The sequence below is a fragment of the Odocoileus virginianus genome, chromosome 7, assembly GCF_023699985.2.
Source record: "Odocoileus virginianus isolate 20LAN1187 ecotype Illinois chromosome 7, Ovbor_1.2, whole genome shotgun sequence".
Lineage (NCBI taxonomy): Eukaryota > Metazoa > Chordata > Mammalia > Artiodactyla > Cervidae > Odocoileus > Odocoileus virginianus.
Window position 1 is genome coordinate 25,557,308 of NC_069680.1, and position 143,090 is coordinate 25,700,397.

At 50.8% G+C, this 143,090-nt stretch overlaps 1 protein-coding gene and 2 long non-coding RNA genes across 7 annotated transcripts; 1 reads left to right on the plus strand and 2 right to left on the minus strand.

Annotated features, from left to right (window-relative positions):
* Positions 1-2,313: 2,313 nt before the first annotated feature.
* On the minus strand, positions 2,314-79,769 carry CHST15 (carbohydrate sulfotransferase 15). Of its 5 annotated transcripts, none has more exons than XM_020870703.2 (8): positions 79,595-79,769; positions 36,883-37,929; positions 35,924-36,263; positions 33,528-33,671; positions 30,120-30,276; positions 12,488-12,644; positions 6,465-6,612; positions 2,314-4,718 (listed from the first exon to the last, which is right to left on the minus strand). In XM_020870703.2, exons 2-8 carry the CDS (start codon positions 37,453-37,455, stop codon positions 4,528-4,530), a joined length of 1,710 nt encoding a protein of 569 aa, XP_020726362.2. In that variant the 5' UTR covers positions 37,456-37,929; positions 79,595-79,769; the 3' UTR covers positions 2,314-4,527. The 5 variants fall into 5 exon arrangements, with proteins under 5 accessions (XP_020726362.2, XP_070326480.1, XP_020726359.2 ...); XM_070470379.1 differs by lacking the exon at positions 79,595-79,769 and adding an exon at positions 79,326-79,420; XM_020870700.2 differs by lacking the exon at positions 79,595-79,769 and adding an exon at positions 78,851-78,951.
* A 243-nt stretch (positions 79,770-80,012) lies between these two features.
* LOC110123023 (uncharacterized) lies at positions 80,013-87,726 on the minus strand. The gene is made up of 3 exons (XR_002309411.2): positions 86,065-87,726; positions 81,905-82,138; positions 80,013-80,421 (listed from the first exon to the last, which is right to left on the minus strand). It is a non-coding gene; the product is annotated as an uncharacterized lncRNA (long non-coding RNA).
* A 1,771-nt stretch (positions 87,727-89,497) lies between these two features.
* LOC139035907 (uncharacterized) lies at positions 89,498-91,438 on the plus strand. Its single transcript, XR_011488558.1, has 2 exons — positions 89,498-89,653; positions 91,137-91,438. It is a non-coding gene; the product is annotated as an uncharacterized lncRNA (long non-coding RNA).
* The last annotated feature ends 51,652 nt before the right edge of the window (positions 91,439-143,090 follow it).

Below are 143,090 nucleotides of genomic sequence, written 5' to 3' on the forward strand. Positions count from 1 at the left end.
GAGGTGGACAGAAAGCCCTGGGAGCCCTGGCGGCCCCCCACACTCGCTGCCCTGCTACCCCCAGCTGGGGTCCTCCACTGTGGGAGCTGAGGCCCCCTTCTACTCTCCTCTGTGCCCAGGACTGGGAGCTGGGTACCCACAGGGCCGGGCACTCACATGGGATGGACAGACTACTCCTTGCTCTGCCCAAGTGCACGGGTGATGCGCGCAGGTGCAGCTGGTTGGTCCCTACCCCTGGCAGGAGGACCCAGCCACTCCAAGTGGCGGACAAGGGGGAACGACTGTTATTCCTTGGGGGGGCCTCTACAGACGCTGAGGTGCCACCGTCTCCGTCTCTGTGGTGTCTTCGTCACCTGCAGGCTCTCAGGGACAGCCACCTGCAGGCCAAAGAGGCCCAGGACCGCCTAGCCTCCACCCTGCCCACTGGGACCTGTTCTGCAAAGGGTGGGCATCATGAGGGGGCGGGGCCAGGCACCACGAGGGGCGGGGCCAGGCTGATGGGGCGGGGCTTCGGCAGCAAGGACGGAGCCAAAGTCACGGAGTGGAGGCCAGCCTGGGGCCACGAGGCACAGGCGCTGATGGTGAGGTTGGCGGTTGCCTTCCAAAGGCTTCCCTCCTGGAGGCCGGTGGGCCCCCAAGAGCCCCTCGGGGCCAGAAAACATTCTGTTTGTGTGGTTTTCAAAAGTGACTCCCATGGAAGCATGCCTCACTTCAGAGCAGCTGAGCGTCAGAAACTCAGAAGTGCCTGTATGGCTTTTGCAGGTCCCCCTGAGACCACCGCCAGGCTCGCTTGGAAGAAACGTATGAAGGAACCGCTCGCCATTCGCCTTGTCCCATCCCTCCTCTCACAGGTGCTGCCTGCCTCTCACAGGAAGACCCCCCTGTCTCAGAATAGACACGTCGGGAAGCTGGGCCTCCCTCTGCTAGGCAGATGCTGCCCACTCAGACCTGTTTGTCTGAAAGGGGCAGGCCACTGGGCACCCCTTGCATCCTCTCACTGCCGACCCACTCACAGGACCACCCCCCGTTGCAGACTGGATAAAGATTCCCAAAGATGCCTACCTCCTAATTCCTGGAACCAAGAGATATGTCATGTTACCTGGGAAAGGGGCTTTGCAGGTGTGACCTGGAGATGGGAAGGAAAGCTGATCCAGCTTTAGCATCCTGTAGCCCAGAGTCCAGGTGGTGCTAGTGGTAAAGAACCCACCTGCCAATGCAGGAGACATAAGAGATGCCGGTTTGATCCCTGGGTGGGGAAGATTCCCCTGGAGGAGGGCATGGCGACCCACTCCAGTATTCTTGCCCGGAGAGTCCCCATGGACAGAGGAGCCTGGTGGGCTACAGTCCACGGGATCACAAAGAGTCAGACATGACTGAAGAGACTGAGCACTCAGTCTGAGCAGAAGTTTACACTCAGATGTAGATGGTCCTCATCAGAATGTTCCCTGAGAGCTAGGTCCCAAGTCGGGGTGGGAGGTGGCCCCACAGCAGTGGGGGTCTTGGACAGGCCCCCGGGGAGGGGGTACTGGGATCCACCTTCCAGACACACCCATCTACCCCCATCCCCATCTCCCACCTGCCCCTTCTCCTCACGGGCACAGCACCTTCCTCGCAGAGTGAAGTTGTCCCTGGCTTTGCCGTCAAAAGCTGGGGGCCTCCTCGTTGGCAGGCCTGGCCTTGCTACCCCCTCTCCCCTCCAACACACCACCATGGGGGCGAACCCAGGGTGGGTCTTTCCAGAATTCGGAACCAGCCTGGCTCCCCACTGCCTCCAGGATGGCCCAGACTCACACAACCCCAGACCTGAGATGACCTCATCTCCCTCAGGCTTGCGCTGGCTGCACCGGGGGCCTTGGGTGTCCAGGGACCATGACGCACCCAGGACACGGGGGACCGCAAACTCCCAGCCCCCAGGGGCCAGGCAGGCCTGAGACTTGAGGAAAGCAGTCTGCTGGGAGCAGCAGGACCTTTGATCCCCCAAGCTTCAAACCTGAATGTCTGAAGATGACGTTAGGCCCGTCTGTGGGCGGGGCTGCACCTCGCTGCCCTGACTCACACCCTCCGCCGGCTCCACGCGGGCCCTGGGGACGTCCGCATCCTCTCTCTCACCATCACCGCCCGTGGCAGGTCCCCTGCGGACAGCGTTCACAGTGCAGCAGGTGAGACGCTGAGCTCCTCCAGTGGTTCCTTCTTGCGCCTGGGCTCGGCGGAGACGCTCCCACAGGTGCTGTGACGGCTAAGGAGGAAGGGCGTGCCCTCCGGGGCCCACGTTTAATTACGATCAGTATTAACAAAAGGACAGCACAAGGGTGGTTCATGAACACACCTTAACGCGACGAAGGGGGTACAATTTAATACCATCGGATGCACAGCTTTGGGGACACAAAGTAATTCAGGTCATGAGAGAGGCTCCGGTTCACTTTGGTTTGGGATGAGGGGCTCGAGGACCACCGCTCAAAACGGCAGCTCTGCCGTCACCAGGAGAGGGGCCTCACGAGCAAGAGAGAGCAGAGGAAAGCAAAGGCGAAAGACAGACAGCCCTCCGGAGCAAGGTCCCTGGAGAAACCGGGTTCACGTGGACGGTGCTGATCGGCACCGAAGGATGGGCCTGCGTCTGTAGAAAGATTTGTATAGTAAACCAAATAATATTGGAAATAAGACTTTGGGTGAACACTTCTGTAAGAAGCAGAATTATGCTGCATGTTGTTCACATGCACAGGGGTGTGTAAGCAAAGTCCTTGTGACCACAGTTGGCGCCGAAGAGCAAAACGTGGGCTGAAACTGACAAGCTGTTGAAGAACTGGCAGAGAAACGAACCCATGAAGGGGGCTTGAGTCCAGAGCAGAGGGGGCTGACAGGCAACAGAACTGAAGGGAGCCCACTGAGAAACACACACGCACGCCTGTGCTGCAAATTAACACACACGTACGCACCAGTGACATCTCCCTGCAGAACCTTGTGCTCAGGCCGGGGCTCCTGTGGGCTGCTGCTCTGAATGCCATGGAGAGAGAGGAAGGGGGGGGTCTGTCCCTGAAAGTTGGTGTTCAGGACCCAGGCTCCTCCACAGCAGAAACAGCCCGGCCGTGCCTGGGCGAGGCCGCTGCGTGCCTTCGAGTGGACGGAGCATCCCACTTCTGACGGCAGTAGGGATGGGACAGCTGAGTGAATCCTCAGCCCCATGCGTGGCGGCTGCACGTGGAGGACTTTGCACTTTCTGACTGGTGGTGTGCCCGGCACCTCGACCTGCAGACCTCTGACTCGCAGAAGCTTCCACTGACAACCGTGTGCAGAGCTTAGCTGGGGGTCCCGCCTGGGGGCTTGTGTGCAAGGGCGGTGTTCAATCTTTCCCATCACCTCCAAGAAACAGCAAGACCGTCAGCCCATCTGACAGCGAACCGAGCTGCCAAGTGGCCCAGAAAGGTCTGTCAAGGATCTGCTCCCGGCATTCTCATATGGAATCCCAGCACAGCTCGTCCGGCCCAGGCAGAGTTCACGTGCGTGTTTCTGGATCGGAAGCAGGTATTCTGCAGTTTGCTGGGTGAGGAAGGACCTCTGGCCATGTACGGAGGAGACGGTGCTGACAAGCTCACTAGAGAGGAAGCCAGAGCAGTGGAGCCTGTTGCCCCCGGAACTAAAACCTCCCAACTCGGGCAGCTCTCTGAGGCCCTCGGGGGCACAGCCGAGGCCAAGATGCACAGATTTTTCCATCGATTCCTTCAGGGCGCTCAGTCTGGCATTAACAGTGACCATTTCCCTTCCGATTTTTAAATTTTATATCTCCAGTTAGAAATTGAAAAAAAAAAGAGAAAAACTCTTGAGAAAACATCTACGTGGACAGAAAAAGAGAGCTCCAGCCAGTGAAATGCAGAAAGTGGTTTGTTTTAAATACATTCGTTTTCTTTTTAAAACATTAAGTAAGTAAAGTCCACGAGGACAGAAGGGGAGGAGGTCGGAGACAGGAACGTGCTACCCAAAATGGGCTTGTGTCTTTTTCTCTCGTAAACAGTGAAGTTGATGGGGTTAATATCTGAAGAGACAGACAGAAGGGCTGACTTTGGAGTAAAAGGCGAAAAAAAAAAAAAAAATGAAAGAGCCTCCATTCTCTGCCATCATGAGGTTTAGTGACCTAAACAGAGGATTTTGGAGCTGAATGTGTAGTGTGTATCCTGGCCAGCCCTGGGGTGGGGCTGCCAGTGGATTCCGGAATCGTCAAAGCCCAGACTCCGCACCCAGCACCCTCCTGCCCCCCCCCGCCCCCTGCCCAGCGCCCGCCTGCCTCGTCCCGGAGCCCGGACACTCTTAGAGCAGAAGGGGACCCCTTTCCAAGTGGAATCTCCAACAGCCTCCATCCAGGGCTTGGCGATGGGTCCCTTGCTGGGCTGTGTGACGTCACAAAGGATTCGGAACTGGGTTCCACAAACACAGGCCCGGGGAGGGGGGGTCTCCTCCATGCTCCGAACGCAAGGGTTCCCCACCAAGAGATTCAGACCACGGAAGTCATGCCCTGCAGGCGCCGGGAAGCCAGCCTCACGTCTTCCTCCACAAGAAGGCCTCGTCGGCGAGGACCTGTGCCAGCCGGGCGTTGAAAGGCCCGTAGAAGTCCTGCAGAAGCCTCTGGGTGACCGGCAACATGGGCCCCAGATTCCGGTCCTCAGGACGCCGCGTGTTGGACGCCGGGCTCTTGGTCATCAAGGCCTCTTGCTTCTCACTTAAGGGCCCTGGAAAAGGAAAGAGCCTGTGAGGCAAGGTGGTAGGGTGGCGTAAGAAACTCTGATGAGAGAATCCTGGCCATGCTTCCTGGGGAGACAGGAGGTTCCCGTAAGAATGTGTTTGGAGATTCAGATTCTTTGGTTGGATTCATTTGGAGTTGCTGAGGGAGGAAGGTTGAAATTCCAGGAGAGGCTGCTTGGTCTGGTGTGTTATCCGCCCCCCCGGAAGTACAGCTGGGTCTCTGGGCGCAGCCTCGCCTCCTGGTTTCATTTCCAAGGCCCCATAAAGAGGAGCGGCCTGTGCCTGGAGAACTGTGACCTGCCACACACAGTCCCTGCATGGAGATGCTCTGTAACCGGCCACTCGAGCTCTGCCTCCACCATTTCTATTCCAGGCCGCTGCGGAGGGCCTCGTGGTGGGGCCACATTTCACCCTGTGTGTCCTGCTGTGAAGTCATCATGGGGGGAGGGGTGGGGCCACCTGTGCTCAGGGACCCCCCACTGGCTGAACCCCCACCCACAGCAGGGGTGTCCATGGGGAGAGGCCCAGGAACAAGCCAGCAGGTGCTGCCACACAAGGGTGCCGCCTCCACCCCCAGCGCTCAGGACTTTAAGTCTCTCCCTGGCTTAACCTCCAGGATCCCTGCTCAGCCTCTGTGCCCCGGGGCTCTCGGGGTCAGGCTGAAGTCCTGAGCCCATGCACAAAAAACTACACCCACAGTGTCCCTGGGTTACGTGACAGGGAAGGAACAGACTGGCCTTTGCCATCGTCCGTCTTAGGGACCAAAGACAAGTTACTGAAATGTGCCAGAGTCTGCAGGTGGCCCAATCAAAGAAAAACAGTTCCAGGTCTTAAAAGGGAAAAGTATTCACACTCCATCACATTACCAGGTCTCTGAGAAAAGGAGAAAGGAATCAAATGACAAAAGGGTCCTGAGTCCCAGCGGTGGGCAAATGGATTTCAGGAAATACTCAGTTGACAAAATTCCCAGGCAAGCTCATCAGACAGGGCTGCAGGGGCGTCTGGGGTTGGGGGCGGGGTGGGGGGCGGAGGGGGAATGTGCAAGCCACCAGCCTCTCGAGGGGCCCTGGGTGCCGTCCGCTGGGGAGCACCCTGCACCCGTGTACACGCCTCTACCAGCCGTCACTGGGGCCAACGAGTCGGCCTGCTGCCACGAAGTGCCACTAGGGACCTGAGCGGACGGTCTCCCAAGGCTGGGGGCAGGGTCCCCCACCCTAGAGGCTCAGGAGCCCAAACCCAGCCACATGGCTCTGCCTCCAGGGGTCCCAACAAAGCGATGACCTGTCCATCCTCTCCTCCAGGCCCTGTGGCCTCTGCAAGAGAGCCAGGACACCCTGTCCATCCTCATGGTGCAGCTCACACCACTCCTTCCGAGATCCCTTCAGCAGCTGGGCCCCAAGTCACGTGTAAGGATCTCACGTGTATGAGGACGCTACCACCCCCCCCGCATGTCACCCTGTCAGTCACTCGGCGATTCAAGCCTCGCTCCCTCCTCTCCTTCCACTGGACCGTGAGCTCCCAGACGAGTGGCCATCTCTTCCTCCCCAGAGACCCCCTCTCCACACTGCACACAAGGCCCCGTCTGGAGCTGGTGCTTCCCAATAGGCGCTAACCCATGGGTCTCCCAGCCCAGGCCCGCCCTCCCAGGCTCACAGAGTCTGCCTGGGACCCGGCAGGTGGGTGCCCATGGAACTCGTGCCCCGTTCTGTGGGTGTCCAGCTCGAGATTCGTACCGAGGCTGAGGAACTGGAAGACCCTGTGCATGGTGTCCTTGACGTTGGAGGCGTGGTCTTCCAGGCGGAGGATAAGGAACTGCTCCTTGTTAAAGACGGTGAGCCAGTCTAGAAGGTACACGGCGTACAGCCCGACCTGGAGCCTCACCTAGGACCGAGCACGAAGGTCGGCGTTAGTTCAGGGGTGATTCCTCCAACACTGTAGACGCTTTTCTACAGGCATTACACACTATAAACCAACAGCGAGAGGAATCCCAGCAAACTGTGGACCGAAATGCTAGACTGGATGAAGCAAAGCTGGAATCAAGATTATTGGGAGAAATATCAATAACCTCACATATGCAGATGACACCACCCTTATGGCAGAAAGTGAAGAACTAAAGAACCTCTTGATGAAAGTGAAAGGAGAGTAAAAAAGTTGGCTTAATACTCAACATTCAGAAAACTAAGGTCATAGCATCCAGTCCCATCACTTCAAGGCAAATAGATGGAGAAACAATGGAAACAGTGAGAGACTTACTTTTCTGGGCTCCAAAATCACTGCAGATGGTGACTGCAGCCACAAAACTAAAAGACATTTGTTCCTTGGAAGAAAAGCTATGACAAACCTAGACAGCATATTAAAAAGCAGAGACATTACTTTCCTAACAAAGGTCCATATAGTCAAAGCTATGGTTTTTCCAGTAGTCATGTATGGATGTGAGAGTTGGACTATAAAGAAAGCTGAGTGCCGAAGAATTGATGCTTTTCAACTGTGGTGTTGGAGAAGACTCTTGAGAGCCACTTGGATTGCAAGGAGATCCAACCAGCCAATCCTAAAGGAAGTAAGTCCTGAATATTCATTGGAAGGACTGATGATGAAGCTGAAGCTCCAATACTTTGGCCACCTGATGCAAAGAACTGACTCATTGGAAAAGACCCTGATGCTGGGAAAGATTGAAGGCAGGAGAAGAAGGGGATGGCAGAGGATGAGATCATTGGATGGCATCACCGACTCAATGGACATGAGTTTGAATAAGCTCCAGGAGTTGGTGATGGACAGGGAAGCCTGGCGTGTTGCAGACCATGGGGTCACAAAGAGTTGGACACAACTGGGAGACTGAACTGAACTGAACTTAAAAACTTTTTCAGTCTTTATTGAATTTGTTACAATACTGCTTCTGTTTTTACATTTTGGCCAAAAGACACGTGAGATCTTAGCTCCCTCACCAGGGATCGAACCTCTACCCTCTGCACTAGAAGGCGAAGTCTTAATCACTGGGCCACCAGGGACGTCCCTAGAAGTTGGATTTTAATCACTCATGCTTGCTGCCCCGTGCAGGCCTTTGTGTCCCATGCACAAAGGATTCCCACACTCAGGGTCCCATTTCATCCTTAGAACCACCCTGTAGGTATCTTCACGACATCTCATAGCGAGGACCTGGGTGAAGGGCGAGGCCAAGGTTACCCCCACATTACCCCCACATGTAAGGGCATGAGATGTCCTTTACACAGGACCCAGCTGCCTCTGCTTCTACGCGCAGCACACAACAGCCGTGAGAAACAGCTGCAAATGCCCCAGCAACCAGCCCCAGGAGGAACCGCCACGTGCCGGGCGCCACGCGGACGTCCGTGACCTTCGCTGTGCGCAAGTCCCCGTCTGAGCAGCGCTGTACGAAGCCCTTCCTGCCCAGCTGCACTTCGGGTTCCGTGTCCTTCTCCTGTGCCTTCTCTCGTGCCAAACTCAAGCGTGTGTGGTGGAGCGTTAACCTGACCCACAGAGACGTCTGGCCTTTGTCCTTGGCTCCTGGGAGGCCACCTAAAGCCACCTGGGAAGTCCTGCCTGATGAGAGTATCTCGCTTGCCTGTGTGTGTGGGGGGGAGGCCTGGCCACTGGATAGTCTAACAGCATGAGTTAGGATGGGGGCTTTGGGCCTCACAGAACCGGTCTGACCTCCAAGAGGGACTGAACGGGTAAAGGTCAGCCAGGCAGGCAGTAGGTGATGGAACCTTGAGAAACGCTGCAGACACCAAAGGCTTGGGTGGGCGTCCCCGGCTGCAATATGCTGCGTGTACCATCACACGTGTTTCTTGCCTTGGCTGACTTTAATCCGTGTCCCTTCCCTGCTGTAAACCGTAACCACGAGTGTAACAGCCGTGTGCTCTGTGAATCCTTCCAGTGAAATACAGAACCTGATGGTACTTTGGGGGACTTCCCCCAGTTTGCACGTGGTGTCAGCAGGGAGAGTAGTCTTGGAGACTGCTCTGACTTCACAGTTGGCCTCGCAAAGCTCCAGAAAAACAGCAAACCCTTCCCCTTCTGCTCTGCGGTTCCCCCCCTTCTCCAGCACTCCCACCCGTGCCCCCCACTCAGGGACCCCGCTCTGTGTCCGGCCTCTGGTTGTGCCTCGTCTCTGTTCGGGCACAGTCCCAGCCCCCTGCTGCTCCCACCTCGAGTCTCTGAGGGTGAGCTCCCCGCACGATGCCTGGCCTTGCCTGGCTCTCCTCGTGTGCAAAGTCCTTGGCCTAGCTGGTCCCCCAGCTCACTCCCTCCCACGTGGAGCACCTCCCAGCATCCAGTCCTGGTTCCTGACGCAGACACTTTCACCTCCTACTTCCGCTCCCTCCAAGCTCGACCGTGACCACCTCCAGGGCAGGGACCAGGATCCCAGTCATTATCCCGTCACCCCACATGAGGCTAAGTGCCCTGGCGCTCCCACACGGAACACGGTAATGACCATAAGACGGTGAAACGCTTGACAAAATATGTACAGACACTAACTGGTATCATACCTCGCTATTCTTTTTTCTATTTCATTGTTCTTCTAATTGTGTGGGAGATGGTGGAGGGAGAAAAACCATTGAAGGGGTGGGAAAGCTATCTCCAGAATTCATTAGCTGCCTGCAGCCCTCAGGATGCGGCTACCTCAGACACCAGCTCATAAAAAGACCTCAAGCTGGGCCAGAAATAAAGAGAAAACGGGCACGTGCCAGCCTCAGAAATAAACATATGCGTCACCTCCAAAACAGACAGCCGCTGCGAGCACAGCTTCTTGCTAAGTCATCGAGAGCCTTCCATCCTCAGTCTGTCTGTCCCTCCCACAGAGGACCAGCGTGACCAGGTTTATCTCTTCCAGAGAACCTGCCTTCGCTGAGAACCTCCTAGAAGATTCTAGAAGGTCCTGCCTTTGTGGCAGGACGGGGGTGATTTAAAGTAGCCGCAGTGGTCCCTGGACCCGGGTACAGGGGACAGCATTTCCCGGAAAGTGCTTCTGTGCCTTCATGGGAGGAGCCCCCTGCACTGGGCCAGGCAGGCCTCCTGCAGCCAAGCCCACCTTCCCAGGAGGGCTGGTCAACAGCAGAGCGACCGTCTGGGGCAAGCAGGGAACAAAGCTGAGAGGGCTCTGCACGGGCAGAGGGCTGGGCAATCCTTCCCGGGCCACTGGACACTCCTGTCTCACTCCAACCCCTCACCCCCCACTCCCAGCCCCCTCACCAGTCAAGGGAAGCACGGCTCACCTCAAATGACAGTTTCTGGTTCACGGAGCATCACTGCTAACAAACCTAACACAGGCTCACGCCAGCCTTCCCCTCATCTTTCCCCAGTGCCGATCAGAGAATCAAAGTGGAGTGGGGATGAAAAAAGAGTCTTTAGGAGAAGTGCCCAATATGTTTAAAACTTAAAAATGTTAGAGTTGAGAGAAGCCTTTGAGGTTATCTGCTTTAGCCAGCTCTGAGTGGAAACACAAGAGGCCCAGGGAGGGCGAGGAGCCTGGCAGGGTCAGTTGGAGAACGCTCACCAGAGCCTGGTCCCGAAGCTGGGCCCTCACCCTGAGGACCCGTCGCCCCACCCCAGGCCGGGAGAGAGCTGAGAAGGGCGGTGCAGGGTCTCCCCCGACAGGAGCACTGCCTCTGTAACGGCCAACTGTAATCTGGGCTGCAGGGAAACGAATGGCGTGGAAGGAGAAAGAACGGAAGTCAAGATTAAAGCAAGACTCGAAGGATGAGGAGCACGTGCCAGGGAGGGGAGTGGAGAAGGCTCTGGAACCAGGCGTCCCCAAGACGCGCGCCCAACACACCCCCTGGAGGGCTGCTGCACAGGCAGATGGATCCGCCCTCGCTCCCCGCAAAGCTCCTGATTCTGGAGTCTGGGGCTCAACCTGAGTGTGTGCATTCCTGACAAGTCTCCAGGGACGCAGATACTCTTGGTCCAGGGACCACACCTGTGAATCCCTGCTCTGAAGCAGGAGGACCCAGCAGGGGAGGGTGAGGTGGTAGAGCAGTGATGGAGAGGGAGGTGGGAGGTGGGGAGCGGGAGGGCAGGCAGGCGGGACGGGCTCCCGGGCTCAGGGGCCAGATTCTGTGTTGATCCTTTGTGTGCGTCTTCCCTGCAAAACTACACAGGCCAGCAGGGCGGCCTGGGATCCTACCTGTTCCTCTGTGCGTCATGCTCTTAGGGGAGACCCTGATGGGAACTGCCCGCCCCGGCCAGGCAAGATCGGAGCCACTTGCATGAGCTATCTTAACAATAGGTCAGGAACATGTGGTAAGGAATGCGGAACGAACAAGCTACCGCAAACCAGAATAATTCAGGAAGGGTTAAGAAAAGAGGAGATGCCAGTCCATATGTCCTACCAACCTGCCAGAATTCTCCTCGCTGAAATTCATCTTGGCTGAGCCATGCACCCACCAGCAGCTAGGAAGGAGTCAGAGTGATTGGCCAGAGACAACCTGGAAACTAACCCCATCACCACGAAACCTAAAATTGTGAGCCACCCGGCGGGGCGGTTCTCCTGGGTTCGCTTACCCTGCTGCTCGCCCCAGGGGCACCCCTTCCCGATAAAGTCTCTTGCTTTGTCTGCATGTGTGTCTCCCTGGACATTCATTTCCAAGTGTTAGACGAGAGCCCCCTTCCTGCAACACTGTCGGATAAGATAGTCTAGACAACAAAGAAAAGAGAGTGAACCTCTTGACTTCGAACCCCATCACACCTGGGGGTTCCCCGGCCTCCACCTCAAGCAGATCTAGCACGTGGCACACTCAGGGGAGCACACCTGTGGCCCACACGCGGGGGCTGAAGGAGCCTCACCACTGTGGCAGACCTGCTAAGAAGGCACCTGGGACCACCCAGGGTGCGGTGCAGTAGGAAACCCTCCCTCAGCAACCCCGTGCCAAACTCACCAGTAACAGCTTCTTTTGCATGGGAAAAAGGGGGGACAAGGCGATCAAACCAGTCAGCCTTGAGGGAAATCAACCCTGAACACTCATTGGAAGGACTGATGCTGAGACCGAGACTCCAATACTTGGGCCACCTGATGCAAAGAGCCGACTCACTGGAAAAGACCCTGATGCTGAGAAAGACTGAGGACAGGAAGAGAAGAGGGCATCAGAGGATGAGATGTTGGATGGCATCACCGACGCAAGGGACGTGAACTTGGACAAACTTCGGGAGATGGTGGACAGAGAGGCCTGATGTGCTTCAGTCCATGGGGTTGCAGAGTCAGACACGACTGGGAGACCCAACAGAGACAACAAGAAACGTATAGTTACATTCCTGAAGGCAAATGAGAGCAAAGGGAAGAGGAATCAATGGAAAAATTTTTTCCATTAAGACTCTGTCGGAGAAGCACTGACAGTCACTGGTGGGCAATTTTTCAAACCAACAAAACAATCCAGCATTCGAGAGAACACTCTTAAGACAATCAGAGAGTTGGGTCGTCACGTCTGCCAGTCCTAATTGCAGGGTGTGTTTTCAGAGCCTTGCTAAATAATAATCTTCCTAAATGCACCCTCTTTCTTTCGCAGGGTGGGGGGGTGAGCACTGCAACTGAGCCATCAGTGAGGAAGAAAGCAGGGTGCCAGCTGAAAGGGCCCATCAGCTTTTATAGTTTTTACATCCATGAATATTTGTTTGGCATTAGCCACCGATCAAAGGCGTGGGGAGAGGCATTTGCACACTAAAACGCTTCTCTGTTTAAATGCTAAAATCCCGATCCACAATGCCCCGGCATAATAACCGCAGAGCAGCCCTTCCGCGTACGCACAGGCATGGCGTTGTTGAGGGTGTTGTTGTAGACGCAGGCGCGCAATGAATAATCCAGCATGCAATTTTCAAACAGCTGCAGAGCTTCTGTCACTTTTTCATGGAAGTCATCTGCAGATTTATTCGAACTTGCAAAGTAGAGATAGTCGGAGTACAACCTGTGAATAAAACAGATGGATCTTTTTACCCCCCAGGAATGTGAAATCGCACCATTTGCGTGACAATGGAAATCAACTAGCAATTATGTTACCTCCTTCGGTTCATTAAGACACCACCGCTCTCTCCTTCACTAGCCCACGAGCTGCTTCCAACTGCCCCTGCCCTGGATGATCTCCCCACCCTTCACAGGTCCACCCAGGCTCTCCTGGATGCAGGCCCGGTCTACACTGGCCCCAGACAAGCCCCCATTCGTTTTTTCTGTGCTTTCCTCTTTTTTTGGTTCTTTCTAGGCACCTTGGGCTGAGGTGGTTTTCACGATGAGTGAACTTTGAAACACCACCAGATTACAAAGACTACAAGAGCAGAGAGGCCATGAAAATTTTATGCCCCTTCCGGTTCCTCTCTCCTCTGTTCGTGGCAACAATAACAGAACAGCTGTCGCTCTGCCAGTATTACAGTTCTGTGTGAGATTCCAGACTCTGAACGTTAAAGCAAAATTATGAAATGTATCTTTCTAGGCTGATAGGAACCTATTTTTAACACAATGTAGAAACGTCCCCACCCCAGGTCGAATGGCATGCAGACACCAGAAGACCTCCACGTGTGACCACGCACATGGAGCTATTCACCCAGATCCCACGGCATGCGTGTGACACTGTTTTCACACAGGAGCTGACAGTGTCTCTATTTGACCAAATTGTTCGCAGGCTCCCCTGGGCCTTCTTCCCAGCTCAGCCTTGACTTTTAGACTTTCCCCGTCTGTCTCTGCATCCCCGAGTTTTAACAAGAATCCTGCCAGGTTGATTTAGCCATTTAGCTGGACTCTCCCCTTACCCCTGCTGTTTCCTCTTACTCAGCTTCCCATCCGCCAACCCACATCCTCCTTGGCCACAAATTCCCACCGTTTCTTGCTGTATCTGGAGTTGACCCCAATCTCCTTCCCCTACTGCAAGATCCCACTTCAGCGGTCCCTACACCTATAGCCCTGAATATCATTCTTTAACAAGAGTCAGAATAACGTTTCTTTCTTTCTTTTTCCACAAATCATCTGTACCAGAGAGTCCTCTGGTGGCTCAGATAGTTAATGCCAAAGATCTAGGTTCTATCCCTGGGTTGGGAAGATCCCCTGGAGGAGGACACGGCAACCGACTCCAGTATTCTTGCCATGAAGAATCCCATGGACAAGGAAGTCCAGCGGGCTACAGTCCACGGGGTCACAAAGAGTCAGACACGATTGAGTGACTATGCTTTCTCTTTCTGCAAATATATTTTATTGGACGTTAATGCTACAGCTAGATATTTCCTTTGACCACGGGATAATTCTTTTCTTATATCAAATAAACAAAAGAACAGGCTTCCCTGACGGCTCCGAGGTAAAGAATCTGCCTAACAATGCAGGAGACAAAGGTTCAATTCCTGGTCCGGGAAGATCCCAACATGCCACGGGGCAACTGGGCCGTTCGCCACCGCTCCTGAGCCTGTGCTCTGGAGCCGGGGAGCTGCAACTACTGGGCCCACATGCTGCAACTAGTGAAGCCTGTGCACTCCGGGACTCAAGCTCCGCAGGGAGGGAAGCAACTAGAGGGAGAAGCCCGCACACCCCACCTGGAGAGGAGCGCCCACCTGCCGAAACTTGAGAGAAGTCTGAGCAGCAGCGAAGACCCAGCACAGCCAAAAATAAATAAATAAATAAAATAAAAGTAAAACAAAACAAGTTATAACACTATAATGAGCACACCTTTGTTTTCAAGTCTTCAGCCCCAGTTTCCCTTGTGGCCTTTAACTTTTGATCCCCAGGTCCTATACTCTAAGTCATGGTGGGGAGGATGGGTATAGCATTCAATTCATCTGTAAAACAGGAAAACTCCTTGTGGTTTCCTCATGACGAGGTAATCCATATAGACCTCAAGGGTGAGCCTTGTTATCGGTTTCTCATACATCCTTCCAGAAATTTTCAGTGCACATTCAAACATATATCTGCATATTTTATATTTTTTAAAAACATAGACATATCAAGTTATATTGGATGCGATCAGATAATATATCTATTATGGCACTTCTCTAATTATTTAATTAGGGAGATTTTGAACATTCATAAAAGTAGATAATATATACACTGCAGCCAAACACAAACAGATTCCATTGTTGTAGAGTAAATTTGTTTTTTTTTTTTTTTGCAGTCCCACGCAGCTTGTAGGCTTTCAGTTCCTCACCCAGGGTTTGAGCCTGGCCACAACAGTGAAAGCCCAGAAACCTAACCACTAGGTCACCAGGGAATGCCCCAGCAATTTTTTGCTTTAACAGAATTTCCAAGTTGAGAGCTTCTACACCTCTTTTCACCTCTTCTCCTTTTTCTGCTGGCAGAGAGCTTAAGTCTTTACCTTTTTTTTCTTTTTTGGTTTTTCAAAACTTCCCCCTTTGTTTCTGTCTCACGCCATTTTCAACACACACCTCCTGCCCCCCGCCCCGCCCTGTGCCCATACCCTTCACGCATCCTCAGCCCGGGGCTGCCCGGAAACCAGGCTGATGCAGACTGGCTCCCTGCTCGGCGGTGGCACGCCTCTGTCCCTCTGGGCTCCATACTCACTACTCTCCCAGCGTCTCCAACCTGGCTTCCCTCTTTCCAGTGAAGGAAACAGCAGACCTTACTGGGGTCCCACAGGTCTGGGGACAGTAGCTGTACACGGCTGATCACACCCAGGGCTTCCTTCATGGCCGTTGGCCACCCTCACCACCCCCCGACCCTGCAGAGACAGCAGTGCCCTAGAGGGCACAGGTGGGCTGCAGACACCCCTTCCCCGGCACCTCTCCCCCCCACTAGTGAAAAGAAAAGAAAGTGAAGTCGTTCAGTCGTGTCTGACTCTTTGCGACACCATGGACTGTAGCCCACCAGGCTCTTCGGTTCATGGGATTTTCCAGGCCAGAATGCTGGAGTGGGTTGCCATTTCCTTCTCCAGGGATCGACCTGCCATTTCCCGACCCAGGGATCGAACCCAGGTCTCCCGCTTTGTGGGCAGACGCTTTACTATCTGAGCCACCAGGAAATCCAAAGATTTCCTGACAACCAGAGCAGCTTCTCAGGGACCGGATTATCTTCCCCCTCTGGCGTTTGGTACAGTGCCTTCTGCACGGCTCCTCAGAGATCACCCACTGCCACTGTCCAGAGAGAACACCGCGGAGAAGCAGTGGGGTGTTTGGAACCTGCCCACAGACTGCCTAGAATCCACGCACACATGGTGGAGGGAAGGTGCTTGTACATCTCGGCCTGCTCAGCCACACCTCCAAAAGGCCTTGCTTCAAGACTAGTCCTGAGAGATGCTCAAGCGCTGGCGGGTAGATCTTCCCCAGATCCGTGTTCAGCCACATACAGGACCCCGATGACACAGCGTTTGTCGATTACAAGTGGCCCCCACATCAGCTGTGCGGTTTTCCCTCTTCAAACACAGGACCTCCATCAAGATTGAAACACGGCACCTGTCACTGCAGGCTCAGCCACAGAATAATCTAAGAGCTGATGAATAAATGCCCAGAATCAGATTTGCGTGGAGCTCAAAGTGCAGCTGGGCGGTACACAACTGGGCACCTTGTAGCGAGTCTGTTGGAGGTCCCTCCGGGCCCACACCGCTTCCTATGAGTGCTGCTAATTTACAGCTTTGCCCAAGAAAGATGCCAGTGGGAAGTGACCGACACCTCTGAGACTGTCATCAGAATCCGGACTTCAATAGGAACCTCAAGTTTAGAGTCGTTAGCAAGGCCTCCCACACAACCATCTAAATTTCAGTTGACAGAACTGGAATTCTATCACATCGACTGCCACCAAAAATCCCAACCCTGGGATTGGGCTCAGGCTTTCCACGCTGAGTTTATTTTGTGGTAATAACGTTTCTTGTAGACTGGGGCGGGGGGGGGGGGGGGGGGCTCATAAATAAAACAAGAGTCTCTAAAACCTGGCTTAATTTTAAACACAAAGTAACTTCATGAAGAATCTGCTGACTCCATACAATTCTTTAGAGATCCAGAAGTAACTCCAGCAGACAAACTGGGACATGTCCTCAGGTCCAACTGGGCCAGTCCAGCCCTGCCCAAGTGAGAAGACTGATTTCCATCTGCCTGGGGTGCAGTGGAATGAGCTCAGGACCCCACCTTCTGTGAATCAGGTTGGTTCATGGCCCTTAGGCCCAGGCCAGGCCCACTTCCTGGGCAGGGTGAGGGGAGACTTCTCCTTCCCCTCAGTCCCCCAGGGACCCTGGATCTGCACACAGGGTGGGCAGCAGGCTTCTCTGGAGCCCACACACGTGCTGAGATGCATGTCTGTAACAAGTACTTCACACCCTATTTGAGCAGAGTACCTCCCTGCGCCCGTTTGGAGTCTACAGATGTCCTGAAAGATGCCTAACTCCTGACTACAGGTATCTGCAAATGGGATCTTATTTCAGGAATAGGGTCTCTGCTTATGGTGAAGACTGCCAGGTGAGAACGTCTCGGGCTTACGGTGGGCCTGAAATCCAAGGACTAGTGTCCCTGTAAGGGGCGAGGACAGGAACACATGGGGAGGAGGCCACATGAAGACAGGGGCAGAAACTCAAGTGTTACCTACAAGATAAGAATGCCAGGATTGCAGAAGCCACTGGAAGCTGGGTGACCAGTGGAACAAACCCTCACTCATAACCTCCAGGAGGAACTAAACTGGCCACCACCTTAACTTCGACCTCTGGCCTCTAGAACAATGAGAGAATAAATGTCTTTTTTCAAGCCAGCACATTTGTGATAATTTGTTACAAGAGCCCCCTGAGAAACTAATACAGACCCGAAACCAAATTCCTGAGGAGTCATTTCTGCTAGCACCTCTCTCTCACCCTGAGACCCTTGAAGAGTGACCTGTGTGTGCAGGAGGATGATGGCCGTGTGGCCAGCTCCTCTGCAAAGAAAGAAGGAGCACAAGAAAAACAAGACCCTTACTTCCCCAGAGGGCACTATCTGAGTGCCCTTGAAGAATCAGGGATAAGACTGTCTTGAATAAACAATACTATGATTTTCCCAGTGGGCTTCCTAGGTGGTGCTAGTGGGGAAAGAATCTGCCTGCCAAAGCAGGAGACACAGGAGTCAGACCTTGGGTCCGTCCTTGGGTTGGAAGATCCCCTGGAGGAGGGCATGGCAACCCACTCCAGAATCCTTGCCTGGAGAATCCCACAGACAGAGGAGCCTGGAGGGCTCCAGTCCACGGGGTCGCACAGAGTCGGACACGACCGAAGCGACTTAGCTCAAGCACGTGATTCCCCACAACTATTCTCTGGGGAGAAAGAGTCAGATCATGATCTTGGAAGAGTGCCAGCCACTTGGATGCATTGAGACCATTCAAAAAACGTTGAGAAGGAGAACAGATATATCAAGAATAAGGCTCCAAATGCACCTCAAGACACCAGAGCAGGACACTGTGGTCCTTCCCACCATGTCCTCCATCTGCCTTTGTCTGTGGGAAAACGTTAGCCAAAGAATAAGTTTAATCAGAGAAGTGAGAAAATGCAGGGACAAAGGAAAATAGTTCAACAAAATTAGATAACAGGAATGTAGTCATGAAGTCAAGGACCTTTAGTTCCTCCTCAAGGGCTGAAGATGATACTCTAAGCTGCACCCTGTTATCTGTCTTGTAGAGACTGCAACCTCCCCCAGGTGGAAGAAGTTAACTACAGGATGACCAGACCGTCGCCATGACAGAAGCTGCTGGAAGTCTGAGAACTGGCCTCAAGAAAATGGGAACGAACTGACCCTGGAACTGAAGATTAACTGTACCTAAAACATTCAAGATGACACTGGTCAGATCACCGGTGCCCAACTTCCAGATGACTGTCAGAGCTGACCGTGCTGTTTCTGCACGAACCTCCCTCCCTCCATCTATAAAAGCTCTTGCCCCCTGATTGGAGGGAGTAGGGGGTGGGGAGTGGGCCTTTGGAGAAGCATCCACTGCCCCCCACCCCAGTTGCCGGCATCCAAAATAAACTTTCCTTTCCACTAACCTTGCCTCTTTATTGGCTTTTGAGCGGCAAGCAGCCAGACCCCACTTTGGGTTACAGGCACACTCAAATAACAAGTGGGAACGTAACAAAATAAACCTAAATATCCATATTTTACTCTTTAAAAACCAACTGTGCAATGATGATGTAGAGGAAAGAGGCCAACGTGGAAACTACACAAGGGGTTTAGCTGACATAAGTGCATAATGAGTCATCACAGAGCTGCAGGGACACGAGCAGCTCAGGCTACATTAATAAAGGCCGGGCACTGAGAATGTTGGAGGGTGGTGCCCTGCGCCGCCCGGCCAGGTCAGAGCCCCAGAGGACACTCGCCTTCAGGGCTGGGTGCCAGACAGCGAAGGGGGAGCAGTCACTTCATCCGGAGAAGCGAGACTCAGCGGGAAGGACGCTATTCAGAGCTGGGAGGGGGCAGGCCCCAGATTCCTGAAGGACTGACCCCTGGGCAGAAGGTTCAGGAAGAAAGCCGGGTTTGATACGGGAAACCTTTCTCCAACCGGGGCCGTCCGGCATGATGGGCGTGGCCCAGGCTGCAGGGGCGAGGGCCTCCCTGGCCGAGTGAGGGCCAGCTGACCCTGATCCCCACCCCCAGCCCTGAGTTTTGGTGCTGCCAAGCCCCCTCCTGCTGAACCACCTCATTTTCTGACTCTCAGACCCTCCCACACAGATGGGTGTTACATTTGGCCAGAACTGTTTCCAACAGCAATTCCAAATATAAGACATTCTGGGCCTTCTGTGCTGCGGTTATTTTAGAAGGCTGCTGGGGCGGCCCCGGGACAACAGGCTTGCTTATGGGTGTGAGGTGTCTTTCCTGGGCAGGACAGGGGTCTCAGGACCCCAGAACTCCTGGAGAGGGGCATGAAAGTGGAGGTGGCAGGGGGTTCGCTGAACCTGGTACCTCTGGAAAGAATCACGTCTCTTTCCAGGGGGGACAAAGGAGTGGCCAGCAGTGAGCTCGCAGGTCTCACCATGTAAAATCTGGGGGATTACCTGAAGGTCACAGCTGAATTCATCCAACGACAGCGGGGCACTCCTCTGAGCCTAGGTGAACAGAGTTGGGTGTATTGACAGGAAAACAGGGGCGGCCACCACCCCGTGGGCCTCTCCTCCAGCCAGGCTCACTCCAAGGCTATACAGGTTAGCCTCCCAGAATCTTCTTGGTGTCCACCCGCTACATGGCTGCATCTGGCTACTGAGGCCTGCCCTGGGCTCAGCACTACACATGCAATCTCCTTCCCTGTTCACAACCAGCCTTTGGGATGCACTCTGTCCTCTCCAATCTTGCAATGCTTCCCAAGGTCACGGGGCCCAGGAGGCCCCAGGGCTGGGCCCAAACCAACCCAGGCCTGCCCGACCCCAAAGCCCAGTGACCCAGCAGGACTTGATTCTGGGCTCATACTTTAGGGATGGAGCCAAATCGGCAGCTGGCCCGAGTCGGGGACTAACCATCTGATGGTTTGCGGGTTTTGTTTTGAAGTTTTTATTGCTTTAGGTGTAGAGTGATTTGAAAGCAAATGTCAGTTCTGTCACAGAACTACTTAATAAGTTACAGGAGACTGAAACGCAATCACACGTGTAATATAGCAGCAGATATTCAGGGTGAAACCTGGCACAACCAGGAAGAGAAAACATGCTCGGCAACTGGAAATCACAGCACAACAGAGGTCCAGGTATCTCACGGCTTCTGTCCCTACTTCCCAATCTCTCATCACATGGATGAGCTGACACTCACTGGCCACTCCAACCGTTTTTTACCATTTAGCTCTGAGACGATGACATGTGTGTTGACTGGCCCTCCTCTAGGCGCGGACTCCACAGGTTCCAGCTCAAATGTCGCTAGTTCGGTGAGACCACCCCCCACAGCTGGTTTCTCCTCCTTTTGTGAATTTTTTTCACACTGTGTTTAAATTGAGAGGTGATCCACACCCTATAAAATGCACCCTTTTAAACAAGCGAACAATGTAGCAGTTTTTGCAACAAGTAGTTTGCAAACTTGTGCAAATACCAGCACCATCTAATTCTACATTGTCATCACCCCAAAGGGAGAGTTGGCTTTCACCAGTCAGCCCTCAGAGGGTCCCAGGTCCCGAATCGCTCAGATCCCCAAGCCTGAAAGGCCCACAGAAGCTGGAGCCTCGGGGTTAGGTCCGTCCAGTCAAGTGCAGACTGTCAGAGGCCTGGAGCTCCTCCATCTTTCCAGCTTACTACTGCTTACCCCTCAGCCGTCACAGAGAGCCATGCTTGGTGGAAAGACCCCCCGGCAGATGCCGAAGCTGTGGACAGCTGACCGATGGCTCCTGGATGGGCCTATATCGGGCCAAGCACTCCCTGGCCCTTCTGTGCCCCTGGAGTACGCACCAGCTGGCAACACACAAGTGAAGGGTCACATTTCATCCCTGGTGGCCCCCAAGAATGGGCACACTCCTGTCTTCCAATCCTCCCCCCACCCCCATAAAAGCAGGGTTCCGAGGCTCCTGGAGGGTCGTGCACATGGTGACCACATTGCCAGCCAGAGCAGCCTGTCATTGCTGGCACCCAGACCCAAATTCCTGATCGATAACTTCCCAACCTTTGACACGGTGTCATCAATAATGATGATATATATTTTTCCTACGAGGAAAAAAAAAATAGCCATTTAATATCACTCAGACGGAGGCCCTTTGTCCACTGACTCACGCACCATGAACATCTCATCATGAGGAACAGTGAAGCGGGACTGGCCAGACCAGCTTATTCAGAGAAAACCTCTGGAGTCACCCAAGCTGTGTGATGCTGATGAAGCTCACTTTCTGCCAGAGAAGAACATACTAGGGTTGGGGCCTAAAAAGTGTCCAGAGGGTTGCAGAGCTTCCGGTTCCTGGGGCTGGCCTGGGTTGGGTCTTCTCTTCCCCTTGAGAATGAGCAGGGTTCTGGGCCCAGCTCTGATTCCCTCTGAGCATCCAGTCGCGGGGCCTCAGTGAACCTCTGTGGATGGAGGCCATGCCAGCAGCCCTCCACCCACAAGCCCCGTGTGGCTCACAAAGCACTTTCACAGGAGATGCATCTGAGACCCTGAGACCAGGGGAAAAGAGAAAAGGCAGGCGCCAAGAATGGCTGGGCTACGCCCAGGTTAAGGCAGCGGCAAGGTCAGGCCTGGACCCCCAGGTGGGAGACCTCACTGCGGGGCGATGGCCTCCACCCCCAGGCTGGCCAGTCTGGGACATGGGCCGCCCTCACTCATCAGCTCCCACACCCTGGGTAGGAGAGGCCCCCCTGACTCCTCCCAGCGGCCCGGCGTCGGCGCCCCACGCCCCCACCGCCTTCCAATCTCTGAAGACGGACACACAGCGGTCTCTTCTTCCCCACGCTCCCCAGCACACAGAGCCTCCTTCTGCAAACAGTCCATGGGGGAATACTCAGGACTGCCAATGACTTTGTAAACACTTCCCAAAAAAATAAACAGTGTTAAACACATGGGGGTTTTCAGCACGATGGTTTTTCTCCCGCCAGTAACGAGATGAGGTCCCTCCCCGGGCGGACACTCCTCAACGGCCTTCAGAGGACGGGGCCTGTGGCCCGGACCCAGAGCCAGCCAGCTCGCTCTCCCTTCCCTGGTGGCTCATGGTGCGGCCCCACCAAGGGGACCTGCTGTCGTCTTTAGGGCCCACACCGAGGTGTGTCAGTGACACCCAGACAGGCCGCTTCTGAGAAGCAGAACGCCCGAATGCACCAGGCAGTGAACATGAGGCTTAGGACACTCCGCTACAGTCTTTCTCAAGACTGCTGCCTGGGATTCCAAAACCTCCACGGTCTTAAAGAGGGAAAAGGGAGGACAGCGAGGCCCTGGGTGGCCAGGGTGCATGATGCTGCAGTTGTCATGCCCCCCTCCACCGGATTTCATCTCTTGCCCACAAGGGAGTTCTCCTAATTTCCCTTTGAGCTCGTTTACATTAAAAATTAATCTGTCGGTGCTAGGGAACGGCCTGCTTTTCAGTCCTCATGCAAAATCTGCTATAGAGAAAACATCCCTCCGCCTTGGAAGGCCAGAGCTCCTATTCTGCCTGAGAACAAACACATCTACCGCGCACCAGTCGGTGCTTTCAGCGACCTGAAGAAGCTGGGCTGGTAGGAGGTTTTCAGCAGCAGCTGAGTCGCCAGAGAGAAACTCTTATCTGTAGTGGGGGCGCACGGCAATTTCAGAAGCGTCAATCCGGCTCATCTCTCTGGTCTGCGAGCTGGTCCGTGCCCTGGGTCAGAGTCCTGCTGTCACTCGTGTGGACACAAGTGAAGGAGCGAAGTCCAGGCTTAGGCACCTACGCAGATTGGCATCCTTACTGCTCACAGAACTCTGCCCAAGTGGGGAGCCGCCATCCTGCTCATGGCTCACAAGTTCAGTCCCTTCACTGAAAGACCTGCCCCACCTGAGGTTACACCTCCCCAGGGCAGACACAGCCAATGGCCGGTGGATGGGAGATGCCTTGAGGAAGCAGTTGGCTGAGACCCCTGTTGTGACCTCTCCCTCTGTTGATCCTGCCCTGTCACCCCTCACGGGTGCTGGTCCAAAAGCATGCCCTGTAAACTTCATTTGGGGGGGGGGTACTCCAAAATCACTGCAGATGGTGACTGCAGCCATGAAATGAAAATATGCTTGCTCTTTGGAAGAAAAGTTATGACCAACCTAGACAGCATATTAAAAAGCAGAGATATTACTCTACCAACAAAGGTCCGTCTAGTCAAAGCTATGGTTTTTCCAGTACTCATGTATGGATGTGAGACTTGGACTCTAAAGAGAGCTGAGTGCTGAAGAATTGATGCTTTTGAACTGTGGTGTTGGAGAAGACTCTTGAGAGTCCCTTGGATGGCAAGGAGATCCAACCAGTCCATCCTAAAGGAAATCAGTCCTGAATATTCATTGGAAGGACTGATGCTGAAGCTGAAGCTCCAATGCTTTGGCCAACTGATGTGAAGAACAAAGTCATTGGAAAAGCCCCTGATGATAGGAAAGATTGAAGGTGGGAGAAGGGGACGACAGAGGATGAGATGGTTGGATGGCATCACCGATTCAATGGACATGAGTTTAAGCAAGCTCTGGGAGATGGTTAAGGAAAGGGAAGCCTGGCGTGCTGCAGTCCATGGGATCACAAAGAGTCAGACACAACTGAGCGACTGAACTGACACTGAACTGATAAACTTCCTGCACCCTCTGCCTCAGAGTCGGCCTCCCAGTAACTGACCTACGACAGAGGTGAAAAGCTTGGCTCCTCAGTCCAAGTGACATGGAATCGAATCCCAGTCCAGCCGCTTATTAACCAGGTGACAGCTGATAGGTGACTTAGCCCCACTGAGCCCACACACATCAGCTGTGACATGTCAGGACAGCCCTCTCACCTGCTTGCAAAGTTCAGAGGAGGCAATGGCTGAAAAGGACTTAGCGCTGCACCAGGCTAAAGAAAGTGATCAGTGAATGCTAGGCTGCCACCTCTCCACTGGAGAAGACTGCAGGAGGGCAGACGTGAAGGACTCTGCTCTCCAACGTACGCAGTGCATCTAGCACATCAAGAGGGCTCAATAAACATTTCATGAGTATCCAAGTGCTTGGTCTGGATATTGTTATTATTACTTGCTACTATTGTGTTATTACTATCGTATTATTACTATAGTAATATTACTATTACTATAATAATAGTAATTAATAAGTATGTAATAGTTACCACTTGCCCAGCACTTTTAAACACACTACACATATTAAGTCACTTCATCCTCACAACCCAGGCTACACGACTGAAAGTGAAAGTGTTACTTGCTCAGTCATGTGTGACTCTTTGCAATCCCATGGACTATAGTCCGCCCGACTCCTCTAGTCCATGGAATTCCCCAGGCAGGAATACCAGACTGGGTAGCCATTCCCTTCTCCAGGGCATTTTCTCAACCCAGGAATCGAACCTGGGTCTCCCGCGTGGCAGGCAGATTCTGTACCATCTGAGCCACCAGGGAAGCCCCAGATACAGGACTATTTCCCCTCATTTCATCAATGAAGAAACAGGGCACAGAGAGGTTGAATAACCTGCTGAAGGTCACATAGCCAGAGAGCCGCAGAGATGGGTTTCAGATACAGACCCTCTGGTCCCTGAGGCTGTGTCCCTATCACAATGATCCTGGGTCCCTGTTCACCACCCACACACCGCAATAGCCACTCTAGCGATGGAACGACATTCATGAAAGGCCCGAGGTTCCAGTCCAAAGGTTCCCTCCTGCTCATCACTCTCTGTCCAAATGAAATACTGCACACAAATGGATTCATTTCATTAGCAGCCTCGTTCCATCCATTCCTAGTTTATTGCCATGAAGAGAATAACTTATTTAACCAGCCCAGTGGGTTGTTAAGAAAATCAGTTCATAAAAGCAGATGAAGAAAATAACTCCCCAGATTCCAAGGCACTGGGGACAAGACACTGGGTCTTAAGACACTAGGGTCAAAATCAAGTTCTACCCTTAATGGAGCTGACTTCCCCTTCTGCTTTGACCTCTCTCCATAAAACATGAAAACCAAAGACTCCTGAGGTGGTCGTTACCATGCACTGTGGTAAGATCATTCGAAAAATCAAGCCCAACATATAGGGATTCTAAAGTCCATGACTGATGGTGCAGGACCACTCTCCAAACATCCTTCGAACAAAGTACGCTGAAGGGGTGGGCACCTTCCAGCCATTTTCTGCATTTCTTGGGGACTGTAACCACCTCTGCGCTGAGTCAAACTCCATCAACTATCTCACAAATGAACAGGCAGGCGGCCAATGTGAGCAGTGTTGAAAAGAAGTCTTTTCCACTTAAGAATTGAACTAAATGAAGGAAAATCCTGCTTGTAATTGGTGGCTTCTTTCTAATTAACTGGGCCGATTTAGCCGAGGAACTTAAATTTTAAATTGTCGTTATCTCTTATGTAGAGAAACGTGCAGCAGGAATTCTCGGCTGGCCCTTTGGCCCTAAGAACCATCCCATCCACATTCCACTGTTCCCTCTTCCTCTCCAGAAAGATAACTGGGCTTGCTTCCCCGGAAGCTCTAAAGTGGTTGATTTGATTTTGCTTACAATTTCAACCTTTTCAAACCCTCTGCCTTTGAACAATTATAGACATAAAGGCTAAATGTGAATTTAAACTAGAAATGAAGGTTTTCCCCACTCTTCTCTGAACCCTATTTGTACAAGGAAAGAAAAATGCGGTTCAATCCCACGGGCAGGGAGAAACTCAAGGAATCTCCCACTTGCAGAGTTGCAAGGTCACAGAACGGCTCCAGTGGCTGATGGCCTGGGATCCAGTAAAGACTAATGGGAACTCGGGCTCCAAGTGTTTGTTTCTTCAAGAGTGACCTAAACACCCGATATTTATCATCCTTTCTGGTTGCAATGGGAAATGAGCCAGCCATTTCAGACAGGCCATGAGTCACGGGGCTCAAAAAAGAAGAAATTCCTATTGTTACATCCTTTATAAACGTTTAAAAGGCAATGGAACAGCTGCCGCTGTCAGCAACCCCCACAGAAGGCACACACATGCACACACTTCCCTGTGCATGGGGGATCGCTGCCACTACACACGGCGCTACATCGGCACTTCCTCTCCTTCTGGCTGTGGGACGAGAGAGCAGCACAGAGAAGTAGGCAACTTCTGAGATGGTCCCGAAGATCCTCACCTCTTGGTATTCATTCCCTGTAGCCCCCTCCCCTTGCCTGTGTCCTGGACCATGTGACTTGCTTCTCGTCGAGAGCATGTGGCAAAGGTGATGGGCTGTCCCTCTTGTGCTCAGATGACAAATGATGGAGGCTCCCAGCTTCGCAGCAGCTCACTGCCACTTGCAGCAGGCTCTGATGGAGCAAGCAGCTTCTGATGACGGGGTGGCCCTGCGGCAAGGCTCTGCGGGCAGCCTCCAGCCAATGGCCAGCAAAGAACCGTGGCCCTCTTCCCACACTTCTTGGGGAACTGAATTCTGCCAACAACTGCATGAGCTTGAAAGCAGATCCTTCCCCTATCAAGCCCTCAGATGAGACCCTGCCCTGGTGACGCCTTGACGATGGCCTTGGGAGAGCAAAGCTGTGCCGGGTTCTGACCCGTGGAAGACAGCATGAGATAGTTGAGTGTGATGTCTCAAGCTGCCAGGTTTCTGGGTGATTTGTGATGCATCAGTTGATGACGAATACAGGCAGCAGCCCCACGACGGGGCTAGCTTCCTGAGGAGGCTGTGTTGCCATGGCATCCTGCCCTTCTCCTCCGCACCATCACATGTGCATGAGGATCAGGGCCTCGCATTCCTGACAAAGTGCAGCTCCTGGAGGGCGGGCGTCTACGTGCGCCTGCTCAGCACCAGAACAGTGCCCAGCATGTGACCGGGAATCAACGAACATTTCAACTGATGAACTCTTTCTGTTAAGTGAGTGTCAGGAAGGCAAGAACTTTCAGTTCCCAGTATAAACAAAGCATTTGTTCTCTTAAAAAAAAAAAGAGACAAGACTCCTTGGGATGGCCATCTTCTAAAAGGGGAACTACGGGCTGAGGTCTGAGAGGTGAGTCGGGCAGGCCTGGCTCCTGGCTCAGTGTCTGAACCTGGGCAGCGTGACGGCCCTTGCTGTTTAAAGCCTGTCTTCACAGTTCCCGTGTCCCTGGGGGAGAGGGACACACCCAGGGAAGCTGGCTCCACTCTCTGAGAGAACACGCAGTCCTTCCCTTGTGCTCTCCATCCTCCCTGCCCAGAATGCGCCTTCCCCTTGACCTTCTCCCTGTCTCTTTACTTGGCAAACTCTTACTCAGCCCTCAAAACCCCGCCTGGCCTCAGCTCTTCCAGGAAGGCCTTTCTCTGCACTCTCCACTAGCTGCTCCTTCCCTCTTCGGGGCCACACTTCCCCCTGCCTCCCCGCCCTGGCTGAACTGCAGACCATATCGCCCACCCCTGTCTGCAGCTGGCATGAGCGCCCCGTCCCCTGGGCTCCCATTTCTGTGCCCTGGGGTTGACAGAGGCTGGAGTTTCACCTTCTTGGCCCTCTGGAGTCGAGGCCCGTGACCTTCCTCAGAATGAGGAACGGGGAGACGTGACGGGAAGACGCTGGCCAAGCAGCGAGGCCCCCACCCCTTCCGAGAGAATGTTCCAGCCTCGTGAGCCACAGCGGGGGTGGCCTGGGGGAGGGCGACAGAGCAGCTGTGAAAACCCCTTTGTGGGCAGCACAGGGTCACTTAGTCACCAGGCCTTTCAAGGCTGACAGCTATGTAATCACATACACACGAGAGCACCGTTGGTTTGGGTCAACTGTTTGTCTCAAGCTAGGGGGGAGGTGCCAGCCCACTCTCTGGGCAGAAGGGCCGAATTCCTGTCTCCCGAGGTGTGGGAAGAGGCAGGCAGAACATGGCGAGCTGCCCCGAGGACAGGGTAGCCTCAGGATCGGTGTGGAGGGACTCCCAAGGCTGGAGGAGGTGCAGCGGGCAGAGTGGAACCATATGCAGCATGAAGATGGCCCCGGAGGTGCCACACAGGGGGTCTGCAGGGATGGGGACGGGGCAGGGGCCATCCAGCTCTCTGCCCAGATCACTGCAGGGCACGGAGGCCACTCCGAGACACACGGGGGGCCCGCGGAGGCAAATCAAGAATTAGAAATGAAAGAAGCAAGATGAGAGACTGTACAGTCACACAGCTGTACACACACCACACCACACACTCATACACACACACACACACACACACACACACACACACACACACAGCACTTCTCTGCATAGATAAGTATTAGCTTGGAATAAAACAAGCCAAAATAAAAATAACGATTATCTGGGTGGGAGATTATAGGTGTCTTTTAAACGATCATCATTCGCAAGGCTATGGGGCCAGGAACGTCTGCTATCCAAGGAAGGAACCAGGGGTGTGTTAGCGTCCTAGGACCGCTGTAATGATTTACCGCCAACTTGTGGCTTATTCCAGCAGGAATTTATTCTCTCACGGTTCTGAAAGCCCGAAGTCTGAAATCCAGGTGCTGGCAGAGCCGGTGCGCTCCAGGGCTTCCGAGGAGAGTCTGTTCTGGGCCTCGGTCCCAGCCGTCCCTGGCGGTTCTTGGGGCTTTGGCAGCATCACACACTGACCTCTGCCTCATTCTCACACAGCGTTCTCCCTGTGTCTATGGGTCCCAGGGTCCAGAGTTCTTCTCCCCGTAAGGACACCAGCTCCTGGGTTAGGGCCCACCCTCATCCAGTGTGACCACATCTTAACCTGAGTCCATCAGCAAAGATCCTATTTCCCAACAGGGTCAGTTCACACACATCCTTGGCATGTGTGGGGGCGTGGGGCATAATATTACCTTTGTGCTGTGTGTGAAGTCACTTCACTCCGACTCTTTGTGACCCCATGGTATGCAGCCCTTCAGGCTCCCCTGTCCACGGGAGTCTCCAGGCAAGAACACTGGAGAGGGTTGCCATACCCTCCTCCAGGGGATCTTCCCGACCCAGGGATCAAACCCGTGTCTCTTATGTCTCCTGCATCGGCAGGCGGGTTCTTTACCACCAGTGCCACCTGGGAAGCCCCTATAATAACCCATAACAAGAGGCATTTAGTCCAAAGAAAAAAAGACACAGGGCCTTGACAATGTTTTCTATATCTGGCAGACTCTCCCATTTAGAAGGATTAAATCTGATCTATGTAGTTCTATGGGGAAGAAATGGGTCCAAAGTGTGGACACTCCCAAAAGACAGACCTGGGGTCAACGCAGGAAGGATGCTCTCACAGGGCTGGTTGAGAGGAACTGGGTTGCCCTGGATGGGAACTCCTGGAGCAGAATGGAGCCTCTTGCCTCTGGTGCAGAGGTACTGGCCAGGCCAGAGGGGACGTGATGGACTAAATGATTTTAAGTCCTGGCAGCCCTAAGCTTCTGCCACGCACACAGCCGTTGTCAACGACCCCAGCATGGCCCAGTGCTGGCCCAGCCACCCTCACCCAGTCTGTTCAGGACCACGCTAGCCTGACCTCATCCACACCGAGCTGCTACCACACTTCTGTCGTTTTCTTCCTCTCAGGAAAGGTGCAGCTAGCACTTTCAGAGCTGATAGGAGAAAGGCATCAATCAAGGCAGAGGACAAAGAACTATAGGAGTTAAACCCTACAGAGAAACCCAACACCCCTGATTCCAAGGGCATTTCTCCCGCCTGGACCTCACCCAAGGGGCAGTCTCACGTCCCCAGGCCAGACCTGGCAGAGGCTGAAGGCCCACAGGCTAGGGTCAGAACAATAAGGAAACAATCCACAGTTTGTTTAGACGCAGTGAAGATTGCCCTAAGAATAACGTTTACATAAGAAATAGCAGTAACATCACATGTTAAGCCTGTTTATTTAAAGAAGAAGCAGCAGCAAAATCTTGTCTGTGATGAGAAAGAAGACTGGCCTTGAAAACTGCCTTTTCTTTTCCTGAAACAAAAAAATCCATGAATACGCCGCTCACCTCTCCACTGGGTCCCTGAGCATGACGATCAGCTTTGCATCTGGCTGGAAGGCGTGGATGAAGTCCTGGGTCAGGAAGGGGGGCTCGCCGTCTGTGCCGTTGTCGTAGAAGAGCGTCCAGGCGTTGTTATCCCACATGGTGGAGGCACTGGCCTCACCTGGAAACAGAAAACGCTGCGAGTGAGTGAAGCTGAATTACGGGCTCCTGCAGAACAGCCTGAACTAGGGGCCACACCTGACTGTGATGCCGTCTATAATAGCTGTGCATGGGTGAGCTGGTCCAGGAAGTGGGCCGACTGGACTCTGGGAAGAGGAGGCTGATGACCGCCCTCTGCCACACCATCAACCCCTCCCCGCAAGGACCTCCATCTGGAGATGAAGGTGATCTGAGCCACACTGAGCATCCCTCTTCCTCCCAGCTCCTATCTCCAGGATGTGGCAGAAAAATCTCTATGAGCATCTGGCCTCCCAATTTCATGATGTTTAACTTTGCCTACGGCACACAGCTCCATGGCATTTTAAGGGCCCACTGAGAATATGCTAGATGGTTTCCTTCAAAAGGTATCAGGGGTGAAGGAGGAGTTTGGGCAAGCTGACTCTCATTAGGAAACGGCATGCAATCTGCATCAATCTTCTCTTGAAATCACAAGGGTCAGTCCCCGAGCACACTCGAAGAGGAAGGCTTTGCAGGAAGGCTCATGGGACCTTGGTCCTGCGTGCCACCCACCCCGTGGCCTGGCACACAGCTGGCATTCACTCAGTGCTGGCTGGGTGAACAGGAAGCTGGTTCTAGCCCCTGTTTGATCATGGTCAGCATGACTGAAGCATGATGAGGTCAGTTAAGCACATTCTAGGCCAGGGGTAAGGCCAACACATAGACCTTTCAGCATTTCTATCTCATAGACTTGAACTGGTTCCTTCTTTCTTTTTTAAAGAATAATCTTCAGAGATTCAGAAAGAAAGGCAAATCAATCAATTAATTATACATTCGATTTCCTGACATTGTACACGGGACTATACGACACATCTCAAAGTCACTTATTCAGAGAAAATCTGAGCCCGAAGACTAAGTCTCTGTGATCATTGATGAGCACCCACGGTTATGCAGAGAGTAAGCAGGATCCTATTTATTCTGTTGGATGTGCAATCATGTCCAGGTGAGCATTTCTATTCTGATCTTTCTTTCTTTCTATTTTTTTTTAAGAGGTAATACCCTAGAACACAGGAAAAAACAAGCCAATCTGAAGTCCTTTGAAAATTCTACTCACAATGAATAAGAGAATATTAGGACAAGGGAAGTACATAGAACTAAATTGGCACAAATTTTGTCAAGCTCATAAATGAACTGGTTCTATGCTTGTCCATCTATCTAACTGTCTGTCCATCTATCCATCCATCCTTCATTCATCATTCACTCATCCTTCAATCATCCATGCAGAAAGCTCTGATTTGGTGTCTAAAATGTGCCCAGCACTGCGCTTGGCACAGTAGATAGATGACAGAAACAAGACAGAAAATCCCCTTTAATCTCAAACCTTACAACCTAGGGGAAGATCAATAATTCAATAAACAATCAGAGCTTCACTTGAGCACTTTGACAGGGCAGAGCAGGGGCCCTTGAGAGCCCTGAGAGAGGGAAGCAACCTTTCCACATGTATTGATCCCAAGCCCAGAGAACCCAGCCGCTGGAGTCCTTCCCGACTCCAACCATTAGCCCAGACCACTTAGAAAGGGCCCTCTATGATCCATTGCCCAAGATGAAGAAAGACCAGTATGCTTCTTCCAGGGATCTAACCAGAAGAAGCCAAAGCAGAGTTTCAGGGTGGGGAGGAACCCAGAACTGAGCTGGTCCAACAAACCCATTTTACAGATGAATAGACTGAGTCCAGGAACATAAAGACCAACTTGCTGCATGGCACGGAGCTCACTGGTGGCACAGCCCGGGCTAGATGCCAGCTTCCCATCTACCATAAAACTCAACAAAACTCTGCTTCAGGTAAATATCAGAGTGTGGGTATATTCTTTAGTTTTCATTTCTAAATCTAGAAGTGAATAAAATGAGAAAACCAAACTAAAGCATTCCTTTTTTAATTCGTTAGCTTAGGCTCTATCTCCTGACCCTGGGATGTATAGTTTTTTAGCTATTTCACAAGAATGTGAGATTTTCCCAGAGGCATATGGTATGGGTGGTGGTGGCTTAGTCACTAAGTCATGTCCAACTCTTGCGACCCCATGGACTGTAGCCTGCCAAGTTCCTCTGTCCATAGGATTTTCCGGGCAAGAATACTGGAGTGGTTGCCATTTCCTTCTCCAGGGGATCTTCCTGACGCAGGGATCAAACCAGGGTCTCCCATACTGCAGGCAGATTCTTACCAACTGAGCTACCCAGGAAGCCCACAGCCCTATGGTATGGGAGCCGCAGCCAAATATTAATTAAGATTTGTAATTTGGGTGTTAACTCACGGCTGCAAGAAAACAGCTAGTACCCAGTTCAGACTGAGTAAGAGGGTATGCTCTCATCTGGCTTCTAGGACTTGATTTCTTTGAGTTAAAAATAAATAAATCAGAGCTTCAGCATGTAAGCCTGTCCCCCTTGGACATGGGACACATAAGTAAACAGCTGTCTTTCAGATGGTTGATTACAATTCTTCTTAGTCACTGATAGTGTAACCGAATTTAGAGAATCAAAATATAATAGATTTAGGAGAATGAAAAAATAGACCGCTGCCTCAGGTAACCAATTTAAGAAAAATATGTGATTCGATTTCTCTCAGAGGTGTAAGTGGATAAATGTCTTTTAAGTTGAATCCAATAGAGAGAGTAAACAGATATGTTTTTTATAAAACATTCTTGTGAATTTAAAAAAAAAATGATTGCTAATCAAACCACCTCATTTTGAATGTTTAAAGGCATTAGGTTGACAAGACCTAAGCTTTTCCAGCAGCAATAAGTCACCCACGATGCAAGAGAGATGCATCTGTTTCAGGAGAAGCCACCTCCATCTTCACAGGGTCCCCGCGGCCAGGGAGTACAAACACCACAAGAATTAAACTGATGACTAATTGGTTCATTTTGCATTCGTGATCCTCCATCCAAACTTACTCAGATGGGTGTATCATGAAAAGAAATCCAGCATGCAAGCTTAACTTTAATAAAAGCAAGAAACAGCAACATTTTAAAAAAGCCATTTCAGGTGCACTTGAGTCTCCATGCAACTAGAGAGTCTACTAAACATTTATGCGTTATGGAAAATTTCACAAACAATATGAACATTTTACACAGGGGAGAGGGGTGGGAGGAGTCACTGGGGAAATATGCACTCAGCACCTGAGGGCAAATGTCATGCAAATGCTTGCAGGTGCAGTGAAGCCCGGCCTGGCCCAGGGCAGGAGCTCCACGGAAGCCATACCGATAATGATTCTGTTCATCTTGCTCGGCTCCTTCGCGCTGGCCTGCAGTCCTTGATGAATCTGGTGTGCGGCCAGGTCAAAGAGGTCCAGGTAGTCTTCCACGGGATAGCGGTCCCGCAGCCCGTCCCTCAGGCGGACGATTCCTACAAGAACCAGGAAGCAGGGGTTACTGAGGACAAAGCTGCCATGCTGGGCTGCTGGACTCAAGGGAGTGACCACAAACAGATGGAAAGGTCTGAGGGCTCAGCTGCAGCAGCCAAGGCTTGACCCCGTGAGCTGCAAGAGAGGGAGGGATGTCTGCAAACCAGCCTCCCTCTTTTAAGCCATGTGAACTTTGAGGTCTGGAACACACCGTCACTCAGATGCACAGTAGCCCCTGAAAGGATGGCACGCCTGTTCCGGAACTATAATCGGGTCTCCTTGGAGGACCAAAGAGGTCAGGGCTGGTTAACATGGGCACCAAGGGAGGTCCCCCAGGGGTGGGGCAGCAATGGCATCAGAATACACATGATGAATCACAAGAAAACACCTGCCATCAGAGGGGCCATATTCTCTGAAGCTCAGATGCATCTTTTTTTTTGTCAGGGCTCCCCAGCACCTTTCTGAGGTTCTTTTCCATCTGGCAGTCTGTCCATTTGTCCAAACAATAAGGAGAACTGATGGTCCCCAGGCTGACACCTGAGTTATTCTGGCATCAGCCACATGCAGCCTAAATTGTCCCTTGCCTGAGAGGTGGGTAAATTTCACTTGAAAATGTATTGACAACACATTGCCCCAAACCACAGCCATCAAGTCTAAAGGGAAAGTGGAGAGAGAGTATCCACAGGCAAAACAGCAAGAGGTTCAAGGTGGTACCAGACACCAGACTCCAGAGGCTGCATGCCCCCATGACTCTCCCCTTGACCAGCGGGAACCTGGTTTTCAAGGGGGAAGATGATGAGTTGTGTAGGGGAGGGCCCCCTACAGATGAGCACAGAAACTCTGGCTTCCACAGTGGCTGCTGGCAAACCACAAAAGACATATTTACACTTCTATTCACTCTGGGAGGAACATCAAAAGGATTAAGTCAAACGTTTGTCAGGAAACACACTAAGTGTTGATCTCAACTTAGGTTGTACTAAAAAAAACTTTCAAAATTCCTTTCCAAGCAACCTAGGTCCTTTCCACGGAAACCGCCTTCCAGGCTCACCCAGACTTTGGCATTTGTCATCCCTTAGCTCCAGTGACCAAACGTCTCCTGGAAGAAGGGAAAAGGCTGAGGAGAGGAAACAGTGACCCTGGGGGCTGAGGGGGTGGCTCAAGCTGGCTTCGGGCTGGGTGGAGCAGAAACCAGCCAGCAGGAGTCATGGGGTGGTGTCCACCGTCAACCTCCGGGGAAAGGGGTGCTGTGAGCAGGGTGGCCCAGAATTACCTTTGTGGGGCTTTCATTTTGACCCTCTAAGGCCCAAGGGGCAGGCAGGTCAGAGAAGAGGCTGGAAGCAGCTCAGTGACAGGCTCAGGTCCTGGGATGCTCCAGCAGGAAGCTGAAACCTGGCCAGACACAGCCACCTTTCTTTCTCCTGCCTCCTCCCGGTGCAGGGGTGTGGGTGTGGGGGCTCCAGCAGGAACAGCACTGAGCTGCGAACTGAGAGCCTACAGCCCCCAACAATCGTCCCCCTGGACGGTGCGTGTCCCAAGGCCTTCAAGGCAAGCCCTGGACGGTGCGTGTCCCAAGGCCCTTCAAGGCAAGCCCTGGACGGTGCGTGTCCCAAGCCCTTCAAGGCAAGCCCTGGACGGTGCGTGTCCCAAGGCCCTTCAAGGCAAGCCCTGGACGGTGCGTGTCCCAAGGCCCTTCAAGGCAAGCCCTGGACGGTGCGTGTCCCAAGGCCCTTCAAGGCAAGCCAAGGCAAGCCCTGGACGGTGCGTGTCCCAAGGCCCTTCAAGGCAAGCCCTGGACGGTGCGTGTCCCAAGGCCCTTCAAGGCAAGCCCTGGACGGTGCGTGTCCCAAGGCCCTTCAAGGCAAGCCCTGGACGGTGCGTGTCCCAAGGCCTTTCAAGGCAAGCCCTGGACGGTGTGTGTCCCAAGGCCCTTCAAGGCAACAAGAGTGCCCATCCGGCACCCTTTCGCTGGCCCTGCACACAGCCGGCACTGCATAAATGCTCACCAGGTGACGGAGCTGGGTACTCAGTCCCGCTGGGTGTCTGCCCGGGGATCTCTAAACCACAGAACTCTCTAATCTCCGCCTCTCAGCGTGTTTTCTCATTTCCCCACCTGCCTCCCTCCTGGAACCTCCCAGAATGCCCCGCTCGGGTCATTCTCAGGGCTCCCACTCCAACCCTGACCCCTGACCCCGGAAGGAGTGACGAGGTGAAGGTGGCTGAAGCACCGTTGCCACGGGGACATGGCGGCACTCACCAAAGCGCTTCCGGGTCCACCAATGCGGTTCCTTGATGGCAGAGAACTTGACTTCCGGGTGCAGCCGCAGGCGGTCGTAGAGGTCGGTAGTGCCGCACTTGGGCTGCCCGATGATGTAGAAGTGCGGCAGGCAGCGGAGGCGGAAGTGCTTGCCGTGCGCGTGGGACAGGTGGCCCCAGAAGGCCTTGCGCAGCGTGTCGAAGGTGGAGCGGAAGCGCTTGGAGTAGAGTACGTAGGAGTTGGTCAGGTAGGGGTCGGTGGTGTTCCTGCCCGTGAACTCCTCGTACCAACAGGGGCTCTTACTGTTGGGAAGAAATTTGTGCGGGATGACGGAAAACATCTGCAACAGAAAGAGAGAAAAACGGGGAGACACACTGAGGGCGGGGGGAAACACACTCTGTCCTCAGTATGATCCTACACTGAGGCTTATGACACGTTCGCATGGAAAGTATTATTGGATGATGACTAAATGCTAAAAGTAACCTTAGTAAACAATGACCATGCTTTTCCTAAAACCCCAATAAAAATGAAATATGAAGAGAATGAAAATACAAGTTCCATCAAAATCCATTCTACCGTGATTTATCTTACACACACACACGACTATATAGTTGTATATTTAAGTGGCCGTTAGAGACAAACACTGTGATTTAGGACAGACTAGAGAGTGATCTACAGAAGTAATTTTAACTGACAGGACCACCTTTCAAGCAAAACATCCCAGAAAGGAATTATTAGAAGGGGGGCTTCCTTCAACCTTTTTAGCTGTGCCATTCAATACAGAGTTTCCTTGTTGGCATGGACACAGCCCTCCCAGTGAATTCTCATCCATAAGGCTGTCAAATTACCACTATTACACTTGGGAAATTTTTGGTCACTTTCTTGCCAAAGGTGATGATAAGAAAGGAAGCAGCCATTCTTTAAAATCAGTCAATGGAGATGAGCATCAGGCTACTCACGTGCAATTCCTGCTTCTTGAGATCTTCTACGTCTGGTAGCTGTCTGGTGGTGAACTCAATCCTGGATGTGATGCTGTCGATAATTAACTTAATGCTTGGATAGTCCTTCATGTATGAAATATTATTTACAGAGGATTGGTGATGATGCTCTTTTGCGTCACTCGGATTCTCGCCCTCCATCAAGCTGGGATTGCTGGGGAAGGCTCCGTAATGGAAAGGCGATGAGATCAGAAGCTCTTGGTGGACCCCAGAAAGGATGTAAGAAGCCATCACCAACGTCATTATTATCAATCCAAAAATGAGGCTGCATCGCTTCCCCTTCTTGAAGCGCAAAAACCCACCCCAGCTCTCATTCCCATCAGCCCTCACTTCGAGAACAGCCAGCAAGTTCATCTGCTTACTGTCCACTCGAAACACAATTTTGTTTTCTGCCTTGCACACTGGGCACTCCTGACGACCGTGATGGGAGCCTCCTCGGCAGCTGACCTGCTGTGTCTGTACGTCGTCAGGTGACAATTGGAGGCAGCAATTAATGCAGTGCCTCATGGTAATGTCCCTGGACTGCTGGCCCATTGAGCCATGGGCGAGCCCCTGAGGAGTCCGGATGCCTGCAAGTTGCGCTGTAAAACTTGAAGGATGGCTCAGTGATCACATAAGATGATCGGAAGGCACAAGCAACAGAAACAAGAATAAAAATGAGCAGGTGCCAAAACACCAGAGAATGAGGGATCACGTTCTTTGGTTTGCCTCCAAAAGATAACACGAATGATATCCAATTGTCATGTTCTGTAATCCTGGAAAAAGTCACAAGGTCGGGAACAATTCTTCCTGACCCTCAGGTTTTTCCCATGGCACCAAATGAAGTGGAAGTGTTCTTGCTGGAGAACATGGAAACACCCAAGGGATTAGAGGATCTCATGGCCTCAATGAGAGATGGACAGGTACACCATCCACACAGAGTCCATGGAGATTTCTTCTTTCACATCCTATGTTCCTTTGAAATGTTTCCTCTTCATGTGGAACAAAATCCTTAAGATGTCAGATTACCTAAACAACAAAGAAAAGGGATTTTGTTACATTAGGTGATGACAGAAATCACCCTGGGAACATCTTCCAAGGAGAGAAGTTCACACTTCTTTTCCACTTCTAAGTTTCAGCCATGCTGGCTGGGTTACAAGCAAGTTACAGAAAATCATATAGGATGAAGGGAGAGGTGTCAGGTCCTTGGTGTTTGGCTTTGGAGTTCAATCTCTGCCACCAAATGTGACCCCAATACCAGCTCCACCAGCACCTTATTAAACACCTCTTATTTCACACAACCCACATATTCTATAATGTCTGTGCTGGACACAGCTAAGTGACTAGAACTCCTGCTCCCAACTTGGAATCATTCTTCGATTCATGCACAGTCAGTCACTATGAATTTGAAGGATGAATTGAAATAACAACTCTTTTAAATCAACAAAAAAATCCAAGGAGAGTAGTCAAGATGGGAGGAGGCAGAGAAAATATTTTTTCCCCTCCTAACAGCACTAATAGTCTTTAAGCTAGAGCTAACATTTATTATCAGTGTAGGATGCAAAAGTTAATGAAAATTTAGAAACACTGAAATGATTCTCTCCTTCAGTAGAATGTATCATATTAAAAAATTTTTTTTACTTTAAGTTATTAAGCAATTAAATGCAACATGCAGTACTCCCCTGAGTAACAGAACACTTCAGACCATGAAACAATTTTTCACTTTCATCATCCTTGGGAAAACATGATTCTTAAAAATCCATTAATAGAAGTCTGCAGTCAAAAAATGTATTGTTGCCCAAGTGACACTTCTTTGTAGACGTTGTAAAAACAGCAAAAAAGGAGACCTATATGGTTTCTAGCAGTGGTAGAACATTGCTAATGAGCCAGCCGTGTGACCTCGAGTCAGCTGCATAACCTTTCTGAGCTCTGATTCCCTCACCAGTAAAATTAGGATGAAAGTACCTCCCTTTCAAGTGTGTAACAAGTACTAAATCAGCTAATGCATGTGAAGAGTTTGCAGAATGCCTACACATGTTTAGGATCCCATAAAAGAGAGATAACATGAATAATGATAGCATCATCAATGACTTTTACTATTATGTTTTTTCATTGTCAGTGAATGCCAAGAACGTCTGAAGCGGAATCGAAGATGGGCAATCCCATCACAGTATCTTTCCTTAGCACCTAAGAATCAGCTAAAGGTGGCAGACTCACTTCTGTCTCTGCGCACACACACACCCCTCCAACGACCCTTACTGTCCCCAAGGAAGGTGGTGTTAACTAGCTCTGCATAAAGCCCCCCTCATTTTGGCGGAGAGGCCGAGCAATCAACTCACCAGCAGCAACATCCCCTTCCCTTGGACAGAAAGGCCCATGTTTTATCAAAACATGATGATCATGAAATAGCCATGCGGTATTCCTAAAATGTCTTCCACAAAATGTTCTGCATGGTCGATACGTCTTCAGGGCTTAAACTACCTAGAGGAAAGATAGGATGGCCCAAATGACACAGACTTCTTTAGCGCAGACTTCACCTTTTCCCTGTGAATCCGTAAGAGAGGACTATGATAGACAACATTTCCAAAACATAATTGACCATGGAATTCTATCTGTCTCAAGGAAGCAGTTTGAGGAATGCTAGTGAGTAAAGGCTGAGTTAGGGGTCAGAGCAGTTCTGAGAAGCAGAGAGGAGAGGAGGCCGTGGGAGCAAACAGCCCGGAACCAAGCCAACGTCTCAGGCTCCATCACCCCCTCATCCCTGAGAGTTTTTGGAGGGACTCGGCGGAAACCTCAAGGCTCAGACCTCTGCCTCCAACTTGCTCAACCAGCCCTGAACCATCACTTGGCACAAACAATTCTCCCAAACCAAAGAAACAAAAGGGCAAGCTCTCCTACTCAGAAACCCCATCACTAAGCCAAGAAAACATTTTTCAAACGGCGAAGACAAGGCCAAGCGGGGTTAAAATGAGATTCCAGCCAGCATCGCAGGGGGGAGCCAGTTTGCACCCTTCTGTCTGGCTGGCTGCAGGAGGCCTAATTAGATCTTTTCCAAAACATGGTCTTTGAAGCTCCAAGACAAAAATGTACAAAATCTGGACCCACCAAAATGGGCAAAACATTCCTCAACAAGAACAAAGGTTTTCTAAGACAAGCACCGTAAATAAATAGACCTGAGTAGTCAGAGAAGCTGACAGTCTCAACAGAGAGGCCTGGGACACAGCAGGCCAGAGGATTTGCCCCCTGGGCAGGCTACAGCCTCCAGCCAGACCTCCCACTCCACGTCTCACTTCATAAAATGGGAGCAGAAAACCGGGGAGACAATTCCAGAGGCCTGCAGAGCCTGAACACTCAGATCCAATGTTACCTCCTATAATTCACTCCTTCATCCCTTCCCTCTTTAATTCTCCCCCCGAAGGAGGACTCTGCACTGGACACTGCCCGAGATGCATGTCCAGGTTTGAAAGTGTCAGTCACCCAGTTGTGTTCGGCTCCTCACGACCCCATGGACTAGCCCGCCAGGCTCCTCTGTCCATGGGATTCTCCAGGCAAGGATACGGAGTGGGTTGCCATTTCTTTCTCCAGGGGATCTTCCAGATTCAGGGATTGAACCCAGATCTCCTGCATTACAGACAGATTCTTTACCATCTGAGCCATCGGGGAAGCTGGCACGAGCAGGTTTGGGGGCCTGAAACCAGGACGTGATGGGGGTGTGATGTCATAAAGAAATATCTGGTCTTTATCCTCAGTTCCTGCCTGACACAGAGCTTCTAAAATCCTTGGAACATCCTGGGTGACAGGGGTGACAGGGACAATACCTTCTGTCATTCTTAACAAGCCCCTTTCAACCACACCTATTTATGCTAGTGAGGCGACTCTTGGCGGGGGAGAGGGGACCCAGACAGCTTCAGGATGGGGCTGGTAGCAGGAAAATCTTGGAAGCTTGGAACTCTCAGCCCTGCCTCTCCAACCTCCAGGGAAGGGGAAGGGGCTGGTGACTGAGTTAATCCCCAGTGGCCAATGATTTACTCACTCGTGCCTACATAATGTTATTGTTGTCCAGTCTCTAAGTCATGCCTGACTCTTTGTGACCCCATGAGCTGCAGGCCCTCCAAAAATTCCTCTAAGTGACAGGATTCCTAGAGCTTTCTGGTGGGAGGACCCGTGGAGGTGCTGGGAGGGTGGTGTGTGCAGAGAGGACCTGGAAGGTCCATAACCCTCCCCCAGGCTCACTCTGTGAATCTCCTCCATTTGGCTGTTCTTGTACTGTCTCCTTTGTAATGAACCTGTAAGAGTAAGGAGGCTGCTTTTCTGAGTACCGCGCATCTTTCAAGTTAAGGAACTTGAGGAAGGACTGTAGGAACCTCTGACCCTGAAGCCAATTAGAACAGAAGTGTGGGTAGCCTGGGGACCCAAGACTTGTGACCCAGGCCTGAAGCGGGGGCTGTCTCAGAGGTGGTGGTGGTTTAGTCACTAAGTTGCATCTGATTCTTGCGACTCCATGAACTGTATGCAGCTCATCTGTCCATGGGATTTCCCAGGCAAGAATACTGGAGTGGCTTGCCATTTCCTTCCCCAGGGAATCGTCCCAATCCAGGCATCGAACCCAAGTCTCCCACAGTGCAAGCAGATTCTTTACCACTGAGCCACCAGGGAAGCTCCAGTCTCAGAGGACTGAGCTCTTAACCCATGAAAGCCGTGCTAATTCCAGGGAGTTACAGAAGAATTCAGCTGGATTGCAGGACACCCAGCTGGTGTCTGGAGAGTTGGAGATTTTGCTGGTGTGGAAAATCCCCCCAGGGGGCTCTCTTTGAGAAAAAAAAAATATATGTTACATTTACATGTTTTATTAAAACATCTGTCCAGCACATAGTATGTAAAACACTTGATTAAAAACAACGACCATATGACTAGTGAGTGCATTGCTATGAACAGGGCCTGGAGCTTTGAAGTTTCCAGACCACCCTCATCCAAGTGGATGGGACTGGTACAGGAGTGACCAGAACAGGGAGACCTTTGCCCCACCTGGAACTTATATTCCACCCGGAGTTAGGGGAATCGCAGGACAACAGACAATTTAAAAAGTCACAAATGAATAACATCACCTCAGGTGCTGGAAGAAAACACAAAAAGAGAAAACCATGACACCCTTAGAACAGGGGCTCCCCATGCCGCACCAGGGCCGGACGATGCTTTGTTGTGGGGGCCTGTTCTGTGCACTGTGGGATGTTGAGCAGCATCCCTGGCCTTCATCCCTGGGAAGAACTGCCGCCTTAGAGGAAGGAGAGGTAGAGTAGAGAGGATGACCAGGGAAGACTTAATTCAGGAGGGTTCATCTGACTGATGAGAAGGAAGCCAGTCACGTAGGGACCAGGGAAGTAAAGACCCCGCAAAAAGGGAAGCTGGAGAGCAAAGCCATCAGGAGAGCAGATCTCTGGGTTACGGGCCGGGAAGGGGGTGGAAACAGATGGGAGAAAAGGCAGGGACCAGACTCTGGGAGGCCTGGAAAGCTGAGATCCGTCCACACACAGACAGAGATGCACGCTCTGGATTCTTTCGAAGGGATCTTTAAAATACATGTAGCTGAGAACTAGCACAACTCAGTGAAGAAAAGTCAAATTTATGCTAGACTGAAAGGAAAATGGATTGCTGTTTTTTTCCTGGGTTGAGATTTTCTATACACCAAGAACAGTCATTCTGAAACCTAATCCTCAGGTTATTCTTTCTTAAGAAATAAGCAATGGATATCCCTTGCACTTCACCTGTCTGGAATGTCCCCGTTTTGGTGCCAGTGGACTCCGATCAGCCAGGACTTCTGGCTCTCCCGTTGGGTATTAAACCATAGTCCGTAGGCATGCATTTCAGTGAGATTGCCCTCCAGCCAAGGCTCAATGCTGTGCCCTGTGGATGCAGGCTGGAATCGTGGGAACCCAGTACCGCTGTAAGAGATCAGATAACCTGCCCCAGAATAGAAAGCGTTCAATTACCCAGCCTTGGCTAAGATGGCCCCTATTAACCTATGCACCCCGAGCATCATTAGCAAGCCATTTATAACAAAATTGTAATTGAGAGATCCAGATATAGTGCTTCGGATTAAGTAATTGAATGCCCCCTCAGCGTTAAGATCGATAAAGGGCATCCAATTTCACCCTAGGAAAACCTTATTAAATAATTGTAGCTATAAGCTGATATAGCAGAAGAAAGATATACAAAACTTCCAAAGAAATCGGGATGAATTTAAATAAATGGTTTCATTTAGGTAGAACATTTACATCTGACCGCTGGGAATAGAGAGGGGAAAAAAATAGCTAATTACATTCTTTTACTTCAAGGTTTTAAAGAAAAAAAATTGATGGGTCTTAATTAACCTTTACTAAAACACAAAGCCTTCTTCTGATTACTTTGTCTAACTGCTGACATTTCTCTTCGGGCTATGTATATGAAAATACATTTTTTCCCCAAGGAATATTAATCAACAAGTGGCAAAAGGAATATTTTTCACATTTAGCTCAAGGCTATCCTAAGTCTGTGACTGGGACTGAGAAGAAGGCTAACGAGAGTGGAGAATTCTGTACGAACAACAGATCTGTCTCAATCTCATACCTGGATCTCATGCCTTTGACCACATCACAATCAGTAAATAGAATAAAGCTGTGTTCCTCAATTCACATCATCAGTCAATAGCACAGTGGGAAGAATACGGTCAGCAGTCATGTGGGCCAGCAGGCTTTAGCTGCATCCACCTGGTGACCTCGGACAAGTCCCTTAAGTGGCCTGGGCCTCTGGATTCTCAACAGTCCTTGACAGTAACAGATCACATATAGCACTGAAGACTGGGTGATGGAGCGGGGTTCCCCTACTGTGACCTTGAGTAAGCCACTAAACCTCTCCCCTCCTGTTTCCTTGGGTGCAAACTGGAGATAATCTTAGGGTCTATCTCGTAACACTCATAGAACCCACTTGTGCCCAGCGTGTAGAAGAATGTCTGGCCCACAATAAGTGCCAAATAAATCTTAGCTATTATTATACACACACAGTCCTGGCCCACAGGAAGAATTTGGTAAGTAGCAGTTTATTACTGTTTATGGCAGTTTGCCCTTTGGTTCCAGCTTATTATTCCTCTCTCTGTTCACCCCCTTTGCCACATAAATGACTCTGCAGTTCCTCTAATCAAATTAGTGGAATACCTTTCTCCAGCCTTTGACTTGGGTTTGGAAACTGCTTTGGCCAACAGAATGCGGCCGCAGAGACAGCAGACCAGTCCCAAGCCCAGGCCTCAAACGGGTCGAGTGTGTCCACCTGCCCTCTCTACCTTTACGGGCGCTGGGGGAAGAACATGGCAGCTTGGCCAAGAGGAGGACAAGAGATTTGTGGACCAGAGCCACCTGGCTGAGTCCCACCTGGAGTGGCCAAGACCCTGCCCAGCCAGTGTCTATAGACACATGAGAAATAAGTGGCTGCTGTTTGAAGTCACTGAGTTTGAGGGTGTCTTGCTATGTGATAAAAGCTATCCAATACACCCCTCCACAGGTTACAAACAATAGACTGTACTAAGTTAAGCTGATGTGATTCTACTTTTTAAAAAAATATGTTTATCTAAGTGAGCAATTCAGGGCAAAGTAATTCATCACCAACTCAATGGACATGAGTTTGGGTAAACTCCGGGAGTTGATGATGGACAGGGAGGCCTGGTGTGCTACGGTTCATGGGGTTGCAAAGAGTCGGACACAACTGAGTGACTGAACTGAACCGAACTGAATTCATCCAAAGAAGACCCAGTGAATCAACTGAATCATGTTTTGCCCTGAAGAATTCTTTGGCTAACACCAAAAGTAGATATGCCAAAATATTGCTGAAAACCCAGATGGCAGTTGGTCCCAAATCAAGACAAAACTACCCAAATGTCACATACCAGGTTATTTTCTGGCAAAATGTGTATTTACGACAACCACAGCTACTATGTTTTGGTTATCAAACGACTGACCCCATTCTCCCCACTCCCTGATGAAGAAACTTCCCCCTTGCCTGTTTTACAGTCACTATAACATCTTCCTTGCTTCCTCTCCTTGAGCAAGCCCTTCCTGTATCCTGTTCTTCTGGTTTCCTTGTCAGATTTCACCTTTCCCGTTGACCAAGACACCTCCTCTGTGTTTTGTTTGAGACAGGATTCTCAAACTGACCTACAGAATCTCCCTGGCTCACTCAAAATGTATGTCACATGCAACACAGGCAGTTTTTTAAAAGTTATTTTTAAAGCATACTTGACTCTGTATTAAGCTCATCATCAAAATTTTATTTGTTAATAATGACCACTGCACATGCTTTACAGTATAGAAAATACATTCTAAACTATTGTTTCATTACATAAAATTTACCTATACAAAAGAGACATTTTCTCTGAGATCAGATCTCCACAAATACACAGCCAGCTCCTCCTCTACATCTAGCCCAGGGAACCAAATGATGCACAACTTGGTAGAAAGTTAGGATGGAGCAAAAATGTTTTCTGGGTCATCAGAACAAAGCTTCGCAGGCTTTGGCGTGTCAATCTGACTCAAGTCTGAGCCAGCTTAATGACCTCAGGTAACTAACTTCACTGTCCTGTGACTTTATTTCCTCATCTGTAAAACGGGAATAAAACTATCTCCACCCAGCATGGATGTGAAGAGGAAATGAGATAATCTATATAAAATGCTTAGCCTAGCAACTGGCACACAGAAAGCCTCAATAAATGATCCGTATTCTTTGAGTTATTACAGGAGAGGCCCTTAGGCCTTCCTCATTCCGGGCTACTTGCTTTCCGTGTATATATAGTTCTAGGTACAGGTGTCCAATTTTCCCATCTGCAACTAATATGAAGTAATGAGTGAGAAGAGGCAGGTGGCAGCTAGAGGCAGGCATACAGATCACAGAATAACAGCCAAGTTTTATAGCTGAAACAGGATATTAAAAAGCAGAGCCGACTGGGATCATTCAGATGTTTCCATGACCAGGGTGAGGAGCCCTGCAGAGCCTGGGATGACTGGAGGTTCGCCCTGGGGAAAGATTAGACCCCTCGGAGTGAGCATCTGCCTCCAACAAGGCCGAGAGCCACAGGGTGTGGCCCCTGAGCTGAGATTTCCCAACTGGTCGCCATCCAGACCTGACACCTGGCCAATAACCCCGGACAAGTCCCTGCATCTCTGAACCTGTATCTTGAAAGGAAAATATAGAGTCAGGACTACCTCTTTCAGCCCTGACACTCCTGAATGGATGATTTACAATGAACTCCTCCTTAGTAAAAGCCCGTTATCATTATATTCATACCATAATCATCTATTATGTCTTCAGACCACTTAAGAAGCCAACCATTTTGCAGCGAGGACTGAAAAGCTGGTGCGATACTTGCCTTACGCTAGGCAAAAAAGCTGGGCAATTAATTCCCAAACACAAGAAGTGTTCTCTCCCTAAGAGGAGTTCCCACTGGGCGGCACGCGTTTATCAGGCACCCACGGTGTGCAGGGCACTGTTTGTTGAAGCTACAAGTATGAAAAACGGCCAGTCCAGCCCTCCAGAACATCCCAACGAACCCCAGAACAGAGGTTCAGAAAAACTCCCACACTCAGAATGACAGATCCCCTTTCGAGGGCAGCCGCAAAGCCCACCAGCCCCTGGGTATCTACAGAGCCAGGAGAAGCAGCATTAGTTCAGGAGGCTGGAAAAGCACCCCAACAACAGGGCTGCCTCGCTGACCCACAGGATCTCCAACAGCTGAAGGCAGGAGATCAAACGAGATCTTTCTAACATCCTCAGGGACCGCCCACTCTCCCAGAAGGTAACCTGCTCCGGCTTCTTCGTGCAACAGCCAGATATACGGACGACACTGGCCAGGTGGCCCCTTCTCTCTGCAAAGCACAGAACAGCCAGGGGCAGGGTGGACAAGAGGCTGTGAGATGTTCACACTGCACCTTTGCCTGAGAATCTCAACAGGCTCAAGATGCTAAAGGTCTTCGTGGCACAACCCACGATTTTCTTGTTCTGAAACCAAACTTGGGGAGAAACTATTTCTAAATGCTCATTTTATTATTTCCAGTAGTAATCCGAATCAGTGTTAGATTTAGGTACTTGATTTTCCACTCAAGGCTGCACCTCTATGGCGACGGTTTTCTATGAGGGCAGGACCTACTGGAGACAAGCTTACCAGGGTGCTGTGGGACCCACCCACCTCCACGGTTCTTGGCGAGAAAGCAAGGACAATCCTACAACTCACAACATGTCAAGGAAGCGTGTGGACTCTCTTTGAAGACACTTGGCATTAGAAATGAAATACCAGTCTTTTTGCAGACTGAGATGCATGCTTCAAAACATGGGCCCAGTTGAGTGTTTCAAGTGGCTTCAGGGATGATGAAAAGAGAAGGTAACAAATGTTGGTCCAAACCCTGCCACCAAGGTCCTTTCTTTTTTCCTTTCTTTTTTTAAAATTTTATTTATTTATATTTGACTGTGCCGGGTCTTTCTTGCTGCGTGGGCCTTTCTCTAGTTGTGGTGAGTGGCGGGTACTCTCTAGTTGCAGTGCTCCGGCTCAGTAGCTGCAGCTCCCAGGCTCTGGAGCTCAGGCCATGCAGTGCACAGGCTTAGCTGCCCCAAGGCACGTGGGATCTTCCCAGATCAGGGGTTGAACCCACATCTCCTGCATTGGCAGGCACATTCTTTACCACTGAGCCACCAAGGAAGCCTGCAAGCTCCCTTCTTGATGGCAACCCTCTGAGGTCTGCTCTGTGATCTCCAAATTATATACAAGAAACTGGGGCACAACAGGGTTAAAAACATCCCTGGAGCCCCATGTCTAGCCACTGGCAGGACCACAGTTCAACCACAGGTGTGTTGGCCGCAAAGCCTATGACCTCTCTCCGCACCTCACCATCATGTAAGGGGGTAACGCTAGGGGAAACCTGCCCAGAACTCGAGGCTCAAGGAGTGGCAAGGTCAGCTTTCACCCAGCCCACCAGCCACCCTGGTTCCCAGGCAAAGAGGGGTGGCTAGGGTCCAGTGACTGTCTGAGCCATTGTACTGTCAGCTCCACACAGGTAGGGTCACTGATGCTCAACCCTGAAATCAAACCAGCTTAGGTCCTAGAGTTCCTTGTATATCAACCATGCCTGGCACAGGGGCGGGCATTTTCTAAAGAGTTTTTAAATGAATGAGTGAAGGAGCAAGCTCTTGGCAGAAATCCAGAGCAAGGCTCTTGCCTCTTAGTGACAATAATAAAAGTGACACGAGCTAACATCTAGTGAAGGTTTTCTGGTATCCAGACAGCAGGCTGGGATTTATATGGATAATCCTGTTTATAGGTCATGATAATCTAAGAGGAAAACTCATGCAGTTGTCCCATTTTGTAGATGAATTTAATGCTATATGCTCCCCCCTCCACATGACTTAGAGAACAGCAGAGAGAGGGCTTAGGGATCCAAAGACCTGGGACCCCTCTCAACCAGCCACGTGACTGTAAGCAAACCCCAGCACCACTTAGACCCTCAGTCTCTTCTTCTCAAAGTATGATGCATCATCAGAGTCCAGTGATCTCAGGAACTCAGGTACCTGATAACTGAGGTATGTTTTTGCATGCTTTCAAGGATTCAAACATCTGTAACAAGAAACCTTAACTACTGGGGGGTGGGTGCGGAGGTGGGGAAGTGCAGAGATCCTTTTGGCTCTTGAGCACCTAAACCACAAAGATGAGAGGTAGACTCTAGCTTCCATCAATTTTTCCTTACCACAAAGAGGAAAAGGAATGAAAAAGAGAAGTGGCCCCAAGTATAATGCAGAGGCTAGGTATTCGGGCCCCAAGGAGCAGGGTGGCTCTGTCCCGCCTCACTTGGGTGTCTGGAACCCTCTCACCTGCTTTGACGCAGTTTCAGGAAGAGTAAAAAGACTGCCAAGTGTCAGGAGATGCCCAACTCAGATGTCCTTCAGGAAGGGTGGGGGAGAGAGGTTTTGCCTAGACAGAGCTCACATATTCAAAACCAACGGCGAATAATGACCCTGCAGATGCATGGTGGGCCCTGCAATGAATACATTAGAGGTGGCAACCACTGAATGCGGAGCAGCTGCGTACTCCCCACCAGATGTCCTTGCCGATCTGAATAGTTTTAAACATCATTCTATTTCCAAAGATAAGCGAATAAGAATCTGGTTAACCCTTGAACAAGAAGAACTGCCTGGCAACAGTTCTTGGGAATTTATTTCTTTTGGATGGAAAGAGTGAGCAATCAGACTAAAATGCAATGTCCTCTGGAGGGTTCTGGAACAAGATGAGGGTGAAACGGGATTTCTCCAGAACATCCACTGTCTGCTCGAAGACAGGTCTGGCCTTTACTAGGGGTGGCAAAATGCAAGGACAGCAACTTCTGCACTGCTCCCAGGTGGGATGTGTAGACTCCGGGGCCGTGGAAATGTGGGCCAACCTCCCAGGAGCGTGCTGAGGTATGCCAGGAGCTGCAGGAAGCCACAACCAGAAGCATCTGGGTTTTACATGTTTAAACAATGAAAACACTGCTTATAAATTAAGTTATACTCAGATACATCGCTATGTGATACAAAATCTGCAGAGTTGCAGCTTGTCTTGCTGTCTGCAAGCTGCCTGGGGGCAGCCCCTGGCACTCCAGTGAGAATTTATTATCTACTGCCTTCAGGGTCCCCTAGAGGTGCGCTTGAGAAGCACTGATAACAGGGTCTGGGAGGAGAACTAGCAGGAGCTGAACACTTATTCCATGGCAGGCATTATGCTGCCTCTCATGCACCCTGACTTTGAAACGATGATAACAATAGACACAATCACTCCATTTCGCAGGTAAGAAAACCGAGGCTCTGGGCAGTGAAGTGGCTTGTCCCAAATCACACAGCAAGTAAGAGGCAGAGCTGGATTTAAACATGAGCTGAAGCCCAAACCGCCCCTCTCAACAGTGGGCATGGGGGCAGGACCCACACGTACATTACGGCTTCCAATCGCCATGCCTCCAGTTTTACTCACGTAGAGTATTACTTTTACAACCACAAAATGGGAATGATGAAACGACAATGACAATAAACGTTGAGGAAACAGGAGTGGCAAATAGAAAATGGGCTGGGCCAAGGTCCCTGGCCATGAGAGCCCATCTCTGAGCCTCAGTTTCCTCATCTGTTGAAAATGGGTCACTCTTGTCCCTCTCCCCAGATCAGGGGCAACAGCAAAGAGACTGCAGGGCTATACAAGGCAAGGTGTCATGGCACGGAAGGGGTTTACGCAAAGTGCCAAGTGGGAAGTTACAGTCAAGCTCCACTTTATCCCCTCACTTTTCAAGTTATCTTCTCTCTCCAACAGACATAGTATAATGCTCAACTGCTTTAAAAAAGAAAAAGAAAAACAAAAAACAAATCCAATTGGCATTTAAGCAAGAATGACATGCCTGGGAGTGAGCCTGGGGGGGACATGCCCCTTGCCCTCTCTGCCACAGGCATGGGAATCTCTGAGCCGACCACAGAACTCCCTAGAGCGGGCATCCACAGGCACAGTCCAGAAAAGTGCCAAGGGGCCACAAGCAGAAAGGGCACTGAGACCCCAGAGGATGATGTCTCGTGACTGACTGTGTGCTGAGGCCAAATCAGCCACTGACTCCTTTGACCCCAATCCTGCTTCACACAGCTGCATGGCGTGGGAACAGGCACATTGCCCCCATGGAAGGCGAAGCATGGTGGCTGGGACTAAAGATGAAGTCCACGCCCTAGAAGTGTGTGAACACTCACACACACGCACCCATACCCATCAGGTTACTATGTCCCTTGGGCATGCTAAGTCACTTCAGTTGTGTCCGAGTCTGTGACCCCATACAGAGTCACACAGAGTCACACAGAGACTGTAGCCTGCCAGGCTCTTCTGTCCATGGGATTCTCCAGGCAAGAATACTGGAATGGGTTGCCATTTTCTTCTCCAGGGGATCGTCCCAACCCAGGGACTGAACCCGCGTGTCTTACATTTCCTGCATTGGCAGGCAGGTTCTTTACCACCAGCGCCACCTGTGAAGCCCCGTGTGCCGTGGGGCAGACCGCTTTACATTTCCGTGCCTCGGTTTGCTCACCTATTGAAGGGAGACGGTGGCGCTACGCACCCACCAGAAAACAGTGAGGATCAAGACGACTCGTGCACAATGCCTCCATGGGGCCGCCAACTCCAAGTGCTCCCCGTCAACTCCAAGTGCTCCCCGCCAACTCCAAGTGCTCCCCGTCAACTCCCAGTGCTCCGCAAACAGCACCAGATCCCCACCGCCTTGCCCATGTCTCCTTCTCTCCCTCCCACCTCTGCAGACAGAATCTCAGTTGAGCAGAATGGACTCTCTCCTGGGGTACAAAGACCCAGCCAGACCTGGATGCAAGACAGGGAGAAGAAAAGTTGCAAAGCCTGCGTGTCAGCAACATCTGAACAAAACTGATTGAAACAGGCCCTCTCCTGCCCCGACACGGCAGCTGTAACACTGATCCCACCAGGACATGTGGAGCCAAGAACCAGATTTGGATGGAAGGAGAGACCCAGAGAAGAAACTAATTTTAAACGTGGTAGTTTAAGCCAATATTTTATAACTATAAATGGAATATAACCTTAAAAAAAAAGTGGTAACCAAAATACAAGTAGTTTTACCAGTTAAAATAATCGCAAAACAAAACTTCTTTGTATTCAATAAATACATAATTTTACATGGTAATCTCAAACTCTCCTTCTAACATCCTTGACACTTTTAGAAAAGAGACCCAGTTTCTAATAACCTCACTCAAATCTGAAATCTAGATTCCCAACCTCTGTAAGATAAATAGGTCAAGTAAGTATTTATTTATAGACATATCACCCCAGACACTAAACACAGATCAGCCCATCAAAAAGGAATTCTTTTCTCTTCTCCATTAAGTAGAGACATTCTGAAAGTGTTTGGTGGGGTATGATTTCTTTCGAAAAAAATCTTTCCAAGTTTTGATTCTTGAAGCTGGAGAGGTGGTTCTTCAATAAACGTCATAACAAAGACATGTTCTCCAAGAATAGCTTGCTAAGATGCTGTTTCAGTGGAATCCTCCATGCCCACCCTGCCGATGGAGAGGACTAGTCTCCTTTTACAACAAGTTAAAGCAGAGAGGGGAGCTTTTCTGGTGGCTCAGTGCCAATGCAGGAGACATGGGTTTGATTCCCTAATTCGGGAAGATCCCCTGGAGCAGGAAATGGCAACCCACTCCAGTATTCTTGCCTGGAGAATCCCATGGACAGAGGAGCCTGGTGAGCTACAGTCCATGGGGTTGCAAAGAGTTGGGTACCACTCAGCGACTGAGCATGCACACAAAGCAGAGAGGGGATAGGAGCGGAAGTGATACTGGGCATAAACGCAGACAGCTGGGCAGCAAGAGCTGCCCTGGGAACTCAGTTCTACGTAAACGAGTAAACACGTAACATCTTGGAATTAACCACGGAAGAGTGGAATTTTTCCATAAAGATCTGGAAAGCGTTCAGGCATCATGATGAAGAGTGGGACTTGTTTGCAGACAGGAGACTTCTTCCTGAACTTAAAAAAGTCTCAAACTTTTAAAAAGTTGACAAAAAAAAAATCCTTGTAGCTGACTTTCTATCAAGAACCGCTCTAGGTCGGTTCTGAAAACTGTTTGGTCAAAGCACATAGATATTCAGACATTGAGTCAGCTCAAAGTCAGTAACAACTTCTCCCGACACAATCCGAGGGCCTACGCGATGATTTGTCCACCCGTGCAAGGCCCAGCAGAGGCCTTGGAGCATCAAACAAGCGCTGGACTTGGTGTCCCTGGGGACACACGGCGAACAAACCAGGAGCATGCCTGACTGGACGGCTCTCACACCACAGACCCTGAAACAAGCCCCTGACCGGGTGACCTTGGGCAGGCCCCCTGACCTCCGAGCCCTGGTCAGCAGCCACGCTGTGAATGGGGACATTCTGCAGTCAAAGAAAGGGCAGGACTCTGCAGGCAGGGGCCGCCTCTGTTTCTGTCTCCATCTGCCTCCCCCAGCCTCCCTGGACGGCTACCATCTCCTTCTACATTGACCCATGAATGCCTGCCCCCCCTTCCGATATCAGCCAAGCTCCCCCAACCCAGTCCCTAGACCAAGTCAACCCCTATATGCTTGCTGGTCTGGCATTTGCCTTGACCACTGGACTGTAAGCTCCATGAAGGTAAGAGGGTCTCTTCTGTTCCCTTTTAAAATATTTCCTAAAGAAGGAAATTGGAAAGGCAGGCAGGAAGCAGGCATGATATACAGAAATAGAGTACAGTCACAAACAGAGAATTCCCAACAATGGGAAGGGGAGAGAGCTGATGTTTAACATAGGATTTTAAATTTTGCAGGTTTTCGGAATCTGCTTCTCCAGGATTAGTTCCTAGGACTGAAAAGCCATTTCTTGGCATCTCTCTGGCCTGCAGCTGATGCTGGTTTCAAGGGCGGGGCTGTCCATGGGCTGGCCCCAGGCTCGGGCACCCCGAGGGCCGCCCCACCCATCCCTGGTTCTGCGGGAGCGGAAACAAGGGTCCCCAGGGGTCGAGGCTGTATCTTACTCCTCTAACCTCCATTGTAGCTCCCCGCTGGTCCAAATTAGCTTTCCTCAAGAAAACACCAAAATGATATGTCTTAGCAAATTACATGATTCTTATCTGTGGCCGGAAGTTTTGTTTTTTCCATTTTGTTTTGTTTTTCACTCATTTCAGTTCTTACAACCCCTTCAGGCCAATTTTTCTGAATGCACTCAGCCTACCCAGTTTCTCTGCACAAGCCACAAAACCCCAGGACTGAGTTCAGGACAAAAGGGGAAAAAAAGAAAATACTTCCTCCTGTTGGATCCCTTTCATTCCTTTCCTGTAAAGGAAATCTGGAAATGTTTCAAAAACATCAAGTATTCAGAGTCAACTGAAATTAGCCTTCTCCCTTCTGTCTTTCTCTTTTTCTTTCTTCTTTTTTTTTTGGAGGGGGGAGTGTGTTCTCCTCAGCCAATTTCCCCTCTTCTATACTTAAAAGAGACAAAATACCAATTACTATGTAATTAAATGAGCTCCTTCATTCAATTAGTTTGAAGGATTTACTGGTTTTTATGGGCGGGAGAAACCAGATTTTTAGGTTAAAGTAATTCTTCATGGCATCCCAGGGTGCCAGAGCTGGATGGGTCTAAGTGTCGACCATCTGTGCCAGCAGGTTGGGACCGGGGGTGCCTGGAGCCGCTTTAATGACCCCTCCACCGGTCTGTCACGGCTTCTGCCTTTCTCCAGCCTCACGCACCCCTCCTCCTATGAAACTGGCCACAAGAAAAGCTGACGTTGTCACAAAGCAAGATGGGTTGACTTTTTTTTTTTTTCCTGAATGTTCATACCCTGGGATTATTTTCATTTTCGGACGACAAAACACAGTTTACAGCTTGCTGGGCTGTCTTTGGTTAGTTAACTCAGCGTTTCTGAGGTTTTCACACCCTTTTCTGCAGTTGTAAAAGCCTTGAGTGGAAACGAATGATTGTGAACAAACCCCAAAGAAGCTTTTCCCTACGAATGGCCAACGGTGTTCACTTTACAATGGAAAAAAAAGAGGTGGAGGCGTTTCAGCTTGGGGAGGGGGGAGACCCCTACCTCCTCAGCCAGTCACCTCGCTCCCAGAGGGGTGGGGTCAGCGCCGAGGCCCCCTCCTGGCCCCGCTCACAGCTTGCTGAGACCAGGCGGGGGTAACGGCAGGATTGTGTGAGCGCCTCCCAGAGCCTTGACCTCTTCCTCTTGCCCCCGTCACCCCCACTCCCGCTGAGATCTGACCCAAAGAGGCTTTGCAGTGGGATTCAGAGGAGCTGTTTGCACGCGCCAGAGTCACTGGCTGGGTTTCTCCAAACATCACCCGGCATGCAGACCCCAACCCCTAGTCACATGACAACAGCACCCACCACTTACTACAATAAAATGCCAGGACTCTTGCAAGCAGCATATTTGAAGTCTCTTTAAAATTCTCTTTGGGATCTCAAAGAAGAAATTAGGGGAAAAAATGTTCAAAGGTAGCAGGAAGCTCTTAGACATTTATCTTCTTTGGATATTGTGCATTCACATCATTCAGGGAAACCACGGGCACTTTCACACTGGTCCTGACCCATCTGTTCAGTCATCAGTGCTGGGCCTTGAGGAGGGATGAAGGAAAAGGCAGACTTCCACCCTGCCCTCCTGACACCTGTCCGTGATCCAGTTAGGGACAGAAGTCACCAGAACAGAGCCTCAGAACCAAGCCCAGGCACCCGAGGGACCATCTTTTCAAACTCTTAATTTCCCAGGAAAGGAAAAGTCAGGGAATCTGCCCCCAAATCAAGGTTGATTTTCAAGTCTGACAAACAGGGCCTTTGGAGGAGGTTATATGCTGGCAGTGAAGCTGATAACTGGAAGCCAAAGCCATCAGCTACTTTGAGCAAACAAAGTTAGAAACAGAAAGTAATACTGTTTCTCCAGGTAGAGCTGGGTTTTCAAATTTCATTAAAGGTTGGGTCTAAACACGTAAAATGAAAATGATGTACTGAGGCAATTATCCATATACTTAATGTCCAAACTCCCAGAATCTTTGCCTCAATTACTGAAATAACTGAGGCAAAAAATAAGCATATGGCTCATTCCAGGAATAGCTGCCTCCAGTTCTCATCTCCTCTGGGGGGTCAGAGGCAGAGCCAACAGTGGTGGAGACTAGTCACCACTTATGAGCAGTTCCTGGGGAGCAGGGTGGTGGCTACGGGCACAGGGGGCAACCAGGTGGCCAGGGTCCTTGTCCTGGCCCCACAGCCTGACCCCAAGCCCACTCCAGTTCCCCAGCTGAAAAGAGAGGGTGATGATGATAACGTCTAGTCTAACAGAATTGCACAAAGGACTGAGATGAGCCATGGAACGCTCTGAGCAAGAAGCCTGGTGTCCCCACGTGCTTGACTGGTTGGTCACTACCTTTATTATATTTATCATCATCATTACTATTACTCCTATTACCACTTGCTCTTAGGACTTGTGTTTAGTAAACATATTGGTATGTCTCTGGTCTGTGTCATGCTGTTCCATGTTTCATTCTGGCCTCTTCTAGAAAGCCAGCTCGCTGAAATGCATCAGAAATGAATTACTTCGCTGTCTGTTGCTACAACTGATCTTTCATTCTAATACAGAAAGAGAAGATCAAAGCACCTACATTTATTTTAATGTCTTCTAAGCTGGTTGAAAAAGAATCACTGCGCTCTTATTAAAAATTCGGCTTTCATATCACCTGTCTTGATAGCCCTACTCTTACAAAAAAAATCAGAAAAGCAGAGGAAACAATTATTCTTTTAAAAAGACCTTATCTTGCAAATAACTGCAGAGCATTCCATTGTAATAAGAAACATAAATTTGCACAATGAAAAAAACAGGATCATTTTTTTATTTTCAGCCTTAGATCTGATGGTATTTGGGGCCCCAAGCCCACAGAGATGGCAGAGCAAGGAGAAATGCAAGCTGGGAAGAAAGTGTCTGCACAGGTCTGAGCACATCCCTCTATGGGCTAAGCCACAGGCAGACATGAGTGGGAAATGACCAGTCAGGGTGGGGACTCTGCCTCTCAGAGCCGAAATGTCCCATGTCACTGCACAGACATTCAGCTCAGTATAGGACCCCACAGGTACCCCCTCGGAGTCAGTGATCTGAAATTTGGGGTGCAAACTCCCAAATCAACATTTCACTTGCTTCCTCATATCCCATAACACTCCCAAACAGGGAGAATCGGGTTCATCTGAATTCTGCAAGTTTAGCTCTAGCACCAGTCGAGGCCACACAGACCATACAGACAGCCAGGAGACGCAAGAGCCTTGTGAAGTTCAGGCTCCCCCTTGCAGTTTTCAGACTCCATCTGTGGGTGCGAAGGGTGTGACCCCACAGGAGTCATGAGGGCTGGTCCTCCGGGGTTGGGGCGGGGAGCCCAGCGGCTCTAGGGGCTGAAGGGTGCCTCCACCACACCCAGAGACAGAAGGGGAAACCTTGACAAGCCGAGCACAGGGCTGCGGCCTGGGTTCAGAGGGCGGGGGAGCCGGGTGTTTCCCCAGAGACCAGCAAGACCACAGGACCCAAGAGTGTATGGTTTCAGGTTGTAGAAATCTGAGTGATCGACATTGAACAGGCGAGGCAGAGAAGACCACCAGTTACACCACTGTCCCCTCAGGAACTCCTGCCAAGGGATACCCGAGCACAGAGACCAGCTTAGCCCCTCCCCAGCCTACAGCGCCTCCCTGCCTCACCAGGGACCTCCAGGGGGGCTCTGTTTCTTACTTCCTTCATTCCTCTCCCTACCTGGCCTCCCAACAAAAGGCACTGGGAAATCACTGTTTCCCAAAATTGATGTAAGACTCCATAGGGCACAAGACAAAACAGCTTTCACCCCAGTCCCAGATCTGCAGAAGCTACTGCGGGCAGGGCGAGGCAGGAAGGCACTCTCTCCTGTTCACTTTCAAGCCTCAAGCCAATGGCCATAGATATTCCTTCCTTCCAAGCCTCCCTTTTGCAGCCACGGCCGCTGCTGTGAGTTAGGAATTTGATGGTACAAGGGCAGCACTCACATCTTGGCGCTCAGCCTGGGCTGGCCCTGTAGGACTCAGCATTCAAGGACTTCTAGAATCCTTTCTCCTTCTTTCCTGTCCGTATCATGGACAACAATATGCCCATGGTGTCAACTCAGGGACGCCTGGGAAATGCCAGCTGCCTCTTCTCACTGCTTTAGACACCCCCGCCCCCCCCATCCCCCGCTGCAGTCACCCTGAACATCAGCCTTGGGGGAAGAAAAAGTTCCTTCTCTGCCTTGAATACAGTGGGGGAAAGTCTGACTGGTCAGGCTACACAAAAGGAGAGAGTGGATAGAACTGGTTGGTTCTAGGACTGAACCCATTTGCAAATAAAATCTAAGTGGTGGCAGCTCTCCCTTCTTGTCCCTGCTCCAGGAGGAAGGAAGTCCAGGCCAGCTACTTCCATCTCAAGGATCAGCCTGGAGGCTCTGCTTCAAGGAAGACACCCCAGTGACTAATTGCTGGGCTCTTTCCCATTCCCAAGTTCAGGCACAAAGGCTGGCTCCCAGTGAAACGTGACCATGGGGTGCAGAATCCCAGGAGGGAGGGACATCACCCTGGGGTGTCACAGGGACTCTCTCTACTCAGTTCCCAGTTTATTCATTCAATGCAAACCTGTGGGACAGTCAGCACATATCCCCCAGGGTCTTTTGTGGGGAGAGGACCAAAGGGGCGTCAGTCTCACGGTATGTTTATTCCAGGCTCTTATTTCATCTTTCGGGAGACTCATATGCTGCTGGTGGGAACTGTACTGGAGATAAAAGCTTGGAAGACTAGCCACATGTACGAATACTGAGCACATTGTTTCCCAAAGGCCAGCGATTCTACTCATAGGTCCATGCCCAGCAGAAACGCATCCTCACGCAGATCAAGGCCATGTACTAGAATTAGGATGCTCAGAGCCCCATCTGTAAGGCCAAACTAACACTGCAACACCAGGGAAGACTCTCACAAATGCAGTACTGAGCGCAAGAAACTAGACACAAAAGAGAACATTCCGCATAGTTCCATTTATATTAAGTACAAAGAGAATAGGCAGAGGTGGTGGAGGTGAGGATGGTGATTGTGCCTGACGTGGCTGGTTGGGGGTGGTCAGTGAGCAGAATGGAACTGGGCGATTTGGGGGTACGGTTTCCACACTCAACCGAGGTGCGGGTTACACAGGTGAGTTCTGTTTATGCAAGTCCATCAAGCTGTGAACCTTTGCAGATGCTCTCCAGTTAGGTCTGCTATCCTCCACGGGAGGGAAAAGTTCATAACAAGAAGAAAGAATGGGTGGTGGTAGGTTTCTGTCCCATAAGAAACTAAGAGAGAAGCAGAGGGCACACAGAAATTTGACTCGGGCATGAATGTGCCCATACAATTCCGCTCTCTCGCTTTGACCTTGAAGGACAATGTTCTCAGAGAGATGCCCACTTCCCTGTAGAGGCACCAAACCAAAGCCACCTCTGCTCATAACCACTCAGGGCTGACTTTACGACCCACGTCTCGGTTCGGAGGCTAATGACCTCAGGTTCCCAGATTTGAAGGGTTTCCAGGGTCTTAAAAGGATTCTTCTCGGGGTGGACTTGGCAAGGAGGCTGCAAGCCCCAGTCCTCTTGGGCCGAGTCACAGGGCCACCTCAGCCTGGCAGCCGCCTGAAGGCCGGGCAGCCATGAGGTCTAAGTGTCTGTTAGTCACTCAATCGTGTCCGACTCTTTGCAACCCCACGGACTGTAGTCCCCAGGCTCCGCTGTCCATGGAATTCTCCAGGCAAGAACACTGGAGTGGGTGGCCATTCTCTTCTCCAAGAGGATCTCTCTGACCTAGGGACTGAACCCAGGTCTCCCACATTGCAGGCAGATCCTTTACTATCTGAGCCACCAAGGACACCCATGAGTTTTAAAGTGAGAAGGGAACACGCTCTTTGATCCTGGGGAAAGTTGGTCACTATGGAATCCCATCTGGTGCCCAGGGGACAAGAAGTCCACCACATTCTGAGCCTTAAAGACAGAGACCCCAGGTCCTGGCATGTCACTCGAGGTCACCATGACCACCCCTGTCACTGTCCCAACATCACAGACTCTGCCCGTCCAGGAGGCCTGCTAGGCCGTCCCTTCCTCCTCTCTGGGCTCAGAGCTTCTTGTTCCCTACTCTTCTCCCAACTTCCTCCATCACTCCCCAGAACTCTCTGACACCTCCCCGGACCCTTGGCCACTGGGTCGGCGCACCAACGGGCACACGCACACAACACCCCCACCCTTCGTCTCCCCTAGGACACTCATCACTGTTGAAATATGTCACTTGACTCAGGGTTGGTATCTCGTCCACCCACTAGAAACCAAGCTCCACGCAGGCAGGAACCAGGCATGTCTCAGCCGGAACCAGGCATATCTTAGCCACAACCAGCTCCCCGGTAGCCAGCTGTCCATTTCCTTGTCTGTGTCCATCTGTGGGTTAAGGCTCAGAATGGGGACACCGAGGCATTTCCAAAACCCGGCTGTCCATCAGTGTCATTTCTTCCTCTCCCTGACATCTTCTTTAGAAAAAGTGGCGTGCAGCCGTGGGGCAAGTCCTAGAACCAAATCTCAGCCCAGCCACCGCCAGCTGGTTGACCCTGGGCAAGTTGCCCAAACCTCTCTGAGATTTATCAGCTTCTCTATAAACAAGGATCAGGTCATCTACCTCTCAGGGCTGGAGGGGTTACTGACTTATGTTGAGCACTGACCACAATCTTTACAGTTTCCTTCCATTTGAGATCATCATCCAAGAAAGCCAACTCGCAGCCTGAAACAGGGATCTGGACCCTGATTCATTCATTCGTCAGCAGGTCCCATGCCGTGTGGCTGGGCGAGGCATGGACACAGTGGGTGGACCCCACAGAAGAGATCCCCGCCGTTTCGGTGTTTGTGAGGTTTTGCAGAGGTAAGAGGTATTTGTGAGGTTTTACACGTTCATCTTTTTGTGTCTCTCTTTCTCCCTCTCTTTTTTTTGGTTTATGCCTCAAGATTTTTCCCCCTAATAGTTTCAAACCCAACATTATTTAAGTTATCTAAATTTCCCACACCAGCTAAAATATTGTGGGCTTTTCTTCCTGTTATTTTTCCTTTCAAAGTGAAAACAATGACTGCGGATGTCTTCACGGGGAAAATAAATAAAACCAGCTTTTGTTTGCAGACCAAGGTGCGATAACGTGTCATTTCCTGAGTGAGTTAAGTCCTGACTGAGCATAACCTTGAATGGGGGGATGTGATTCCGGACACCCAGGTACCGCAGACCGTCTTGGGCTCAGCAAGGGTAGAAGTGGCCTCCAGAACCACTCCGATTGCTGAGTGGCTCTTTCTCCGCAGCCAGGACGGGTATAAAAGACGGTTTCTTTCTTGGAGCATCGCAGCCCCATTCAGACTCAGCGGCTTGTGACAATGAAATGCGAGCTCGGCATCCTGGCTCCCTTTGAGCTCACACCCCCGGTGACCTCTGCACAAACTGGGAACAAAAGAGGGGGAGTCCACAGTAGCTCTCTGCACCTCACCGCCGCCCACCCTGCCCCGAGACGCAGCTCTGTCCTCAGGGACTGTGAGCTGAGCAGCCCCCAGCCCCCGCCCCCAATTTAAAATAACTTTAACCTCATTCAAGATCTCCAGTTCCCATGTAAACCCAGCAAGCCCCAGCTCTCCTTCGCTGGAACCTCCCTCCCTTGGGCAGCCAGCCTGGGGATGCTACCTTCCGCTTCTCCACTGGCTTCTAAGAGGAAACAAGCACCCACTGAGCCCGTACAAGCCCCAGCTCAACACGCTGGAGAGAACAAAGACTTTACACAAAGAAGAAGTGGGCTTTTCCAAGCCCTGCAGCCTCTGGCTCCCAGGAGAGATGCTTCGGCTGCTGGGGTCTGCTTCCTTGCCCAGACGCGCCGTCCACCCCCTCCCATCTCCACGGCTTCGCTCCAGGGCTGGGAAACGACAAGGCTGACCTATGGTGGCCTTGGAATCCTGGACTCTCTCCAGGGGTCTTCCACTCAGCTGGCAGGGCAGAGCCTAAGCCGGGGACAACCAGAGATGAAAGTGCAGAGGGATGGGGCTGGTTCTCTAAGGACTGAGGCCCGGGGCTGCAAATAGAAGCACACATAAACCATTGTGAGAGGCTCTAAGGTGCTTTGCATTCTTTTCCAAGTTGAGCTGCAGACAGTGGGAGTTTTGGTCCTCATGCCATCCACTCTGTAGAGCCCAAAGGTGGATTTTTCCAGATTTCTGATGCACAGAATCTGAGAAAGCCACGTGAAATCCCACTAGCAGACGAGGACAATCCCTCTGTGTCCCGATTCAGCTCAGCGAGTCTCTCCTCAGCATAAACGGGGGTCAGAGCTTGCAAAGCAAACCAAGGTGATACGGCCGCAGCCCGGCCCTCCTGGTGCTCACAATCTACTGTTCACACAAGCTGCTGTAGGTCAAGGTGGTCTAGGGTGGGCATGACACAAGCTGTCTCACGTCAGCTCCATGGGCCACAACCTGTGCAGTCACACGGGGCCTGGTGCCCAGAGGGGCACTTGGTTAATGCTCTGCTCTCCCCGGTTTGAGAAGTGAAAGTCGCTCAGTCATGTCCAACTCTTTGAGACCCCATGGACTGTATAGTCCATGGAGTTCTCTAGGCCAGAACACTGGAGTGGGTAGCCTTTCCCTTCTCCAGGGGATCTTCCCAATCCAGGGGTTTAACCCAGGTATCCCGCATTGCAGGCAGATTCTTTACCAGCTGAGCCACAAGGGAAGCCCAGTTTGAAGTTCTTAATAATTTTTTCATAAAGTGTTAGTTGCTCAGCCGTGTCTGACTCTTTGTGACCTCACGGATTTATAGCCTGCTAGGCTCCTCTGTCCATGGAATTCTCCAGGCAAGAATACTGGAGTGGGTAGCCATTCCCTTCTCCAGGGGATCTTCCTGACCCAGGGATTGAACCTAGATCTCCTGCATTGCAGGCAGATCCTTTAGGGGCTTGCATTTTTATGTTGTACTAAGGTCTACAAATTATAGCGCCAGTTCTGGACTTAATGAAAGAGTAACGCAACAGAGAAAGAAATCACATCTAAAGAGCTTCTCTGATTCCTGGTACACATAATAGCTAAGACTCTTTGCAACCCCGTGGACTGTAATCTGCCAGACTCCTCTGTCCATGGAATTCTCCAGGCAAGAATATTGGAGTGGGTTTGCATTCCCATCTCCAGGGGATCTTCCCAACCCAGGGATCAAACCCAGGTCTCCTGCATTGCAGGTGAATTCTTTACCGGCTGAGCCACCAGGGAAGTCCAAAGTATTAAATATCAATACAAATGGAAACTTAGAAAATGGCAAGATGCCCGGGGTTTAATCCCATCGTTGGTTTCAGCAGGGACCTTTCCAGGATCACTGCAGACAGTACTTTCCATTCTATACCAGGAGTTTCCACGAGCCCATTTATCATAGCCCTGATTCATCACAGTATCTTCTCTAATGCAGCTCAGTCTGATGATTTAAAAAATATGGGGACCTTTAATTTATCAAGCTAATGTGATTACACAGCCATCCCACAGTCTAGCCATCTCACAGGCACTCAAGTGGAGGCCCCTCCTATGAAATTTATGTTCGGAAGCTTACACGCTTCCAGCCCCTTTAAATGGGAAAATCTTTACTGTAGTTGAGGGATGAACTCATTCCACAATCTGAAAAAAAAAAAATCAAGCCCTTCCACAAGTGCCCTGCTCTGTTAGTTTTTACCACTCGTCCCCAGACAGTGAGGTTTAAACATCATTTACCAACAAGCTTAATTTTAATCTGCCTTTACGGAGAATGCAAAATCAATTACGTATCTGCTGATAATGCCTGTGCATCTTGCGCTGGTGGCATCTGGTAACTAATGCTGCCCGTGAGGCTGACCGGGAGCAGCTTCACATAGCACCTTCTGGTTATTACAAGCATCACTCTGACCCAGAGCTGAATGTAGGGGCTTCAGACATAGCAGGCTGCATGGGGATTTTGTATCTTGGAGAAATCAGTTTGTATGTGGTGTAATTATAATATACCAGAGCAAGGGACTTCCCTGGCGGTCCAGTGGTTTAGACTCTGTGCTTCCACCACAAGGGGCTTAGGCTCCATCCCTGGTTGGGGAACTGAGATCCTGCATGCCATGCAGTGTGGTGAAAAACAATAAAATAAAATGCACAAGAGCATAATTCAATTGGAATGGAGCTTCCCCATCAAGCCAAATGAGGCCGCAGAAATCTTCCCAACTTTAAAATGCCCTACAGGGACAGGATAGAAATTTCCTTCAGATCTTTGGAGTGTTCTCTCCTCTACTGATATACCTGTTTTCACCATTCAAAGATGGAAGGGACATGACATCTCAGTCAAGTCGCTCGTGTTGCAGATGAGGAAAGAGGCTCAGAGAAGTCAAGTAAGCAGCCCAAGGACACAGGAACTAGAAGTGTAAAGGCCTGAAAAAGTGAGGGCAGCCCCACAAGGTAAGAGTCAGTGACCTCTGAAGTCAGACTGCTGGGTTCAAGTCCCAACTCTTATCATTCATAAGTTACCAAAATTTGGGTAGGGTGACTCTCTCTAGCCTCAGTTTTCACATCTGTAAAATGGGGATGTTACTCATGTCTGTCGCAAGGTTGCTGAGAGTAAATGGAATAATGCAAAATCTAGCACATACTAAGTACCCAAATGTAGGTTACTATTATCAAAACTCAAGTTTCTCAATTCCCTGTCCTGGGTTCTATTTCACCAAAGTGAAGTGAAAGTGGTTCAGTCATGTCTGACTCTTTGTGACCCCCATGGACTATACAGTCCATGGAAACCTCCAGGCCAGAATACTGGAGTGGGTAGCCTTTCCCTGCTCCAGGAGATCTTCCCAACCCAGGGATCAAACCCAGGTCTCCCACATTGCAGGCAGATTCTTTACCAGCTGAGCCACAAGGGAAGCCCAAGAAGACTGGAGTGGATAGCCTATCCCTTCTTTAGCGGATCTTCCTGACCCAGGGATCGAACCCAGGTCCCCCACATTGCAGGTGGATTCTTTACCAACTGTGCTATCAGGGAAGCCCATTTCACCAAACTATTCTCTGTATATTATAGGTTCCTTGTCTCTGAGAATCTCTCAGATCTAGAGAAGAAGGCTGTGTGCATATCCAGGGATGAGGCCCCTACAGAGCTCCAGGTGGGCACATAGAGGCATGAAACACACAAACCATGGGTCTTCCAGAATTTCTTAATCTGATAAAAACTAATTTTAATTGATGGAAAACTGGGAGGGATTCAAAAACAATCTAAAAGATAAATGACAACACTGAAGTTCATGAAATTTTAAGGCTCTTCCAAAGTGCTGTGGCTCCCTAGGTTTAATGAAATTAGATGGCAGCAAGACAAGGTCTGTAGCGTAGTGATGGAATTGTACCTGTGTCAATTTCCCGGTTTTGATAATGTTGTATGGTTATGTAAGATGTTATCATTGTGGGAAGCTGGTTGAAGAGTACACAGGAACTCTGTGCTATTTTTGCAACTTCTTATGAGTCTAAAATTACTTCAAATTAAAAAGCTAAAATAAAATTATGGGCAGAATCCAGGAGTGCCAAAAGATTAAGGGGACTCCTGGCAAGTTGTCAACATGTCAAGACGCTGGGGCCAGGTGTGGGGAGCCACGGGCGGTGAGGAAAGAGCCTCCCCATGAGAGCACAGAGGAAGTCAAGTCCTGAGACAGGGACAGGACTTGGTCAAGGTCAGGGGAAGAAAGCAAGGCTCGAGGCAGGGGCCACACTAGCTGGGGAGTCTGCTATGCCCCAGCCCCTCTCCAAAGGGGGCCCTCTCCCTGAACCAGGCTGTCCAGAGTCATCACCAAACTCAGGTGAACAGCCACATGCTCACCTTTGGGATTTCACAGACTATTTCAGTCCTGTTTTCATGAGTGTGGTTTCAGCTACCCACCCAAGACTTCCCCCATCAAGCATGTGCTTACAGAAAAATAACTTCTGCTTACAAGCCAAACCCTCAGCGAGAAGACAAAAAGGATGGGGGTTTTGCTTCTCACTAGCCCTACCTTTTGAAACCACAGCAGCTGCAGGCCAGCCCAGCATGGGACAGGGGTTCTTCACCCAGAGATGAGAGACAGTGAGAGAGCAAAGCTGGAAAGGAGCTTCCCTGGTGCCTCAAACGGTAAGAACCTGCCTGCAAAGCAGAAGACTTGGGTCGATCCCCGAGTCAAGAAGATCCCCTGGAGAAGGGAATGGCTACCCACTCCAGTTCTTGCCTAGAAAATCCCATGGACAGAAGATCCTGGCGAGCTACAGTCGATGGGGTTGCAAAGAGTCAGACACAACTGAATGACTAACACTTTCAAAGGAAAGTGTGGAGGATGTAGAACAGAAAAGAATGGGCATCAACCCAAGTGTGCTATAAACCAAGTCCAGGCTGACCCGATCCCATCCCATCAAATGATCCCCTCCTGGGATCTTGGCACTGTCTGTTCTCTCCGCCTGGGATGCTCTTTCTGAGCTACAGACCGTGGTGCCTTCTTGTTCAAGAATCAGCTTAAACATCACCTTACTGGAAAGGCCTTCTCCAATCACCCAGACAGTCACTCCCTAACATGTAGCACTTATTATTGTCTGTTCTCTGATATTTATGAACTTGTCTATGAGATGGACCTTGTTCATCAAGTCACTGCCAGATTCTCAGCTCTTAGCACTGGGCACACAGTAGGTCCTTCATCACTGGGTGGTGACTCTTAAAGGGGATGCAGGACCTGAGTCAGAAGAATTGAAGATGAAGGGTCAAGCTCCCAATTGTTTTCATGAGCGAAGCTGCAGGATCAAGGGTAATTCAATGTATTCTGGCCTTCCTCCTTTCAGCCACTTGTCGGTACAGCCAATCATTCTCTCTCCTGGCCGGCGTCCTGGATATAACCTTGAATAAGACACACCTTCTATCCTAAAGGGACAAATAACCTTCTGATGGCAGAGACAGAAAGGAGGTAATTCCCGCAGTGATATGCTAAAGGCCAAAGGTGACTCCTGGGCCTCTGGCTGGGCCCCTGTGGAGATGAGGGCCATTCATGCAGAAAAGGAAACCAGAGCTAAAATCCCACAGAAGATGCAGTGATGGAACACGTATGCTAGTTACATCCAGGGAATCTGATCAAGAAACCCAAAGAAAGTCACAGCCGAGGACAGACTGAGGACAAAAGAGGCTCGCTCCTGAGATCTCTGCAGATTACCGGCCCCCATCTTTGCCATGGAAGAACTGGAAATCCATCTCAGAAGAAGAGCTGTGATCACTGCTACGTTCCATCTTAAAGAGCTGAACGCTCGCACCCACGTACAAACATAAGTGCATATGCGTGCACACGAGCGCACACACACACAGATGCCCGGGGTCCACCCCTGAAGAGCTCACACAGAACTGGAATGTGTGTTTTCTTTCAAAAAGCCCCATAGGGCTTTAGATTTAGAACCTGCATTTAGAACCAACAAGCTTCCAGCAAAGTTTCCTTCTGATTGTAGTCATAGAGGTGCATTGCAGTGTCAACAATAACAGCATGAAATGGATCCAGAAGGATCTTAACAGGTGAGCCTTCCTAAGCGCAGAGAACATTCCAGTCACAATACAAAAGCTAGCCTGGGGACTCGGCTCAACACCCGGGAATGCACCCCCAGCCACTCACTGCAGCACCCCTGCCTGGGAGAGCTGCCGGCTGGGCCTGCGTGTTTCTTTCCTCATTGCGGCCCAGCCTCTTTAAAAATCAACTTCATAATGTACCCTGGAGTCACAAGCACAGCCCCGTGTTTATGGGCTCGGCCAGATCAGATAAAATTTCATTCTCTGAATTGGTTCCTAATTTAATTACTCCCCGGATAAGCGCTGGCCTCCCGCTGCTTCAGGGAAAGAGCTCAGGAGGCACTGGCGCCACGAGCCACGAGCTGCAGCTCTCGCTTGCCAGCTGGTGGAGAATGAGCTGTTGTGGGGCGTCTGCAGGTCAGAGGGGGTTAGGACAGCGGGCGAGGGCCAGGCAGTCACCGTCTGTCCACCCAACCGGCCAATCAAGAGGGTGACCTGCCGCTTTACTAAGGGCTCGGGAGAATGTTGAGGGTAACTGAATCGACCCTAAAAACGCAGATTCAATCCTGACTCCGTGTAGCCTCTCTGGGCCTCAGTTTCCCCATCTGCAAAATGGGGCAGAACTATGTTCCCCTGAAGGCCTTTGCAAGCTCCAACATTCAGACAAGTCGGGGGAATCAGAACCTCATCTGAGAATCAGTCCCCCTTTAGGGCCGGGAGAAGAGCATATAAAAAGTAAACGAATTATGGAAAGCAAGTAAAGATAGCTCAAAAAATTTAATTCTAGAAATGGAGACATGTCCACACAAAGACTCATAAATAAATGTTTAAAGCAGCATTATCCTTTAGAGCCAAAAAGTAGAACCACCCTATCAACAGATGAATGGATAAATGTAATGTAGGCTATTCATACAACGGGATATTATGTGGCCATATAAAGGAATAAAGCGCTGATATAAGCTACCATATAGATGAACCATGAAACATGACGTTAAGTGAAAGAAACCAGACACAAAAAAAACCCATATCCTATGTGATTCCATTCATCTTAGGTCCAGAATAAAGAAATTAATAGAGATAGAAAGTAGATTCTTGGTTGCTTAGGGTGGGGGTGGTGAATGGGGAGATAGGGGGCTAACAGCTAATAGGTACACGGTTTCCTTTTAATATGAGGACATGCTCTAAAAGAAAACATGGTTCTGGTTGCATACATCTATGATCATACTAAAAACTACTGAATTGTATGATTGAAATGGTGAGTTTTATGTCATGTGAATTACATCTCATTAAAGCTGTTTTATAAAAAGGATAGGTTGAACAGACCAAAAAAAATCTGTTGCATGAATTTTAAAAATAAATTCGATGAGAACTTTGTAAAGTAAATATATATAACATAAATACACACACACACACACATACATGCGCACATTCTCCCTAAACAGTTCCACGACTTCATAACTGACTCAAAGGTACATAAACCACCAAAAAAAAAAAACTGCTAACATGAAAGTGGGCAGGTTTGCGTTTTTCTATTGATTTATTTCAGTTTAACAGCCAAAAGCAAATTTATTTTCTACCATTGAAATGGCAACTGAGGTTTCATCTACTCTTTAATACATCATTTTTATTCTTGGAACCAAATTGTGAACAACGCAAAAGATCCATGGATTTTCAACAGCCAACCGGTGAGCAAAGGATTTTTTTTTCTTTTTGCCTGGAAGTTATTTCCAATGAAGAGGCCACATTTGCTAAGCTCCCTCTTCCCTTTTGTGTATCTTTCCACATCTAATTTCTCACAGAAACTGCTACGTAACAAGTATAAATAACTTTCAAAGTTAGGGCGACACAGGTGTCAGGCTGAACCCAATTCCGTTATTCTGAGCGTTCTTTCATCCTCTCATTTAGGGCTCCTGACAACTTTCTTCAGCAAGTTCAACATGTCCTAAAAGCAGCTATTTCCTCTGACTTTCAAAACAGTGTGGGTGGGTTACTGGTCTGATATGGGGTTGGCTGGGGCCTTCCTGGAACTATTATCTTGATGGAGAATTGTGAGAAAATAAGGGAAGGTCACAACATGTGGGTCTGGCTACAGATGACCACAGAAAGGGCAATCGTGAGTGTCCCACAGTTCAAGAACATCCAGGGAAACAGGAAGATGGTCCTCCCTCAAGACTCACCATTTCTAAGACAAGAAATACTGATGAGTCAAAGTGAGAGGCAACCAGGGGAAGCTGAGCACTTAACCCTGGATGGTGCACGGGGCACGGTCAGGTTGCCGACTCGGCCCGCCACGCCCCTCCCCTCAGATCACCACCCCGTTTTACTTCCTCCCCTGAGTGGGGCTTGGCATCCTGGGACCCGGAGCAGAGAGATGCCTGAAGCTCCGACAGCCAGGACACCATGCCCCGTGGAGACGGAGAAGGATTCCTGCCATTTCAACTGAGCCTGGTCCTATAGCAACAGCACACGGAGGGGAGATGGAGCTGCCCCCACCCGCAGAAGGGCCCTGGGCTGCCTGGAATGCCAGGCAGAGGGGGCGCTGGTACAGCCAACCGGAGGCCAGAGCCAGGGGACCCCCAGTCCTGCCAAGATCCCTCTGGATCCCCACTCATGTGTCCTTCATCACCTTGTGATGATAGGGGGGTTTCCAGGTGAGGGACAAGCCTGGATTCAGAGCTCAGTTGTGGACCAGGTCGGCCAGCTCCCACCGACCAGACGACCCTCACTCTGTATTTGTTGAGACACTGGAGAGAGGCTTTCCAGCGAGGGCTGCCCCCTCGAGAATAAACCCACCCCCTCCCAACACAGACACACACACAGGTGCACGCACACACACACACATAGACACACACAATGCCAGGAGCAGAGGCCCTGGCCCAGCCCGACTGTAGCCCCCAGTCTCTCATTCCAAAGAAGAGGGCAGAGACCAAATAGGTGGTGACATCCTATCTCCAGCAAATGTCTGACAAGTCTGCACTGTTCATCATGGAAAATGAACAAGCTAAACAGCCCCAAGAATCTGCCGGAGGATGACATCCGACAGAGGCCCTCAGACCTCAACCTTGAACCAGAAACGGGACCACAGAAAGACCACCACCGATCCTGAATTCTTCTCCACATCTTCTTAAAGCAACAGCGATTCTGAAATCGAGTGTCTGGTTACACGACCCAGAGACGAGCCAGCTGCAGCCAATTCCCACCTGGATGTCCAGGAAACTGAAGGCAGGGAAGCTGGCCGGTCCCACGGGACCTGGGCCAGAACTTCGCCCTGCCCAGGGTGGCTGCAACTTAACAGATGGTATGATCACAAGTGTCTGTCGGGAAACCCCACCGATTGGCCCAGTTCCCTGGGGCCACCCACTTTCTTGTAATCCTGGAGATCCCTGACGTGCACAAAGCAAATGCAGTTCTGCATGTGTACATTTGGAAGACTCTTTATATAAACAGGTTCACGAATCAGAGGGAACAATCCTCTGTAGACCAATAGTCTGATTTTCGGTTTGGAAATTATGGTCTCTATAAATACACTCCAGGACATACTTTATATTTTTAATGCAAATATTTACATTCCAAACAAAGGAGCATGGAACTTAATGGCAAGCTATTTATACCGGCTATAAGAAACACTAACAGCTCCCACATTTCTTGCCTGAGTTAATGGCTCCTGCTTCTATTCCTGAAATACAAATTTCCATAGTATTTTTCCCCAAGACTCTCAAGACACACAAAAAACTGTGGTTACTACCTTTTAACCGCCCCAAACCTAATGTCAGGAAAGCCAAGTTTACTACCTTAGGCTCGTGACTCCTTCTGAAATGTACTGATAAGCACTAACTCTCCTGCACCATGCTACCAAATTGGGGTTACTTTTCTGTCTTCTTTGGGTGCACACTCAGAGGCCCACATGAAATCCATCACAGTCCTTTCTCCAGGACAAGCTGGCTCTTGATGTGTTAATTCAACAAACAGTCTCTCGTGACTGACCGGACCCCCAGACAGCCTCTCACCCTTGAGAGGCTCACCAGGCCGGGGTGAGTGGGCTACACCCAGAATACTAGAAAGATCATGGTAAAAAGGAGGATGGGGTCAAGGTCAAGTTCAGCAGAGGAGCCCTGCAGACACTCAGGAGGACAGTGACATCTGGATGGAAGGATGTAGAGAGATGGTTAAGAAATACTCGCAAAACTTCCAGAAGGCAATGATGAGAGGTGGGCGGGGGCTGGACGAAGGTTCAGGCCGTGAGGGGAAACCAAGAGCGGGGACCGAGAGGAGGCAGAAAAGGCTCTGGCACTCAGGCTATCAGTGGTAGGTACTCAGTCTGCCAGTGATTCTGCCCCTCCTTGTAAATTACCCTTGTGTTACAGTTAGAAGGCAGCCTTGAGGTCAAAGGCTGATCATTACCTCAATCTGACTCCTCACTGCCATGTTCTGCAGATAACAACATAGTCGACAGGCTTACCTCCTAACCTCGATGTCCTATCGACTGCATATCTGATGCTGTCCTTATCAACCCTGTACCTAACAGGTGCCACGTGTGAGACCCCTCCATGGGTCAGGCCCTGGGCTCAGCACTTATCATTTGTTCTGGGTGGATGGAGGGGTCAGAGGAGGTCAGCAGGGGACTCTTCTTGCCCACTCCTGGTGTTTCCTTCCTGGTGGAGAGAGCGCCGCCTGTGTACCACCACTGTGTCTCCACCTGCTGAGGTCCATACCATCCCAGGAGCGCGCAAGGAAGAGCCTGGCCTCATCTCTTCCCGCACAGAGTAGGCACTGCCCTCTGCTGGCTGCCCCGGGGCGGAGGTGGGGGGCAGCTGCCCTAGAGGAGGCTTCCGCTTTCCCACTGGCCTGCGACTCAGGGGAGGTCAGTGGCCCTCACTGCCCGCTTCTCACTTCAGGTATGCGATGCCCACACGCCCACTGGTTCAAGCACATTCTCCAAGGTCCACTTCAGTTGGGACCAAATACTGCATTTCTATCTTTATGCATCTTTCTCCTCCCCTATCTCTACTGATTCAGAACTTGGCCAGGAAAGAGGGGTTTAATTTGGGGGGCTCCCTTGAACCCTAATTTGCACTGTGCAAAGGAAGTGAAAGTCGCTCAGTCGTGTCCGACTCTTTGGGACCCCATGGAGAATTCTCCAGGCCAGAATACGGGAGCAGGTAGCCTTTCCCTTCTCCAGGGGATCTTTCCAACCCAGGAATCCAACCCAGGTCTCCCACATTGCAGGTGGATTCTTTACCAGCTGAGCCACAAGGGAAATCCAAGAATACTGGAGTGGGTAGCCTATCTCTTCTCTAGCGGATCTTCCTGGCCCAGGAATCAAACTGGGGTCTCCCACAATGCAGGAGGATTCTTTACCAACTGAGCTTTCAGGGAACCCATTTGTACTGCTGGCAACCAAACTACACTAAAAAACAAGATAGAGATTATCAACCTCACTTTACAGATAAGGAAACTGAGGACCAAGCAGATGTAATCACTGGCCCAGGGTCACAATAGTGGAACAAAGAAACACAGGAGAGACTCAAGCCCAGGTCCATGTGGTGTTCAGGCTCACCCCACCACCTAGACTTCCTCTCCAAGGGGATATGGGATTCAACACTCAGGCTAAATGCGCATCCGCGTGGTGGGCACCAAACCTTTGGTTGATTGGAAAATGAAGGTGCTAGTCGAACTTGCCTCATTCAGCCCGAATCAGCTAACACGTCACAAAGGGGAGACACAGCAGTCCAGACCCCTTTCAACAAGGAGTGAGACAATAACACAGCTTTACAGGCCTCTCAGACTCTAAAATGCACCTTTCAGCTTCACAGCAAATGCGCTATGGGCCCCCAGCCCCCTCAGGGCAGCTCCCTACAAGGGCAAGCAGAGCAAGTCAGAACTTTCCCCACATCCAGGGCCGTCCTGGGAGAAAGAGACCCGCCATCTCCCGAGGCCTCTCCCCCTCCTCCGAGGTCACACCAATATCTTCTCAACCACAGGGAGCAAAAAAGGGTCAGCAGGCACATATTCCATTTCAAGAGAAGATGTGAAACCACCAGGTTCTTGCCCGTCATAGGAAAAAATAATTGCACCTGCCCAGGTGGTGAAGGGCGGGGAAGCTTGGCATGCTACAGTCCACGGGGTCTCAAAGAGTGGGACACGACTGAGCAACTGAACAGCAAGGTGGCGCTAGTGGTAAAGAACTGGCCTGCCAATGCAGGAGACGTGAGAGATGTGCGTTCGCTCCCTGGGTGGGGAAGGTCCCGAGGAGGAGGGCATGGCAACCCACTCCAGTACTCTTGCCTGGAGAACCCCATGGAGAGAGGAGCCCGGTGGGCTACAGTCCATGGGGTCTCACAGAGTCGGACACAACTGAGGTGATTGAGCACAGCATAGCCCTGTAATCTAATTATGTGCCTGTGTTGGGGTATTTTCCAGGCACCTGGATGACGAGGCGGCCTGTCTCAATATTTTAATCACAAGCACAGTTCTGGAAAGGGTCCAGGTTTCCATTATAATGACACTCTATGCTTTTGAGGATCTGCCAGCCTCTCTTGCTTCAGAGACCCGGAAGGCCTGGACCCAGACAAATTCTAGAAATATAGCATAGGTGTCAGGACAAGCCTGCCCGGGCAAGAAGGCCCCCGCACACCCGCTCAGAACACTCTGAAGCTTGGAGTGGGGCTCAGGAATGCAGCATTCGAAAGCCGGCCTACCCAGTACATCCCCTGATCTGCCCCCGACTTACTCACCAGTACACAGGAGCACAGCCAAACCGCCCGACCGCCTGCCCGCGGTGTCCGCTGGAAGCATCTCAGAGGGCGGCTGTGGATGCAGCCCTCTCTTTGCCCAGAGAGATGAAGCAATCAGCCTGACTAGAAGCCAAGGCGTCCTGGGGTGTCAGAGAAGCTCTCTGAGGTAGAATATGCTAGAAGTCATGCTCCCCTCCTCCACCAGGAAACATACACAGCTACATTAAAAAAATAAAATAAAATAACTGGACAAGCAATTTCAAGGAGCTCAAGAGACATTCTCCCATCCGCTGTAATGAGCTCTGGAGCTGACGTATATTAAGCACTTACTGTATGCTAGGTACCACTCCAAGCCCGCATTAAGTGTCCTCTGTAGGACTTCCCTGGTGGCTCAGATGGTAAAGAATCCACCTGCAACGCCGGAGACTCAGGAGACCCAGGTTCAGTCCCTGGGTGGGGAAGATCCCCTGGAGAAGGGCATGGCAACCCACTCCAGTATTCTTGCCCGGAGAATCTCTTGGACAGGGGAGCCTGGCGGGCTACAGTCCATGGGGCCGCAAAGAGCGGGACACAACAGAGTGAATGAAACCTGGCTCAGCTCTCAGGCCCCAGCTCTCAGGCCAGGGGTGAAGCGGCCCCAGGCCACTCCAATCTCAGAGCCGCGCTAACCTAGCAACTGCGGCACTCTGGGCAGTGATATGTAACCTGACTCGTCAAGTTCTGCCTGGCCCACTACTCCAAGCTCTGCCTCGTGGCCCCCACGCACCTGGCCCTGGGCTTGCACCTGGAGGAAGACATAAATGTCGCATATGGCTGGCGCTGATGAAACAGGCTGCTCGCGTTTCCTCTGCATCCCTTTCGAAATCAACAGAGACCGAGAACCTGCTTTCCTCTGCCACCCCCCCACCCCACTTGCTGATTCATCACCGCCTTCCCCTTCGAGAGCCATGACTGCTTTTCCCCACCCCCACCCCACGTCCCTCCTTCCTCCACTCCCGTTCTGTGATCCGACCTCTTGCACATCCCGAGGGCTAGATGATTGGGCCCTGTGGTCTCCAACAGCCTCCCCGCCCTCTGATTGAGACAAAGCGAGACACCTGTCTGACCAAGCTGGCACAGGGCAAGCTGGGAACCAGTAAGGACCCAGCAAAGGACGGCTGTTAGGACCAAATGTCTTCCTCCCCAATGCCCACACTTGAAAAATATTCTGTATTGGCCCGAATCAACACAGACCCTTTACTTTTCTTCCTAGATGTGGACACTGGATGCACACACTAGATAACAGCCACCTCTGTGCTTCATCTCACGCTATGAAGACCCAGGTCTACACATAAATCATCCCGTCCTAGCACTTCATTTTAACGGAGGAGCCTCTCAGGAAGGAAATCAGACCCCAGCAACTGAGAACAATAAAGAAACACCCTGCAAGTCAGAACAGTCCCCCGAGACGTTGTCAGCTAAGTGAGCAGACAGGCTCTGAATCCGCAGCAAAGCAGCACAGTTAGGGCGGAAGTCAGCCACCGTCCCGAGTAGCCCCACTTTCAGGTGACGCACCGTCCTCACCAGCTGATGACTGAAAGCATCACTTCTACATCACGTGCTGCTCAAGAGATGCCTGGTGATGGCGTGCTCACACAGAGACACTCCCAGGCCAGCTACGTTTCTAGACAGTTTCTGCTTTCATTCACAGGTCAAGGAAACTCCTCTCTCACAAAACAGGTTCCAAACAGCACCTCCGTAATCCTGGAACTGCTGACGCCTGGGGGCCAGGACAGCCTTGGGATCCAGGGTGCAGGAAGCAAGAACTGCCCAGCACAGGGAGCGTCCACTCATCTGGGAGCTTCCAAGAGGCTCCAGCCCGGCAGGGAGGGCTGTAAGAGCCGGCCCAGGAGCCAGAGCATCGGAGACCTGGGCTATTGTCCCGCTTCTGGGCTCTGTGACTTGGGCTCACTACTCCGAGCCTCAATTCCCACATCAGTAAGAAGAGACTCCTCCCAGGCCACCCACCCTTTACTGGTCTTTTTCCCGGCCTTATTCTCCCAGCTCTTAATGCGGCTCACTGCTCAACTGTCCACGGGGCACAGACATCTTTGCCTGCTCCCTTCCTAGAAGGGCAGGAACTCTTTCTTCTCCCTGTGTTGGCATGTACTATTGGATAACGAAGTGATATGAAAAGTTTTATACAGAGTGCCTCTTTCCATATAGCAAGTGAAAGTGTTAGTTCCTCAGCCGTGTCTGACTCTCTGTGACCCCATGGTCTGTAGGCCACCAAGCTCCTCTGTCCATGGAATTCTCCAGACAAGAATACTGTAGTGGGTTGCCATTTCCTCCTCCAAGGGATCTTCCTGACCCAGGGATCGAACCCAGGTCTCCTGCACTGCAGGCAAACTCTTTACCAACTGAGACAGGAGTTCGTCAGATAGCTATTGAATGGACGCATGACATACAGCACACGAAGGTTGGCACTTGGCCATAGGCACAGAGGGCGTCCTCAATTCTTAGTCCCTCGGCCTGGGGCGGTGGTCTCCATATCCTTATCACGTGTCACACCTCTCTGATGGTGGAACACCCTTCCCAATACGCAAACTCAGGACCAGATGTCAAGCTTCAGACTTCTTGGCAGAGCATCCACTCCCAATCCTCTCCTCTCCCTGTAGAATTTGAGCCCACACTTAAATGTTCAGGCTTGAGAATTATCTTGAATATTAACAAGACTTGTCAATTTTTCTCCCAGTTGGGTAGAACTGAGTCAAAGCTGCCTTCTTGGGTAGGGCATGCGCTCACCTGCTCAGGGCAGCCCCGGAGTCTCCCCACCTCTCCCCATCCCCTGGAGCTAGCAGGGATTCACCTGGATGCCAGTGCACCTGGCAACCTCCAGCCAGGTCCTAGGTGGCCTTGGACACCCACAGTCTAATCACAACCCAGCTCTAACCCGAAGCATCCACTAGTGCAGTTCCAAGAGCCTAGGCTTCCTGTGGACCAGATGGTTAACTTGGGGCTTCTCTTCTGCACCTTCTCCAGACACCAAATAAGCAAAGTCCACTTTCCAACCTCTCCCAAACTTTCCTGCAAACACTGCCTCTTCCACACACTGGGATTAATCTTCTCTTCTTCGGGCCAGTAGAAAAGTCAAACACCTCCCCTCTCCTGGCCACAGGCAACAGCAACAGAAGAAGAGGAAGGTAGAGACACAGAGACTCACGGCAGCCACCGTGACAGTGCTGGGAACTCTGGCCAGCTGATCGTCAGAGAAAAGCAAGGCAGGCAGGGGATCCACTCTCGACAAACCTGCCTCTCCATCCTGCCTCCAAACACAAGGTCCTGGATGAATTAACCCTGCTCATTGCAGTCATGCAACATCCGGAGAGAAAGAACACAAAAGCATTACTGAATTTCCTTCAGAGGGCCAGGGAGCTGGACCTGGGAGGGGGAGAAGAGCCCCCTGCAGCTCCACTTCTGGCTCACTTGTGCACCTGAGAGAGAGAGCCTGGCAAGCTGCTTCACCTGCTGGCTCAGTTCCCCCAGCCAGTGGGAGGCAGGACATTCTCCTGCCAATCTTTCAGGAGCATTAGAGAGGAAAAACCTATTTGATTAAAAATTACCTAGTTAAAAGGCACTTTATTACCATGCTATTTTATGCTATTTTATGATTTGTGTGCTAAGACATTCGGATTCAATCAACATACTGTTGGTAAAATTAACAAGTACCATGTTTTGGAAAGGAGGGCTCCTGATTTTGCATCACTGGGGGAAGGGGAGTAGGAAAGTTGGGCATGGAAAATGCTGTGTGTGTGGTGGGGGGGAGCAGTTCTAGAGGAAGTTGGGGCAAATCTCCAGGCCTCAGTTTCCCCCCGGGCGCCCCGGGAGGTGCACCCGCGGGCTGCCTTTCTGCTCCATCACCTGGTGGATGTCCTGCCAGAACCGCAGCTGATAAGAACTGGGGCCCTGCAAACCTCTCGGCTCAGCCTCACAAGACAGCGCGCCACATCCCTTCGCGGAGCGTCCTGAGGCTTCCCAGAGATACAACTTCATTCCCCCAAACTCCGTGCCATCAACGCACCCTACGTGAAAGCAGCGAAGGACCTCGGGGAACGGGGAAACGGGGCCGGGGGCGGGGAAGCTGGGCTCAGCCCCAGCCTTTATCGCCTCCTTCTTGAACCTCCTTACTCCAGGCGCGGACGTCCAGCTGCCAACAACCAGCCCCCGAGCCCCAGCCTTCAGTCTGTACCCGCCGCTCCAGCCCCCTCGGGGCCGACCCCGGCTGCAGGGCTGACGCGCAACGTGGGGCCGGGACCGCGACGGGGCGGTCAAGCAGCCGCGCCCAGGACCCCGGCGGCTCCGAATCCTAAACACACACGCGCGCACGCCGGCCAATCCGTTCGCCCGGAGGAGTCGAAAGGCGCTTCCACAACGTTTCATTCATTCTCCCAAAGGCGATGTTCGCTTCTCCCGGGCGCCTGCATCCCACGATCTTAAGAGGACTCCAAGGGGGCTACCTGCGCCACGACCCGTTCCCCATCAGCCCACGGCCGCCGAGTCCTCTCCACCCGCACCTATCACCCAATAGACTCGCGCTCCATCCCGATCGGCAGCGTCGCCCCCGCGCAGGGGCCGATGCCACCCAGGCTCCCCGCAGTTCCGTCGCCCCGCAGCCCCCGCCGCCCCGCCACGCCGCTCTGCTCAGACCTGCAGCGCTCGGCTCGCCGCGCCCAGGCCGGCTGGGGACGCCGCCGCCGCCTCCGCCACCGCCGGGAAGCGCCGGCTCCTCCCGAGTCACACCGCCTCCGGAGCTGCGGCGGGGCGCTGGGAGGGGACAGGGGGCGGAGGGCCGGGAGGAAGAAGGCGGGGAGCAAAAGTTCAGGCCGCTCCGGGCCTCGCCGCGCCCCCGTCTCCTCCCAGGCCCGCCCACGCGGTCCCCCTCCCGGAACCCGGTCCCACGGGCTTCCGCGCCTGGGATCCCCCACCCCACGCCTCCCCGCCCGGGGCAGCCGAGGGGCTGGAGCCAGGGCAGGAAGGTGGCCCCGAACCCGAGTCAGGGAGAGAGTGGCGGATAGCAAACATACCAACCTGCACCGAGCTGCGCCTGGAAACTTCCCCGAAGTGCGCCGGGGAGCGGAGCGCATGGCTGGGGAATCCCCACCCCCACCTTCACCCCACGCGCGCTCCTAGGGAGAAAGCACCGATCGGTCGGTCAGTCGGTCCTCCGACTGCAGAGCGCGCCCCCCGCACCCCCATTCCGACTCCTGGGGCCGTTCTCCTGGACAGCTGGCCTGTGCGTGCCCAGAGGCAGCTGCCCGCAGCGCCACCACCCCGCCGCCGAGTCCCCGGTCCCCGAGCTCTGATCGCATTCTCCCTAGCCGGAGAGGGGGGCGTGCGAGCCCTTGGCGCCGCCGCCGTTGCCTCCGAGCAGCCCTTCCCGCGAGGCTCCCCGCGCGCGGGGCGCCCAGAGCGTGGCCGGGATCGGCGGCGAGGGGACGCCCTCCGCTGGAGACTGCGATTGCCTTGGTGAGGCTGGGCCGAGGGTCGCGGGGCCCAAACCTGCCTCGGCTCTGCGCGCGCTCGCAAGTTCATTGTCTGCCTGGGCCGTCGTCGCCTCCGCCGCCGCCGCCGCCGCCGCCGCCGCCACCGCGCGGGGAGCGCCGCGGGGAGTGAGGCTGCGCGCAGCCTCCGCCGGCCCGGACTCCCTACGCCCAGCCGGGGCCGACCCCGGCGCTGCCCGGCCGGAACGCGGAGGGGCGCCGGAGCTCGGAGCCAGACACCCACCCGCCGCCTGTGGCCGCCCCCGCGCCGCGCCTGGCACCCAACTTGTACCTGAGAAGCCGGAGTCCAGCCCGGGGGCGGCGGGGGCAGCTCAGCCTCTGCGGCTCCGCGGGAGCGCGCCCAGCCCCGCGCCCGGAGCCCGGCATGCGGGGCGCGTCAACCTGACTCCCCGAGTGCAGGGAGGAAAAGTTTTGGGAGTGACGTGCGGATGGCAAATGAAACATCTGAAGAGAACCCGCCCCCTCGCCCCGTGTTGCGCGGACACACATCAGCTCTGGTCTGGAATGTGAGACCAAGGCGTGCGCGCCGAGCGGTGGGTTTGCTTCCCGCCCCCTCCCCTTCCGAGTCAACACGGCATGGGCGCTGCGGTGATTCGGAAAGGAAAGCAAACCGAAACCCCTCAAGTCTGCCAGTGATACCCTGCCAGAGACATTTTTTTTTTTTTTTAAATGAACTTGGTGGTCTGGAGTCAGCCCGTGCATTGATATTCAAGGCCATGGCGCTGGTGGGTTCTGCGCCCTCTTGTATTTTTGCATCTGGAGACGGCTCTCCCAGGCTCTTCGGCCCAGCCTGCTTGCTTTCACAGCGAAGGAAGGTTCAGCGGGACCCCGAGCCCAGCCGCAGTGGCCCCAGGCGCGGCTGCTCCAGGAAACCACCGGGCTGCCCGAGGTCAAGGAAGTGGCGCACCCGTGGTCGACCTGGAGACTCTCCACCGAAGATAAACCAGTTGAAGAAAACACTCTGAATTCTGAAAGACTCAAGCCCAGCCTCTCAGAAAACAGATCTAAAGGACAGAAGGGGGGCGGGGGAGATCCTTGTCTTCGGTCACATAGCCTTTTGCCGGCCGAGTCCCCTTGACCACAGTCCAGCATCTTGTCCTAGGAGCAACCAGAAGTGGAGCTGAAATTTCTCCGTGTCCAGTGCCGACACACCGTTGAGGGTTGCATCCTGAGGGTACCTTGCCCCCACCCTTCCCCTCTTTCTGGAGAAACGTGATTTTTATTGCCGAGGCTCCTCTCACCCCCAGAAACTATAGCCCACCCTGAGGTCATAACCTTCTGCTCAGCATCCGTGGCAACTAATGCAGGGGTCACAATCAGAGGATTATAATTGCAGATGTGAAGCTGGGATGAGAGGGGAATTCTTCAAAACGGTATCTTGTTTTCCTGCAAATAATGCCTCTTACATAAAATCTACGAAGAGAGATTAATGCAGCAAAGAGACCAGGCTTAGAATCTCAGACGACATTGCTTTTTCCATATAGACTCCACTTGGTAGGTTTTGTTCATTATTATTATTTTTAAAACAAAAAGCTTTTTCTGAAAATACAATGAGCTGCTTTTTGCAGGGTTCACAATTCCCAATAGATGATGATGCCATTTTTCAAGGTCTTACACACGTTGTGGCTTTGGGGTTTATTTATTAGCTCCCAAGAAAAGCCTGCCTTTCAGTGAGGTTTATATACTCAAGTAATTGCAGGGGGAGGACACGGAGCAGTGTGCTGTTAAAGAAGGTTGGCTGTGCATGCGTCTGCAAGGAAGGCCTTGGGCCAGGCAGCTGTCAGACCAGAGTGTGCAATGGGTTTAAACAAACACAGGGACGGCTCTGTGGAAACACCCAGAAGGAAATCCCCTCCTGTAAGGGTGTGTGGAACATTATTCCACGGCCACACATACCTCCGTCTTTCCTCTCCTCCTTCCAAGTAAACACATCGCTCTGTTACATAGATGGCTTGGGGCCCACCCAGGTCACTTTCAAATTCAAGTGTCAGAAATCACGGTTGACATGGAGCAAATTGTTTCTAAGTATAGTCATGCTGCCGCTTTGATACAGATTCCACCAGGGACTTTCTAAAGGTATTTATACACGTGCCTGAGATTAACTGGAGGGCAGTTTTTCCTCTCAACTTTAATTTAAAAAAAAAAAAATCACCCAAGAATTGCCCTCGAGTCTGTTACTCTGGAGAGCTGAGAGAACACCCAAATACCAGATGTATGTGCGTGAGTGGATGGATGGACAGATGGATACGTGTCTGTGATAGAGGCTAGTGTATCACATTGGCAACTAGTGAGTGAAAAAAAAATGCAATTTAAGAAAACAAATGTCCCTTCCCCGGATGCACACTTAGGCCTCCATAATTCTGGAATTAAATTGTCTGAGTTCAACCCCTGCTGCTGACACCGACTAGCTGAGTGACACTGGACAAGTCATTTCTTTCTTTGCCTCCGTCTGGCACCTATAATAGCCCCTACATGTAGTAAGTTGAATTATTGACCCCATGCAGGTTATTACACTTCTATATCCTGTCACAGCGTCATAGTGCATGGACCATGCTTTCCCATCCCTTGACTTTGGACTTACCCACATGATTTGCTTTAGATAATGAGATTTTGAAGAATGTGGCTGAATCAGAGGCTCAGCATGTGTTGCAGGCCTGGGCTTGCTCTCTTGTGCTTTGAATCCTTAATGAGAACACCACCAACACATCCTGAGAAGCTGCTACTTCTTCCATCAAGGCTCTGAACTAAACACACATGCAGCAGACCCACACTCAACTTGCAGCCTGGAGCCAAGTGATTCCCCTGTGCAGCTGACCTATAAACACGTGAACAAGGGGAAAATGCGTGTTGCAAGGTATATGTTGGAGTTTTGTTACACAGCATTTTTGTGGCAATGGCTGACTGATACATGCCCTCAGTGGGCTGGTGTGAAGATTCTTGACACAGTGACTGAAAAACACTAAGCACAATTCTTAGACCCTCGTTAGAGCTCAGGGATGTCAGCTATTATCAGTAATCAATGCTACGGAAGGGGCTTTGCATGTAACAGTCACATGAGAACTGTTTTGCAATTGGTTAATTGAATTCATGAACAAATATTAGTTGAGCAAAGATTCTATGAGACAGTGCAAGCACATCAGAAAACTGGAAGACCAAGGACCTGCCATGATCCCCAAATTACACTCATTCACTCACTCATTTATTCATTCATCCAGCAGACATTCCCTGAACGCTTGCTCTGTGCTACACACTGGCGTGAAGGTGGAAGATACTGAGATGATTAAGTCTCTATGCCCCCCTGAGAATGGGGATCTACAGCTCCCTGCCATGTGACATACCCTGCCAAGGGCTCCCCCTGTGGTATTTCATTTGATCTTCACAATAGCCTTGTGAGCCAATATTACTGAGTCCCCATTTTTCAGGTGAGGAGACTGAGGCTCCGAAACAAAGCAACATAGGAAAAGACCAAAGGCCGCTCAATACCTTCTGTGTGCACTAGTGTCAGTGAGTTCAAGCTCACACGGGCACACCCATCAAGTGAGCGCAGTGAGAGCAGAGGAAAGAGGTGGACAGCTGCGTCTCCTGGCCTCACACATGTGGGTTGCTCAGGAAATACTGAGGCTCGGAGACCCGGGTTCTGCTTCTGCCATCCGCTGTCTGTAAGACCATGAGCCCGTCTCTTACTCTGTTTCCCCACCTGGAGGGAGGAAGGACCCTGAAAGCTGCAGCTCTGCGATCTTATAATGCCGCTGATGCAAGAGGCATGGCTGTTGGAAGTTCATTTTGAAGGAATGAAGTGATGGGAATTGCAGTTCCAAGAACTGGCCTAACAACTTGAAAACGGAGAGAACAAACCGCTTGGGGGGAAAGGAGACAAGGTCAGACCATGGGCACTGCTCATTACAAGCCCCAACTCAACAGCCGCAACGTTGCTTTCGGTCACTGTACTATAGGAGCGTTGAGACCAGAGCCTTTGGGGTCTCCCCAGATGCTCCTATCAGAATGGGATGCTCCTTTTATTTTTAATTATTTAGTTAATTTTAAAGTTGGCTGCAGCGGGTCTTAGCTGCCGCCTGTGGGATCTTTGCTCTTCGTTGCAGCGTGAGGACCTTAGTCTCGGCATGAGGGATCTAGTTCCCTGAGCAGGGATCGTGCCGGCCCCCTGCACTGGGAGCACAGAGTCTTAGCCACCAGACCACCAGGGAAGTCCCAGGAATGCCCCCCTTTTATCTGTCAGAGGACTTACTTATCACCTAATCCCCCTTAATGTTCAGTTTACGCTTTAGCAGAGCCTGGGATAAAGTTCAGTTCACCTTCACTTTATTCCCAAATGTGAGGCTCTTTCCACAGGGACAGCCCGGGGGGGCAGAATGCTACTGGAGTCAGAGCTCCTGTGCTGGGGAGGGTCGCCCCTGGGGGTGATGGGGGCCCCTGGGCTTCAGGGCACAGGCTCTCAAATTTGTTTCGGTGGACGTGGCTTCAGCTCTCTGCCACCAGCAACGACCTGCCCCCAGCCCTGTGACTTTGACGAATTTAGACTGCTTGGTAACCTGAAGTGCATTTCAATTTCATAAATTTAAAAATACTCTAGTTAGACAGATCCCTTCTGCAGTAATGCATCCATTAAGTGCACTTTAAGCCAATTTTGGTATGCTAATCCATCACAAATCGACGTGAAATTCAGGTTCTTGTGAAAATTTCCTACACTCCATCCAAAACCTCAACCGGATTTAGGATAATAGCAAACTCCTTAAAGCTGTGGACTTCAACTCTGTTGCAAAACTTCAGTGAAGGAAAACAACAGGCCAGTTTTAAACAAACACCAGAACAGGTGTATTTACATAAGAGCTGCCTATTCTAACAGGGTGGCCCAGGGGGTCAGTTCTCTTGCTCTCAAGATGCTCCCATAGCTGGAAGGCTTTAGAACTCTACTTTGGAGATCCCCCCAGGGAAATCTCAATGACTGTAAGCCCTTGGAGGGTGAGAACAGGGTCATGTAAATCTTGATATTCCCAGCCCCTATCTCAGAGCCTGATGCAGCGGACACTCCCAGTCAATGCCTGGACACTCCCAGGCATTCCGGTGAATGCCCCAGTTGGAATTTCCTGGCTTGATTAGCAACTTATCCACCAAACTATTTTCTAAAATCAAATGCTTTCCCCACCAATGAAGCCCGGGGATCCTGCAAGCACAGGCAGAAACCTCTGAAGGAAAATCAGATGAGGACTCCAAGCGATTTTAGCGATGACAATGTCATCACCTCTTTATCCTCCACGAGTCAGCGTATGGCCAGTAATTGGCGACACGAAGAACCTACGGGTGATGAGAGAGACATAATGTCATTGTTATCACCGTCTAAGACTCTGTCGCTACCAGCTGTTGACGGGCATCGCCTATTAACTGGATGTTTTTAGCTGCATAATAGACATTTAGCCAATAAAGTTTACAGCCGGTAGCATTTTCACTTACTTGTTCCTGTCATAAGATCTCCAACCCACCCAACACAAAAATGAGCTGTTGATTTGGTAAATTTAGAGCAGCACTGCCTGCCGTAGTTGTGAAATACCTGAGCCTTCTAAATACATTCCACTTTCCTGGTTGAGCCTTAGAGGCTCCTAGCAGGTCTTGGAAATTTGCACTCCCTTCCCTGCCCACCTTTGCTGCTGGGTCCAACCCAGACCAGACCTGCTTCACCCCTCACTACCGCAGTTCTCTAAGTTCCCCACCACACACCTGCCCAGATGCCTGAGGCAGGCACGCCAGTGTCATCCTTACCTCTTGGCTCCTTTACCCCCCCATCTCCCATTAGCCATCATCATCTTCTCAAGCCTGGGTTGCGGTTTTTTTTTAATGCAGATTCCTTGGTTCCAGAACCAGAGATTCCACTTCAGTAGGTCTGAGGTAAGACTCCAGGATCTGAAACTCTGGGAGTGGTACGTGTTTAATATACATGTATATTATACAGTATACAGATACAGTGGTATCTGTTTAATATACAGATTAAACAACCCTCTTCCCGCTGTCTCCCTTGGGCCTCTTGCAGCAGCTTCTAGCTACACTCTCTGCCTCCTTTCCTTGACTTCCACTAACTAGTTCTTTCTACACGCACAGTCAGCATCTTTTCCAACACTCAAATCTGAGCATGTCAGCCCCATAGTTAAACACCTACAATGCCTCCCTTGCACCCAAAGGTGAGTCCAGCCCACAGTGCCAGGCAGGGTCCCAGGCCCCTCTCCCTTCTCAGCCCTCACACGCCCATCAGCGCTGTTCACACTGCCTCCCCAAGTGGCCCAGGGACAGCAGACATGATCACGCTGAGATGAGTTCTAGGACAGTGGCATCAACAGGCATTTCCAGGGACTATCTGCTCTTGGATGAAGGGTTAACTCGAGAAAAATCGCTTCCTTACAAGTTTCTTCAATGACATTAAAATTCAGCTTGACAGTGGCCCCTTTCCATCCCTGCCCATGACGTGAGGGTGGAACTGGATTCTCTCCTGGCACTGAGCCCCTCCAGGGTGTCATCAGCATCTTGATTACCCATCACAAGGAATGATAGAAGGTGATCTGCTCTCTGGCTGTATTAGTCTCCTGCAGCTGCGTAACAAATGACCCCAAGCCCAGTGACTTCAAACAGCACCTTCTAACTACCACATGGTTCTGTGGGTCAGAAGTCTGATGGATGCTCTGCTCTAGGTCTCACAAGAATAAAACCAAGCGGACAGCAGGGCTGGGCTCTTACCTGCAGGTCCTGGGGTGGAAGCCCTTCCAAGCCCCTCTCAGGTGGTCAGCAGGATTCACTTCTTCGAGGTTACTGAGTCCCCACGTCCTCACTGGGTGCTGGTTTGGGTTTGGTGTCTACTCCCAAAGGCCACCACCACCTCTCCTCACGTGGCCCCTTCTATCTGCCAAGCAGCAACAGCACTCAAGTCCTTCTTGTCTTGGGCCCCCTGTGCTCATTCTTTCTGGGCTCCTGTGATGACACAGAGCCCATCCAGGAGAATCCAAGGTTTTAATCATGCAGGATAACCTCCTTATCTTGATAAGGTTGACTGATTAGCAACTTTAACTGCATCACAAAGGTCCCTTTTGCCATGTAACCTACACATTCATAGACATGACCCCAGGGACAAAGGTGATGGGGTTCATTTAAAATTCAGCCTACCACACTTCACTGTTAGGAAATCTGAAAGATTAGCTCCTCTTGCCTGCATCAGTTCTTCCAGGAACATTTCCTAAGCAGGTCCAGAGATGCCATGCAAGAGCTCTCTGAACAGCAGCCCTGCCCTCTAGAGGCGCACGATCTAAAAGGACATGGAAGGGAGAATCAAGTGCCAAGCCTATGCCAGGGCTAGAGCAGGGGCCTGGCAAAGGGCAGGTTTTTCATGTACTCAGTAGGAAGCTGGTCTCCACAAGGATCCCCAACCCCCAGTCATCCAGGCTGCTCACAGGTTTTGCTTTATCTGGAACCCTCTGTGCAGTGATTCACTTGCCATGTTCTTTCACTATGCTCACATAGAAGCAATTTACATACTGAAATATATCCAGATAAAGTGTAAGGCGGCTGGAAGTTGCTTCAATAATGGAGTGTGGGAAGAGTGGGCTGATGATGGTTGGAGCTAGAGAGTGGGATGTCAGGCACCCATCTCTATTTCTGGGCTGCATTTGGACATGTCCACATAAGAAAGCTGAGCGCCAAAGAACTGATACTTTTGAACTGTGGTGTTGGAGAAGACTCTTGAGAGTTCCTTGGACTGCAAGGAGATCCAAACGGTCCATCCTAAAGGAGATCAGTCCTGGGTATTCATTGGAAGGACTGATGCTGAAGCTGAAACTCCAATACTTTGGCCACCTGTGCAAAGAACTCACTCATTTGAAAAGACCCTGATGCTGGGAAAGATTGAAGGCAGGAGGAGAAGGGGACAACAGAGGATGAGATGGTTGGATGGCATCACTGACTCGATGGACATAATTTGAGTAGGCTCTGAGAGTTGGTGATGGACAGGGAAGCCTGGAATGCTATAGTCCATGGGGTCGCAAAGAGTCAGACATGACTGAGCTACTGAAGTGAACAGCACAGAGAGTTTGGGAAAATGTCTTTATAAAAGATCATGTGTTTCATCATAAATGGGAAAACCACTATCATTCACCATAAAAAGTTGTCCAAAATTACATATAATTAAAAGACAGCAAAGTGGTCACATTCCAGCAAGGTTACTGACTGGTGTTTTCTCCCTGTTAGGAAAATTACCAAATGTCAGAGTTTAAGGACTAGGACCCAGGGGGGCATTCTCACTGAGACGGTTTTAAGAAGACCTAACAGTTTTCTTTGGGCCTTCCTTGGTTTCTCAGACAATAAAGAATCTGCCTGGAACGCAGGAGACCAGGGTTCAGTCCCTGGGTCAGGAAGATCCCCTGGAGAACGGAATGGCAACTCTCTCCAATATGCTTGCCTAGAGCGTTCCAGGGACAGAGGAGCCTGGTGTGCTATACAGTCCATGGGGTCATAAAGAGTCAGACACAACTGAGTGACTTTCACCTTTTTTTAAGTTCTCTTTAAATCCTTCTGATAACCTTCCCAGTAAGCAGCTCCACTGTATTTAACACCTGGTCCATGTACCCCTAAAAGGCCCCTGTGGTCTGGACAGACTCTGAGGCCCTTTTGGACGCTGCAGTATCCCAGTTTGTGACTGTGGATGTGCTGTACGCTGGTCTGGGGCAGAGTTATGGGTGACGGAGGGACTGGAGGGTGGAGAGGAACAGCCCAGGCCACCAGGGAGAGTCGCCTTAAATGAGGAAAGCGTGAACCCTGAGTTAGCCCTCCGACCTTGGCACCTGAATCTTTTCTCCAAATCTCACTCTCTCCTCCCACTCAAGATGAGACCCCAAGCACTGCTCACACCCCCATCCCAAGCTGTCCTTGGGCAAGAGCCTGTGGGCCCACACACCTAAAAGGAATGTCTAATGAAGGCTTTTCTGCCGACCTCAGGTCTCAGAGGTGCCTGCAGGGAGCTTTGTTATCTCATAAGTTTCAGGCATGCTGAACACTTGAGGAGGTTGAGATGGGAGGTCCTCAGCAAAGGCAGGACCTGGAGGGCTAAACCCATGGGTCGCACTAGTGGAACTTGAGGAGGCTGGCTTCAGGGCTGGCCCATGACATCTGGTCCATTCCTGAGTTGGGGAGTATCCTGAACAGAGCACTGATTCAAGGGGCAATGGGCCCACCTCATCTCTTGCCCTCCCGTCCATCCAGAATTGAGCTGTGAGTCCTTCTGGGCCAGGAGATGCCGGCCTACACCACGGCCACAGGGGAGGAAGAGGGGGAGAGTTGGACCAGCCCCTCCCTGGGAACAGAGGATCCTCTCCCAGCCTCACTGCTGCACAGAGACGGAGAAGAGGCTGCTTCTTGCACACCTGCCTGATGCCAGGCACCATGCAGGGACCTTGCCCATTGCTTCCAGCTGAGATGCTGTTGCAGGAGGTGAGGGGTGGGAGTGGGGAAGGGTGGGGTCTGGGGCACTGTGGAGCACCCACACCCATCCCACCAGGCAGCTGGGTCTCAGCTCCTGCTAGATGGGGCCTGGGAGCCAGAATTCTGAGCTTTATTGTGATATCACCCAACCTTAAAAGTAATCTTGGATGGGCAACTAAATCAGAAAAAAATATTGTACAGCAGAGTGGGAACCAACCCTTTCAGACTGCAGGAGAGACATCCAGGCACATACCATTTCTATAGCTCCATACCGAAGGCTCCTGACATTTCAGCAAACTGTGTCCGTGAATGTCTGGGAGGGGCTGAGAGGATACCATCCCATTTTACAGGTCAGAAAATTGAGGCTCCCAAAGGCACACAGCTTCACAAATGGCAAATCAGGAGATGACGTGGAGCTCACTGCCCCTTGAATTGGTTCTCTCCTTGGGGTACCCAATCCCCAAACCCAGAAATGAACCAGATGTCACCTGAGAGTCCCATCCAGCAGGTTAGCTCTGAAAAGCCTGGAGCACTGGCTCAAGGGTCCCCTCCAGGGGCCCGGGGGCCACCAGTCACCTCCCTCCCCATCTGCATACTTCCACACCAGTGGCACATGCCTAGCCAGCTGTGTCACAATAGATGTGCTGTACCTGGCCTCTGACTGGCCCGCAGGAGGCAGGATTCTGGGAGGAGGAGTCAAGAGGTGAGGAGAGCATCTCCTGGACCCAGAGAGGGTCTGGGTCAGGCCCAGAAGGGCCTGCTGTCCCTCTTTCCTGAGCCCGGGGGAATCCACTGCCTTTGCGCCAAGGTGAGGGAGGACCTATTTTCCCCCAGGTGCCCACTGGGGGCTGAGTTGGAGGTGAGTCACCCACTTCACCCACTGCCACTGATGTCCCTGTGAATCCCAGGAGTCCTGCCACGGGGTTCCCCTGAAACCAGCCTCCTGCCTCACAGGGGCCTGGGACCTTTAGTGTTCACCGCAAAGGGCCTGAGTGGTGCTTCAGGGACCACGACTCAGACATGACACGTCTTGTCAACCAAACTAAGTCATCTCTTCTCAGGGTGTGTTCAGGGTCCGTCGGGGTTCTTGTAAAAACAATTATTTCTTCTTTCAGTTCAGCCTGAGAGCTGAGTTGGTATTTGAAGAGTCGAGGAATCAAATATTCACAAAATGACTACATGATTCTTATTTGGAATATTAATTATGTGAAGGGAACAACAGAATCATTTTTTTTTTTATTAAGCCCTGATGAAGGAGCTGTCCCCAGACTCTACTAAAAGCCTAACACAAATAAACAAGATCCCATGTGCCACTGCCTGACCTCAGTGAGGACGTGCCCCAGGCAGAGGCCACGATAACAACAGCACCTAAAAAAATTCAAACCTGGTACCTCTAGGGCTTTACAATTCACAGACACTTCCACATTCATCCAGTCCTTTGGGTTCCTGTTGTTCGGTTGCCAAGTCGTGTCTGACTCTTGGCAATCCCATGGACTGCAGCACACGGGGCTTCCCTGTCTCCCACCATCTCCTGGAGTTTGCCCAAGGGCACATTCTTTGAATTGGTGATGCCATCCAACCATCTCACCCTCTGTTGCCATCTTCTTCTGCATTCAGTCTTTCCCAGCATCAGGGTCTTTTCCAATGAGTCGGCTTGGGTCCCTGCTCTTGCTGTTGCTTAAGTCACTTCAGTCGTGTCCGACTCTGTGCGACCCTATGGATTGCAGCCCGCCAGGTTCCTCTGTCCAAGGGATTTTCCAGGCAAGACTACCACTGGAGTGGGTTGCCGCACCTACCTCTTAAAGGTCCATATTGGACGTGTTGAGACACCTTTATATGAAGAAGCAGTGGGCTCAGAAAAGAGCTCCCCAAGTGGTACCGTGGTAAAGCACTCGTCTTTAGGAGGAGTTTTTTGCAGGAGACTTTTGCAGGAGACTCTGGTTTGATCCCTGAGTCAGGAAGATCCCCTAGAGGAGGGAATGACAACCCACTTCAGTATTCTTGCCTGGAAAATTCCATGGACAGAGGAGCCTGGCAGGCTGCAGTCCAGGGGGGTCACAAAGAGTCGGACACGACTGAGCTCACAGGCTCAGAAGGAGAAAGGGTCTTGCCCAAGGACTCAGCTAAGCAGTCCTAACTGTAAAGGAAGGGTCCAGTCCAAGGCCAGTGCTTTCCCTTCTAAAGCCGCCTCACTCGGCAGATCTCAGCCTTATTGCAGCCCTGAGGAAATGCATTCCTACCAGCCTTTTACAGACAAGGAAACTGTAGCTGAGAGGGCTACAGCGGGGCCCCTTCTTCCCAAATGCCCTGTGACATTCACACACCCATCCTTTTATCCTCAGGAGTCTCCTGGCACCCTAGGACCCTGACTCATTTCTCCAGGATCAGCGCCCCACGAGGATGGTGGTGTTCGAGAGTGTTTGTCAGTCCTCTTTGCTTTCCAGCTCCGTAGTTCAAAAATACCAACACGCCAGCACCACAGAACACAAGGTTTCCTGCACCTTGGCTAACTTCCTGCTGACTCAGCCAGACTGGGAAAGGGCCAATTGTGGTAACTTCTCCGGCCGTGCGAGAGAAATATTTATTGTTGAATGGTCCTCTGTTTAATAAAAGGCGCTCAGCCCTCTCCGCTGGGCAGAGAAGATCCCACAAGTGTGGCTGTCGTCCCAAGCCTGTCCCTTTCATGTGGGATGATTCGGGGGGGTGGGGGTGCTGCCTTCTCTCTGGGTCTAGCAGGGCTTGCATCTTCTCTCTGCAGAGGCCGGGTGCAGCCACGATTTACGGAGGCTGGAGCAGAGTTTCTGGTTTCCATTTTCACCCTGAGGCGCTTTTCCTCAATGAGCCTGGCCAAGGTCTTGACCTCTTGGCACCTCTGAGTACCCATCTGTGAAATGGCTAGAATATAATGCATGTGTTGATTGACATGTAAAGAGCCTGCCTCTGATGAGGACCAGGGTGCTCCTCCCTGGAGGCTGGACCGTGGCTCTCTGTAAACTATAAAAGAGCCTTTGAAATGCCTGAGTGCAGCAGAGAAACCGGCAAAGGACTCTGGGGCTCACGAAGAACACCTCTCCAGTTCAGCTGTGCGCGAGACTTTTGATGATGCTTGTGGGAACAGCTCCTGTCTGCGGAGGATGGGAGGAAACAGCCAGTTTCAGAAAGGAGTCCTTTACAGTATATTGGATTCCAAATCCCAGAGACCAGAGGCCAGGGGGATTCATCATGTTTCTGTTACCTCAACAGTTGCAAAGAATGATGTCAACGTAATGTGTCCTGGCAGTCCTCTGTGGTTAAAGGTGTACTTCCACGTGCCATAATTAGCACCTCGATTTTGTCCTCTAAGCCCTCCTGGCCTGCCCCAGGATTGGATGTGTTCAGACTAGGAATTGATCACCAGCTTCAGAACTTCCCTGCAATGTGGGAGACCCGGGTTTGATCCCTGGGTTGGGAAGATCCCCTGGAGGAGGGCATGACAACCCACTGCAGTATTTTTGCCTGGGAAATCCCATGGACAGAGGAGCCTGGCGGGCTGCAGCCCATGGGGTCACAGAGAGTCAGATGAGACTGAGTGACTAACACTTTCGCTTTCACAGCTCAGAACTTCTGCCGCTGAGATGACGGAGTGGGGGCCGTGGGTGCTTGAGCTCTTAGTCCATCAGCCTCCCCTTGGTTCTTCCAGGAATGGCTGGTTTCCTTGTCTCCCCTAAGTATGCCCAGCTGGCGTCTGTGCATGGAGGGTGGCTGACAAGCAGGGCCCAGCCTAGGACAGGGGAGGCAGACAGGAGGTCTGGGCTCTGTGGACTGATGACTCTTTAGCCCAGTCCTCTCTCCCAAGGCCTGTTACATCCCATGGCCAGGGCAGAGGCAGGCAAGTTCATCTTCCATCAAAGCTACCCCAACCTCCCTGATCCCATCGCAGACCAGGGGACCCAGTGAGGAGGCTGGGAATTGCTTTGATCTCATCACTTCTTTCCAGTTTCCAAATGGTCTCTTGATTCTGTTTGTTGACAGCTGAAGGCTTACCCTCTCCTCCCACCCCGTTGCTGTGGCCCCAAATCAGGCATCCACTCCCGTTGCCCAGATTCCTGCCTCCTAATGAGTCTCTTTACCCCTAGCCACGCCCTCCAATCTTTAGTAGCCAGAGGCCTCCAGTGTGACCCACTGTCTCATCCTCACCACCACCCAGCCCTCACCCTCCACCTTCCTTGCTCTCCTAACTGCAGGAGCCCTTATCTGCTTCAGGTTTCAACACGCCTGGGCCCTCCCTTCACCTGGGAGGCTCTGCCCACCTCTGCCCTCTGCATTTCCCAGCCCTCCCTGTGGTTCGATGAGACCGCGTGGCAGATACTGGTCAGGGGACTGCCGGTAGGACAGTGCATGTCATCTCTGGCTGAAGCACAGAAGAGGGGGTGGGAGCTCTCCCTGTGCTGTCTGGGGAGGGGTGGACCCCCCACACCCCCCGTCGCAGGCCAAAGCAGACTTCATCACCGAGCCGCCGCAAGGCGGACACATCATGGCCAGTCTTTCAACGAACATGGCCTGTGTGAACACAGAGCCAATCATGTGTCGACCCCCTAAGATGTGAGCCTTGCGGTGAGTGTAGCAGAGGCCTCGCGCACCCAGACTGATGGCCTGGGGAACTCCCTTCCCTCTTCCACCCATTGAAGAGCCACCCCCTCTAGAAGCCCCCTCCCCAGGTCCCCAGTGAAACTCACATCCCCAGCCTGTGCTTCTGCAATGTCCTGTGATTTACCAAAAGGGAGGAACTTGGTCATCACCATCCTTGCAGTCCCCGTCGCCACCATCATGATGACTGAATGTTTTACACACTAACCCGTCTCATCTAACCCTCATGATCAGACATATATACTGTTTCATCTTCCCATTTTGCAGACCAGGAAACTGAGGCTCTGAGATGTTATGTGGCTTGTCAGTTGCCCAGGTTCCAAGGGGTGGTTCATTGAAGCCCACAGCCAATGTGCCCCAGCGCTGATGGACCCCTTCTGTATCCACGTCTCTATCCCCACACTCAGCACACAGTGGAAGCTCGGTGAAGTTTGTCGACTGAATCTATAAATGATGCTGACTTTCTGGACTTCCTTTTTTTGTAGGAGACCTCAGGGGACAGGTGGGGCTGCTCCTGGGTGCTGGGACAAAGTGTCAAGTGTTGCCCAGATAGATCTCTTTTATGCCTTCTCTCCAGGGCAGCTCATGCCATCTTCTCTCAACTCAATTTGCAGGAGACTCCTGTGTGTGTGTGCTGGAGCCTGGGGTTTTGTTTTGCTTTGTTTTTGAAAGGAAACTCTGAAAGGAGTAGGGTGGACACAGTCCTCGTCACTTGCTTCTTGACACTTGACCTTGACACTAAGATTCAGTGGCCTTGGCCCCCCAGTTCTAGAATAGCCCCAAATTTGCATGATGCTCCCCTGTGTGCAGAGCACTTTTTAGGCATCTTACCTTGTTTGATTCTCAATGGTGGAGTTGTTACCCCCATTTCCTAGAGGAGAACATTGAGGCCCAGAGATGTTGGGCAGTCACCCCTACTCAGCCAGCTCCCCAGAAGCCCGGCTGCAGCATGAGCCCAGGTCCTCTGGGTATCAGAGGTCACGTGACCTCCTGACCTCGGGATGCCTCTGCTGTGGGGTAGGAGGGGACGGGGGTGCAGGTAGAAGACTCTCCCTGGGCTGCGGCCTGACACCGGCTGCCCATGAGCACTGCGGGGAGGGAGCCAGAGGAGCTCGTCTCTGGTGTCACATTTAGCACAAGGGAGCCACTATGCCGATTGTCTTCCTTCCTGGGCAAAAAGAAAATCGAACCCAAGGTGACAAGTGAGAAGACGGTTTGAAAGACCTCGGGAGGCCACTTCCGGGAGGGGGCATGGAGGAGAGCTGCCAGGTGAGCAGACAGTCTGGGTGTTGTGCTTTCCCGGCTGGCGGCGAGATGCCAGGCTCCGGGACAAGAGAGACACTCAGCTCTGCCCAGCGGGCCGTGCCACCTACAACCACTGTGTTCAGCTGCCCAGCCGCTCGGCCTCCAGGGACCAGTGGAAGGTCGTTGTGTGATTTTTTTCCCACCAGTTAGGCCTTATTTGAGACCCACTGAAACAGTCAGTTGGGTTTGAATTCACTACCCCCCTGCCCCAATCACTTCTCGGCCTTTTGGCTAACATCAAGTGTGAATTCACTCCCCGGATTGGTTTGTGGCCTCTTCAGGAGATGAGAAAACCCACAATCAAAGGCCATCGAGAGAGACAGAAGAAGAGAGGGTCTCTCTTCTTCCTCAGGACTGTGTAGATTCCCAGAGCAGTCATGGCCATGTCATCTCGAGGCAGAGGACAAAGCCGTCTTGCAGAACCGATGGGATCATGAGAACAAGGTCAGAACCTTGACACCCCATCTGGAGCTTGCCCTTCTCTGGTCTTCTGGTTATGAGATGTCTGGGTGACAGTCGAAACCACTTTGAATTGAGGCCTCTTATTCCTTGGAGCAAAATTATCCTAAATTGATGCACCAAGAGTCTGGGCCTTATCCTGGAGGCAATGGAGATCAGATGAAAAATGTGGCGGTGGATGGATGGATGGGTGGATGAGTGGACAGATGTGTTAACAGATGGGTAGATAGCCCTGCCTGATCTAAAAGCATGAGGCTGCCATAAAGAAGACTGAATCTTCCAGAAGGGGGCTTCGGGAGTTCAGAGCAGGAAAGATTGGCATCCGGTAGGAGCAGGAGCCCCACTGGTCCATCACCAAGCGTGGGGAGTTCACCCATCCTGCCACTGGGAATATGCTACCGTCTAGAAGGACATCAGACCTCCAGTGTCACAGGGTGCCCACCAGAGGCGCAGTGCCCATCACCTCTCCATCCTTGGAGACAGCGCTGAGCCTGACTTTTCAACCCATGGTCATTGGAGGGCATCGTTAATTGAAAACACAACCAGGTAATCACACCATCACCTCCTGATCCCTTTACCAGGAAACAATGGGAGAAATCTCTCAGAAGCCCAGGAAGTGGCAGTGTATGGTCTTCAGAGAGCAGAAGGGATTAAATTAGGATGTTCATCTTTCATGTGCTACTCCAATGAGTCACACATCCTGAGACTGTGGCCTGCTGGATCCTAGTGTTCATTCAATGTTTGGTAAGTGGACCACAGGCTGCTCAGGACACTTATCAGATGTTTGCGTGGAGTTCACCCCAAATCTCTCCTAGGGGTCTCAGCTGGGAGACACGTGCAATCACACACCTCTGGGATGACATCACAACTCTGCCATTTCCTGACGGAGTTGGCCACAGAGCTGACCCTTCACATCTCTGCACCTCAGTTTCCCCAAACTATTTTTTTTTAAGTGTTAGATCTTCTTCGGGGGGGTGTGGAGCTCTCTGGAGGAATTGAAGGCAGAGAATTACGGGGAATAGAGGGAGGGGGAACAAGGGGAGGAGCAAGGCTGGAGGAGGGGGACTCGATGGCTTCTAATTAGAAATAAACTTTTTCCCGTCTTCAAACACCCACAATTTTATTCTCTTCCATGGTAGCTCAGATGGTAAAGAATCTGCCTGCAGTGCAGGAGACCTGAGTTCAACCCCTGGGTTGGGAAGATCCCCTGGAGGAGGGCATGGCAGCCCACTCCAGTATTCTGACTTGGAGAACCCCCTTGGACAGAGAAGCCTGGTGGGCTATAGTCCATGTGGTCACAAAGAGTTGGCCACGACTGAGCGACTAAGCACAGCACCCACGTATACTCACTGCTACACCTTTGAGCTGAGCTTAAATTGATGGTCTTGAAGGTGCTTTCTGTGTTGGCCCTCCTGATTCCACATGATCACCACCCAGAAACAGGAGTGCTCCAGGGGAACCCAAGGCTTCCTGGATTTCTCCAGCATCCTCACGCTCTGCTGGCCACAGAGACAGCCTGGGGTTTACCTCTGACTTCAATCCTTTAAGGCTCATAGATTCCTCTTTTCCTTTCCAGAAAAGGCCCTGTATGGTCATTTTCCCATCATCTTTCAAATCTCCCACAGCATCTTCAAGACCTCAGCCTGCGTGGCCAGCATTACAGATTATAGATGAACCCAAGGAGCAGGACTTTCCCATGCTCATGGGTGGGAAAGCCTGCAAGTGCAGAAATTACACTGGTTCCAATGGAAACAGAATCCTCCCATCCAAGAAGTCAATGCAACAGATGCCTTTGTTCTGGAACATTCTCTACCTTTCTCCCTCTGACTTGATTGCCCTATAGTCTTCCTTCCCTACTGTACATGAATGGTGATCTGAGATCACTGTTCCTGTTAGCGTAGGAGAACTCTTCCCATTCCATTGATTGTCCCTGTTGGTGAACTCCCTCCCACCGTAAGTCCTACAGATCTTCAGAGCAGACCTTGAAGTGAACCCAGAAAAAGGAGCAGGGGAATAGAGAGCAAGAACCAACAATAAACCTTTGTTCCACGTCTCCCCTCCTCCACATGCACAGACCCTCCACCCTGGAGAAGGCCAGGCCCGAGCTGGACATGATGTCAGGGACCTCGCCAAGCAGGCAGGACACCAGCCCTTGTGTCAGCAGGGAAACTGAGAAGGCAGCCCTGGAATTGCCTGCATCACAGGCTGGGGAGGGAAGGTGCCCCCAACCCTCCAGAGGCACTTCTGGGAAGATGCCGGGTCCGTGGGCTTAGGAGGGCTTCTAGGACGTACCACCTAGCGGATGGTTGAGAGTCTCATATCCCATCGCAGGGCCTAGAAAGTCTGGTCGGAAGGCTCAGGGCAAGACAACGATTCTAATAATGTGGACATCAGTCACCGTCCACTGGGGAGGATTTTATGCTTGTACCCTGGAGGGTGACATGGAGATGGATGGTCAGAAAAAGCCATAGAGGTGTCAGTGTCTTCTTAAACACTCTTCATGAAGGATCCTTCTGATGAAGATGGAAATAACACTTTGCCCTCTAGTTTTGAAAGTACCAGAAATGAATAGCCTCCTGAAGCTCGAAGAATGTTCTGCTGGGTAATATTGATTATCTTTGGGACCAGAAATAATTTTGCAGTTTTTCCTGATTGAAAGGTTTCCTATTAATTCCTCTGGCAGCCAGAATAAGAAATATCGAGTACCTAATTGCCTTTGAAATAATTACACCCCCAGATATAATATCTTAACCAATGCATTACGCAGTCGATGTTTTGCTGAACTAGAGCGGTTTGGGAGGCAGTGGGAGGTCAGTCCTAGACAGAGGGAGGGAAGCTCTGAGGCAGGAGGTGATGGGGTTAGTGCAGGTTGTCTGCAGCTTGGTCCTGGCTTCTGTCTGCCGAGCTCGTGGCTCTCATCAGGGCCCTAGAGACACAGAAGAGGGGGGCCTTTGCTGGAGGCAGCTGTTGGATAAAGCGTGCATGTGTGAGTGCTAAGTTGCTTCGGTCGTGTCCAATTCTTTGCAGTCATATGGACTGTAGCCCACCAGGCTCCTCTGTCCATGGGATTTTCTAGGCTCTTGCCTGGAATGAGTTGCCATGCCCTCCTCCAGGTGATCTTCCCAACCCAGGGATCGAACCTGCATCTCCTGCAACTCCTGCATTGCAGGTGGATTCTTTACCACTGAGCCACCATGGAAACCCCATGGGGTAAAGCAGATACACTATAACTAGGCGTCGGAGACCCAAGCTGGACCTACCTCCATCTTGACCCCACATCCTGGGGATAGCTAGCCAACTCTTACAGTTCTGTCTCCTCTTCTGCAAAATGAGGCTGACCAAGACCAGCCTCAGGGGGCTTTGTGAAAATCCATGGCGATAACTCACCAATGTACATGGACGTGCTTTGTCATCTGTGAATTCCTCCATTCATTTATTTTAAAAACATTTATCTAGCCCCTGCTCTAAACCAGCACTGCTCTAGATTGTCAGGGGACAGCCATGAATAAAGAGGACCCAATCCCTGCCTTCAGGGAGATTCGTTCTAGGGAGGCAGCGGGCACCAGAAAAATGACTAAGGTTCTGTAGCATGACAGGTATAAGGAGAAAAAGCAGGGAGGGAAAAGCAGGGGTTTGGAAGAGAGAACTTGGAGACAGTGCAAGTAGGCGGTGTTCTCCAGGACCTAGGCTACGAAAGGAAGGAGAAGAAGGGGGTGGCAGGTGGAGGGAAGGTGGGGTCACAAGAGAGAGGAGCAGAGCATGGAAGAATGTGGATGGGGGTGAACCCATACAGAAAGGAAGGCCTGATGTGGGCGAGGAGGATGGGAACTTGCTAGAGTAGCGTCTTCAGAGCAGGAGAGATGAGACGGGGTCCGGTACCCAAGGGCTGGATATGGGTGGCCGGTCCGCCACGCCAGGAGAGAAGATGAAGACGGTGAAAGCAAACAGGCAGGTGGGCGGGGGCTGTGGACAGCCTCCTAGGTTGCCCTGATTCTCTGCTTGCAGCAGGTGCAAGGCCATCCATGGAGACAGGCAATGGGGCAGCCGTCTGTCCCCCAGTCCATGAGCTGAGCACTCCCGTGATTTTCCTAGGGGTGGAAAGGGCGTGCTTCTCAGAGAGCGATCCTTCCTCCCTTCCCAGCTACCCCTAGGGATGTAAAAGACACCACATGTTTTGCAGCATCTCAACGATGTTGCAGGGATGGGGGCACCTTCCTGCCCACATTGTTTCCTGTACCCCAACTCACAGACTGGAGGACAGCGAGGCAAGAGTTGCACCCTTCTTTCTCCTTCTGGTGGGAACCCTGCTCCCATTGCTAATTTGATCACCTTTAGCACATCACTTTCAGAGTACTGGGGTGGAATATTTTAAGTGACTGCTCTAATTGCCCTTAGCTCGGCCCCCTGAATGCTAAAAAGAAAAAGAAAAAAACCTATTAGTCATATGTTCCACAGAGAATTTGAAAAAAGAATAGAAAATGAAATAGCACTTTTAAAAAACCACTCGATGTTATCCTAAAGACACCTTGCATTTGAATTTCCTTTCAGCCTGAAGACTAGGATGCGGAGGCTTTGGAAAGCAGGGTGGAGGGGCCTCTGGTTCCTGAGCCCAGCTCAGACTTGCCTTTGAATAACAAACTTGGTTCCCATCCACTCTTGATAAAATCAACACCCTTCTGTAAAGATGCTTCAGGGCCGAGAGCTGGGGGACGGAAAAGAGGAAGATCCATTTTTCCACTCTGCTCTGCACTAGCAGCTTCAGAAGGAACCCCTGGGACATAACATCAGCCGGGGGAGCACTGACAGGCAAGGCCCCAGCTTGGGAACAAGGCCGCATCCTCCCCTGTCTCAGACCCAGGGCCACAGAGAAGGAGGCTGCGGTGGAGGCACCTCGTCCAGTAACGTGCACGGGTCAGGGTGCGGGTCCTTCAGTAGCCGGCCTGTGCCAGCATCTGTGAACTCGGAAGTCCTGTGGACACAGAAGGTCCTGGAAGACAGGATGCAGCCAGGCGCTGACCAAGGTCCAGGCAAACAATGGCTGCCCGGAGGCAGCCAATAGCCTTGGCCCCACCAGCTTGCGGCCACCGCGTGTGCCCCGATATCTCCCTACCCTTTGTCCCTATTTTGGCCCTTTGGCGGCATCAGGCGCCCGTGGTCACCCTCCTCCTGAGGAGTCGCCTGTCCCCTCTTTGTCTGGTTCTCCCCCAACAGCCTCGGCCCTTCCTTCCCTGTCATCCTGCCCCTCCCCAACCTGCTTCTTAAAAGATTTCTCCCAAAGCCCCTTCTCTGCTCTCCGCAGGGTTCCAGCCACCTTCCTGATCTTCTTTTATGCAGACAGTAATTATTTGGGCACCCGGTGTGTGCCAGGCACTGGCAGAGGAGACCGAACACCCGCATGGCATTTTCGGGGAGTCGGGGGTGGGGTGTGGGGGGGAAGGCAGATAGTGAGAAAGAAAACATGTAGATCGGGAAAGCTCCAGTCTCCGAAGTCTGAACTCTTTCCCCACTCCTCCTCGAGTGGAGGATGGGGACAGGATGTCAGGATTCCAGGCCCTGAGCCTCACTCAGCCCCAAGGCCTTCAGCAAGACACGTCACCGCAGCAGGCCCCGGCCTCAGTTTCCCCCTCTGCAGGATGGCAAGGCTGGACTGTGGTGTAGTCTCTATAATATCAGCCCACCCAGTAGAATTCTCCATGATGAGAGATGCAGCCTGTACTTGGGCTGTCCCCTCCAGTTGTCACTGGCCTCACGGGGTTATTGTATCCTGAGGAAGTGAAATTTTTATTTTATTTCATTTTTAACCATTTAAATCAGCAGGTGTGTCTAGGGGCTGCTGTATGGGGTAGCATAATTCTCACTGCTCTTATCCTCATCTGTAATTTTATGAAAGCTTCAGCCAGTATCTCAATAAAGTTACCTATAAATTCTTTGGTTTGAAGGGCAAATAAGCAGGAGCATCGGAGGTGAAAACAGTTCTGGCTTTCAAATACCTTGTTTCTCCTTCCCAAGGCCAAGCCCCCACCTCCAGGGGAGACCCGGAGCAGAACCCCCGCACTCAACTAACAAGGCCCTCAGTTGTCCAGCTTGGTTGTGACTTCAGATTCGCTGGCAGAGATTTTTTCAAGGCAGGAATAACCGAGTCATTCAAACAAGTTACGTCAGAATCTCAGGGCCTGGGGCTGGGCCTTGGTTGTGTGTTTAAAGCTCCCTGGTAGGGAATTCCCTGGCAGTCCAGTAGTTAGGACTCTGCGCGCTCTCTGCCAAGTGAGCAGGTTCCATCCCAGGTCAGGGATAATGTTTGGTCGCTGTCTCGTCCCCCAGCCCCCTGAACAGATGGGGACACCGAGGTCGGAAGGGGAGAGCAGAGCAATTGGTCCAGGGCACAGTGAGGGTTCATCTCAGAGTTTGAGCTGAAACACAGCTCCCCAGGCTTCGCAGGACCAGGCTGGTTTTGATGCTGAACTGGCGGCCTCAGACATGGGGACCAGCATGCAGCACCCAGAGAGGGTCGACATCCTGCCTCCTGGTGACTGAGCTGCGGCCCAAGATAGGGGTCCCATCCTCCTATGTCCTCTTCCTGTCCCATCAGTGGGGCGAGACCACCAGAGCACACCGCTGCTCTAAGGGCGGCATAGAGCCATCCCCCTTCCCCAGGGGAGCGTATGATCAAGATGGGGCCCTGCAAAATGGAGAAAGGTGACTCTCTCATTGCCGCATTGTAAAATCAGCAACTTTCTGCTCCTGAGGAAACAGATTCCCATCTCAGCTCGTCCCAGACACAGAGGGATGCAGCCTCACAGGGCACCCCACCCGCTTTGCCTAAAGGGAAAGGGGAGGGCACGGACTGGGGTGGGAAGGGGGCGAGAAGAGCGGGTAGGGAGAGAGGAGAAGCGGTGTGCCGGCCACTGGACAGTCCCCAGGGCAGGGCTGGTCCTCCTCGGCCTCCTGGATCCCTGTGTGGAGTCTGCCTCAGAGCCTCCGGTCAGGATGAGCATCGTAGCCAACTCGGGCACCCAGGATCCCTTCTGGAGCACGCGACCAGCCATTTCTCCATCTGGCGCAGGGCTTCCCTGGCCTGGGAGCCTTGTCTCCTCCACTCCTGGCTCCTCCCTGAACCCTTCTGCAAACCCACAGGCCCAGCAGCGGGAGCACACGCAGTACCTGGCCTGCAAATGTTTCTTTTACTGGTTTTGTTTATTTCTAAAGGCAGCCTGACCTGGTGACCCAGCCATGGCAGACCTGGGCTCGGATCTTGGCTTCTCCGCTTAATAGCTGTGTCACTTCCTCTTTGAGCTTCGACTTCCTCCTCTACAGAATGGAAGCTGCCTCCCGGCTGACAGGGAGGAGATCGTTTATGTAGGCACAGTCCTAGACAACCTAGCGAGAGCTCCACGGATGACGGCTGCTTTCCCTGCTCCCCTCGACCCCTCACCACCTGCTGATCTTCAGCTTCCCCAGTACGTGGATGCAGGTCTTATTTTTCTTTTTTTTTATTCCCCAAGCATTGCTCAGTGGCTGGTGCAGGGCTGGGGAGGTGGGCACGCTGCAAACATGTGCTCAGTGCATTAAAAGTACCTGAAAGACCAGCATATAGGAGGGACTCCTCTCCTAGCTTCGACCCCAGGAATTGGAATTCACATCCATCTCCCCCTTACTGATAAACCTGACAAATAGAGCATTTTGCAGCCACTTCCTCAGTTATGGCTGCACACCGAGGCCATATGGTTACACACACACACACACACACACACACACACAGCATCAAGTGCATCCTCTCTGAACAATAGGAGGAAATGAGTGGGGACTGGAACTCTGCTGGAGAAGCGCGGAATCGTTCAGGAGCCTTGTGTTTAAGATGCTGCCGGTGTGAAGAGGAGGTGGCTCGGGGGCAGGCAGGCTTGACAGCGAAGCAAAACAGGAAATGGGGGGGCAGGGAGTGTGGGTGTGTGTGGGTGTGTGGGTGTGTGTGTGTGTGTACCACCTGTGGAGTGATCTCCATTCATGGATGTGGATGGAACCAAGGTCGTGGCAGCCTGGAGTGCTTTCTGGTGCCTGGGAGTTCTCTCGGCAAAGGGGGCACTCCCAGAACAGGAAGACAGACTCTAGGCTAGAGAGATGTTAGGAAGACACGAGACACCCAGGAACTTCAGAATGTTCTCTCGGGAAAGCTGGCTTCTGTTTCTCTCCTGGAGGAGACTCGGGTATTGTTTGTATTTTGTCTGCACCAGGTTTTAGTTTGTGACACACGGGATCTTTAGTTGTGATGTGTGGGATCTAGACCCTCAACTGGGGATCTAACCCCGGCCCCCTGCACTGAGATGTCAGAATCTTAGCCACTGGACCCCCAGGGAAGTCCTGAGCCTGGGGTCTGATTGGAAAAAAGATGCAAGGGTCAATAACTGCTGATACGGGGAGAAAGTCCTGGGATCCTGAATCTTAACCCTAGCCCTGCCATTGCCGTGGTTAAGAGCAGGACCTGCACAGAGAGCTTGGTAAGGGTTTATGCTGAGGGGCTGCGGAACTCAAAGTCTCTGTGTCTCTTTGTATCTCTCTCTGTCCTCTCCATCTCTGTCTCTGCCCCTCTTCCCTGGACCCCATGGTCTCTCTCCTCTCCAGGCCTCTCCCTTCTCATGTTCCATCTGCCAGAGTGCCTGCGACCTTGCAGTTTTAATGGCCACGACACACAGTAGCCTCTGGGTGCTTGGCCTAGTCCTTCGGTTAGTAGACATCAGGTGCCTGCGTGTGTGCTAAGTCACCTCAGTCATGTCCAGCTCTTTGCAACCCTATGAACCGTAGCCCCCCAGGCTCATCTGTCCATGGGATTCTCCAGGCAAGAATACTGAAGTGGGCTGCCATGTCCTCCAGGGGGTCTTCCCCTGGGGTCAAAACCCTGCCATGTCCTCCGGGGGTCTTCCCCTAGGGATCAAAACCATGTCTCTTACATCTCCTGCATTGACAGATGGGATCTTTACTATCAGCACCACCTGGGGAGCCCTACTGGTTGCTAAGAGCTGTGAGGTACCGGGGCACGGGATGGGCAGGGAAGGCTGACCCTCATGGGTTGACCCTGTCTTTCCATTTCTCTGGGGAAATAATTTGATTCATCAGTAGTCTTAGTTCACTATCATCCTGGTCCAATCAGCTACAGTAAGAAGTCACGTGACACCAAAACAACTCAGTTTAAACCTTGCGACCAAGTTGTACAAACATGTTTTGAGAAGTGTTACCTGATCTGCGGTCAGAACAGTGTGTCCATTTGCCTATGTGTTTTCCACCTCCAATGCCTTAGCCCACCTTGAGCCAGCCACACTCCCCTTCTCTTCAGGTATCTAGCTCCCTTGCTGGAATCTCTTTTTCACTTATTCAGTACACAGAAACACATACACACTACACTCCCTCAAACACCAAACATGAACCAGACAGGTACACACAAATTACATACATGCATACTACACACACACACACACACACACACACACACACACACACACACATTTCTCATACTCTTCCAGCATGGCTGGAGGATGTGCTTGAAACTAAATCAAGTATCCCAGGTCAGTAAGATTCACCCTCAGGACATGAGGTTTTAAAATTTCAACCACTTTGGTCAAAAACCTCGATAAAAGTTTTATGTGCTTCTTGCATTCTGACATCAGTCGTGATTTAAGATCATCACGTGAGCACTACTAGTTCCTGCAGAGAGGTCTGCTTCATCCGCGGTGGTCTGTGGCTCTCGCCCCCAGGCTTTGCTCTGGTCCTCCAGCTGCCGTCCGACCTACTGGCTCCGGCTGGGAGACTCACTCCTGCTCCAGCCTGGGCATCACTGGAAGCCCCCCCGGCCTCTCCCATCTGCACTCCTGGCTCAGACATCCAGATTCGAGACCCTGATTTGCTCCAAGTCTGATCTCCAGATTGATGGAGTATTAAAAACACTTTCATGCAGTCCATTCACTTTCCCTGATGGTACACTGAAGTCTTGGTTATATACTAGCTTGACCTTGGAATATACTAACTAGCTCTTGTCAAAAACTAACTTTAACCTGGTTATACAGTAACGACCTAATTGTACACTGATTTCCCTGACTCTGCAAGAACTTAACCTGGTTGGACAATAACTTCCCTAGCTGAAGACTAACTAGTCCCAGTTGAACTCTGACTTGCCCTGTTTTACATGCACCTTTGCTCATTGTTTCTCTCCTTTTTCCAAAACCAGTCATGAGCTGTGGGATCTGAGCTGACCTCAGCCACCTAGGAGTCAGCCCTCCCCACCTCCACGGCCCCAGCTCAGCGGCTGGTGGGTCCTGGTGGGTCCTGGCAACTAGTCAGTGTCTCCTAACACCTGTGAGTACTGCTCCAGGTCCAGCCCAGGGAAAAGACTGCCAGAGTTTATGTTAATATTTCTGAAAATACAATCCTGGCCCCAAATCTGCGAATGGTTATGGAGTGGCCACCGCCTCTGGGAGCCTTATCCTCAGCCAGGGGATTTAGATTCATTGGATTTCAGCATTTATTAAAGGAAAAAAAAAATCTTACCTTCAGGGGCTCTGAAGAAAATCCCATTCCATACTTTAAAGTCACAGCCTAGATTTTTAATTTCCTAATGGATTTATAACAGATGAAAAATTACCTCTTTATATGGTATTCTTGCCAGATGCTAAATCTATTCCCACTTGGAGTTTGGCTGTGTGGCCTCTTAGCTGCTGAGCCCTAGTCTTCCTTTGGCCTCTGAATTTCATGCCCTCACAGAAAGCTTCTTCCCCAGAGGGAGCTAATTGGGCAGTGCGCGCACCCCCAGACGCCCACCCAGGTCCCTGAGAGTGTAGCTTCCATCCTCACACACACAGCCAGCCAGTGCATTAGTCTGCTCAGACTGTTGTAACAAAATACCACACCCTGGCAGGCTTAAATATCTGCCCACAGGCTGGGCTTCTGGTGAGAACTCTTCCTGACTTGCAGAGGACCACCTTCTCTCTGCGTCCTCACATGACAGAGAGCAAGCATCTTTCTGGTGTCCCTTCTTACAAGGGCACAAACCCCATTATGGGGCCCCACCCTCATCTGACTCTAATTGCCTCCCAAAGGCCCCATCTCCAAATATTGCACTAGGGAATAAGACTTCAGCATAGGAATTGAGGAGGAGGCATAGCACAAACCTTCAGTCCACAATAGCTGGCAAATGGCAGAACCGGACCACCCCCTACATTTCCCACTGCTATAGCTCAGTGGTCCTGGGAGAGACCAAAGTTGCCCCCCACCACTTGCCAAAGAATCCCCTAACCCTCACTCTCGAGAGCCCATATCCAAGCAAGCACAAAGGCCCTCTGCTGCTGTATTCCAGGGCTCCTATTTTTAGAAATTTCCATCTTTCCCCCTTTCTAAAGGCTTTGAGCCTTCCTATGCCAGAGCTCTTGAAACTGGCACCTCAACAGAGGTGAACTGCAGGTGCCCCAGCGACCACCCACCTCGGAGCTAAGAGCATTCTCGCCCCACTGTTCTGCTAGGAGGCACACACTCCCCGTCACAAGCTCACCAGCCTTCCCTGGGGCCCTGACAGTGAAATCTGGGGCACCCTGGGCCCAGGACTCTTTCTCCTCTGCCGGGACAGGCTATCAGAGCTCTCTGTCTGCAGGTAAGTGACCAACTCCTTCACCTTCCCCAGAGCCTCATCCCAGGAAGCCATCCAGCAGCACAGCCGTCTGCAGAGATAAATGTTGAGGCTTTGAATGGCTTCTCCAGTGTGCACAGTGGGTATGCAGCAGGCCGCAGAGGGAGCCTCCCTGGGCAAACACCACTCCATCCCCACACTGCTCCTGCCCTGGAATGACTACCTGCCCCAAGAGCCCCAGCCCCTGTGGGGCCCTTGAGAGAGTCCCAGCCACGCTGCCCCTTGCGTCTCCTCACTCAGCCCTGACCAGCTGTCAGCCCTCGCAGGCCGTGCAGTCCTCTTCTCTGTTCGGCTGTAGCCACCATCCTGCCCCCTCACCTGGCAGGATGCTGGTGTCTCCGGATTTGACCAGCAGTAGTTTGAAGATCTCCCAGGTTCGCTGACCCCAGTGGCCCCAGCAAGGGCAGAGAGGAATGGCCCTACAGGGCCAGACTAAGCACCACAGCTGATGGGTGGGAGCAGGAGGCAAGGCCGTGAAAGGTCTGTCTGGGAGGGGGCAGCAGCTCCCAGCTCTGTGAAGCCACAAAACCCAGAAGGGGCCCTGGTCTGACCCCTCTTTTCCCAAGAAGGCCCTCAGGGCGCCTCCGCGGGGTCCCCCCACATTTCATCTCCCCCCGCCGTTGTGTGACCCTGGTTCGGTCACATCCCCTTCTCTGGATCCTCGTCAGTCAGCCGAGGGTGTGCGCTAGACTCTCTCCTAGGCTTTTTCAGCAGGAGCCTCCCAAACATCCAAACTGTGGGGCCCACACGTGGGAGAAACAGGCATTTCCTACTCCGCTTTCACATGTTAGCAAGCCCCATCTGGGGGACTTCCCCGATGGTTCTGGTGGTCCTGGGAGAATTATCAATCACCTCAGATATGCAGATGACACCACCCTTATGGCAGAAAGCAAAGAAGAACTGAAGAGCCTCTTGATGAAAGCGAAAAGGAGAGTGTTGGCTTAAAACTCAGCTTTCAGAAAACTAAGATCATGGCATCCGGTCTCATCACTTCATGCAAATAGATGGGGAAACAGTGGAAACAGTGAGAGTCTTTATTTTGGTGACTGCAGATGGTGACTGCAGCCATGAAATTAAAAGATGCTTGTTCCTTGGAAGGAAAGTTATGGCCAACCTAGACAGCATATTAAAAAGCAGAGACATTACTTGGCCAACAAAGGTCCATCTAGTCAAAGCTATGGTTTTTCCAGTAGTCATGTATGGTTATGAGAGTTGGAATATAAAGAAAACTGAGCACCGAAGAACTGATGCTTTTGAACTGTGGTGTTGGAAAAGACTCTTGAGAGTCCCTTGGACTGCAAGGAAATCCAACCAGTCCATCCTAAAGGAAATCAGTCCTGAATATTCATTGGAAGGACTGATGCTGAAGCTGAAACTCCAATACTTTGGCCACCTGATGCAAAGAACTGACTCCTTGGAAAAGACCCTGATGCTGGGAAAGATTGAAGGTGGGAGGAGAAGGGGACAACAGAGGATGAGATGGTTGGATGCCATCACTGACTCGATGGACATGAGTTTGAGTAAACTGTGAGAGGTGGAGACAGACAAGGAGGCCTGGTGTGCTGCGGTTCATGGGGCAAAGAGTTGGACGTGACTAAACAACTGAACTAACTACTTGGTGACCCAGTGTTTAAGACTTCACCTTCCAATGCAGGGGGTGCAGTTTCAATCACTGGATGGAGAGCTAAGATCTCACATGCCTCATGCCCAAAAAACCAGAACATAAAACAGAAACAATATTGTAACAAATTAAAGACTTTAAATATGGTCCACATTAAAAAAAAAAAAAACACAGTCTTTAAGAAAAAGTCCCATTTTGCACAAATTTCCCAACAATTATTTTCCCTGTTAGCCTGCATCACTGGAGTGATTTTTCTCTTCAGTCACACGTCACTCCCCAGGGGAGGTATGGTCCGGAGGGCAGCCTGCAGATGAGCCACATTCTGCTCACTCTCCCAACAGAGCAGAGCATGGTCCAGCCCCACCACTCCCAGCAGAGCCTGCACCCCGCCTGCCCGCGGGGCCATGTATAATTGACGAGGCCCATGCTCTCTGCACGTAGCCCTGAGACGCCCACGGCCATAATGCAGGATGTTAAAAGCTTCCTGGGAAGCCCTGCTCTGGTCTCCAAGAGGGATAATTAATGTAATAAAGGGGTTTCCAATTATGAATCTTACTGCAGCTTTGATTTCCCCTGCAAATGCTTCTGAGGTGTTTCCAGAAGCACCCAGGCCTTTGGTATCTGCTTCCTCGAAGGAGCTATATCCACTCTCATCTGTTCCTTTCATCACTAAAGAAAGGAGGGCACACCACTTGGGGTCCAGGCCTTGGTGCCCAGGGACTCCAGGGCACCCCAGGGACCCCTTTGTGCCCAGGGAACAAGGAGTGAAGGGGACAGCCATCATAGGGGAACAGACTGCACTCAAGGGTCCTGCCTCTGTTTTCTCGGGGGCCAGGCCACATTTCTGGGTCCCTGCTCTCTGCTTTTAAACCATCTTCCTTGCTCTCCAAAGTGGGACCTGTTTTTAAGTAGACTGCCTGATTTTGAGGATCCAGGAGTGGAAGTAGGACTGGTCTTCACTGTCTGGGAGCTGAACCCAGGGCTGCAGCATCCATTGGGGCCTTCCAGCAGCCTTGAGAAATGGGATGCAGCCCCACTGCGGTTTACAGATGTTCCCTCTGAGCCCAGAGAGGTTAGGGACCTGTCACATGCACACGCAGGAATGGCAGGACCTGGACTCAAGTTCTGATGCTATTCAGTTCCCCCGCCCCAAAGCTGCCAAGCACAGTAAGCAAACCGACCCTGCCCTGGGCTCCTCCCTTCTCTGCAGAATGCCTGAGAGGTGGCTGCTCTCTCCTCACATCCTGGGGGTAAGCTGGGGGCACTGGGGCACTTCATCCCTTGAAGTGGAAGGATGGAGCAAAAGAGAACTTTACAGCCGCCCCCCGCCATCCTCCCCCCCTTACTCCACACCTACAACAGACCTGGGTTTGAGATGCCCAGGGACCTCAGAATCCTAGACTGGGCTGCTGGGGTCAAAGGGACATCTAAGGGACTTGGGAAAACAACTCTGCTGAGAGGGGGACCGCTTGGCCTCAGGAGGTGGGAACCCAGGCCGGGGCTGGGCTGGCCAGGGGCAGTGGGGAAGACTGAAGGGTTGCCAAGACATTGATCAGGTTCCAGCCAAGAAGGCAGCAGCTCTAGGCAGGCTCCAGTCTGGGCTAAAGCCTGGAGCGCTGAGCAGGGAAGTTGAGGCTGCCCCACCCAGCAGGGCAGAGCACGCCATCACCTTAGGGCGGGGAAGGCTATGTGACTCTGTGTGCAGGTACCCAGGGCTCATAGCCAGCACATCACAAGGCAAGCCAGTAACACGCTCCCAAGTGCTGCTATGCGGTCTGGGGGTGGGGGGCTGATACAGCTGCAGGGAGAGACTCCAGGGGACCAGCATCAGGGGGACTGGGGGCCGGCAGGGAGAGAGCACCCCTCCCTCTTCTCCTTCCCCTCTTTGGCCTCCTGGTTTCCCTTTCACAACTCTCCCAGCCTCCCTGTGCTTCCTGGATCTCAGGTCACAAGCCAAAATCCTCCATGCTGTTTAGTCCCTGGAGGACTGAAACGAACCCATAAACTAGGAAATAAGGAGAAGGGTGGGCAGCTTGGAAGTCAGGAGCAAAGGAAGAAAAAGATATGGATGGAAATATAATAGCTCAAAAAATTAAATAAGGAAAAACGTCTTTTGAAATAACATCATTGGTACCATCTCACTCAGCATCTTGGGACTTCCCTGCAGACCCTCCGGTGGAAGCTATCCTTTTTTTTTTTTTTTTTTCCCTGCTGTTACTTTGCCAAATCTCTTCAGAGTCACTGATATTTCTAGTTAGCCTCAGGCAGGAACTTGGAAATTCCTAGATATGAAACATTAACATGGACATGTGCACTTTCCTTACAGCAAGAACAAGCTAAAATGGAGAATTTGAAATTCACCAGCCGTGTGATCTTTTCTCCTGCCCCTTGTGGCTCAAGGGCGGATGGTTCCATTCATCCACTGTACGTATGCTGATGGCCATTACTCCACTGGCTTGGTCTTGAAAAGAAGGCACCATGTAAGCTTCCTGGAATATTTTTACATATTTTAAACATTTGTAAACTTCCCACACCATCAGTCAGGTTAATTCCACCATTTGTCATCCCAGAAGAAAGAATAAAAGCACTGTTCCAACAAGAATTACCTGGATGGAGCCAGGCTGGGAAGACACATGACAGAGCCATGATTACCCGCAGGTATTAGCATTGGATCTCCAGGCAGGGAGTGAGGCTGATTGTTGTTGGGGGGTCAAACTGGTGACCCCCCAGCCAGTAGCACTGCAGGCCTGCCAAGACCTGTTGAAGTCACGAGGGCCCGGGGACGGGGTGCCAGGCGTCCCGGGGAGGGTCTGGCTACTGGATGAGTTACCTTCCAGGTAGCCGAGTGGGAAGCTTTTCTGTGAGAGGAGAAACTCCCTAAACCCAAACATGGGCATTTCCTAGGCCCAGTCACAGATAAAGACAATTCTAAGGTGGGTCCTTGACACTTCCCCTGGAACTTCACCATCTCAGCAGTATAGGTAGATTTTGACATTGCCCATTCGGTTCCAGACCACCATGACAAAGTAAACACCACGAAGAAGAAAGTCACGTAAATTTTTTTGGCTTCTTATTGCATACAGAAGTTATGTTCACAATACACTATAAGGTATTAAATGTGCAATAGCATATGTCTAAAAAAAATCCCCCAACATACACATCTTAATTTAAAAATACTTTATTGCTAAAAATTGCCAACCATTATCTGAGCTTTCAGAAAATCCTCAGCTTTTTGCTGGTGGGGGATTTGAAATATTCCAAGAATTATAAAAATGTGACACAGAGACACAAAGTGAGCAAATGCTGCTGGAAAAATGGCATCAATAGACTCGCTCGACCCAGGGTTGCCACAACCTTCAATTTGTAAAAAAAAAAAAGCAATATCTTTGGAGCACAATAAAAAGAGGTCTTCCTGCAATCACTTTTTAATACTCTATTGTAAATTGATGACTGCAAAGAAGCATTTTGATCCTACCCCTGGGGCTTTAAAAGCAAAATAAAGCAAGCACATATTTGACAAATATTCTTCCATGAAAGGGGGCAACAGAGAATGAGACAGTTGAATGCATCACCGAATCAATGGACATGAGTTTGAGCAAATTCCGGGAGATGGTGAAGGACAGGGAAACCGGTGTGCTGCCGTCCAAGGGGCTGCAAACAGTCGGGCATGACTTGGTGACTGACTGAACAACAACCACTTCTGTGAAAAGAAAAGCAAGATGGCAGAACTTGAAGATACATCACAAAGAGACAGGAAGCGTCCTGGGGGAGGAGGTGGGTGCCTGGCCTCCCCCCTCAGCTCTGCTCCCAGCCAGCCAGGGGAACCTTGAGAGCCTCGTTCCCTTTTTAGACGTTCCTTTTGCGTTTGCTGACGTGTAAGTTTGTGCGGTTTACGGAGCCCCTGCTCGATGTATAGCCGGTGCAGACAACTGAGGCTCCGGGTGCAACTTGAGACCCAGCCTCTGCCTTCTGCCTCCCCAGGCTGCTTACAGCTCAGACTTCTATCTGCTGCTGTGGAGGGTGCATGCACTGTCTGCAGCCTTGAGAACACTCCCCTCGGTTGTCCTGGGCCACAGAGAGACTGGGACTGATAAAGCTGACCGTGCTGAGGCCAGCTGTAGGATCCCTGTGGATTCCCAGTGCGACATAAGAGGGTAGTGTCTGACCTCAGAGCAGTGAGCATGGAAAAGAGAGAGCAGGGCTAGATGTACCCCCAAATTCTCAGGGCCTTGGTTTCCCCATCAGAGCTGTGGAGTAACGGTGTCTTCCTGATCAGGAGACCCAGCTGAAGGACAGGGAAGGTCAGAGATAAGAACTGATTTGAAAGTGATCAACTATGGATACACAGGCATGTCTAGCCCTCTGAGAGTGTGAAGGTAAAATCCTGACTCTGCATAGAAGGACGGAGTTTTGTTTGTTTGACTCTCACACATAAAGCTTACTTTATAAAGCTCTGTAAGGCATCAAAAGCTCTGACTAAATGCAAGCAGAAAAAAAAGGCAGGTTGCAAGCCTCCTAAAGAGATCAGTTAATGGTGGTTGCAAGGGAAAAAACTTAGAAAAAGTAAGAAATGGGGAAGTCATAGGCTCTTTTTCGTAATTTTTTAGGAAAACTGCCTCTTAATATGAATTTGTTGTTCACCTGCTGATTCACCAGCCAAGCTCAGGGAGGCCAGAGCCCCAGGGGTCACCCCAGAGCCAGGGTGAAGAGGAAGAGTGACCTGCCCCCCACAAGATGAGCAGTGAAGGTGCCTCCTGCCAAAGGATCCAAGTGGATTGGTGCGCTGACAAAGGCTTTTATCCCAGCATCCCAGGGCGTCCCTGTGGCCCCAAATGGGTCCTGCAGCCCTCGAAAGAAGGTTGTGCAAAAAGACGGGCTTTGACTAAGCCTCAACTCTTGATAACTGGAGTATTTGACAAGGTACCTGCTTGATCCTATATGTTTGTAATTCCTTAGCTTCTATTCTAAACTGCCGATTACCTTCTTTGTTTTTGGTAGATGGAGATTCGTTTTGTTTTTTTTAAGTTGGGGTATAGTTGCTTTACAAAGTTGTGTTAGTTTCTGCTGTAGGGCAGAGTGAATTATTAATAGCTCTATGTACACGTATCTCCCCTCCCTCCTGGGTCTCCCTCCCACCCACCTAGGCTGTCACAGAGCGCCAACCTGAGCTCCCTGTGCTATAGGGCAACTTCCCACTGCTCCGTTCAGTCAGTTCAATTTCTCGGTCGTGTCCGACTCTTTGCGATCCCATGGATTGCAACACGCCAGGCCTCCCTGTCCATCACCAACACCCTGAGCTTGCTCAAACTCATGTCCATTGAGTGGGTGATGCCATCCAACCATCTCATCCTCTGTCGTCCCCTTCTCCTGCCCTCAATCTTTCCCCGTATCAGGGTCTTTTCCAATGAGTCAGTCCTTCACATCAGGTGGCCAAAGTATTGGAGTTTCAGCTCAGCATCAGTCCTTCCAATGAATATTCAGGACTGATTTCCTTTAGGATGGACTGGCTGGATCTCCTTGCAGTCCAAGGGACTCTCAACTTCCCACTAGCTATCTGTTTTACACATAGATAGCACTGTAAGTATGTCAATCCCAACCTCCCAATTCATCCCACCCCTCTTTGCCCACCCCCCGACATGTCCACACAAGATTTCCTTTTTAATCTTTGTTTTAGCAGAGGAGAGTTCTATTATTTTCAATATATCATACTTACTGAATCATATCTGGAAGAAATTAGCAAGCTTTACGTCTTAGAAACCCATCCTTACAAGGTGTAGGTAAATACTGAAACAAGACACTGTCACTGTTTGTATATTTAGAAGCTTGTTTTTCTGACTCCTCCAAACGACGACTTCCCTCACGAAGCCTCAGAGAAGCGCCAGCACATCAGCACATTCTGACCTGTCTGAAAAGGGCCGCGCAAAGCCGACTGGCAGGAAGTGTCACTCACACATGGCTGGGAAATGAAGAAACATGGACCTGCCCAGTTAATTCCAAATACTGTCACTGTTTTGATGACACATCTCAGGGGAGGACATTTCTCTCCTTCTCAGAGTGCAAATCATCCCATTAGTCCCATCCAACTCCCTGAGACAAGGTAGCAAGTGCTTCCACAATTTAAATGACTGGATGGCCCGGGGAGCATCCCCAGGGGCGTGGAGGGACCTGGAAGCAGGGTTTGGATGCTGAGCGACGTCTGAAGGGGCTGCCTCCTCAATAGGCTTGGCTCAGACCCTGCCATCTGCAGAGAACGCGGATGATGAACCCGTGGCTTCACCTGCCAGTGGAGTCTGGTCGCTGCTCAAATCCACATCCAAGGTCCTGGGTCAAGAAGGCCCCAGGCCACTCACAGCCGTCCGTCCCATGGGACACAGCTCACCCTGACTCTACAGCGCTCACTGTTTGGAGGCACAGTGTCCAGTCTCCTTTCACTCTACACGCCAGCGTCTCTGTGCTGCAGCTGCCAGCGGCCTGGTCTCTGTTTTGAAAGAGAAAAAAAAAAAGCCTGTCTGTCTCCCCTTCTAGATCATGACCCCACAAGGGGAGGCACCCCTCACAACCCGAAGCCTGCCAACCTGAATAGAGGTCAGCTATTTGCTTTATAAACTTTGGTCTATACAGCCAGCTAATAATCTGTTTCCAAGGTCTTTCAGCTCTTATACTTGATTTCCTGTACCTACCAGTTTAATGAGTCGATCCTAAAAGAAAGCAACCCAACCCTTCATTAGAAGAACTGGTGCTGAAGCTGAAGTTCCAATACTCTGGCCACCTGATGCAAAAAGCCGACTCATTGGGAAAGACCTTGATGCTGGGAAAGACTGAGGGCAGGAGGAGAAGGGGACGACAGAGGATGAGATGGTTGGATGGCATCACCAACTCAACGGACATGAGTTTGAGCAAGCTTTGGGAGCTGGTGATGGACAGGGAAGCCTGGCATGCTGCAGCCTATGGTGTCACAGAGTTGGACACGACTTAGTGACTGAACAATAAGAATGGAGATTTTGCCTGTTTTTTTCACGATTATTTCTTTGCGTCTAGAACAGTATCTAAGTAGTGTCTGACTCTTTGTTACCCAATGGGCTGTAGCTGACCCCATGGACAACAGGCTCCGCTGTCTTCCACTATTTCCCAGAGTTTGCTCTTAGCAACTGAACAACAAACTTCCACACAGCAGTGACTTCCATTCATTCAAAAAGTATCCAGTGAGGCTAATTCATGTCAATGTATAACAAAAACTACTGTAATGATGTAAAGTAATTAGCCTCCAACTAATAAAAATTAAAAAAAATAAATAAATAAATAAATAAAATTAAAAAAAAAAAAAAAAAAAAAAAAAAAAAAGTATCCAGTGAGTTTGTACTACAGATACTGTTCTAGCTTCCCTGTCCTTCACCATCTCCCAGAGTTTGCTCAAACTCATGTCCATTGAGTCGGTGATGTAGTGAAATCTGCTATATTGCCATAGTTTGCTAATAAATCATCGCTACTGTCTTAGGATAAACCTAATTTGATGATTATTATTTTATAGGTATTGATACATTCAAATTGCCAGTGTACTGTTATGAGTTTTGCATGCAAACTTGTGAGAAACATCACTCACTAATTTGCCTTCTCATACTGTCCTTCTCTGGTTTTATTATCAAAGTTAATAATAGCACTATATTAAGAGATTAAAGAAAAACCATATTAGAATCTCATTAAGAGCAGAAAAAGACATTAGGTAAAATTTAAGACCCATTCCTGATAAAAAAAAATTCTTAGAAATCTAGAAAAAGATAGTATTACTTATTCTGAGAGAATAAATTAAAAATCTACATAAACATCACATTTGACAGTAGAGTATTTAAAAGTGTTCCTTTTAGAATGATGAATAAGGCAAGTCTATGATTACTGCTTTTTTAAAATTTTATGATCATTGCTTCTATTCAATGGAAAAAGCTGAATATAAGAGTAAAGGATTGATTATTAGATAAATGGTGCTAGGAAAACTGATTATGGGAAAAAATGGATCCTCTCTCAGATTAAATGGAGGAAAAAAGACAACAAAAATAAATAATAAAAGGAAAAATAGAGGTTGACTACATTAAAAAAAAAAAAACTTCTGCTAATCAAAGATACCATAAACAGAAAATGGCAAACCACAAACAGGGAAAAGATATTTTATTTATAGTTCATTTATAAATACATATATGCATATGCATATAACCAAAAAAGTATTATTCAAAATGAATTTTTTAAATGTCTCAAAATATTTTAAAAAATTAGAGGAAAAAAATGAAACATGAACAGAAGTTATCAGCAGCCATTTCACAGAACAGGGAAGATAGCAGTCAACTTGTAATCAGGGAATGTCAAATCAAAACCACAATGAAATTTCTTTTTTTTTTAAGATTTTATCTTTTTTTTTTTATTTTTTTTATTTTTTTTATTTTTGCCTTTATTTTTATTAGTTGGAGGCTAATTACTTTACAATATTGTAGTGGTTTTTGTCATACATTGACATGAATTAGCCATGGATTTACATGGATTCCCCATCCCGATCCCCCCTCCCACCTCGCTCTCTACCTGATCCCTCTGGGTCTTCCCAGTGCACCAGCCCCGAGCACTTGTCTCATGCATCCAACCTGGGCTGGTGATCTGTTTCACCCTAGATAATATACATGTTTCGATGCTGTTCTCTTGAAACATCCCACCCTCACCTTCTCCCACAGAGTCCAAAAGTCTGTTCTGTACATCTGTGTCTCTTTTTCTGTTTTGCATATAGGGTTATCATTACCATCTTTCTAAATTCCATATATATGTGTTAGTATACTGTAATGGTCTTTATCTTTCTGGCTTACTTCACTCTGTATAATGGGCTCCAGTTTCATCCATCTCATTAGAACTGATTCAAATGAATTCTTTTTAATGGCTGAGTAATATTCCATGGTGTATATGTACCACAGCTTCCTCATCCATTCGTCTGCTGATGGGCATCTGGGTTGCTTCCATGTCCTGGCTATTATAAATAGTGCTGCGATGAACATTGGGGTGCACGTGTCTCTTTCAGATCTGGTTTCCTTGGTGTGTATGCCCAGAAGTGGGATTGCTGGGTCATATGGCAGTTCTATTTCCAGTTTTTTAAGAAATCTCCACACTGTTCTCCATAGCGGCTGTACTAGTTTGCATTCCCACCAACAGTGTAAGAGGGTTCCCTTTTCTCCGCACCCTCTCCAGCATTTATTGCTTGTAGACTTTTGGATAGCAGCCATCCTGACTGGCATGTAACGGTACCTCATTGCAAAACCACAATGAAATTTCATTTCACACTCATTGGTTGTCAAAAATCTATAAAATGTATCATTAGAAAGTTTAGACAACCTTGTAGACTGGAGGGAATTTTCTTTATATATCATTAATGAGTGCCTAAACTTCTCCAACCATTTGGCAAATTATCTGGCAATACCTAGCAAAGCTGAAAACGTGATTGCCCTGTGATTTGTAGTTCCACTTCTGTAGGATGCCCTTGAAGAGCTCTTGCCCATGTGCCCAAGGAGATGTGTTCACAGTGTTCATAGCAGTAAGATTTGTAACAGCAAAAAAAAAAGAAATCAATGTAAGTGTCCGTCAACAAGAGGACAGATGTGAACACACACATGTGCACACACATGCTAGAATACTGTACAGTACTGAAAATGAATGCTCTGTGGCTACCTGCATTCATGTGAAACATCTCAGAATCATGATATTGGGCACACACTGCAAGCTGTATAAATGTCATCTATATGAAGTTTTAAAACATTCCAAGCCACAGTGCATATTGCTTAGGCATGTGTACGTACACTCATGGCAAACATAAGGATCTTTAGAGAAATGATAAAAGAGTGAATTAAGAATGGTGGTTACCTGGAAGAGAGGAAGAGCACTAGGATTAGGAAGGGGTATAAAGAGTCTTGTCTATGTTGATTGACTTCATTTCTTAAGCTTAGTGGAATATTCTTTATAACCCTTGAATGAAGATGTTTTATTTTAAAATTGAGGGGGAAAGCTATGAGCATCAGATAAAGAAGGGAGGAACAGTATTCTAGGTCCTAGAATCTAGGAGGAGGAAGGAACATGAGCAAAGACGCTGAGCAGATAGAGCTCAGGGGAACCATAAAAAATGTGGTGTTTAAAGCACACACGGAGAGGGGATGGTTAAAGTTAAGGCTGCAGATGTTGTGGGAGGAACAGACCATGCAGTAATCTTGAGTGCCAGGCCAAGGAGCCAGGAAATTATCCTGAAAGCTACAGGGAATTATTTAAGGGTATTAAATGGGTAAGTGATTCAGTCCTCTGAGCATTTTGGAAAGGCCATTCTCATGGCAGCGTGGAGGACGGATTGGAAGGGGATGGAGGGCGGGGCATCCCAGCAGCAGAGGCCGGGAAGTGGTCTATACCAGAAGCGAGGGGACTCTGGGATAGAGGCAGTGGCAATGGGGAGAAAGAGGCTGCCTAAATACTGAGTATCCGATGCCCGTTTCCAAAGACTTCTAATGCCTGCGGTGCGCCCACGTGGAAATGACTGCGGTGTGCAGCTGCCTCAAAGTTCAGAGCACAAAGGCTCCAGCCTTCTCCCCACGTGTTGCTAGAGACAGCTTAGAGTGGCTTCCAATGAGCTTGGCCGAGCTCTGCTGGCCTCCGAGGCTGCGATGACGCGCTGATTGGTATTTGGAATGGACGGTGTGAGCGGCCCACGCTGTCAGGTCATTGCTGAATCTGAGTGATGGCCTTTCTGCTCCCTTCTTCCTAATGAGTGCACACACTTGAGCGCTTAACAGAGAGCGGTCGTGTCCCAGGACCAACGGGCTTCCAGCAGAACAAAGCACTCGAAGGAATTAGCGATTTCTGGCTTTTATTAGCAGGGTTGACAACTCCGGACAAGGAAATTTGAAATTTTGAGTTATTTCCAGATTGGCTGTGTTGTAAGAGTAATTTCAAAGCAAAGTCACAGAATCCCAGATGTTTAGCCTCAAGCCCAGGGAGAAAGCAGATCCTATACCATGGAATTCAATAGAAGGATTTCAGTATAGAGAACTAGTTACAAGGTGCATGAAGAGCAGAAGGAACAAAGGATGGCGAGTCTCCCCGGAGATTAGCAGCAACAAGGCAGCTGCTACCAACCTTAGGTCTTTCCAGATGGCCCAGTGGTAAAGGATCGGCCTGCCAATGCAGGAGACGTGGGAGGTAGGGTTCGATCCCTGGGTCAGGAAGATCCCCTGGAGAAGGAAATGGCAACCTGCACCAGTACTACTGCCTGAAAAATCCCATGGACAGAGGAGCCTGGCAGGCTACAGTCCATGAGGCTGCAGAGAGTCAGACATGACTGAGCAAGTAAGCACTAATCCTAGAGGAGAGGCCAAGGAGGGAGCGTGGGTGTCCTGGAGCCCAGGAGGGGGTGCCACAGAGGGAAGCACCGTCCAGCGGGATCCGGACTACAGGGAGGGAGCATCTCCTGGACGTGAGATGGTCCCTGAAGCAGAGGAAGCCTGGGGGCTACAGATACCTGGCTTCTCCTTCCTTCTGTCTTCCAATCTGCTGCCAGCTCCTGCCAATGGCTGAACATAACCAGGAGCCAATGGCAAGCAAGCCCAGAAATGCATTTCCAGTCCCCTTCCCAGGACCCTGTGATGCATTAAAGCAGGGCAGCTGGGGAAAGGGGCTAGATGGTAGGGCAAACAAGCCAATGGCCAGGATGGGAGGTAGTATTGAGTCAAGATCCACATGCTGAAAGGGGGAGCCATGCAAAGACCTGGGGGAAGAGAATTCCCACCACAGGAATGAGAGCGGGCAGTCACGGATGGCCACACTGGTCTCCTTGTCATTGTCCAGGCTTGTCACTGGCACTGGTCATCTGGTTGACCCTCCTCATGATTCCCTTTTGCCATTTTTTCTACTTCTCTTGGATTTTCAGGATTTTGTCACGTAATTTGAATTCTGTTTAGTATTTTGAACTTTTCCCAGAGAGTTAAGTTTGTTTTAACCTTGTTAATGGTGGCTTTTGCTTTGCAAAAGTTTTTATTTTACTGAAATCAAATTTATAAATAAATAAATCTTTTTCAATTGTGGTTTATGTCTAAGTAATTATTTCCTGTCCCAAGGGTACAACGTTATTCTTCAGAGCTATGCTTTTGGAAGTTCATCAGTGTATTCTAGAAATTTATAAATTCTAGTAGCAGAACAGGGTTGGCAAATTTTTTCTGTAAAAGGCCAGACTGGTCCTCCAGCCTCTTGTAGCTACTCAACTCTGCCGTTATAGCCTGAAAGCAGACCTAGACAATAGGTAAAAGAATGCAGTGGTTGTGTTTCAATAAAACTTTATTCACAAAACAGGCAGCAAACCAGATGAGACCCAGGGCCACAGATTGCTCACCCCTGATCTATACCATCTAATTCAAGTGCTGGGACGTTGGCAATTCCTTATGGTCTTTGTAGGTAACTCATCAAATTTACACGTTTGGGCATTTGTATTTGAAATTACATATGAGACAGACTTGGTTTTATTTCTCTGAGCCAAAAATAACTCCTTTTCTTTTTGTGCTTGGCACTGACTCTGGACAGGTCAGCAGGCTAAGTCATGTGCAAATAAGACCCAAGTTGAACGCTTAGTTCTTCTGAAAGTTAAATGGCTTTAGACCAGATATTAACACACTGCCATCAGTTCAGTGATTGTCTAGGAAAACTGTGCTTGGGTTCAGACACTGTGCAAAATTTGCAAGGCCCAGTCCAAAATGAAAACACAGAGCCCCTTGTTCAAAACTTAAAAGCTTTAAGATAGTGACAGCTGGACATGAAACCAAGCATGAGACCCTTCTAAGCAAAAAACACCATGCCCACCCATGAAGCCTGCTCGTATCACCTGGGGTGGGGGCTGGCTGAGGCAGTGGGGCTCAACCTGCACCACACACTTTGTTGAAATGGTTCAAAGTTCATGCCAGCTGGCTGGCATATCACCAGCATCGATTTAGTCCAAGGATTGGGAGGGCCGGAGACTGGTGAGTACCACTGAGTAGTCTCATAAAGCTAGCTGCATGCTTATTATAAGTTTTAAAATGTAAGTTTCTGAAACATTTAATTTTCCCATTTGCCCTTGGCTGTTTGTGGATTTTGCCTCCGCTGAAATCTGAGGCCCTGAGGAGATCTATTTAAAGACGCCATCCAAGTTTTGCGGCAGACAAGGGGAGTGTCCGCGTGGAGGTTCACAGAAAAGGGTTTAAAGAGAAGCCTCAGCTCTGATGCCGCCGTCTTGGTTAGCACATATCATCCTTAGAAAGAAACTTGCGGGGGGGCTGGGAAGTAAACCTGCTTCTGAGGTTTTGTCCTGAAACCCAGAAAGAAATAAATAGCATCCCCCCCAGAAACCCTCCTGCTCGGATGTTTGATCTTAGCCCAGCATCCACACAGCAAGGCTGGCCAGCCCACCCACCCACCAAGCCTGATGGGGGTCTGTCGTGGGCTCCGTAAGTACAGGGTTGTTGGGAGCCCTTCAGGCCTGGAGTGGCTATAAACCCAATCAGTGCAACTCCCTCAAATTACACCAGAGGCCCAGAGAGGGTGAGCGGCTTGCCTAAAGGCACACAGCAAGTAAGCTGCAGAGCAGAGGGCTGAAGCCAGGCTCCCTGCCGGCCCATCCACGCTCTGCCTTCCCTGCACGGCCCTGCCTTCCTGGGCCTCCGAACTTGAAAGATCATCTTCGCTGAGGCAGGTTGTCTTTGAGGGCAGCCGAGGCAGAGGCCACTGGGCCACTGAACCATTCTTTACCCCCTGCCGCTGACGTGCCCTAATGACACCACCTGAAGAACCCCGAGGGCGAGGGGGTGCGGGAAACCACGGAACCCTTGCTACTTCCTCCTTGTGCTCTGTTTTCTGTGAGAACCACCAAATGAGAAATCTAAAACAGCATCTTTGGCGTCATGGATGGGCAAGATCTGACTGAGAGTCTCAGGGACTCTCCCCGCCCAGGAGGTGACGCCCCAGCCAGCATCCTTGTCACGTGTCTGCTGACACAGCCCATGATGGGAGCCGGCTCCAGCCAGCCGGGCTCTGCCTGCAGCCCTGCAGATGCCCCAGCTCGACGTCCTTGTAGACGCCCAACACTGGAAGTTCGCAACCCTGCAGGTCTGCCCTGCACCGCGTCACCCCAGCGCCCAGCCCAGGAGAGGCGTTCCGTTTGTACTTGGCTAGAAACATCCTCTGCCTGCCCCTCTGCTTCTCAGGGGGCCTCAGCCTGTGTCTGCCCTTCTTCACGTGTGACGGCCAGGAGCCCGCCCAGCCCTCGAGGGCTATGTCTGATGTTGCTGCATGGGTGTGTGTGTGTTAGTGTCTGTCTGTGTGTGGTATGCATATGTGTGTGTCTGCTTGTGTGAGAGTGTATCTGTGTGGATGAGTGTGTGTGTGAGCATGTCTGTGTATGTGTGTGTGTTGTTTGTGTCTGCGTCTGAGTGTCTGTCGGTGAATGAGGTATATGTGTGTGTTGTGTTATGTATGTGTGTATCTGCAAATGTGTGTGTGTGTATGTGTTGTGAGTGTTGTGTATTGTATATGTGTGTGTTGTGCATATGTGTGTCTGTGTCTGTATGAATGAGTGTGAATATATGTGTATGAGTGTGTCTGTGTGTGTGTGTGTGTATCTGTACACTAGTGTCTCTGTGTGGGTCTCTGAGTCCCCACCCAGATGACCTTCGGAGCGAGATCTGGGTGTGGCCTCCTGGTGACAACCACACATGTGTGGAGCCTTTGTCTCTGAAGCATTGAGCACAGGGCTTGGTACCCAGGAGGTGTCCAGTATGACTCAGCCATTACTGTTATCACAAGGCCATGCTGACTCGTAACAAAGGTCCTCCCCACTGGATTCGCCTTGTCCTGCCAGAAGGGAGATTGCAAAGTGGGGATGCGGAAGGTCCTTGCTGCGGGCTGAATGTTTGTGCCCCCCAGCTTCACATGTAGGAATGCTAACCCCCAAAGGTGATGTTCTTAGTAGGTGGACTTGGGGGAGGTGACTAGGTCGTGAGGGTGGTGCCCTCATGGCGGGATTCGTGCCCTAATAAAAGAGACCTCGCTGCCCCCTCGCCCCTTCTGGCACGTGAGAGAGGACACCGTGAAAAGGCACAGCTGAGAACCAAGAAGGAGACCCTCACCTGAACATCTTGGACTTCCGTGGACAGAGGAGCCTGGCAGGCTACAGTCCATGGGGACGCAGAGTCGGACACGTCTGAGCACGTAACAACCACAGACAGTAGTCGTGCCGTGCTCCGGCAGCCTGAGAGGACAAGGCGGTCCCTCTCCTCTGCCTGGCAGCAGCAGGCTTCCTGAGAAGCCTCTGACCCAGAGTTCTGTTCAGAGGGAACCCCAGCAGCCCAGGGGGCGTGGGGCCACAGCCCATACCACCCCGTGAAAAACTCTGTTTTATAGAAGGGGTGAGGCCCAGAGAGAGTAAGGGCCTGAATAACTATTTTCCATACTTCATTTCATAGCTCTGAGGGGTCAAAGGAGAATCCTTTCAAAGCTTCAGATCACCACGCACGGGCAGGACCATTTTCACACTGGCCAGTTAGTGGTTAGTGTTAGTGGTCCCCAAAAGACCACAGACTAAGTGTTAGAGCCCCTCTTCCAGGAACAGAAAGCTTGGAGGAGAGACCCAGAGCTCAGTGAGGTCTGTCCTAGTTCTGTTCCACTCGAAGACCAGGGCTTTCGTCACTGGGCCCCAGAGGCCACTGCAGGACTTCCTGACACACCACCCAGCAAAGCAAAACATCCTCAGCTGTCCTTGTGCATGAAGCAATGCACGTCCCGCTGCCGAGAATCACCACTGAATCTCTCCAAATTGGGCAATTAACAGCATGATTTGTGAAACAAGGAACAGGATATGCTCTGACCCCTTGAACCTCTTCCCCACTGACCCTCTCTGGTTCCAGCTGAGCCCTCATTTTTTAAGATAAGTGAGAGACAATCTCTTAACCCAGAAGTTCGATGGTCACTACTTCCGGGGGATCTATCTCCACCTGGAGGGTCAAGGTCTCAAAACTGAATTCCCACAAAAGGAAAACGGGGCAAACAGTCAACTGAGAAAAGTAAGTGTGACCTTCATCAGAAAGGGCTGAGATCCTTCATACACAGAAGTGACCATGAGTTGGATGACCTGGAGAATAGTGGGCAACACCACGTGAGGGCAATTTGCAAAAGAAGAGATGCAAGTGGTTGAAGAGCGAAGGGGAAAGTTCAGTCTCAACAGTAAATGATAAAAGCAAACTAAAATAATAAGATACTATTTTTTTAATAGATTAGCCAAGACAATACCTCGTCCAGATGAGGAAGCAGAGAAATGAGCCCTCCATACAGACACTGGGTGTTTAAATTGGCACATCTTTCTAAAGGGCAATCTGGCAGCCTTTAAGATCTACGTAAACTTGACCCAGTAATTATTTTAAGACTTTATCCCAAGGGACTTGGTTGAGATGTAGGCAGAGCTGAATATACAAAGATAGTCACTGTGTTGTTTCTCAGAATACTGAAAATTCTAGGGGAAAAAATACCCCAAACAGCTAGCAATAAATTGCTGCTCACGAAAATTACAGTAAATCCATATGAAGGGCTATAATGCCGCTCTTGGAAATGCCATGGCATCAGAGACTTTGACCCCAAGTCCAGTGGCCTCCCACCAGAGGAAGCTGCCTCTCAGTCTGACCCCTCCTCCTTTTGTGGTTGCAAATCTGCTGGGACAGCAGCAGTCGCTAACACTCCCAAAATAATCCAAGACGCCATGGGCTCGGGTCTAGGAAGGAGAGGGAATGTGGGCCAGGATGTTCCACTGGCATCCGATTTGAAGCCACATGTTTTCAAATATGAGGCTAATTAAATAATTGCATCTTGCATATTTCACTCTTGTTTACTCCATCAGCAGCCCCACCCCGGCCACTTGGAAGTACACATGTGGTCCATGTGAGGAAGAGCCCAACGCGAAGGCCGCAAGTCCTGATTTCCAGCACTTGTCAAGTGTGTGCCCTTGGATCTCTCAGAACACCCAATTCCTGCTCTGAGACCACCGCTCCCTTGGCAGCTGGCTGATGCAGGGGCTCATCAAGTGGCTGATTGTCTGGTGGCTGGTTTTTCCTCTGCAGTTTCCCTCACCAGCCATTTTACTCCCTTGGGCCCCCACCACTTAGAGCAGCGATAGGATCCCAGAAGAGCCAACTCCTTCGAAAAAACCCTGATGTTGGGAAAGATGGAGGGCAGGAGGAGAAGGGGGTGACAGAGGATGAGATGGTTGGATGCCATCACTAATTCAGTGGACATGAGTTTGAACAAACTCCGGGAAGTAGAGAAGGACAGGGAAGCCTGGCGTGCAGCAGTCCATGGGCTTGCAAAGAGTTGGACACAACTGAGCAACTGAACAACAACTGGATCTCAGGAAGCTAAAGAAGAGAAAAAGTGAAAGCCCAAGTAGTCATTGAAATATGGGTGGGGGGCACACTTACCACTGACACACCCCTCGGCACTCTGAGTGAAATTCCAAGGGCAATTTGACCCAGTGATGTAGCAATGGGGTTAGTTCCCCAAATCACTCCCCAGTTCTAACAGTCAGTCAAGCACAGACCGAGCTTTTCCTCCAGACTGTGGGGCTCCCTGCGTGGACCATCCTGAGCCCTTCCACACTCTGCTGCAGGGAAGTAGGCGTCACTGGTCTTCCTTCCTGCCTGTGTAGTCAACCCCCAGAAGGGTGTGTGATGACAGCTCACAACCACCTCCTTCTCCAAAGAATCCGTCTTTGCCTGGGAGGCTATGCCTTCCGCTAGACCAAGGTCAATGTTGGACCAAGTCCTTGGACTGAACCATAGACTGGCCTGAGATACAGTACCTGCCTTGGAGCAGCAGGCTCAGGCAGAAGTAAGTCTCTAGCAGAGACCACATCCTGAACTTAGCCCTGTGCCCAGCCCCATCCACTTCCTTCTCTCTTCTCCTGAGAGCCCTTTTCCAGTAAAGCCTCTGTTTCAGGTTCTGCTTCAGAAAACCTAAGGTAAGGCCAGCTTTCAACTCTCCTGGAAGTTCTTGAACCGTTCATCTGATTGATGCACTGTACCAGATACGGGTAATAAGAAGCCCCTGCATCTTTCTGGGAAGGTCTGTTCGTTGGATACAGTGTCTGAGCTGGTCAGAGTAGAAGGAAACCTCAGTTAACACTTAGCTCTGTTTCCCAGAGTGAGTCCTAAGGAACATTCACCCTATTGCTAGGTAGAAAAACAAGAGGCCCTGCCCTCACATATATCTTGGCTTAAAAGTTGAAAGGGTCTTTTTACTGCACATAGGCTTTATTATTCAAACAGATTCTGGAAACTTCTGGCAGCATTTCTCAACCTCAGCCCTATTGAAATGGGGGCATTAAAGAAAGAAACTTTAACAGGGGACTTCCCTGGCAGTCCCGTGGTAAAGTCTTTGCCTTCCAATGCAGGGGGTATGAGTTCGATCCCTGGTCAGGGAGCTAAGATGACGCATATCTTGTGTCCAAAAATACAAAGCATAAAACAAAAGCAATATAGTAACAGATTTAATGAAAACTTTAAAAACGGTCCACATTAAAAAAAATCTTAAAAAAAGAAAAAAAGAAATAACAAGCCTAAAATGGAGCACTTGTGCTAAGCCCACGTCACCAAACCAAGACTTAGCTCCAAACTTAGAGATTCAAGTCTCTCCCAGGAGTGGAATCTTAGACCAGTTAATCTGGAATTATCTGGTCTGCAATAGTGAAGTAACCTGCTTGACAGACCCCTGCCACCCCCTTTTAAAGGAAAGTGTTGTTGTTCAGTCACTAAGTGGTGTCTGACTCTGTAACCCCACAGACTGCAGCATGCCAGGCTACTCGGTCCTTCACTGTTTCCTGGAGTTTGCTCAAACTCATGTTCATTGAGTCAATGGTGCCATCCAACCTTCTCATCCTCTGTCGTCCCCTTCTACTCCTGCCTTCAATCTTTCCCAGCATCAAGGTCTTTTCTAATGAGTCAGCTCTTCATATCAGGGGGCCAAAGTATTGCAGCTTCAGCATCAGTCCTTCCAATGAATATTCAGGGTTGATTTCCTTTAGGATTGATGGTTGGATCTCCTTGCAGTCTAAGTGACTCTTGAGAGTCTTCTCCAACACCACAGTTCAAAAGCGTCCATTCTTCAGCGCTCAGTCTTCTTTATGGTCCGTCCAGCTCTCACATCTGTAAGTGACTACAGAAGAACTATAGCTTTGCCTCTATGGACCTTTGTCAGCAAAGTGACGTCTCAGCTTTTTAATACCCTGTCTAGGTTTGTCACAGCTCTTCTTCCAAGGAGCAAGCGTCCTTTAATTGCATGGCTGCAGTCACCGGTGGCAATGATTTTGGAGCCCAAGAAAATTGCCACAATCCTCACTCTGCTAGCAACTTCCTGGTCCTGCCCCTTTCTGCCTAGACAAGACTTCCATTTTGTACAGTTTTTCAGAGCTTCTTTCTGTTTATAAGCTGGGACACTGCCTGATTCATGAACTGTTGAACAAAGCTGATAAAAACTTAAAAGTGTACTTAGTTGAATTTTGTTTTTTTAAGAGGGACTGGATAAATCTTGGCTGAGGAGACTGTATTGGGTGGTGTTAGCAGTAGTGCTGGCCTCTAACTGCTAGATGCCAGCAGCAAACCCCACCACCTCTGATTTATGACAAGCAAACAAAGGTCTCCAAACCTTTCCACATGTCCCCTGGGAATGAAACTTCCCAGACTGAGAACTACTGCCCAGGGGAAAACATGTTGTCCACTAGGTCCTTCTGTCCTTTGTTTTATTGTTTAATATCTCTCGGAACTACAGTTCTGCAGAACACAATTTGTGAAAACATGGGTGGAAACCAAGTTCCATTTTACAGTTGAGGGAACCGAGGTCCTGAGGGGACAGTGTTTACAGACGACAAAAGCCAAACGAGTCCATTCCATTCAGTCGCTCAGTCGTGTCTGACTCTTTGCGATGCCATGGCCTGCAGCACGCCAGGCCTCCCTGTCCATCACCAACTCCCGGAGCTTGCTCAAATTCACGTTCATTGAGTCGGTGAGGCCATCCAGCCTTCTCATCCTCTGTCGTCCCCCTCTCCTCCTGCCCTCAATCTTTCCCAGCATCAGGGTCTTTTCAAACGAGTCAGTTCTTCGCATGAGGTGGCCAAAGTATTGGAATTTCAGCTTCAACATAAGTCCTTCCAAAGAACACTCAGGACTGATTTACTTTAGGATGGACTGGTTGGATCTCCTTGCAGTCCAAGGGACTCTCAAGAGTCTTCTCCAACACCATGGTTCAAAAGCATCAATTCTTCTGCGATCAGCTTTCTTTACAGTCAGTAGCAAGTCTCAAATTCGAATTCAAGTCCCTGATCCAAGGCCAGGGCATGCTTGTGTTTCCTCAGACAAATGAAACTTCCCGAGGACCCTCCCAGAGGGCACAGGGTGGAGCTCCCAGAAAGGACCAGTGCAACATCTGTACCCAACTGGCCCCATGTATAGAATAGATGACCAGTGAGAGCCTACTGTATAGCACGGGAACTGTACTCCGTGCTCTGTGATGAACGGGGAGGAAAGCCTACAAATAGTAGATATATGTACACATACAGCTGACTCACAAACACAACATTGTAAAGCAACTCTACTCTAACAACAAATTTATTAAAAAGTTCTCAGCTCCGTAAAAAGAAAAAGAAAGGACCCAGTACACCAGGGGCCCCTCTCAGCCACGTTTTTTTTCCATTTTCCCTGTGATCTGATCCTTTTGATCATTTGTTTCATTTCCAGAAACAAGATTGGCTGGTTTGTTTCTCTGAGGACCTTTCTGATATATACTTTCCTATAATTATGGAGGAATCATGGCGAGCAAACGGGACTGGCCCCTGGAAAGTTCTGGAACCCAGAGAAAGCAAGGCCACCCAAAAGTATCTCTTCTTTGTCCAGACCTGTTCCACATGATAGCCAAGCCAAACACACACCTGTACTTTTATATTGATATTTCAGTCGAGGAGCATCCCACAAGTTTTCAATTATGAGGAAGCTTTAACACAAATCCCAGGAGGAGGGAAAAGAAAAACCTCATTAATTCATTCAATCCAGAGTCTCTTGCTTCTTGCTAGATTTTGAAAATTGTCATGCATTGTATGGGTTCCCCCCACCCCACCTGCCCCCCAAACCAGACTGTTCTTTTCAAAAACAGCAGGTTTTTCCCTAACCTACCTTGGAAATGAAGTCCCCGGAAAAGCCAGCCTCTAATTCATTTCGCATGCTAAATTATTACAATCGAAAGGCAAAATCTCCACTGTGCAGCTTTAAAAACATCTGTGTTTTTCTTCTGACTTTTGGGGATAATTATCCCAGCTCATATTGTGATTGCTAATTACTAAGCTACACCAACCTGCTGAAGGGCTGGGGTGGGGTGGGGGGGGTCTTTTCAAAGCATTTCCCCCCCGAGCATTCAATCATCTGAAAACAGAAACAGAAAATGTAGCGGCACAGGCAGCTCGCTGCGTGCACTCCTGGGTTGGGCTGATGTCAGGCCCTGCGAGAACATCATGCCAGGATCCTCAGATCCGAGGCTAGGGGAGGGGGGTACTGGGGATGCGGTGGGGGGGGGGGATTTTTTATAACCAGACCGCTGGGTGTGGATTTTTATTTTCACAAACAAATAAATAATTGATTTGACGGGGAAGTTTTGCTTTTTTCAAAAACTAGACCCAACCAGGATTCCAGAAACTCAGCAAACTGTATTCTATGATGAACCAAAAATGCAAAGCACTGTGCTTAGTATTTTAAAATTTTAATTGGAGGCAGTGATACGTCATTTAACTGACATTTTGGAAAAGTCCCTGATACTGGGATAGATTGAGGGCAGAAGGAGAAGAGGGCGTCAGAGGATGAGATGGCTGGATGGCATCACCGATGCAATGGACATGAACTTGGGCAAACTCTGGGAGTTGGTGAGGGACAGGGCGGCCTGGCGTGCTGCGGTCCGTGGGGTCGCAAAGAGTCAGATACAACGGGGCGACTGAACAATAACAACATGTGATTTAGGATGAACATCTAGCAAATCCTTTTAACCAATACCAAGAATTTCTTTGCTAAAAGTGTGGCATTTGATCACAACGAGAACCTTCCTTCATCTACTCCACAGAGTCTTGTGTGGATCCGCATCACGTAGGAGGTACTGGGTACGTAGTGTTGGCAAGACAGGCACCGTCCTTGCCTTCAGAGAGCTTGGAGTCTGGGTTGGGGGGTCCCTTCAGAAAAGAGAGCAGGCAATTGTGAGCCAGGCCAAGAGTGGTGCTGATGGGGTAAGACAGGCATCCACGATGCTGGGATGGACCTCCCGAGCAGAGAGACGTGAGGCTGAGGGTGAATAAGCTGAATTGCGAGGGTGGATCAGAGCAAGCTCAGAGAGAGGGAGAGCCATGGTAAGAGAGAGAAGCATGCAAAAGGGCTTTGGTGAGCATCCAGGGATGCTGAGGCGGTCCACAGAGCGCCGGATGCCGTCCTATTTGCCCCGACAGTGCTGGGGAGCCAGTGAGGGCTCTGGGCAGAGGGAGGACCAGAGAGCAGTCCCATTGGACATCAACATGAAATTAACTTGCCTGGAAGCCTCTAATTCAAGCACAGTGTGCCCTGATTCCCACCCGGCTATTCGAGTCCGAGTAAGAGCCAGCCCCCTGGGCATCTCTGCTTTACAGCAGAGACCCCAGACCCAGAGAGGAACCCCACAGGCAGAGGACAGCCGGGCTCTGAACGCCAGCACCTTTTGAGCAGCCCCCGTGCCTCTGTCTCTGGAGGACCCCTCTCTTCGGGGGTCGAAGGGGCCCCTTGACTTGGGACCAGGAAGCAGTACTGATTATTAAGCTGCAAGGGGCTGTGTACTGTTTAGGAGCTTCACGCATGTGATGACAAAGAAATAAAAAAATAAAATTAGGGATGCTTCCAAGCAGCCTTGCCTTGTCCAACAAAGAAACTGAATCCTTTTTTTGTATGGCTCAGAAATCAATCTTTTGGAGGAAATGCAAACGGGAAAGGTGAAGAGGAAGCAAGACTGCTAACTTCCTAGGCAGGGAGGTGGCTGGAGAAGGAAGACGGGGAAGGGAGCCAAGACCAGCCTGGGGAGCTTCCCGGAGCTGGACCGGAGAGCACCAAAAGGGGGACTTTGGCAGAGAGAACTGCTCATGTGGGAACGGGGGAGCATGGCTGTGTCCTGTTAGATGAACTTCCTCTGGTGTGACCCAAGAAACCTTCACCGATGTCTCCTCCACCCTCCCGGGGCCTATCTTGGGTTCTCGCCTGCTTTCCAGGGGCCAGCGTGCAAGCCCTGAGCCCTGGGCCAGTGGGGTGGGGAGAGATCCACTGGAGTTAGGCGGTCATTTCTCATTTAATCCTCACAATAAGGCTGTGAAATAAGTGTCACCAATCCCACAGCTCAGAGAGGGTGAGAAATCGGCTGCTGCTACCCAGCCGGATCTCCAGGTGATGGGAGCCAAGGCGGGCAGCGCTGTTGACCAGGTAGCTAAATGAGGCAATAAACGGGCCCGGGGAAGTGGCTGTGGGAAGACTAGCAGAGGCCAAGCTGGGCGCTGCTGGCTTCCAGCCAGACAGCAAGCAGTGGAAAGGCCGGGCGAGGACAGGCAGCCCAGGCCCACAGTCCAGGCAGAAAGAGGGTGAGATGCGGGGAGAAGGAAAGAGAGCTACCCCCACCCCCAACCACCAAGCCTGAGCTCAGGCCCCCAGGGAAGGCTGCACAGACCCCCTCAGAGCTGCCCCCTACTCCCGGAGCCTCCGTCTCATGACCGGTCCCCCCAGGGGACAGCGCAGCCGGGTCATGGAGCCACAGCCAGCTCCGAGGCTGCAGGCAAGCAGCACTTTCCGGAGAGCAGGTCGGTGTTTCTGTTGCTTGCACTCGAGGAGGACTGACCGGCCCCGGGAGGCGCCCTGAGGCCTCAGCAGTGGAACCTCCACCCACCGCCTCGCCAACCTGTGCCCTCACACTTTGAGAAGATTTGGGGGGCTCGGAGGGTCCCTCAGGAGGCCTCTCAGTCCACACGGGCAAGAGAGAGAAGGGGAAAGCAGAAAACAAGGGTAGGTGGGAGTCCCTTCAGTGTCCGCCTGGAGAGAGCCAGGCGCAAGAGGGTGACGCTGTCACTGTGAGGCTGGCCTCGCTGTACCCAGAGAAGGAAATCAGGATGCCTGCTGCTCAGAGGTGGAGCCACGTTCAAGCTCTGTCCAGCCCCTGCTCTGCCTGCTCCCTTGAGTAAACGACACCGGAGAGGCCCCTAACCCTGAGTTAATTCAGCTCAGGGCCATTCAGAGGGCTTAGTACCCAGCCAGCATTGGGCATCACAGCGCCACCCTTGTGGTCAGAAGGAGTTGGGAGCCAACATTCAGAGGCCTGCCCCCTTGTGCTGGAGGATTTCTTTCATCTCTCGTCCCAGCAACCTGTGAGGGCAGGTGGCTGTTTCTGCTTGATGCTCAGAGCGTTGGTGTAATCTGCGGAAGTCACCCAGCTGGGAGTTGGCAGTGCCAGGATTCAACTCCAAAGGTACCCTCTTGCCACCACCTCCTTCCCAGTGCATAACAGGTGCCCCTGGTGCACCCAACACAGGAGGACTGTGCTAAGTGCAATGGTAGTTCAGAAGAGACATGACTCAGCCCATCAGGGAAGGCTTCCTGGAGGAGGTGGCGTTGATGGATGCCCAACAGCTGCATGCAGCCAGGGAGTAGGAATTCCAGAAAAAGGGAAGGAACCGAGTAAAACAGCTAGCCAGACCCCAAGTATTGTAGGACCCAAAGGCGGAGCCCAGAACCCCTGCCCAGGCCCTGGGAATTTGAGAAAAAAAGGAGAGGTGGGACCTGTAGGGGAGCAAAACTTGCCACACCAAAATATCTCTTTAGCATGCAGTTGATCTCTGATTGAAAGCAACCAAGGTTCAAAAGACTCGGGGAAAAACTCTGACTTTCCCTGGTGGCTCAGAGGGTAAACGTCTGCCTACAATGTGGGAGACCCGGGTCTGATCCCTGGGTCAGAAAGATCCCCCGGAGAAAGAAATGGCAACCCACTCCAGTATTCTTGCCTGGAGAATCCCATGGACGGAGGAGCTTGGTAGTCTACAGTCCATGGAGTCACAAAGAGTCGGACACGACTGAACGACTTCACTTTCTTTCTTTTCTTTCTTTCCCCCTAATTGCCTAAAAAAATTTAGATGGAAGGCTTGTTCCCAAAAAAGAGTCATCACCAGAGACGCCTGCAAAGAACAGGGACTGATATGGTGGGGAACAGGGCTCTGTGTCCACTGCCTCTGTAGGATCAGCAAACATTTACCAAGCATTTTGTTTTTCTGTCGGCAGGTGAATCGCCTTTCTCCCCTTTGAAGTCCCAAACCCTTACCCCCAACATCTTCTTTTACCTTTAGCTGAAGATGAAATTTAAAGAGATGGTTTCAGCCATTTTAATGACTTACTCAGTTTTCCTGGGTCTCTTCCATGTGATTAAACTTTTTTGTGATTTTCTCCTCTCTCTCTGGCTTATGTCAATTTCATTCTTAGACCTGCGAGGAGAACCTAGCACAGCAGAGACCCAACAGGAGCACCAACAGGAGCCCCACATGGAGCAGCTGGGAAGACACTGAAGGGTGTTGATGGAGTGGGCTAGACCCGTGCAGTGGGAAACCGCCTCCCCCCAAACACACACTCTTACACCTCCTGACAATAGCAAGGGCCCTTCTCCCAGAGTGACAGAGGGAGACTCCTCTCGAGGGCTTGTGCCAACACCACCACTCCAGCCAGGGACGCCTACAGGGCCAGCCCACTGCCTGGACGGCTGGCCACAGCCCAGCGGTGCCTGTGGATAAGGGTACTCAGAGCTAGGAGGTCACGCAGTTGCCACCAGGGTCTGCTCCTTCCCCTTCTCTCCTCTTCCTAAAATCTAATTTTCCAAAGGGATCACCGAAGAGCCAGGCCTGCCCCCCTGCTCCAGACATGGGTCAGAAGGGAAACAGAGCAAGGGGTCCATCTTTCCTCTGATGGGGGAACCTCTGAAAGCCCCGCAGTCCAGCAACCCTGGCCTGGCTCCTCACCCCAGCCTTGTCCCCTTGGCCCCAAACATTTGCTTTCCAGGGCAGAGTGTTTTGCTCATTTGCTTCCTGTGGGATTTCTGATATGGGTTAAACAGGAACATCCAGCTCAGCAGCTTGAAAACCTTGAGAGCTGGAAGAGACATCTGGTCAACAGCCTGTATTCAGCCCCTCTGTACCCAGGTGTCTGTGCCGTAGGACTGCTTTGCAGATGTCTGGAGGCTTTAACGAGCCACTCCCTGCGGGAGATGCTTAGGTTTGAGCCCCTTGTGCTACGACGAAGCACAGCCCCCAGGAGATGCCCGTCCACATTCAGTCTCTGAGAAGTAACATTCACCAATTTTATAGCAGGGAGACTGAGGCCAAGAGGGATGAAAGAGCAGCTAGAATAACACAAGTCTCAAAGACTGCTTGTCTGTGGACTTCGCCAGTCCGGTGGTTCAGCATCAGCTTTGCAATGCAGGAGATGTGGGTTCAATCCCTGGTCCGGGAACTAAGATCCCACAGTCCATGTGTCACAACTAAGACTGGACATGGTGTTGTAAATAAATACTTAAGTATTAAAAAAAAGTTCCCACCACCAAGAATTAAAAAATAAAAAGTCTGCCTGTCTGAGTCCTAATCTGCACCCCACCCTCAACCTCCCATCCACCCCGCAGGCCCTGTTCCCTTTCTGGGCAGGAGCAATGGCCTTTTTTCCCAGTATTTCTGGCCATGGAGGGCGTATTCTGTGTCCCTGGGGGTCAAAAGTTCATGTTCCACTCATCCCTGAGTGACCGGTCATGCTCACCTGGGGCCAGGCTGTGATGAGAGCCCAGATGCGGTTTCCACCCCATGGGTTGATCTGTGAGAGGGACAGTGACAACCAGGGGCGCAGGGATAGAATGGAGAGGAGCTCAAACCTCTTCATCAAAGTAGGAGCATCCCCCTGGGACCACATGGCTCCAATGTGTGCATTCAATCCTGTCCCACAGCCCACGAGGAGGGTCCTTATCATGACCCACCCCCCGACCCAGAGTAGCCATCCTGGTTGTATCTGTGGCTCTGCCAAGGCACTGACCGCCCAGACTGAGTCTCAGGGCAACACTACCCGTTCTCTGATGTAGGTGACTGGGGCCCCCACTGCCCAAGAAGGGGAGCAGTGGGATGAGCAGAGCGTGGACACCCCTAACTCTTCATTTCAGAAGCACTTTCCTCCAGGGCTGGGGCAAACCACTCTCCCTTCACACCCAGGGAGAAATTACAGACCTTTCACCACATTGCACAGGTGTAAGTACCATTTCTAAACATAGAGCTTGGGTTCCTGTTTTTAGCTCCCACATTATAAGTCCCATATTACATGCTGTTTTACTTGCAAGTTGGGAGGGAGCTGTGCCAGAGTGAAGAGAGACCCTGGAGTCCAGGGACCAGGAACTCACACTTTGGGAAACTCGGAGGCAAGGCTGGAGTTGCCCACACACCCACAGGGTCCAACAGGCCTGACTCTGCCCTGTGAAGGGTCACCGGGGTGGGGTCCAGATGGACACAGTTGGGGGTCACATGGATAAAGTCCTTCTTAATAGCACCCAGAGCAGTCCTTTAACCAGACCCTTATAAAACATTATTATAACTAAGGAGCATCACTTAACTTAGTACTTACCACAACTGTCGGCACACCCACGATCCCCATTTCTGAGGGGAGGCTTAGAGGATGGAGTGCAGCTGGCACCCAAACGCCAGTCCAGTGGCTCCCAAGCCCACCTGGTGATCACCACCCCATTAGACTTGTGCTGACTGAAAAAAAAGACACAAGATGAGAGCTGTGGGTTCAGTCTAATTGGGAGTTTACTGAGGACTATTGCCTGGGAGACAGCCTCTCAGATAGCTCTGAGGTACTGCTCCAAAGAAGTGACGAAGAGGTCAACAGACACATGATTTTGTTTAAATGTTTGAAGTATAGCTGTTAATTCCGGGGCTTCCCTGGTGGCTCAGGGGTAAAGAATCTGCCTGTCAACGCAGGAGACATGGGTTCAATCCCTGATCCAGAAAGATCTCCTGGAGAAAAAAATGGCAATCCACTTCAGTATTCTTGTTTGTTTCTTTGTTTGGTCTGCATTTATTTATTTTTAATTGAAGGATAATTGCTTTACAGTATTGCATTGGCTTCTCCAAACATCAACAAGAAGCAGCCGTAGGTCTATCCATGTTCCCTCCCACTTAAACATCCCTCCCACCTTCCTCCCCATCGCACTCCTCTGGGTTGCTATCCAGCCAAGCTTTGAGTTCCCCGAGTCACACGGCAGATTCCCATTGGCTATCTATCTACATATGGTAGTGTAAGTTTCCGTGCTAACCCCTCCATACCGCCCATCCTCTCGTTCTGCCCCCCATCCCAGCTGTGTGCATGAGTCTGCTCTCAACGTCTGTGTCTCCATGCTGCCCTACAGATAGTTTCATCAGTACCATCTCTCCAGATTCCGTGTTTGTGTGTTAGTATATAATAGCTGTTTTTCTCTTTCTGGATTCTTGCCTGGGAAATCCTCTGGACAAAGCCTGGCAGTTCTGCATGTATATATTCTTTTACAAACTGTATGGTTTTGGTCAGGAGGGTACGTGCAGTTAAGCACACATCTCGGTAGAGGCTTGCAGCTAGCCATGAGGACCAGAGGTCTCTGTTACAGATGTTAATGCTTTTCTGGGTATGGGAAGATGCAAGAAATTGGGTTCATAAAATTTTCTCCTGAAAATATCTCACCATCTGAAGGCCTGTTCTGCCAGTTTTTCCCAGAGCACAGAATGCTTCATTCCTGCTCTCCACCCTACAGTCCTTTCCAGGGTGTGTTGAAGGTCAGCAACTGCAGTGGCTAATGACTTAATCCTTGAAGAACCAGATGGTGAACGACAATCTTTGGCTGGCACTGGGAACATGATGCATGCGTCTCCCAAGGACACAGAAATATATAGTGACCATTGGATATGGACACAGCCTCACCCCCACAGCCCTGACCAAGTACCCTCCTGACCTTAAGCTGGGGCAGACACTTCTTTGTGTCATTTTATGGATTCTTTTCTGCACTCCATGCTTCTATTTCCTGCACTCCTTGTGTCAGGGTGTTGCAGGAAGCGGGGCTCCTTCCAGGGCCTGAGAGTGGGCTCTTGTCTAACACTCAGAGGTATATTGTTCAAGGAGACACAAAGCCAGAGACTTTAACGGGAAGGGCACCCAGGCGGAGGGCAAGAGGGTAAGGAGCCCCAGGAGGATTGCTCTGCCACATGGTTTGCAGTCTTGAGGTTTATGGTGATGGGGTTAGTTTCCAGGTTGTCCCGGGCCAATCACTATGCCTCAGGGTCCTTCCTGGAGGCGTGTGTATCCCTCAGCCAAGATGGAGTCCAGCAAGGATTCTGGGAGTTTGGTAGGAGCATATGAATTGGCATCTCCTCTCTCCTTTTGACCTTTCCTGAATTCTTCCGGTGGGTGGTAGCTTGTTAGTTTCCAGTTCCTTACCAGGACCTCATGTTATAAGATAACTCAAGCAAGTGGTTACTATCAGGTCTGGCCAGGGCAGGCAGTTTCGGTCAGTGTTTCTGCTAACAACTGCAGTAATTTCCTGACATCCGGTTTGCACACAAATGTCGAAGACTTCCCAGATGATGTGGGTTATCCTCCAGGGCCCTGGTTCTCAGCGTTTCTGTTACTCTGGTTCTCCTGATCTGGTTCCTGCTTCCACTTCCTAGAACCACGTGAGGCTGAGCAGAGGTCTCTGCTGCCAGCATAAAGGATCTTCTCTGCACCTCTCCTGGGGCATCTCTGCATCTCTCCTCTAAGGTTTTTATCATCCCTCCTGACTCTCTGACAGTTTGTGAACAATGTCTTTAGGAGTCTCCCTTGCACTGACTCCAGGACTTTGAGACATCTGTCTGCATCCCCAGACCTGACCCTCATCCCTGGGACCCCCACACTTCTGTCCCTCTGGGTGGGTTCTATGTGTACGTGGGAGAGGGAACCACCTTGTCTTTTGAGGATCCCGCCTTCTGCTTGGGGAACAGCCCTGAAACACTTTAACCTTCTAACAAACCACCTCTGGACACTGGGTGAAAGACATTTTCAGTCAATCTGATGACATTTTAAGCTGGCAAATTCTTGGCACGCTGAGATGATGTTCCTGGAGGAAGAGCTCCGACAATGTCTCAGTCGTCACCTCTCAGCCAGGGGAACCCTAGTGGAGACCTTTCCATGAGGCCTTGAGTTAACTCAGTAGCCTTGAAATTCTCCTTTTTCCGGGAGAAAATGCAATTAGGCAGATGTTGATTACAGATGAAATGCTGAAGTGGTCCGGCAGCCTTTCTGTCTCCCCTTTTTTAATATATAAGCAAATGAGGGCTCCTCACACCTGGCAGCCAAACAGGGGGAAAGAAGCCCTAGAATTTTAACGCGGTCCAGGCTCTCCAAGGTCGACGCCGAGGGGGGAGGGGCGGGGGAATTGGGATTCCGCTGGTGTCTGCCAGTTGGTATCCAAATTTCAATCTGGAAACAGTTGACCTTGAGGTGCCTTTAGGAATAAGGAAGCGCCAACACAGAGAAAGGACTCTGTTACCATCACACAGACTGCCCTTTGCCTCAGAATGGGAAGACAAGGCTGGAGATTTATGCCCCGAAACCTTGGCCCAGTCACCTCACCTGCTCCCACGCAGACTCCCCCAAACCCTGCCCACCCCACCCCACCCCCTCAGACTTCCTCCCTCCTCCCCCCTCCCAGCTGGAAGGCAGGCCCAGGGATGAGGCGATCAGTGTGTTTTCTCCCTGCCCCGTTCCTGGGGGACTTGACCTTTGAAAGGAATAGAACACTCACTGGGCACTTACTCTGTGTCTGATGCCTTCCCTACACCCGCCCTAAATGCATCATGGGCAAAACAACTGGGGCTTGCGGGAGCGACCCCAGAGGTCAGGCTGCCAGGAAGCCCCATGGAAGCAGGTCCTGAAGTCACGCCCTCTGCTGCGAAGCTTCTGTTCTTCCTCCGCACCCTGCTGCCTGGCCAGAAGAGACTAAGAAGAGAACGCAACAAAGGAGGAACTCCCTAATGGTGGAAATTTTGGCACCATGGCTCCTGTAGGCAAACAGGCTTGGAGGCGGGAAGGTCGGCCTTGGGCGGCTCAGATGAGTTCAGTTGCATCCATGGGGCTGAGCCAGGCCTGACCCCTCTGAGGGGCGTGGCTCGATGAGGCCTGTAAAATACACAATGAACTGCACAGCTTTGCAATCTGCAAAACAGGCCCTCCCACCTCATCCTGCTGAATTCCCACAAGAATATTGAAGGGGGGATGATTATGCCCACTTTGGAGATGAGCAAACTCAAGTGCAGACACACAAAAAAAACAATCGCTTCATCTGAAAAGCTTCATATTCCTCGCCTGCCTCAGCAAACCACCCCCCAAATTATTTTTTGACTAGAGTTCTCTGCAGCACCACTTCCGACCTCATCTGATGATTTATGTTTCCAAAAGCATATTTGAATGTTTACAAGACTGACTGATTTTAACTCCCAGGAACTCGGCACCAGACATCAAAAACTGTGTTTTTATAAAATAGGAGGAGGGGGATGGAAGAGATCCACTTTCATTTTAAAGGTTTGTTGTGTGTGTGTGTGTTTTTTTTCCCCTGCAGCCAAGTGGAAAAAGTTGAAGGAATCTGTTAACATATTGATTGCTTTGAGCACTATTTTAAATTAGCTTTCCGTTCCCCTCCATATGCCTTTCCATTAAATTTAAATAAATTAAAGTTCACGTTTCTGGAAGAGATATGCTGGGCCCTCCTCAGGATTGGAGATGAGTTTATCAGCCAGGTCTGGCTGTCAGAAATCCATCAAAGACCATGCTGAAGAGCAGGGGTGGGCGCCAGGGCCACGTGCTCTCTGAGAATACTCTGCAGAACACAGTTATCACCATCCACCTTGGGGCCAGCCTGGCGGCTGTCTCCACACACTGACCCAGACAGGTTCCTCGGCCCACTTGTCAGCTGCTGAGTCCACGTGGACACAGAGCTGCTGTTTCCATCTACTCTTATCGCCAAGACACAGAGTGGCTCTGCTTGGACACCTGTTCCTCTTTCCAGGCCCCCACCCCAGGCCTGCAGTAGCCATACCCTCACCCCTGTAAACGCACACAGTCAGGTGAATAGAGATAGCTGAGATGTAATAATAAATATCACATCCCCCCAAGACTGTTAATAGAATTGACGCTTTTGAATTGTGGTAATGGAGAAGACTCTTGAGAGTCCCTTGGACAGCAAGGAGATCAAACCAGTAATTCCTAAAGGAAAATGAACCCTGAATATTCATTGGAAGGACTGATGCTGCAGCTGAAGCTCCAATACTTTAGCCTCCTGATACGAAGAGCCGACTTACTGGAAAACACCCTGATGCTGGGAAAGATTGAAGGCAGGAGGAGAAAGGAGCAGTAAAGGATGAAATGGTTAGATAGCATTGTCAACTAAGTGGACGTAAGTTCAAGCAAACTCTGGGAGATAGTGAAGGACAGGGAAATCTGGCATGCTGCAGTCCATGGGCTTACAAAGAGTTGGATACTACTGAGTGATTGAACAACAACAAAGACTTTGTGTATTGGAAACCCTACTTGGGTAAGCTTTGAGTGGGAAGGAAAAACGATTCCCCCTCTACCTTTCTAGGTTCTTGGTTGAGGATGTGTGCTAAGTCATGTCTGACTCTTTGTGACCCCATGGACTGTAGCCTACCAGGCTCCTCTGTCCATGGAATTTTCCAGGCAATAATACTGGAGTGAGTAGCCATTTTCTCCTCCAGGGGATCTTCCCAACCAAGAAATCAAACCTGAGTTTCTTGTGTCTCCTGCATTGACAGGCAGTTTCTTTACCACTGTACCACCTGGGATGTGACTCCCCTATAATAAGAAAGGCAGATTAACAGGAGAAAAGCCCTCAGAAGTTTAATAACATGTATGCCTCCTAACAACATTTCCTCTTCCCGGGAATACTGAGTTAAATCCCTGAAATGACCCAAGCCATCCACACCCGTTAAAGACACAAGAAGACACTGGGAGTGGGGAGCGAATTGTGGGCGATATTATCAGGCAAAGCACAGTAACCAAGGCGGTGGTTGTCATGCAGATTTCAGTCAGTCCATGCCTTCTCCATTGATAAATTTCTTGATTTGATTGTTCCTTCTCTTCCTTACGCGAAGAGGAAGACACCCTTACAAATGGATATTTCTATGATAAATCTGGGGCTTCCCAGGTGGCACTAGTGGTAAAGAACCCACTTGCCAATGCAGGAGACATAAGAGACACGTGTTTGATCCCTGGGTTGGAAAGATCCCCTGGAGGAGGGCATGGCACCCACTCCAGTATTCTTGCCTGGAGAATCCCCATGGACAGAGGAGCCTGGCGGGCTACAGTCCATAGGGTCAAAAAGAGTCGGACACGACTGAAGCTGCTTAGCATGCACACACATATGATAAATCTAAATGTCTCTTACAAAAGAATCACTTCTACTCCATTTCCAGTCTTCTCCTGTGTCTGCTGTTTCTTAAAAATAATCAGCCTAAAATAACCCTCATGCTGAAATTCCGCTCCTGTCCAGCTTCCTGAATAAGTGTCTTGTGTAAGCCTGGGAGCAGCGTTGGCTTCAGGCTTGGCTGTACGCAAAGATTCATTCGGGATCTGTGTGCCCCTCTCTCTCCGCCACCGGTTTCTCTTTACAGATGTGCTTCCGCCCTCCCCTGGGGCAGGCAGGTAATGGGGTTCAAGGATTCAATCAGGTTGCTTTGAGACAAAGGCCACACCTCCTTGAAGTTCCCCTGTCTGCCCTGGACAGACAAGACCTCTGCCTTCCCCAGAATGCCCCGTGGAAGCAACCGTCCAGCCACCTCTCTTGACCTTCGTAGATCCCTGGATCCTGCGAGTGAGAACTTGAACCAAGTCAACAATTTCAGGGACACCTCCGAGGAGCTGGTGGGGAGGAGTCCCTGAAAGGGTCTGATGAGGAGAGAGAGGCACAGTGGTGTCCTGTGAAAACCACCAGAAGTGAAGGGTGTTGACCAGGTGGGCAAACTGCGCTGACCAGCAGCCCAGAAGGAGGACACCATGTGAGGTCACCAGACTGTCCCCTGACCCAGTACTGCCTCCCCCAGCTCCCGCAGCAGGACCTTGGACTCTAGGAAGACAAAGCTGTAGTGGAGAGAAATGAACCCAACCTCCTCACTAATGAACCTCACTCCGTCCTCACTAGGACGGCCCTGTTGGAGGAACACCCCTCCAAGAGCTGGTGTCAAGAAGAAGGCAGAGGCGGAGCGGAGGTAGCAATGCAGACGGGGTGGGCAACAGGGACCCAGGGGGACGGCAGTGGGCATCTGAGAGCAGCAGTGGGCTGTGGACAGCTGGAAGGTGAGAGCAGCAGAGCCTGGAGAAAGAGGGTCTGCAGAGCAGGACCTCGGAGCTCTAGTTATACACGGGGATCCCACCCCCCGCGATGGCCAGGAGGAAGGGATGGATGGAAGCACCCCAGGAAAGA

Coding starts and splice junctions, on each gene's coding strand:
- CHST15 (XM_020870703.2), bottom strand. CDS start 37,455: ATGGGCCAGCAGTCCAGGGACATTACCATGAGGCACTGCATTAATTGC. Junction 36,264..36,882: donor TCAAGAAGCAGGAATTGCAC/GTGAGTAGCCTG, acceptor TTTCTGTTGCAG/ATGTTTTCCGTCATCCCGCA. Junction 33,672..35,923: donor GTGGACCCGGAAGCGCTTTG/GTGAGTGCCGCC, acceptor TGGTTCTTGTAG/GAATCGTCCGCCTGAGGGAC.